Below are 121,896 nucleotides of genomic sequence, written 5' to 3'. Positions count from 1 at the left end.
TGGGAAAGTAAAGTTATTTGTTTCTCTTTCAACAATTATACCTTTTTTATGACCATTTCGTTATTACAAAAAAATAAAATAAAAATAAATTGGTTACATCTCAATCATACATTTCATATCATATGCTCATTATCAATGCAAGAAGTGTGATTCATGAAAATTTTGAAATGAAAAGTAATTTCCATAAAAAATAAATAAATAAATACAAAAGTAACAAAATACATTTGCATTGAACCATGTGAAAATGAAAGTTTGCAAAAGGTATCATGCTCTTGGATGAGCTGTGTTCAATATGATCTCTGCAAGTCCAGAGGTGAAATTTACTTCTCTGAATCTCCATGTAAAAAGTTGACTGCTCTACTAATTTCATGAACAGGGGTACGAAAAGGAAATGTAATCAGAGAATTTGTTGTTGAAGCAAAGTAACAGTAACAAGCACAGACAAATAATTAATAAGTAAAAAAAAAAATTAAATAAATAAATAAGGGGTACACGAAGTGTTGAAATTTCATGAATTAGAAAACTTTTTGACTAAATAACCAAAAGAAAGAAACAAGCAGTTTCTAGCTCACACTCTACGCTTCAGTTATTTTACAATTACACCTGATTTCTAACTTCTCTTTCTGAAACTTACACCTATACAAGATCTATCTTCATGGAATCCTATCAAAATTTTCAATGAAGAGTAAAAAGAGGGAAAAAAAAAAACAAAGAAAAAAGTGGAACTAAATCATATGTTACAGGAAAATGAATAGAATTCTAATGCTAAGAGGTTAGAGATTTGTACATGGTTTCATGGTAGAGCAGGAATGAGTGCTTTACAATCACAAAAATCCTTCCTTCGCCAGATGATTCCGAAAAAAAATTACACCAAATGAAATCGTGGTGAAAGCCGAAGGAAACCATATCAGCTATTGCAGTGTCGGCACTTCAAAAATAAAAAACTTGTTCACAGCAAGATGCCAAAGGGGAACAGATCTAACATCACGATAGTGGTCACGACGTGCAGATAACCATTTACTTCGCAATAAATCAGTAACCACCCAATTTGTGCCAAAATTATGGTCCGTCTGAGATGTCTAGTGTGATATAGATCAGTTGGCCCTGATCATTTGATTGAGCAGCAACTTGTCAAAAGCATGTACTGCTTGGTTTTTTGCATAGTTCAAGGTCTACAGGAGACTCAAGTAGCCCTTTCCCCTCATTCAAATCACCTTGAAGGGGTTTCCCTTGGCACCAATAGTGGAGAAAGGGATACATCTGATCAGGGTCCTAAAAGCAGGTGTCCTTTTCCATCACTTAGGTAACACCATTGCAACACCATTGCAGCAAAACCTCTGATGTATGCAGGAGCTCAATTTTTCATGCAGGGGTAGAAAGCAAAATTAATCTTCACCTACTTTGCTGCCTTCTTTGTGAGATTAACGCCCTTGGCCTTTTCCATTTCAGCCTCTTTCTCGGCTTTCTTCCTCTCCAATTCAGCCTGTTTGCAATTCTCTTCATGTGCTTTCCGAAACAGTCTTATAAAGTTTAAGAGAGTTGCAGTCACTGCATTGAATAAACAGCATTTATCACGATAACATCAGCTTCTAATTATGTCATTATCAGCTCCTAATTATGTCATAAAACTAGCAAATCATATGAAAACATAATTAAGGTTATTTTGGACATAAACAAAAGTCGCATAATTAAGTAGATAATTGGATCTAACCCTACTCCCTTCTCCTACCCCACCCTTTTCGGGAATAATCTTAATTTCTTTATTCACCTCGCAGTCTGGTTCCCTTTTGTTTGGGCACACAAGAAAAAAAATTAATTAGCTTAAAACTTAAGGAAATATAATTTGACATATGACATCCAAAAATTTTCATAATAATCTTTTAATATGGAAGGAAAACCAAAAAGACCTTAACTAGCATTAAATTAGATGCCAAGGCTCTAAAATTGGATAAATGTTTTACAACCAGGACTAACCTTGTTCAAATGGGCAACGGGCAGGATCCTCACCAAAATATAATGCAAGTGCATCCGCATTTCTACCCTGTAACCCAAAAATGATAATAGAAGACAAACTCATCTTAAATTCTATACATCTTTAGACAACAATCAATGAGATAGCATATAAACAGTAAATTACCACTACAGAATATAGGTTTGTCACAGATGTCACTTCTGTCTCAGCAACAGCAATGAATCCTTTCAATGTCTAAAATTTCAACATTTAAAATGACGATGAAAGATCGTTAGAGCGAGAAAAGGATTTAACATGAAATGAATAGCATAAGAACCGAATATATAAATTCTCATGCAACTAAACGCAGAACCAGACATGCCTGGGATAAAATGCATGAATCAGGAGATGCTAAAAAATAAGAAGAAGAAGCAAAAATAAAATCAGTCCTATAAAGCAGATGGATATTTTCAAATATTTGTGGTAGAAGATGGTCACTTAGTGGTCACCTTCCTATGACATGTGTTCACAAGCTTAGAGAAATTAAACCACAGTGCTTTTCAAAATGATCATGTAAATAAGTTAATACAAATTATAAACCTATAGAAACCAAATATATAACGTGAAACAAGATTCTAACCCAAGCTAGGAAGCACAGCCTCAGAATAAGAAAGAGTTTGGTCAAGCACAAAGCAGCAAATTCTGTTTGAAAAATCATACATTCATACATTACAAATATAATAGATTTTTTTCTTTGATAGGCTCTGTAATGAAATTTAGTAATGCTATTCTCACCATAATCTTTACACGATAAATTCCTAGCAGGTTCTCCATTCTAAAAATATGACTGTCTGAGGAATGATATTAAATACGTTCACAAAATTTTCAAATTGAAAAAAATATTTATGTAGCAGAAATGAAATGCCAAGCAAATATGAAAAAAAGAAATATATATATCTATATATATAAATCGTGGAAGATTTTATAACCTAGAATATTCCTGTAAATACAGGAAAAATCAATTTAAATGGCTAATATAGGCTCTAAATCATTAGAGAAAATGACAAAATACCTTACGGAAAACCTCTGACACAGGGCCATCATTTTCAGATGCAGCCAACTCCTGCTTGACCTTTTCTAATCCCTTAATTATAGCTTGCATTTCTTCTGCTAAAGATTTCAATTGTATCTGCAAGAAAGAGCCATTTCATCTAACGAAAATACTCAAAATTAACACCCCTGAAAGAACAATACTATAAAACTATGGACACCTTTGTTGCAGCTTCCAGGCTCACAAGGTCCAGGTGAAAATCAAGAAGTCCTGGTGACTTTGAAGCAAGACCCTAAGGCACACGATAACAAATTTGAGCTTCAATTCCAAAAAAAACATAAAAAATACAAAAATGAAAACGCATCCATCTCTCAAGAAACTAATTTGCAGAATCATATGAAGAACAAAATAACAAACTAAGCAAGCAATCAATAGCTCATTTATCACTATTCCATCAGACAACTACAACAAGAAAGCACCTTATAAATACATAGCCACAATTTTTCGGCTCTGTACTTGAATATCATAATGACCATGCGGAAAGAAAATGCCACCACAAGAAAAATCTAACTATTTGAATATATGAAAAAATATTTTTTAGCGCAGCACTTTCTGATTTAATGGCTTAACAAATTTTTATTCGAAGTACATAATTGTATGATCTGTAGAAAAAATATAACCAGGTACTTCTTGTTCATTTAAAATTGGGAATAGTCATTTATGGTAAGAGAAGAATATATCAAAAGGGCTTTGTTTATAAACATTTGAGGTATGAAAGAGATAACCATCAAGAAAGTAGTTTCTTCCAATGCAGCCTCAAAAGGTATAACACTTGAAGAATTATGATAATATGGTAAAATAGCTCAAATTCCATGACATTCTCCCGATCATTATAACACAAGAAGCACTCACATTATGCTGTACCTCAACTCCACTATTCTTAGATGGTCTTAGTATGACAAAGGAACAAAAATCATTTACAACCTCTCATAAAACTTCCAGAAAATCTGAATTTGCAAAGCTATGGAAATGTCCAAGCAACACAACAGACCATGGCAGTATCAAAGGAAAATTTGATTTTAAATTGTTCAACAGAAATTTATCAATCAATAATTTTTAAAAAAACATAGGATTTAAAAACGATGCCACAACTATTCCAACAAGAATCAAACTTAAAACTCTAATTGACCAATTTCACACATTCAGTTAAGAAGCACAGAAAATATTTCAAATAAAATTAGAGGCTTTTAATTGGTTAGATGTTGAAAATGGCATAATTAATAGCTAAGTTTAATCACATTTGGGAGCTGCTAGACATTTACAAAACTCTGCTACAGATATAGTTAAGACTGACTGGAGCTTACTACAATTTATTCTTTTTATTTTCATAAAAGATATCTACATCAACAGCATTTAGAATAAAATCTATGACTGACCTACAAAGCGTGGTTTTGAAAGGCACAACACCCAAAAAAAAAAAAAAAAAAAAAAAAAAAAAAAAAAAAAATCAAAAGGCATACCTTACAAAGATAATGCATGAGTGTCATCTTACTGGTAGATGCACGTGTATCACTAAGCTTCAAAAGACTGTCTAACTTGAATCCAATTGCAGAACCTGTAAATTTAAACATTCATATAATTCCACAAATGTAACCCTCAAACATAAAAGAGGTCCCAAAAATCAAGCCCCCTAGAATTATAAGACATGTCAAGGTGTGTACAGAAGAATAAAAAATGAGTTTCAATTATAAATGATTATTGAAAAGAAAGGAAACGTTTATATTTATGATTGACTAAATCTAACTCCTAGTGCCAAGTCAGCCACTAAAACCAGTTTCAGCATTTTCCAAAAGACTCAGTGTGTGAAGTAAGTGCTTCTGATGGTGAGTTTCTGCAAAATGCTTTCAAGTATAGATGCACCACAGAGTGAACTAGGATGGATATGGGACAGTTTTGAAACTAGACTGGCTTAAGAGCTAAACATCTAATATTACAGTCATTCTCTTTTCCAAAAAACAGGAAGAAGAATAATTCATCGCCCTTCAAAATATCGGTCCTACAAAGAAAAAGATTAAAAATAAAAATAAAAATAAATAAATAAATAAAAATAAAGATTCATGAGGCTACTTTATGGGGGAAAAAAATGCCCATGCTTATATTAGAAAAGATAAGGGCATTTGCATAAAGGAAGGTCGCTCAAGACTAAAAACACACTACAGAAGGCAAATAGCAGAGAGATAAAACGAAATTAAAATAACCTAAGCATCATGGCTACGTTGGATACATCAAATGATCAATTATGGTTTTGCACCACTCTTAGACACCTTATAGTTCAAATATTATCTTCCCATTCCTTCCTTCTCAAGATAGTTATACTGCTTGATTTGCTACAGGCTGCCACAAGACTAAAATGCATTTCTTATCTTTATATTGTTTAGCTATATCTGTAATTAATAAAAGTTATATTTCTATAAAAAATAAATAAACAAAAAAAGTATAGACTGCCATCAGATAAACTTGGGGCTGTTTTTATTCTTGTGGGATTTGAATCCCATAAATGCATGAAGTCAACTGACAGGTACAAACAAATTGTATATGCACACAGATCTAGCAGGTCCGAACCCAATCTTTGTGCACTATAATTCTTAATTTCTGAAGACTTGCCACCTTATCAATTGGATTGAATTTCAGTGATCTTAATTTTTCATTTTCTTATACCTTTCCAATCCTGTGTACTTAACCACAACTCCACAATTTTAAACCGGTAATTTAACAACAAATTTTTTAAGAGTTAACAAAATTGGTTTTTTTTTTTTTTTTTAACCCAGTACTACTTTGTATTCTAAATTGGAATTACAGGCTAACCAAGCTCTTACCTACAGGTTATCATATTTTATGTAAAAGGAAACTCTCCGAGATTAATTATTATAGATCATGGTTCTGCTTTACAATCCCATTGGTTCTTAGGCTCTCCAATTTATAAAGAACAATAACGCTCCTTATGGAGGTGTTATGTAACCCCAGCCCTTCCATCAGAAAGATAAAACAAAATCTTTGAATGTGATCAAATAAACAAATAAATACACCATCTAATATATGAATGAGTGTTCTTACCTCTTGCAGTTCCTTGATTCAAAGTGTTCCCCAAAAAAAGAATTTTCTTCATAATTTCCTTCAATTTGACGGAATTCCGAACCTATTAAGCGGTTTATGACTATTAAGGTCAAGACAGATATTAATCAACTGCACTAAACCATTCACTATTAGTAGTGTTATATACCTCATCACATGCAGAGTTCACAGTATTTAAACTCTTTTTAAACTCTGAAATCTGCAAATAAGTAAAATCAGATATCCAGAAAAGACATAATAGAAGAATTGTCAGACTAATAGAGTTAACATCAGGAAAAAATTATAATGATAATAATAAATAATAAATAAAAAACACATTAGATACCACCAAACCTGAGATCCAAACTGAATCTTGAAAGAAAATACTCTCAATTTTGACTCCACCCGTGGTACTTTCATCAGCTCCAAAAAATACTGAAACATTGAACAATGCAAATAAAACAATAAGCTTTGACCACTAAATCAAATCATATAACTTGAAAAAATTGCACAGTTTCATTCATAATCACTTAATCTAAGTGAAAGAATTCATTAAGGCATGCAATTTTTCTTGGCCAAGAACTAGTTTTAACATACCTGTTCACACTTTCCCAATGCCTCCATGTCACCTGTATAGCCCTAAATAATTATAACAGAAGGAAATTAAAACCAAGAAACTAAAAAATAATCAAAAAATGAAGAGGCATTGGTGTACAAAAGCACATAAACAGAGTAAAATGATACTGATAGCTATAGAACCATTAATGCAAATTACAATTCACAGTAAAGCTATACCTTGAGAAGTTCCATCTCTTCTTTAGTAGGACAAAATTTTATGAGATTTTCCACCTGATCAACGTCTAAAACAGATTCATCCATTGCTAATACTGCAGCCTAAGAATAAGCAGATCAATTCATTATTAACTAAAGATAAGTATGTTCAACAAACTCATTATCATTCTACATTGAACCAAAAGAAATTACAATTCCACAACATTCGTAGCCAGCAGAGCAAGTATCCAGCTTCAGGAACACATAAAAATAAAGAAAGTTCAAAATACATGAGATATACCAAAGCATTAGAAAATGTAAGACCACTTTCTTTTCTTTCTTCTTCTTTTTTTTTTTTTTTTTTTTTTTTTTTTTTTTTTTTTTTTTTGGTAATTCTCAAGAATTGTTTCTTCACTCAAAATAAAGAAAGATTTTTGAGTTTAATAGACAGCTTTTGGCTTTGGTGGATCTGTTTTTAAAAACAATTTCTAAAACAGTTTCAACTTTTTCAACTATTTATAAGTATAATTTAAATATTAAATCCATTTCTGGATTCAGAAAAACGATGCCTTTAATGAAAACCATGAAAAAAGAATTGTCTCATAATTCAAAACTGAAAAGCAGAATATTATTGTCTATGCCATGGAAAACATTTCATAAATTATGCTTGATATTGCAGAAATCGCAAGAAAGGCATTAAATTATCTAGTTATAGAAAACCGTTCCCAACCATACATGCCAAAAAAAAAAAAAAAAAAGTTTAAAAAAAATTGTAAAATAATGGCGGGCAAGTACAGTATAAAACATAAAAACCCACGCATCATGTATATTTTCCAAGAAAATCCAACATCAAACCACCTGTATCTATATCCAATAGATAAAAACTATCAGATATCCACAACTCATGATATGCCATCCAAAATTTTCTACAACTATCTGCTTACCATCATATCAGGAAGTGGCATCTTAACTTTAGTGAGCATAATTTCAGTGTTGTTTGCCCTCCTTAGGTCAATCTGCAACACAAAGAATGGAGAATTCTTAGGAAGATACTAGAGAAGTAATATCTTTAACATTACACCAACTTATAACCTTGAAACAAAATTACGCTTTAAACAATAACGAACAATAAATAAGCAACAAAGATGAGCACTCAACAATTCAAAAAAATTGCAATTAAAAAATTATAACTTCAGCAAAGTTAAGGGAAAGATTATGTGGCATGCTATTCCAATACAACAATCATCATACTGACTGGAGCAAACACTGAATTCTGTAACTTTTATATCTTTCTACTGCTAGCTTTGTTGGTTAAAGCCATACTTACATGAACACCCTTTCCCTAATTAATACAAAGTCATTCCTTCCCCCCGCCCTTTCTTTCCTCTCCAGGACTACATACAAAACCATGCCTTTTAAATCACAATTCTACAGAATTCGATCCAACTTTATTTTGCTAGGAAACCATTATTATGATTCCTATGCCAGAGGTCAAATGGTTGAAATCCATCCTAGCTTTGCAGGTTAAAGCCATACTTACATGGACACCCTTTCCCTAATTAATAGAAAGCCATTCAACCATGCCTCATAAACCATAATTCTACAGAATTCAATCCAACTTTATTTTGCTAGAAGGCCATTAAACTTATGATTCCTAAGCCAGAGTCAAACGGTTGAAACTCATCTCACCAACATCTTTGTACAAATTACAGCTACAGTGATATTTATCCTGCTCAAGATCTGTCTTATAACATCAATACCTTTAGATTTCAGCCTCCAGTCTAGATAGCTATCGCGAAATGCTTTTTCCTTCTATTCTTTTTCTTCTTTTGTTTATATTTGGTATCTTCAACATACAGTGGTAGCTATTTTAAATAATTTTTATTGATGAAAAAAACGAAGAAAATACAAAGACTAGAAAATGTATTCTCTGGTGAGTTCCCATTAATGACTAACTTGCCAAACAACCTCCCCTATGCTACCCTGAGGCATGAAACACCATTCACAAGTAGTGAAACCAAAAGCAAATTAAAAGGGACGTAATAAAATCCGATAGGTTAGCAATTATATTAAAAACCATTATAAGCTCTTAATCCAGGGCAAAAAAATTGGATCACCTCCTAATCTGCTCTTAGTATCTTTTAGATGCAGAAATACCATTCACACATGCATTCAAGACCAACCCCTCACTTCACTGCTATCAACCCTGGTTCCTTTAAAGAAACAAAATTGACAAGAGAGTGCTCTCCTTCACATATAAACATCCCATAAACATTATTTTTTTTCAGGAATAAATTTAGAGGATAAGAAATAGCAATTTGTACAAACTTACCAGGTGAACTTTGTCAGTTTTGGAACCAACAGACTTACGCCGCCCTCCTGATTTACCCCCTGAGTCAGCAGGCTTTGGGACTGTTGCAGAGAAAAGGCTTTCTATCTCTGATACATCAAACTCTGGCGCACTAGAACAAAAGAAACAAACACCACCAATTGAGATGGGAACAATTCTGATATGGATCAAACAAGCAACAACAAAAGGAAGGGAGATGTTGATGCTCTACCCAACTTGAAGTAAAAAATATGTTTTACACAAAAATTTATATTACTAATCCACAATAACAAACAATGCAACAGCAATAGGAGTTGGAATACATTTGAGGTTCTCCATATCTCTGCAACTCTTCCCACAAGCTCCCTTGCAATGCCCTTGTTACCTTGCTCCAATGCAATGGCTTTAAGGAGGATCTTCGAGGTGCTGTAGCACTAGCCCCCATCCCTGTTGGGCGTGAAAGTCCACGTCCTCTCCCTGAAGATAAACCTCTTGCATCAGGAGCTCCTCCTTTGGCCCCTAAGGGTGGAGGTGGAGGAGGTGCACCACCTGGAGGTCTAGGCGGAGCTGGAGCACCTGGTGCGCGACCAGGAGGAGGCGGTGGAGGTGGGCCTCCACCAGGAGGAGGTGGAGGAGGAGGTGCTCCACGTCCTGGAGGGGGGGGTGGTGGTGGTGCCCCATGCATTGGAGGAGGTGGTGGTGGAGGTGCCCCACGCATTGGAGGAGGAGGTGGTGGTGGCACCCCATGCATTGGAGGAGGAGGTGCGGGTGGGGCTCCATGCAAAGGAGGTGGGGGTGGTGGAGGAGGTGCACCACGCAAAGGAGGTGGGGGTGGTGGAGGTGGAGCTCTAGGTAATGAAGGTGGGGGTGGTGGAGATGGAGCTCCACGAAGAGGAGGTGGGGGTGGAGGAGGTGGAGCTCCATGAGAAAGAGGTGGGGGTGGGGGAGGTGGAGGTACAGGTACAGCCCCATAAGGAGAAGGAGTAGGCAGTGGTGGTGGCAGTGGCGGTGGCGGTGGAGGGGCAGATGAGGTTTTATGCATTCCTGGAAGTGGTGGAGGTGGAGGACGCGGAGCTGGTATTCTAACTCTATCATGTGTATCATGTTTTGATGTACTTAATCCACTCATAAAGGGGGAAGAAGAAGGTGGGGGTGGAGGTGGGGGTGGTGGTGGCGGAGGAGGTTGAGAACCTGATATAGATGCTGGGGCCGCTAAAGAATATATAGTTTTCCAGGGAGGTGGTGGAGGGGGTTGAGGCAACATGATGCCACTGTTTTCCCTACTTGATGGAGGGGGTGGAGGGGGTGGTGGAGGGGGTTGAACTATCCCTATGTTTTGCCTACTTGATGACATGAAACACGTGACAGGAGGTGGAGGTGGTGGCGGTGGAGGTGGAGGTGGAGGAGGAGACAATGATAGGGGTGAGGGCTTTATGGAGAACGCATTACTAGATAATATAGGTGGTGGCGGAGGGGGAGAAGGAGGGAGAGAAGGAGGGGGAGGAGGAGCTGCAACTGCTTGTGAAGTTGGAGAATGTGGTGACGAGGACCTAGGAGGCTGCACATAGAGTGAAGAGCTACTAGACATAGAAGGGAGAGGTGGAGGTGACAGTGGAGGTGGTGACGGGGGTGGTGGTGGCGGTGGTGGTGGTGGTGGTGGAGGGGGCACCATTTCTGATTGAGAAGTAACTGCAGCTGTTGGACTTGGAGAGGAAGAAAATATCTGTTCAACTAACTGAACTGTCCCTTCTTCAGAGTCTGAAGGCTTTACATGATCCACCTTGTGACCTTTTGATTCGTCTTTCAAATCATTTGAAACCACAGCTCCAGAAGAAACAATAGCAGGAGAAGACTTAGATTTGGCATTTGTATGAAAATCTTTCTGAGCAGCAGCACTGGCAAGAGAAGCAGGTGCACTATTATATCTTGATGGTGGATATGATACATGCATTGAATTGGTGTAAGAGCCTTTGTTTGAGGGAATCCACCTGGATATTGCATTTGGCTTTGCCACTTTTCCAAAAGGACCCTGAGGAGGTTCTTGCTGTTTAGTCTTCTGTTTTACATTTGTATCAGCAGCTTGTTTAGTGTTTGACAAGGGCTGTTTCTTAGGGGCAGGCGACTGCAATTTTTCAGGTTTTTGTCTATTGATATCAGCAGTCAATCTTTGCTGTGAAACCTTGGATTCAAGCTTCTTCAGTTTAGTAGTGTCTTCTCCATCTCCTTCATCTTCTTTCTCGTCCAATTGACCACAAACATCTTCAATCACTTCCTTAGTTCCAGCATGTCTTAGCACATCAGTGTTAACTAATATAGAGTTTGATTTGGTATCCCCATCATCTACAGTGATGTCTTTTACTGTATTAATATCAGAGTCCACTTTATCATCCATCTTATATTTCACATCATCTACAGCAATATCCTTTACTGCATCAATAGTGGAATCCACCTTCCCATCCTGTCTGTGGATCCCATCATCTGACGCACAGTCTTGGAATGGGTGAGGATCAAAATCCTCCCTCCAGATTTCTTTATGACCTAAACTTTCTGGGGCATTGTCTTCAACCACAGGAGCATCAAAATCCCCCTTTCCTTCTTGCGCATCCACTGCATTGCTAAAGATCTCTTCAACCTCGAAAAATTCCTCAGGTGAACCAGCTTCTGTCTCATTTGAATCATTGCTTGCCACAACTGTTGTGAGTTTAGGCACAACAGCATCAGCATCCAAAAAAAGTACCTGATACAGATATGAGTATGCATTCAACTCCTACACCTTCAGAAAAAAAAAACAACAAGAGAAGAACATTAATAACCTACCTCTGCTCTAAAGTCCTTGGAGAACTGGTCCTTGGCTTCCCACAAAACATCAATTTCATCGCGGTGGAGCACCAATATATTTGACCGTACAAATGCTGTATTGAACATAACTCTGAATATCATCTCCTCACGTACCAGACCTTCATCCAAGTGGACGCACTCAAGAACAACATCCCCCTGAATACGGCAATGAACATCGATTTTCACCAGCATACTCTCTGCCTGCATTTATAATTCATCAGAAACACTGCAATTTTTGGTTGACTTATCTTTCACGTCCAATTCTGTAAACTTAGAAATTACCTGCAGGTAGTGCTGAATGTGTTTTTTTTTCTTTGATGTTTCGAACAGAAGCTTAGAACTTCTAACAGTTGGCGTTGAGGGGTCCTGACCAAAAATGCGTACAAAAGGCCTGCAACCTCTGCCCCCATCAAAAAGTGGAAGAACTCTTAGTATCAAACAATCTATAAATAGAGGAGTATCAGATGGAGGCCAATCAGAACCCAAATTTCTTCTAGAGATGTATTGAAGATATCTGAGCTGGGAAGGCTGTGGGTTTAATGGAGACAAAAGATGGAGAAGTTCCTTAGGAGCCTGCTTGTAAACCATATCTAGAGTCTTATGTTCTCCAGTATACTGTTTCCGGTATAACAGAAGACCAGCAAGCATGAATGCTAGGACAGGCCATCCACCTCTTTCACAGTGCATCAACAAAACATTTTGTTGCCCTTCCAATGACAACCAGCTTTCACTTGATCTGAGAAAGTGGTGGATCATCTCCAGCGGCAGCAAGGGACATCCCTCATATTGTCGAGGGTAATCCATAACAGTCATATCATACTGGGACAAGACATCTGATATTTGGCTCCGCCTCTCCCCTTCTCTGAAGTTGAACACCATGAAGGAAGCATCAGGAAAGTGATCCTGTAGCTGTTCAACAATGCCACCCAAGTACACTTTGTACTCATCTTCTTCCAACACTTCAGTGGAGAAGCAACAATCAAACACTGCATGAGAGAGCAAATGAAAAACAACAAACAACACCAATCAATGTAGCCGTTAAAGCAGTGAAACCACAAGAGACAAAAGCGCAGAATTTCAAATAGTGAGAATCACTAAAAATCAATATTTTCATAATAGCAAATACAATTTCCTATTTTTTTACAGAAATAATCAATCTGTCCATGCTCCGCTAAAATCAGAGAAGTTTATTGGAAACCTTAAAGAAGAATTCTGCGAAATTATAGAGACAGATAGAGATATAGCATGCTTTTGTACTAAAGAATCTATGCCCCCCAGTCATCACCAAAAGTTTGTTTCAAATAAAGATCCTCTGCTCCTAACTAAAAAATTTCCTTTTGTTTGCCTCAGAATATTATTGTAAGCACGGACAACATTGAAAAGAGTGAGAGAATAAGTCTGTCCCCGAATACTTAGCTATGCTACATAAACAGTCAGATTGAGTATGCCATCTTCCAACCATTTCCTCAAATTCTTGGGTTATTTCACACCCCTACTCATTATCCACTTCCCATGTATGAAAGCTAAATCACGCACATTAATGGAGGCAAAGAGTAATTTGCTCACCATTTTGCTTAGAGCTCAATTATTCCACCACCACCCACCCCCCCCACAAAAAAAAAAAAAAAAGAAAAGGAATTAATAAAAACAACAAAGAAGAAGAACCAAACGATAAGCAAACCTAACGCATTTAGCAGAATGAAAGCAAAAACCAACAATTTGGTCAAACACTCCAATTGCATTGTCCCATAACCATATCAAACTTCAACAATTAAGCTCATAAAACCTAAATGAGCGAATAGAATCACAAAACTGAAGCAATTTCCCAGCTGTAACCCCAAAAAAATAAAAACAAAAGTAAAAATAAAAAAAGGGGCAAAAAGCATCCCTATATTTCGCAAATTGCCAGTTCAAATTTTCCCAGGAAAGTGAGAGAAAGAAAATGGGAAACGTACCGTAGACCCTCTCGGAAATCTCTAGAAGCCGATCCGGCGGCTTCCTGTAAAAGAATCTTCTGAACAGCGCCATCTGATGGCGCTGTTTCTCCCCTGATCGGATCCAAACCGATTAAATTCGATCAACCCACCAGACCCAGATCAAAAAATTCGATACCAAAAACCCAGATCCCGTAATTACCCAATTTCGATCACAGTCGCAGTACCCAATTGACTTTCCTCAAAACGTTCTCAAACCCAAAGATCACAAATATCCAATTTCCAAAACCCAAAAAATAAAAAATAAAAAATTGCTAAAATTCAGATAAATAAAAAATCGTGAGCTGGTAATTGAAAAAAATGGATTGCAATTAGAGATTTAAATAAAGTTCGGAAAAAAAAATTGCAGAGAGGAATTGAGAGTGGGTGAAAGTGACAGTTGGGGAGGGAGAGAGAGGTTTTGAATGGTTTCGGATTAATGGAAAATGAAAGTTAAAAAAAAAAAAAAAATTAATTTTTTCTTTTTTTATACAAATTCTTTTAGCATTGACATGGAATTTTCTAGAGAGAGAAAGTGAAAACGTTAGAGAGAGAGAGAGAGAGAGAGAGAGGAAAGAGAAGCGCAGTGGACTGAAAAGGAAGAGAATACTCTCAGACCCGTCTCTCCTGCCTCTGCCTCCCTGCAACTTCTTCTTCTTACAAAGCAAATACAACATCCCAACCAAAAAAAAAAAAAATTCAAAAAAAAAAAAAAAGGTTTTTCTTTTTTCTTTTTCTTTTCGGGTTGGCAACACTATGATCTACGTGTTAGACACGTGGCAATTATGAATTAATTAATTAATTTTATTTCAATTTGCATAAAATTAAATAATTAATTTAATGCAAAAGTGTTTGGTTTTGGACAAAGAAATGTTTTCATTTTTTGACCGTTAGGATGTAAAAGCTGGTCTTGCGTAGTGAATAAAAATGAAACTGTTTTTTTCTTTTTTCTTTTTAAATATATATATATATATATATATTTGGTTGTTGGTCTGTCACTGTGATTCCAATTTAAGTTCCTTTTTTTTTTTTTTAATGTTATTTGTCACTTCCATTTATTTTGTAGGTAAAAAAAGTTATATATTGATTTATTTGTAAAAGCAAATCATTTGAATTATTGTCGTTATTGATATTTTTTATATTAATTATTTAATTTCAGGGGTAGTGGAATTATTATTTTTTGAATTTTGGAAAGGGGCATAAATGGTTATAAAATAAAAGGGAAGTGATTATTTTTTCTTTTTAATAAGTGAATAGATGTAAAATTTAAAACTTTCATTTAAAGTTGAAAGAATAGATAATCTCAGTGAAACTTAATTAATTTCCATAATATAAACATTTAAACACAAAAAATTTATGGTAATATATTAGCCAACAACATAGTTAACCTTAATTTGTAAATCCAGGGGTTATTTAAGATTATAATGATTTTCCTTTAATTTCTTTATATGTTTGATTAACAATTAAATTAAGAGTCACACTTGATTATATCTATATATGTGAATTAACCATGCATCATGATAAAAATGTAAAGCAAGAAAATATATAAATATATATATATATATATATTATGCATCATGATTTTACATGCAAAGCATATACGTAATGCCATACTTTCCTAAGCAACGTTGGTAAGTTTATACTAAGCAAATATAATGTGGCACTATATTTTTAGTATAATTTTATTTAACTTTATTTTCACTTATTTCATATTCAAGAATGCTTTTATAGTTTACTGTTATACCAAAGAAGGTGAAAAAATAAAATTAAAAAATGTTAAAGACAGAGTGTCAAATTATTATTGCTTAACATAAGTTTAATAAGAACTTGAGCTTAATAATTCAACTTGATATCAGTATATAAACTTACCAATGACAACAATTAATGTGATGTTTTTAAGTAGTTTAATTAAAATTCATATAAAGCCTCAATGTTCATACTTTTATATATGATGTTTTTAGAAAGTATATACAAATTAGGATAATGATTTGTAACAAAAATATTTATGTTATTGATAAGCACACATTGTAATGCATCATAGCCCAATACCTAATCATGTCAGTCCAATATAGGGGACCATACCATTTTTTGAATTATTTATTTATTTACTTAGATTTGTGAAGCAATAAAAATTATCCTCAGAAAATTTTCTCAATCTATGCAAAAGCAACCATTCAAAAAGGAAAATTTATGCAAAAGCAAAAGTAAAGTTTTGGAAAAATAAATGATAAGTCTTTCATTTTCTTTAAATGGACTTCTCCAAGTTAAATTTATATGTACAAAAATGTCCTTTTTAAGTACTTTTATGTTATTATTATTATATATTTTTTTTCTCCTTTGTTTCTTGCTGTATATGGTGAAGAAAATCAATGATTTAGCACTAAGCAATGCTCAAATGATTTTTCTTTTATTTATTTATTTATTTTTTCTCTCTCTCTCTCTGTCTTCCTTTTTTGGTTATGAATACAAAAAATGAAGAAAAATGAAATGATACGGAGCAAAGGAACAAAAGGCAAAAACTATTAGCAACCACGCGTGAAAATAACATTAAATGGGGTTCCATACTTTATCACCAAATACCAAATTATTATTTTTTGAAATATTAAACAAATCAAAGTATACATGGACCAGCATAGGGGAAAAAAAATGTATATATGGACCACCAAGTACTAATCAACAAGTTATTACCCAAAAAAAAGTACTAATTAACAAGATTTACCAATACAAAGAGAAAAATCCTAATAAATAAACTTTTTTTTTATGAGCTAATCAACAAGCATTGGGCTATCTTAAGATGAATTATTATTATTATTATTATTATTATTGAGCTAAACTTGCATTAATTACTTCCCAAAAATTTAATGTGTAACAAAACATAATAGCCTTGCCCCAAATTAAAACCTCCAAAATACATCTTTTCAAATACGTTGTTACAACTTTCATTCTTCAATCATATAAAAATAAACAGAATAAACAAGACAAAATATAAAAACAATCTTACAACATTCGTACAAAACAGTAAAGGACAAGAAAATATAGAATTTTTTTTTTCTGATTTTCCTTGCAACCAATAATTCATCTTTTTTTTTTTTTTTGTTGCTGAAGCCAATAATTCATCTTTATCCATACAATATTTTCCACAGTTATAAGCAAAAAAAAAAAAAAATTATTGTCTAAGTTTATTGGCCTTTAAAATTATAAGTCATGTCTTTGATGGCATAGTAACTGCTATAGTTTCCAAGATTTCGAGTAGGTGGATTTTTGTACATGTTAAAATTTTTTATTAATTTTATTTATTATTATTATTTGTTTTGATCAAAAGGGGAATTTCACTCATATGAAGGTTTGCACTAGGTTTGGTAGTTTTTATCAATGAATCAAGCTTATAATAATTTTGATAATTCCCACTCTTTTTTTTTTTTTTTACTAATTCCGTAACAATGCAAACAATATATATTCTTTTTTCAAAAAAAAAAAAAAAAAAAAAAAAACCAATCCCAATGGAATTCCAATGGTTTTTGATAAAATAGGTGGGGACTTATAGGGGGAATCATTTCGCTTTAACTTGCCAAAGGTCTTCTGAGCGTTGTCGTCGCGTAGCTAGGCAAACCAATCCCAAAGTTGTTGGCTGCGTTACTCTCTCCCGGTGCCTTTTGCGTCTCTCATACTACTCGCTCCATTTTTACAACACGTTGAAAAATCGACGTCATTTACCGTACTTTTCTCGAACCGTTTTTTCCCCAACGAAACGTTTCTATCTCTTAATTCATAGATAGAGCCCAGAGGTGCGACAGACTGAATAGCCAGAGCTTGTCTTTTCTTTTTGGTATTGGGAATTACCCCAACTGCGTCGTTTTGCTCACCACGTGGACTTGTTCGGTCAAATCCTGGAGAAAGAATCGTATGCGGAGAGTGAGAGTCAAGTAAAAATGCATATGTCCAATAAGGAATAGAACTGTTCACAAGAATGGCATCGATTGGGGGACACCATTGTACTTAGTATGGTCCATTGAGTGCTAGAATTTCGCTCCAAGGTGTCGGTCCCCAAAAAGTCTGGGCGGTCTCTTTGCTTCCATTTTGGTGAGCTATTTGTTAATTAATTCCTTTTAATTCTAACCCACCATAGCCGTCCATTAACAATTATTTTTAGGGTCGGTGAAATGTGGGTGATTAAGCAATTCACGCCTATGAATTTTTGTTTTCTTTAACAATGTTATATATATATATATATATATATATTTATTGTGAATATAATATAATATTAAAAAAAATTAAATCCGCAAAAGATCAAATTTTGATATATAATATCTAATACATTGGTTGAATTATTTGGTATTTCTAATTCTCTATTACCTAAACATAAATAGGTTTCAGGATTTTTTAGTTTCCAGTATTTCTGCTTGTTTATAAGATAATCATATTGAATTTTAATTTAATTGGAATATGAAATATTGTGGATAGATTAAATCTTGAATTTTAATTGAATTCAAATGTAAAAAATTGTAGATGGGTTTCATATATATATATATATATATATATATATATTTGCATTTTTGACAAGATAATTTTTTTTTTTTTTGGAAACAGATAACAAGATAAAATTTGTTGATGTGATTTTGAAGTATTACCTTTATTGTCTTAACAAAGATACTTATGATATATATATATATATATAAATATAGATATATGCTGATTATGTGATTAGTGTAGATTAGATCTATTATTCGGAATTGTAAGGATACAATAATTTTCACTCTTCCAAACTTTTTTATTTAAATGTAGTATGCTAAATTTATGACATAAAAGAATGGCAAATTTTCCATGTTAATAACATGGATGCTTTTTTACTTTTTAATATACAAATTCATTACTTCATTATCTCTTTATAATTATATTATAACAGCAAAATGTTAGTCATTATATTAATCTTAACACGAAGTTTTTTCTTTTCTTTTCTTTTCTTTTTTTTTTTTTTTTTGTTTTTTTGGAGGAACTCCAAGGAAATAAAATATATTTTAAGTTTTTTGTGGTTCATTTAAGACAAAGAAAAAAAAAAAAAACAAAATTGGACAAAATTATTTTAAAATAACTTACTCTAATTGAGATAAATTTAAGCAATATAGTATAAGTTCTTCGTTGTACATCCCCAGTGAGCCATTGAATAACTTAGATGTATCCAGTTGGTCCATTTCTTGTAACTTTTTGTATACATAGAATTTAGTGGTTGACCATAGTGAGACACTCTGTTTTTATTAGGAAGTGATCATGTCAATTTATTTATTAATTGTAACAAATTATGCCAATTTTAACTTCACTTATATAACAATTGTTTTAAAATTATGCAATCTTAACATTGATAAACATAATAATAGGCTTAAATATATATATATATATATATATATATATATATATATATATATATATATATATATATATATATATATATATATATATATATATATATATATATTGATTTGCATAACTTAATTGTATAAATTGCTTTATTCATATACTAACTTGTATAGCATGTGTAATGACTCATTTATATTTTGTATTTTATACATTTTTTGTTGTTGACAAATATGCAATTTCTTAACTCATTGATGAAATATTTGGCACTTTTTATTTTCTTTGTGCCACAGCTATTATAAAATTAAATGAGTATATAGTATATGCTAAGAAAGTTGTATTTAATTGACCATGAAAAATTATGTTATTATTGAAGGTTACTCTAGAGAATTTTCTGTTTAATTACTGTGTTTAATACCATTCCTACATAGCTTTAAATTTTTTTTAAACCAAATCAATTATCACATGTTTATCGCGCATTGTTCTTAAGTCATACTATCATGTAATTTAAACAAAGTCACAAATGTTGTACCGTTGTCCCCTAAGTTTCTGATGAAAAAATGAATAACTTGATTTTATGGTTCCAGAATTTGTTTTTACCTTAATTCTATGTCACCCCACTATTTTTATTTTTTTATTTTTGTTTTTTGAAAAAATGAAATAGCCAAAGAACAAAGAAAAATGATAAAAGATTTGAAATCTGCTATGCTTTTATGTTGTTGTAGATAATGACTGATAAAAAATAATAAATTGTCATATATAATACTTACATAGAAATGCATTGAATGCTTATTATTATAGTTGGCTTACCATTAAAGTTATTATTAAAACTCTAGTGAACTAATTCTTTAATAGTTATTCACTATAATATCTTTTGTACATGCACCAAATGCTATTGACACGTGACACATGATACACATTTTAATATATTTATTTGGTATCTCTATTATTATTTTCTCTTCCCTTAATCACTCCATTTTAAATACCACATTGTCACATTTATGGAGGTTAATCATCTTATCATTTACTTAATTTAGGATTAATTCGAATCATTACTTTTGTAACCATGCATGGATTTACTTTTGCAACGTTACCTCTACCTGACCTACATGTGAATGGAAAAACAAAAAAAAATCTATATTATTGAAGAGGAGCTATATTTGATGTTTTGAAATACACAGAGAATATATATATATATATATATATATATATATATATATATATGTATATTTATTTTATAAAAATTATAATGACAATATTAGCAATAAGTTAGAAATGAAAATAAAATATACATATTCTTATTTTTATAAAAATATATAATATTTTTGTTGCATTTTTCTCATGTTAAACCAATCTTCTGAACTTTATTTAGATGACTTTGAAAGAAGGTTATTAGTAAAATAAGCTGTCTTATAATATATATATATATCATATATGTAATATAGTTTAAATAATTCTTGATGGAGTAGGGTGGTAAAATTTGAAGTACATGCAACTCATGGCACATATTAGAAAATTAATATTATGGAAAAAATTTTAATTTACATCGCGTGTATCACACATGTCTTATATAAGGGGACAAGAAAATCCAGCTAATGACTGAACAAATTTTTATTACAATCACAGAGGCATCAAAGCAAATTGTGACTTTTTGACTTTTGAGTCCTTTGACCATCTTGATTGTTATTCCCATTAGAACATCAAATCTTAGTTAAGATACCGAATTTAACTTCCTTTGTCTAATTGAAAGCAAATCAGAGCCATACTTTGTGTGGACTAGCAACCCCATCTGGATCCACGTGGTATATAAGAATCAGACGGTGGCTGCTGATCTCTGGTCAACACGTGATCGAAATGTAAATGTCAGTGGGATGAACGGCAGGATGGTCATGATGATGAATCTGTCAAAAAAAAAAAAAAAAAAAAGGGGACCCACTGAATGAATGATGGTAGCCACACTATGCATGCCATGTGCCAGACCTGAACCTCAAGAGAGAATATGATCAGTTATCATATAATTTAGAGGGGCAGATGATGAAAGTGAGATTTCAAGGGAGATTTCCTATGGTAATTAAAAATCAATTATATTTTATTAACTATGGATGAAAAGACCAAAATGCCCCCCATCAATGGGTTTGTTAGGGTAATTATGGGGTTCACACCCTTTGTTTTAAGGAAGGGGACCCCCACCTTCTCAACCTTTCAATTAAGGCCACTTTAATTCAAAAAAAAAATCTAAAAAATTAAATAAAGGAATAAATTATGGGTTAATTTGATTCTATTATAAAATTTTATTCTGTTCTTACCACTACTTAAAATTACAAACTCCCATACGTGCAATCGCTTTTACATTGAACATCAATCAATGTGTTTTTCTTTGCACCAAATTTTTATATATTGTTTGGTTTTTAAACAAAGTGATAGAGACTTGATGATATTTCCATCTCATACATCCACACATGTATATTTGTCTCCTAATACATATAGTCGCAGAATTATTGCCCCAAAATATTGAAAATGAAATGATATTATAGGTATTTAGCTTATGAATTTTAACTAAGGAATTTGAATAAAATTCAAATTAAAGTTATTGGCAATGCTTTTGTGAGACATGTGGATCCACTCTCCAAGTAATGGAACTATCATCATGTATTTTTATTTATATAAATTACTTTTCTTTTAATTTTTATTTCTAATACTTACTAAAAATAAATTAAAAATAATTATCACATATATGACGATAATATTAGCTAGTTATCAAGTATTTACTTAGCATGCATGCTAAGAAAATAATAATTAGCTCATAATTAAAATGACAAAAAGTATTTACTAAGTAAATATTACTTAACTAAGAGTTAAATAAAAAAAATGTATTTACTTACCATGCATGAGTACTATGGCATTATATTTTTTTTTTCTGAAAATTATGGCATTATATTTTTTTTTTCTGAAAATTATGGCATTGTATTTGGTATAAAAAATAATTATCACATAAAAATTATATTAGCTGCCAAACTATTATTAGATTATTGTTGGCAAATGACAATTAACTTTACGTTTACTATTTATTTTCCTGCAATGATTTGAAAAAGGAAAGGAATTATTAGTATTTATGTTATTAAAAAGAATCCCATTTGTTTGGCTCGCATAAACATGAAGCTGATATATAATTGGGATTTTATGTTTATGAATCACACACACACAAAAAAGATCTTATATATGTTTATGGATCCAAAATTTGGATCTCCGTTGTCAGATTTTTAGTTGTAGACTTTGTACCAATTGGGAAGAAAAAGTAAAAATAAATGGATATTTTAGAAACAAAAAAAAATGAATATACCAGCAAATTTTCTAGTGCATTATTGAAGTGGAAAACGTATTACAAAATCAATAAAAAAAAAATATGGTTTTCTTTTTCTTTTTCTTTTTCTCTTTTAAGATTGCCATATAATAAAAATTGTTTTCGGATAGTGTAGGTCCAATGTTAAAAATTTAGTTAATATATTACCAAATATTTCCTGAGATGCCATTGAAAAATAAAGCCAAAAGTAAGCCTTAATATTATTATTGAACAAAAATAATAGTTTAATAAATAAAGATATTGGTTTTTTAAGATTGTCATTATACAATTTAATAATTTCGTATAATAAAAATTGTTTTTAGATCATAATCTAGGTCCAATGTTAAAAATTTAGCCAATATATTACAATTATTTCCTGACATGCCCTTGAAGATAAAACGAAAATTATGATGCTAAAATGAGTAAGCCTTACCAAAATTATGATGCTAAAATGAGTAAGCCTTAATATTATTATTGTACAAAAAATATATATTTAAACTATTAATTTATCAAATATCACGTACAATAACTAAAAGGAAAGTACAAACAATAGAAATCAAAGATCTTTGGCAACAAAGAAAAATGATAGATGAAAAAGAAAAAACAACTTAATAAGGACTAATAGTAATTTGTCAAAGAATATCAATGGCAAAAAAAACAGAAGCAAACGAGGCAATTAGGCAAATCCATTTCGTATGGCAGTGACACAATTGGCCCATTTGGTCCCCTTTCTACTTTATATCACTATAATGATGAAGTCCTCCATTTTTCAAAAACATCCTCGCCATGATTTCCATTTATTTTCTTCCCCTTATTAAAGTATATAATCTTTTTCTTTTAAAGTTTGAGATTTTAGAAAACATGATCTTTAAAATAATTTTTGACACGTTTGGCATGGCATATGGAATAGATATACAATTAGAATATCTATTTTTTGTTTGGTGTATTTCAATTTCAAAAATATATATTCCATAGAAATACATATTCCTCTGTTTTAATTAATGAAATAACCATTTTTTTAAAAGATTTAGAATATCTTCAATGATTTTGTCAATTGTTTTTTTTTTTTTTTGAGGGGGAGAGCGCATATCGATAAATTATATATATAAAAAAAATCTCTAGAATGGATTTATTTAAATATTTTATCAAGCTCTTGTAGCAAGAAGAAATATCTATCAAATTGATCTTCTACTTCTGGATATCTGTCATACATTCTAAAATTTTATAAAATGTAAAGTTTTTTTTAAAAACTAAATTTTTTCAAAACAAAAATAGAAGAAAACATACTATTAAAATATTTAAATAATTGATAGTCATATATAGTTTTTATGCATATTATTATACATTTATATAATCTATTTTTAGATGATATCAATTTTTATACTACATATATAAGAATTTACATTTACATAAAAATCTACATTTACAATTGAAGATTCTTTTAGAACTAATATTCCTTCATTTTAAGGATAAAAATACCTACCATACTTAATATATATTTAGATTTATATTTATTGTTCTATACTAAAAAAATAAATAACTATCTAATTTGACTTTTAATTGATTTTTACCAAATTTGATATTTTTTGAAAAAAAAAATATTTATAAATACTAAAATAACTTTTTTTTTTCTTTTCCTTTTTCAATTCCTATGAATGTATACTCTTATTTTAAGTGGAATAAAATATATAAAAAACACATATATACATATTATATATATTAGGACTATTTTTGTGGATAAAATTGGGCATACATGATGGATGACTTCTTCCACAATAACATTTTTGTATATGTATACATATATATATATATATATATATATATATATATATATATATATATGACTTGCCTCTTAGAAACTTGAGTTTTTACAAAAGAAAAAAGAAAAAAAAAGAAAAAAAAGAAAAAAAAGAAAAAAAGGAGGCGCTTTAACTAAGCTAAAAAAGTTATCTATTAGAATTAACACACAAAAAATGGTTATATATATATATATATATATTTCTACATTCCAATGTGCATGCTTACCATCAACTTGATGCTGATTTGATATTGAGGTTTTGTGGTGATGGATTATGATGTACTTGGAATTTAACCATTGTATATAATATGGGGTTTCTAAATAATCACATGAATTTTTCTGCTCGAAGAAGGACAATGATATTGTAACCTTATAGACCAAGACAAAGCCTTTCAATTTTCCATGACTTTTTTTTTTTCTTCCCAAATTGGAGCCGAAAGGGTTTGTGTGGTTGCTTTCAATGCTAGAAAAACATATACTCATATCAAGGTTTTGGATATTTAGCAAAAAGTATGCTTTACTATTGGGTCCTTATCCATTGAAAATCAATGCAAGTAGTTTTTTGTGGTTCATAATTGTTTCATAAATCACTAGATGGACCAAACCAGGTTGTTACCAACTGTGTGATTTTAGAATCTATGTTTGTATTTGTTTGCTTTTTTCCTTTGTAAGACTATGCTTTTAAATAAATAAATAAATAAATATGTTTTTGTATCAGTTTTTTGATAAGTAATATAATATTTTATCATTATGGGTGATATAGAGTGTTTTTACTTATTTGGTTATGGAACTTATAAAATTACAGCATTATTAGGTAACCAATTTTTTTAAATTTTTTTATATTTAATTGTGTGTGACATGCTTTAAAATGTTAATTATTGTTAGTTAATGACATTTAGAATTTGTTAGACATAAACAAGCTATAAATTTGAAGGGAAAAAATATAAACATTGGATTGAAAATTATTTCAAATTGTTTTTAATTTAGTGACCATGTTTTATATTTTTCCCTTTAAATTTTTAGTTAATTAAGAAGCCTATCAAATTCTAATTAATCTTTGAAAGAAACAAACTATACCTAATTAAATTGAAAAACTAAAAATTAAAAACCAAAAGCCATCACCACACATGTTACATTTTAGATTTATCGATTTCTCAATCATATTTACCATTTGCCATCCATTGTAGCAAATGCTGAGTCAATATCTTGGTACAGTTCCTACTTTCAAGGGTTATTGGTCAGGGAAAATGGAATTAACAAAAATCAACGTAAATTACAATAATACCTTATCACATTTTATTTTTGTTACCATATCATCATTTTTTTTTGAATTTTTTTGCATGAAAATTGGTTTCAAGAAAATATGGAGATGTCAATTACAATTTAATTGCTTTTACTTAGATGAAAATGTAATAATTTTACAAGTGAAAATTTCAAAAATAGGTGTACGGAAGAGGTAATATTTCAATAAAAAAGAAATGTGAATGAGATTATGTAATTTATGAAAAATATAAGGATATATCTGCAAAATTGACAACAATGAGGGGGTGATAAATATAATTTATATATTGATTATCATAAATCTAGAAATGAATTTAGTCAATAATCCTCAAATACCCTGTAGATAATTATTCCACTTTTCATACAATAAGATATGAGCCCAAAATATTTGCACAATTCAGCTAATATGGCCATTAGCTAAACACAAAGAAGGGAAAAATGACAATAGCTTAGATTTCACAAAAGATAGCAATAATTCAAAGATAGCAATAATTCAATGTATGGAGTAATTAATTTCATTCAAAAGGAATAGACAGCTCAAAATATATCCAATTTAATTGTTATCCAAGTTCAAAGTATGTTTCAGACCTACATTATACTCTTACTAATTTAGTGATGGTGGATAAATGGGGTCGAGGGACCAATGTTTGCTACTAAAATGGAAACAATAAATAAATTGCCATTTTCCTCTTCAGTTGGTTATTTTGTAAAAATAAGTTTGCAATTGCATTTCCATTGAATTAAGGAAAAAAAAAATTTATCATAAATTTTTTAATTATTTTTTAAATATTTAGTTATATAAATAAAACAAAATAAATTGAATTGAATAATTTTGATAGTAAATTCTATTTATTTGCATAAAGAATATATATACTTTGCCGCCGTACATTTTATATGGAAAAAATTTTATTAAAATTTTATAATTATAAGTTAATGATTGACTATGTAAAAATGAAAAATAATAATATAAAATAATAAAATAGAAATATAATAGATTTTTTTTTTTTTTTCAGATTCATTTGAACTTTATACGGTCCTCATATATTTTTATTTATCAAATCAGCCTTTTTTTTTTTTTTTTTTAAATTAGAAACCATTTTATTTGGATTCATATATGAAATCTGCAACTTCATCTGAAATATCTTCATATGAAACATGATCTCTTCCTTCATCAATGGTTGGTCTCTTCATTTAACCTTACGAAAATATCACCCATTCTTCTATATTACAGGAAACTTCAACAGTATTACAAATATTCAAATAGTGATGCCCAAATCTAAATCAGTTTTTTAGATTTATGTTTTTTGTTAATTTACATATATTGGCTTTTGTATAATTTATGGTTTTGCTCCTTATATTGTAAAATCTATGGGTCCTTCATATAAAAGAAAAAGAAGGAGATGGCTGCAGATGATGGTTGCCATGTCTTCTGTAGGGTTGTGAAGATAAAGGAAAAAAGGGAAAAAGAATTATTAGGTTTTCAAAAAAATAAAATAAAGTAAAAGGGGGTATTTTAGTACATTAGATTGATATAAAACTATATAAAGTTAATTTTACAATGCAACTAACACTTTTCAATATAAAATTATGAAGAATTGGTGTTTATAGTATTTAAATTTATAATATTAAATAAATAAAAAAATGATAGAATATATTATATTAAACATTAAGATTAACCATAATTAATACAAAATTCATATAGTTGCATATTAATAATTATATAAAAAATTATTTACAAAATATATCTTTTAATAATTATTTTTTACATTTTATATCTTAAAATGATAATAAAAAAATGATCAATAATTTTCAGCTTCAGTCACCCAAGAATTTTATGTATGTGATATTGAAATAATATTTATAAAATATAATATAATTATAATAATTGTTTTATATACTTAATTAATAAATAATTTTAACAAATATGTATTTTTTTTAACATATTTGTATTAATAATAGTTTATTTATGATTATTACTATTTATGATTAATTAATTGATTAAAAAAATATAATATCCATTCAATATTTTAGCAATTCTTTCTAAAATTTTAATAAAAAAAAATTGCATTTTTTAGAATAAATTTCCATTAATTTAGATCATTTTTTACAAATTCTTATTGATATTCTATATTTTTCAATATTTTCATGAAAATTTTTTATATTTTAAAACTTCAATATTTTCATTAATATCGAAATTTTGAACTTTAACTGACCTCAAAACCTAAGCAAGTAAAGTGAATGAAGTACTACTTAATTAGTACATAATGGTTTAGCTACTTTCATTAATAACAAGGATAAACCAATTGAGATGGACATCAATAACCCCCTCTTTTCCTAAAACTTGAAATTTCAAAACTGTATGTTAAACCAATTGAGATGGTCCTAACTTGAAATTTCAAAACTGTATATTAATCTTATAGCCATTGATACACATAATAATTAGTGGAAAAGAAATTTTAAAACACGGGCTTGATCCAACTTCGAATTTAGGTTAAATTATCAGAAATAGTTGTTATTTGAGCTGTTCTAGAGTAAGGTTAATTAGAAAATTTTGTACTTTGTAATTTCAATTGAACAAATTAGATCAAGGTGACTTGAGGCTATATTTATATTTACTGAATTAGGTCATAGCTCCGAGAGAACTTTGTAAACAAGTTATGCCAAGCCTTAAATAAGAAGAAGAAGCAAAATAAATAAATAAATAAATAAATAAATAAATAAATAAAATTGTGGACACACATCCATTGCCAATATTTGAGTTGGACCATTTTAACAAAAAAATTTTGAATTTGGGCCTTTTGTGCCAAAAAATTGAGTTGGCCTATTGAGATTTGGGTAACAATATCAATAGGCAAAGTAGATTGGGGTCCATAAGGTGGAATCTCAAAAACGAGTTAGGTTGAGAAAATGTTAGATATTATGTTAAATTACTACTAATTTAAAAAATTTAAATTGTTAAAATGTGAGTCAATTGTATGCGTAAAGTTATGTCCAATATTTTTTTTTATTTGTAAGTGATTTTTGTCTTTACAAATGTTAATTTTTTAAATAGATACAAATGTAACGATAGTAAGTTTTAAATTTAAATTTTATAGATTTCGATACTAAATTAGAATTTAGAAATTCTCATTAATATTATAACTTCTCATTAACTTTATAATAGTATTCATACAAGTGCAACATTATTCACATATGGTAATAAATCACTAAAGAAACAAATAAAGAGAATAAATAGAAATAATCCAAGAATACATGATGTACTACGCTTTCCTTAATACCCAATTCATGGCCAAAAATCAATTAATTATTATTTAAATAGTAGTTTGAGGGGCATCAAATAGTTTAGCAAATTATCAAATGATATATCATTATTTTATTAGATGGCAATATATATAATTTTATATGTAGATGAGTAAACCTTTTAAGGGTTAAATGAAACTAAGAGAGATGTATTCAATTTAGAGTTTGATGGATTTAAAATGAATTATAAATTTTAAAGGATTTGATGGATTGTTATGGAATTCTACAGACTTTATAAAGATTTTATAAGAATCTAATGAAATCTTTGGATTTAAAGCTGGATTTTATATTGACAATTTTCTTCACAATTTCCCTGTTAAAATTCTTTCAAATCTATTAAAATCCATTATTTTTTAAAGTCTTTTAAAATTAATGACTTTTTGAATACCATCAGATTTTAAAAGAATTCTATAAAGTCCTAATTGAATACATCTAGATTTTAATGGACTTTTATAAAATCCATTAAAATCTGAATTGAATATCATTAGACTTGTATGGACTCCCTTAAAATCTAAATCGAATACCTCAAAACTTTAAAAAACTTTTAAAATCCTTCAAATTCTAAATTGAATACATCCCCTTAAACCTCATCAAAATGAACCCGTTATATTAGCCCATTATAAATGGGTGAATCAATTAAACTTGTTTAATTCATTTAGAAATGTATTTTTGGTAGTTTTATTATATGTTAAGAAAAATAATTATTTCAATTACTCCAAATCTATGAGATTTAAAAAAAATTTGGAGTGAAAAATTATTATTTGTTATATAATATTATATTATTCTTGTATGATTTTCAACAATTATAATTTTAGTAATTTTATTTTATATTTTCAATTTATACAAGTGAATATGTATATTAGATTTGTGTTTTTTCCCCTAAGTTTTTAATAATTATGAATATGCTTCTAAACATACTTTATTATGAAATTTAATTAAATATTTTACATTTTTTAATTATATATATATTTTTACTATTGAGTTAAACAAATTGTTAAACGACAACACGCTATTTAAATGAATGTGTTTGGGTTTTAATATCTTCACTCGTCGGCTTAACAGGTTGATTAATTCAAAACAAGCCAACAATATAATGTCATTTAATTTGGTAACCATTCTTCTTTTTAACATGATTGCTTTTGCTTCTTTCATTGCATTTTATATATATTTTCTAAAATATCTTCTTTTTATCATTGCATTTTATGTATATTTTCTAAGATATCTTATTTTTATTATATGTTTCATAGATTCCAGTTAAACAATGTTAAATTATTCAGTACATATTAATCGAATAATATTAACATTATTAGTACATGTCAACCGAACAATATTATGTTGCTCAACTTACCATAAATATCACAAATCGAATTATTTTTTTATAGTAGGAAAAAATATTTAATTTATCCTTTACAAATTCCATTAAATTGATTGGAATAAAATTATATTTGATGAAGAATGTTTAATCAACAAAATATTCAAACCTCAAAAACATTTATTAAAATAATTACAAGAAAACAAAATTATATTTAATACAATTAAATAATTCATGTGTATAAATTATATATGAATAAATGATTATAGTTATATATTTCTATAGTAATATATATATATATATATATACACACACAATTAAATATATATTTTTATATAAAATGTAGTGAGAAAAGCAAAAATGGTCATGTAGACTATTTGCTGAATTTTTTTGCTGCTTCTAACATTATTTTTGTTTAAATGCTTAGCTAATTTCAAGTTTGTGTTTGATTTATAATTTTCAATTTTTCTTAACGCTTTTACTTTTAGTGGTTAAAATTTATACTTAGAATCAATTGACGAGTTAGGTATTCTAACCTGGTTATAAATTTCCTGAAAATTAAATATAAAAACATAAACATAAAATTGAAAACCACTTTCAATATTGTGCTTTCTTTTTTTTTTTTTTTTTTGGCTTGCTTGCTTTCCTATGCTTCAAAGGGTCACAGGAAATTCAAAGAAGCAAAAAGTAAAGATTTGAGAAGGGGAAAACTTGATGCATTATACCTTATGAACCACAAAAATTTACAGGCTTTTCTCTGAAACCCACTAGGATTTGGATCTATCTATACATTGCTGGATGGGACTTGACTGATCAGAAAATAAAGAAGCTAAATAAAAGCAAAAGGAAGAAGAGAAAATATTACATTAGGGCAAAGAAACCATTGTTTCCTTTCCTACCACTTTGGAGCCCTATGAATCAAAATAAGTCTAATTGGTCATAGTTTCTCCGCATCTTTTGTCACTGTGTTTTTGCTAGGGATGCGTGCTTCTTTAGCTAGTTGTTTTCGCGTCTGTTGGACATGGTAGCCATATAGGAGACGCCCTCAGCCCAGTTGAATTCTTGTATACTTATCTGCTTTATGGTTAGAGATATCTGTTCTCTTCCCAAGTTCCACAAATCAATTGAATCAAACAAATTACTTGGCAAGCTTCTTTCCTGCAATGCAAAAATGACACCGTTAGCCATAGTCCATTATGACAATAACAAATCGTTTTCATTAACCTCTTCTTTAATCCCACTTTTTACCTGTGAATGAACCCAAAACATCTCACTTTATGCAAGTGGGAGACAATAAGAACTCATGCAAAAAGCATACTAAAGTGTTCATAATCATATTGTTGTTTAAGCATGATGGTTTGGTTACATAGATTTTCGGACTATAATTTCTTGAGATTTTTCATGCCATCATTACAAGCTCGGAAAGAAAATCGTTTTAAGAGATAAATCAATTAAAATCAATTATAACCATCACTGTGTCGTATAATGGCAAAAGCCAAGTATGGTGATCAAATTAATCACTTGGACAATCATTTGACAGTCGGTAAAATCAATTTAACATCCATGATAACAGTGTTAAGGGTAATTATAAACGCTAGGAGCGAAAAGGATAATCTTCATAACAGTCAAGGGCTTTAGATGTAAAAAGAATGGAGGAAGAAAGAAAAATTAAAATGGAATAAAGGGAGCCTAAGCTGGTTTGGCTAATACCTCAAATTATTTAGAAGAGACAGGGAAGGACAAAATAAATGGAACTATGGCTAATAAAGCAGTCAGTCACCAGTGCGAAGGGATAGATCCAGAACATTTTCAAATGGGAGGCCAAACTTTTATCAATTAGATATATGTAGAGCATGCACAACATGAAACAGCAGTACTTTATTTACCAATGCCACCCTAGTGGTCCCCCCTTACCCAAAGGCCCTTTTCAATCCATCCTTGGGTGATGTCATGATGGCAATTGGCAAGTTATCATCATGTGCATGTTTTATATAAAATCATGATCCTTGGGACTGGAAAAGAATTTAAAAGAAGAGAAAAATGACATAAAAGTAAAAACTAATGTAACAGTTAATAGCATAATCATTAGAATTGTTACTATACCTCTATGGAACCATGATTTTCGGACTGCCCGTCGGATTTGGCGCTCATGTCTTTCTAACAGTTCATCAACTCTATGTGTTTGAGATAGCAAGGGTCCAGAAAATTCAACTTTGTCTCCTTGATCCTGAAAACCCTGCACATGACCAATCTTGATAGTGTTCAATAGGTGTGTAACATATCAACATTACAAGGAAACAAGAAGGATCCATTTGATTTATGTGATCAGCTCAGCCAACACATCATAAAATAATCTACTCAGCCAACATATCATAAAATAATCTATATATTGTCAAGTCCTCTGTCATCTTGAAAAACAATTTCACTGAAAAAGGTAGTTATAATATGAGCCCCTCTTAAAAGGGACTGCTAAGAAACTGGTAATTACCGACAAGATTGATGGTATTGAATCAATATTATGATGATGTCACATTGTTCAGTTTCAGCTACTACATCTAAGGAGCTGCCTTTTCTATTAATTACCGAGTGTGCCAATAGCTGCCATTCCAACGAAGCCATAAAAGAAAATACATTTATTTACAGAATCCTACAAGAAACCAAGCGGCAGATTCATTCCCATGGAATATTGCAATTGGTCTGGAAAATGCTGACTCCTTTATCCTAAACCTAATTAACAACATGATTTGAGATAAATAGCTCACTCAATTTGTGGCCAAATTTAGACTGTTAACTTGTTGAAAAGTTAGCAAGAGATTGATAATTGTAAAAGAAAAAGAATGAACAGTTTCCTAATCAACAGAATTTCAATGACCCATTCAGTAACATAATCTCTTATTAAAACAAAACTCTACAAGAAAGGGATATTAACTAAAGTTGCAAAGATACACAAGTTTTCAACCATTTGATGGGTTCCAATCGTTATATTCAATAAATTGTGGGGCAGTACAAAATTTCTTTTCAAAGTCAGATTTCATATTAAAAATTTAAGTCAACCTTATATTTTATTCTTGAATTCACATACTTACCAGATCATGTTTACTAGCTCCCATTTCCTCTCTTCGATAAAGTGCGAGGGATAATTCTTGTGAGTGATACCCTTCAGAAGCATCAAAAGAATCTGGACGTTCAAACTTGCCCCATTGATTTTGGATTGCAATCTTGGCAATCTCATATGAATCATGGCCTTTGGAGTCTGCACGTTCCCTGTGTCTAATGTCCCCATTTTCAAGCTTTTTAAGGTCCAAGTTATTCCTTGAAGGCAATGCAACAGAAGGTTCAACTGCATTAAAAACATGTCCTCTTGAAATAGAACGGCTATGGGATCTTATTGCAGCATCTTCTTTTCGTCTTTTTGCCCATGCAAAGCCACCTGATGTGGAAACCTGTAATGGGCCTGAGAAGGGAATGTCCCCTTGAGATGCATTCTTCACATGCAAGGCCTCTTCCAGTTTATCAATGGATGACTTTGGCACCTCCCCACGTACACTAGCATTGTTTTCTTTACGACTACGTTCATTATTGTTATTGCTTTTACTTGTGTCCTGGGCTTGAGATGCCAAATCCTGCAAGATGAGTATTTTCAAATTGTAACCAGCTTTCCTCAGTAGTATTAACATATATGCATATCTACACAGAAGAACATGCGTATGGAGAAAGACAGAGAGACCTCTGCTGGTGCCAGTTTACTGATTCCAAGGGGTTTCCTTGTTGTCTTTCTTGTATCGGGTCCACGAACTCTCCCGCTAGTCTTCTTCCTGAGAGTTCAGTAAAAAACATATATATATATATATATATTTACACCATTCCAAAGATAACATCATAATATTACTAACAGAACAGATGAATCTGGGAAATCTAGGGATCAACAACTCAATAATACTGGGAAGGCTGTCACCATATATCTTAATGTCATATGCTTTAGAAGGTATGCATAAAAATAGGGCACTGGGTTACAACATTTAAATGGTAGCAATGCTTCTTTCTCTTTTAAATAATCTAACCAATTCGCCAGATAACTCCTGTGAGCGAATGGCTGGCATAATATTTTTATTTTTCTTAGACGAATTTAATCATTTATTTATATTCAGTTTGTATGAGAATTCTCACCTTCTTGCCTCCTCCCGATTTTTGGCATCAATCTCTTTGCTAGGTGGATATACTGGAAAGCTAGATGGATCACATGCATAAGGCTTTGTTGTAAAATACTGAAAGTGGTATTGAAAAAACACTGTATTAGGTGAATATCAATGGACGCAACTAAATGTTTAAATTGTAAAATGTTGCATATGCATTCAGTCGTTTTATCATTGATATAAACTAAAGCATTATTCATGGCTACAATCATCATTTACGACTTTGAAGTACTTTAGAATTATATGAAATGAATTCACTTGCATGCGAATTGGAGTAATCATAAGAAGTTTGTTGCTCATGCTTACCTCAGATGCAAGAGCAGAGGAGGCTGACCCACGCTTATATGGTTCTACAGAAAGGAGAGTTTCTAGTAGTTTCACATTTGCGGTAGGCAAATCTTTAAAAGTCTCGTGTAGACAACTATCATAGGGTTGCTGTGGCTTAAATAAAGTAGCATGGGGAAGTCTGGACTTTTTCCAGTAATCATCAGGTGGGGAGCCACAAAGCTTGAAAATCTTGTGCAGCTGTTCAACCTGTAAAAAGAGCAAGAAAATAACTACTTGGTCTCAAACCAGAGAAGTAAAAGAAGAGAATACCAACAGACATCCTCGTATAAAACCAAATGTTGAAAGTCATGCATGTTGTTCCATTCAGACCCCTAAAAGATTATATGGGTTATATGCCAGGACTGCTTTCAATGAGCAAGTAAACTGGAATTTCTTACAGATCTAGAACAGAAAGAAGTGCAATGAAACATATGATGATCTTTCTCTGAAGATATCTGCAGGTACATGATTGATCCTATTTGAGAATTTCCAGTAGAAAAAATCATTCCTACTGAGAAAGTAATTTTCTCTTTAAACATCCCTTCTATTTATATAATTGTTAGACAGATTATAAAAGACTAGGATCCATATAAAAGTACAACTTACTGAAATGAGTAATTACCTCTGTTCTCCCTTGAAGGATCGGTTTCCCCATGAGTAGTTCTGCAAAGACACAGCCGACGCTCCAGAGGTCTACAGAAGCTCCATAATCTGTTGACCCGAGCAGAAGTTCAGGAGGACGATACCATAATGTGACAACACGGCTTGTTAAGGGTTGCCTGTGTCCAAAATTACAGAAGTTTGCCAATCCAAAATCAGCCACCTTCAAAATTCCTTCATTGTTCACTAGAAGATTTGATCCTTTTATGTCCCGATGCATTACACCACGCGAGTGACAATGTTCAAGTCCGGATAATAATTGCTTCATATAGCATTTGATCTATAAAATGAGATCATCCTCAGCCTTTAATATAAAGATAAACATCAAAACAATCTTTCAAAAATTTATGTGAAGATTCACTCTGTTTCTACATGGCAAATCAGATATTAATGGGAAGGAGAGTTTTAAGTTTATATAACTACAAGATCCAAAAACCAGCTTGGTATTCTAGGATATTGATGAAGGCAAAGTAAGCACACCTGTGCCTCACTGAATTTGATGTCAGGGCAAGACAGGAGTCCAGTAATGTCATGTTCCATGTACTCGAACACAAGGTATATGCTACATGATAGACGGGATGTAATTATGCCTTCCAATTTGATGATATTTGGATGGTCAAGCCTGCGAAGAATCATGATTTCTCGTGCCATAAACCGGACACTCTCAGGTTCAAAATTGTCAAACCGGACCTTCTTCAAAGCAACTATCTTCCCAGTGTCAAGGTCACGTGCTCGGAACACACTACTATATGTACCCTGTCCAATCTGTTAAGAAGAAAATGCAAAGAGGATCATATATGTAAAGATCGTAAAACTAAAAAGAGTGACATACTATTCAGATAAAAGTTAAAACAATCCTAATCAGTCAACGCCCACAAATAAGACAGTTGCATCCAAAAGGTTAATGACATAGCAGCAATGCTATTCAATAAAAAATTACACCGATACAATAAAAATTATAAGAAAACACATTTCACTTTTAGGAAGCAACTTCATGTAAAGCTCCACCACCAGGGCGTAGAAGGTTGAGAATAGAACCTTCTTCCTAGAAAATGTACTTTTCACGGGATAGTCTTACCATAATATTTTAGCCACTATAGTAAAATTCATGACAGAAGCAAAAGATTATCCATACAGCTTCGCTAAAAGAGGTAAGGAGCATAAAGAAAAAGAACTTATGATTCCACAAACATTCAAAATATCCAGTAAAACGATGACTAATGGGAAAATTACATATTTGGTGCATGCATTGATTTCAATTGCATGCTTAACCTTGTTCAATTTCTCAGGTGATAAACACCTAACCATCTTTTAAGTTGCTACAGCAAAGATATGAACAAAAATGCAGGTTTTTCAGAATGTCACTGAACATGTATAAAAACCAATTTCATGGAGAACTTTTTGGACCTTCACCTTGCAGACTGAATGCCCAATTTCCAAGTTTTTATCAACAAAATGCAAAGAAAACCCAAAAGATAAGAATTGATATTTTAACATTTTCTTCCGCATTCAAAATTAGCCATCCTGTTGTAAAAACAAATACATGATCATGAAGAACAAACACAATGATTTTTGCACAAGGCAAATTTTTTGTAACATTGCGACCAAGTAAATTCCAAATTTCTTATCCATATATAAATTATGTTATATATAGATAAATATTTGATTTTGCAAGATATTTTGTCACAAAATGTATGATATTATATAAGGACAAGAACCTTCTCTAGTTTCTCATAGGAATCAGCTCGACGTGGCACCCAACCGTGAATTGCTTCCCCGGCGACGGCGCTGAGCCAAGCCGGCCACCCAGCTGCCACGTGCTCTCCTTCCACATATTTCTGCAAATTCCCAAGTCTGAAGCTTAAAGATTCATACCCACCACCACCACAACCACCATTTGAACTCGCTCTTCCCGACTCACCCAACTCGCTCCCGCTCAACCCAACCAACTCACTCCCCTTCTTCTTCTTCTTCTTCTTCTCCAAATCCCCCAAACTGACCCGGCTACGACCCGAATTCCCCGCATTGTCCCTAAATGCGCCTGAGTGATCGAAAGCAGGCGTCACAGACACCGCCTGCTTCGAACTCACGCAACCCATCACCACCGCCGCCGGCAACCGGAGCTCACAACCATATAACCCGGAAAAATCCTTTCCGGCCGGAAACCGATCGGACCCAAGATCGGGAAAACGAATCGAACCGGGTCGCAGTTCGGTTCCCGGATTCTCGGAAAGCGAATTTAGCAGAAAACCAAGGAAAAAATATTTTTTTTTTCGGGTGGCAGAGCAAGAATGGAGGGTCGAAAAACAGAAATGGGTTTTTATACCACTAAATTGGAATGTTTTTTTCAGTCCCTCATCAATTTTCTATTTCCATTCTCAGACTTTTTTTTCTTTCACTTTCTTTCTTTTTCTCTTTCTCTCTCTCACTTTCTGCTTATCTTTTTTTTTTTTTTTTTCTTTCTCTTTTTGGTTTTGTGTTTGTCCTTTGTTTTTTTCTTCCTTCCAGTTCTGCGACAATCGCGGATGATAGTGTGATTAGGATTTAAGATAAATGGAAAAAGGAAAGTGGGTTTTTAATGCGGCCTCACAACAACAACAGCAAAAACGAAACCCCAAAGCCAAATCAACGCAAAAGTTTGTACTCTGTTTTTTATCGTGCGTGTGTTTTGTGGGCACATTTTCATTTTTTTTTTTTTACTTTGTTTCTGTTTTGGTTTCACTTCTGCTGTTTCTGTTTTCTGAAAACACAAAAATTAAAAAACCAATGTGAATGTGGAAATGAGAAATGGGTTATAATAATAGCTTTATTATTTGTTTTTGTCATTGGCTGTTTTTATTCTCTGTTTTTGTTATCTACTGTAAATCTCTCTCTCTCTCTCTCTCTCTTTCTCGCTCTTTGTTTTTATTTTCTGTGTTTTTTTTCAAAGGAGCAAACGAAAAATAAAAGGCTAACATGAGACTTTGAGGTATCACTGACTGCATGGGATTGGGATTGGGATTTGGGAGGGAATAGGCTGGCAACACCCAAAAATTAAAAATTAAAAAATTAAAAAAGTGGGCCCACTTTTTTGGTGATAATAATATTTTTTTATTGGGTGGTGGTTGTTCAATGGTTGTTGACTAAATGGCTCTCTCTATTCCTGTGGGTGTGTGTGAGACTTTGCTCTGTTTTCATCTTTATTTTATTTTATTTTATTTTTCCAATCATATTATTTGAATTATGTAAAAATTTGTGGTTTTCTTGAATTTTGATTCAGACTTACGTAGGAGTAGGGATATGTAGAAAGCAACCACAGGGAAAGGAGAGAGAGAGAGAGAGAGAGAGAGAGAGAGAGTGAGAGATAAAAGAGAGAGAAGCGGAGAAAAAGAGGGACTTTGATTAAAGAAGGAAAGCAAAAGAAGAAAAGGAAAATACAATCATGGATCAATTTATTTTTTATTTTATTTATTTTGGGCTTTGGTTTCCTTTTCTGGCTCTTTGTTTTACATTTTGCAAGTTTCCCACTGCTGACATATTTCCTTTCACTTCATTACTATTTGGGTCCCACATATTGAGTTTCATGGGATCCACACTAAATTATGGGTCACACAGCATCTCTATGCTACCAAATATATATATTTTTAACTTTCCTAATTTATTCCTTCAATTTGGTTGGTTGCCTTTTGATCTGCCCCTTAATGGGGAAAAGAAAAAGAAAAAATAAAAAAAATCTACTAAACAAATTGACAGAGAAAAGTATTTGTTTTTATGCAAATGGTTATAGTAATAGTTGTGGTATTGACTTTGTTTTTGTATCTTTCTTGATGGAAAAATTAAAGATGCATGTATAGTTGATGTCCCATAAGTGGTTAGCTGAAAAAGTAATATGCTTGACTTTATTAGTGTACAACAAAAGTAAGAATGTATATAAAATGTTGATGAAAATGAGAGACAAATAGAGGGATTTGGGAGAGAAAATAAATAAATTTTATATGCAACTGCCATATGACGTAAATAACAAATCATTCATAATCATCATATGGTAGTAATTTAACGGAAAAAAATTATTCAGCAGCTTTTATATTGTAAATTAAAAAATTGAGATTTGAATCTTATCAAATTTTGTTATTGTCTCGTAGTGCAGAATTATAGCCCAATAACTATAATATTACCAAGAGGTATCTTGTTTTAAAGTAAAAAAAATAAAAATTCATTTATAATCGAAAATTTGATAATTATTTTGTAAAATTTACATATTATACTTTGATGTTGCACAAATTGATTGATTATTTGATCTTCCTTGTATGTTCTTATTGATGTAGGAAAAATAAAAAAAAATGGGGAGTAAGATTATTTTATGAATGGAGAGAGATTTAAAAATAGATTAGCTCAAATTTCAATGGTGAAAGAGAGAACTTAGCACTAAGAAGACAAATTATGCTTGGGTTGGGTTGACATGACAAACCTTTTATAGGTTTTAATTGTGCAGCAAAAGAATAGTTAAGCATTGTGGGACACAAAGTTGAATCCTAATTTGGCTTTTGATGTTAGACCTTTGTTTGTCTAATATGAGTATGTATATAGTTATATGAACATTTATATTTATGTTAAATTTGAATTTGTGAGTCAATGAAACCCATACAAGTTGAGCTTAAATGAGCAGACCATAAAGTAGAAGGAAGGAATCCTGTCTGTCTTATTAGAATAATGTGTACTTCTAAAGTCTAGTGGCTTTGGTTTGTTTGGATGAATTATTTAAGTACTTATTTAACCAAACAAAAAAATAGGAAAAAGAATATTATTTTCTATCAAAATTGGAGATCATAGAAAACGATTTTAGAGGAATTCAAAACTTTGGAATAGGAGTTTAGCCTTGATTGAAGTTTGTCAGTCTTTTCAAAGAAAGACAAAAAAGTGAAAAATTTTTTTTGCTAGGTGCATAGTTTGGTAATTGCTCCTAATGGTTTTTGTAATGTAATGATGATGAAATTCTTGCTAAATATGATGACATTTTTCAGAATTTTATTTTATAAATTGCATAGGAAAAGAAAAAGTTTAATAATGAAATGAGTGGCTTCTGTGGTATTATAAAATAATTATAAAAAAAAAGATAATAGAAAACTCAAAGAAAGAAAAAAAAGCCTATAAATGTAAAAGAAAATATGACATGTATGGTACATTTGATTTCATTCATCTTAAATAATATTCAACCAATTCACAACAAGATTCTAGTACACAAGCTTTTTTTTTTTTTGGGAAAAAATCATGAAAAATTAAAATAATTAATTAATAACATGTACTTTGCAATTAAAAATTTTGTGTCAAACTGTCAATATAGTTTCATATTCCTTACATCTCTTTAAAGTTTTATCCTCTTTTTTAATCATTTCAAAAGAATGGTGAACTTAATTTTACAGCTTTTGGTTAAGAAATGGTTGATTTTGCTTTTGCTTTTGAAAGTATTTATCTTTTTTCATTTCCATATTATTATTTGCTAAAAACACTTTGTGTTATTTTACTGCTTCAGTAAAAGTGCTTTCTAAAAAAAGTATCATAGGGATTCTTTTTACCATCTCTCTTTTACCATGACATTTTTAGGCAAAAAGCCTAGAAGAAGAAGAAACATATATTTATGAACATTGAGGAAGTGAAAAATTAGAAGCATCTAAACCAATTCCACTGAACAATGAATAAAAAAGAAGGTTAACTAAAAGATCTTTGATCTTTTTACTTCCCACCTAAATCTGCATATATAAAAAAATCTTTTTGAAATATTTTTTTTTTGCCTTCTCAAGAAGAACTAAGGCACTAGTTTTCTTTCCGACAAAAAGTTGGGTTGAAAAAGTTATGACCATTAAAAGATTGCCATCCCATGTCCAATTTAATTAATGCAGAATACAAATATGCTATTCGTGCATTTTTTTTCCATATTTTTTTTTAAGATTAATTGCATTATACTTTTTCAAAATATCACATACTTTCTTACTTTTATTTCTCACACTACAAAATATTCATTATTGTACTTCTACATCCTGTATGGTTTGTAAAAGTTGCGTTTTTTTAGATCCTTCAATTCGAAATATTCTAATTTAAATTGTTAAGATTTAATTTGTTATATTTAAGATAAATCAGATTTTATTTTGCTCAAATTGTATTTTGATATTATTTATATAGGAATGAACCGTTAATTACTCTTAGTCAAAATATCAAATTGGAACAAAATACAACAAGTTTAAAAATTTAAAATCCAAAAATACATATTTTCCTAATTAGTGGATAATAATAAAATGCAAATTTCAAGTACAAATTTAATGATATGTAAAATTTTATTTAGAGGAGAATGTGAAGATATTTAAAATTTAATGTGACATTTTTGAAAGACAAAAAATATAAATTCACTCTATTTCTTTAAAACCCAATTTAGAGATATTTTTGCATAACAAATAGTACATTTCAATATTCCTGCTTTACATCCTTTATAATATTCTTGAAACTTTTTTGCATATTGGGTTTATTTGCTCCAAATCAATTAATTATAACATAATCTTCCTCTAAGAACGATAAGATGTAATGTGGGTCATCCAATACCACTACCACTCTCATCCTAAGCTATAATTGCTGCCTCCCATGATCCAATCAAGATATCTCTGAATAGTACACAAAATCCTCAATTGCACACATGCACAAACATATCAAAAACCATTATTATATTGGAAAAAAAAAAAAAGAAAAGAAAAGAAGAGGAAAAAGAACCACAACTTATTATAACATCAACATGCTCTTAATGAATGTACCTCAAGCATCTTTCTAAACTGAATAGTCTCACATTTTCTCTGTTGGATTAGTTACTCGAAACTTTACCTTTATTAATCTCAAAATAAAACAAAAGAAAAAGAAAAAAAAGAAAAAAAATATTTACTTAGAACTTAATTGCTTGGTGGAATATGAATTTATTTATTGATAATTTTGCTTTTTCAGAAAAAAGACATTTCCATAGCACAAGTTGTCTTCTATAAAAATGTGCCAACAAGCATCAAAAGCAAAATCTCTGCAAAAAGCAATTAACTTTTTAATTCATGACAAAGAAATCTAATTGACCATTTTTTTATTTTATATTTTTTGGAGTAGGATGAGTTTTCATTGAACAAACAAAGACAAAGTAATGAGACCAGCTCTTTTATTTAAGGAGTGAATTTGGGTTCTGAAGCTTAATTGCCAATGTAAATGTATTCATCTACCAACAGTTGGCAGAAAGCTTCTGTTTTCCAACAGAAAATATAATAAGTGTACCAAACCCATATACTATGAAATTGAATACATTTATAATATATTAATTTCCATAGAATATTGTTTATATTGGTAACCATCTTTCATTAATTGTATAGGTGACACCCCAGTTATAATTTAAAATGAAAAATGCAGCTGAAAATATGATAATTCTAAATATTTTCCACGTTATCATATTTTTGTTTCTAAAACTTTTTAATTATAAATTGAAAAATAATTTCTAAAAAATCAAATTAATTCAAATATAAATGTATGAATCATATACTAGCAGTTATTTATTGAAGGATAGGTTAGATGGAGAGACTAGTTTTAACTAAGGTTGGCTTAACTTAAGTGATGTCAATATCAATCAAAATTGTCCAACAACTTCACTCATTACAATTTAGGGTATCAAATAAGAGGATTAGCTTTAAGATAGTAGGTGAAAATATTACTATCTTATTTAGAGCATGCACGGAGGACCCAGTACTAGAAGCATAATTCTTAGGAAACAAACAGAAAACAGCTCCAAATTCCACCCTATTAGTAAGTAGTTAGTGAACTATACATTCAGAAATTATATATCTGAAAACCACAAATTCAACTTACTTAAAACAGCTAGGAAACAAGAACAAGAGACATTCAAAAATTTGTCCTCTGCTAGTGTATTTTGTCAAAATTTAACCAGAAAAACAACTTATAAAAAGAAACAAAAATATCAAATATAAAATTATATATATTCAGCCTCAATTTGATTCTCTAATTATTTTTAATCCATCCATAATTGTTGATGCAAATCAGGATATAAATAAAATGACCTATTAATTTCTTTGAACTAATTGCATAAAATTTCAACAAAAATTATAAACAAATGATTTAATGCGATATTTATCAAAGTTCAATTTTTTTTAACGTTATTCAAACAATAAGTTCAAGAACCAAATTGACATTGATATAAAAGTTTAGAGAGGCAAATCTGCACTTTACCCAAATAAAAATGATGATATACCCTTACCCTTATTTTACTTTGGCATGCAAATATATGATAATTAAAAACACTTATACAAATCCAGAGACAAAATAATAATTATCAATAATAAGTTGACACTTGTTTGTTATATCCATGCATAGAGATTCTTCCATACACTGGGATTTGCTTTCTTCTTGTGCTTGTATGTGTGTATATATATATATATATATAATTGGTAATTAAGCACCTAATTAATCTACAACCATGTTAAATAAAGATGCATTGTATATATAATGTTTCATTTTTGTCTTTTTACTTGCGTGATTGTGGTCAAAGCAATAGATGAATTATATTAATAAAACCAGGCTTTTAGGAAATAACAAGTATCACCATCATAATGTTTTCCAGCTAGCTATGTTCACTGCTCACATAATTATCATTGCTACAATGCAAATGTTTGACATTGGAAGGGAATGACCTCTAAAGCTAACAAATGAAAAGAGTTTGCACTTTTTGAGGTCTTTCTTAGCAACCCAAATTTTTTATTTTTATTATTATTTTTATTTTTAGGAAAAAAAATTTGGGGTTCTAGATTTCTGGCGCAGTTGATGGTTTATGGGTCCTTAGTCAATTTATTTATTTATTTTTTGGGACAGAAGAAATCAATATTATTAATGAAAATTAAAGTACATCTATAAAAAAATCCTTCAAAAGTAGGGAATTCAACCAAAAAGAAAAGACTTCAATACCTATTCAGGAGGGAGTTTATAAAAAGACTTCTTAGCAATTCAATCTGCCACTTTTTTAGCATTTCAGACTTGTATAGACTACCCTACATTCTTCAATTTGATTTTCTTTCTTAGTCAATTTGTTTTGTTATTCTTAGTCTATTTTATTTTTCCTCTAAATCATACTCCAAGAATTCTTATGTATTTTGGCCTAATCTAGAGTGTTTTGGTAGTCGGTTCAAGACATCTTTTGCTTTCTAATCACTCAAATAATTAGATTCTAGAAAAAAAAAGGATAAAAAAAAAAAAATTGGTCAATGCCCATGGAATACATCCACTATGCAAAATAGTGGTCCTTAGTCAATTTGTTTTGTTATGCTCTCTCCCCCCGCTCTTTTTTATTTTTTTTTTATAATTTTTTTCATCATACTCTTGAAATTTTCGTTTATTTTTCCCCACCGTAGACGGTATGTCTGTTTCTAGGTGCCCAAAAAACCAAAAAAAAAAAAAAAAAAAATCATTTTCTTCACAATCACTCAAATAAAGGGTCATATTCAAAGATGCCAATTAATTAGATGGTTTTCTAGAAAAACAAACCTAACTAATAATTGAACAAATAGACAAAAGAATGAAAAATTAGAATTCACATTTCAGTGTGAAATCTCATCGTTGACTTTGGACCCAAAATGTTATCAACCTGAGTTCCACCTTGCAGTGAGAGCCAGATTTCATGCACTACATGTGTTCGTCTTCATCACAGTTGGCCCAATTAAGATGCAGCTGCATACCCAAGTTTGTGGTGCATGAGGAAATATTTTTCAACTCAGTATCCACGCAATGCATTTAGACATTCTGAATTAAATTTCATTCACATTGTTTTCTCAAAACAATGAAGCGAAATATGCTCAACCTGATAGCCAAATACACATTTTTGAAGAATATTCCCAAAAAAAAGAAAAAAGAAAAGAAAAGAAAAAGACATATTTAGAGGCAAAAAAATAAATCTTTATTTACAGACCCCAAAAGTTGCTCCCTCTATCTCAGCCTCATCTTCCATTTCAATAACATGATCAAGAGTTCTGTTGACGAGTTGTAGAAACATATCGAAAGACAAGCTCCATTTTGGGTTCTTCAGAAGAATTTTGTAATGGAATTTATAATCCTTGATGTTATAAAGCTTCTTCATTATATGGCAATTTGCAAGCAGCCATGCTGTCTTTTGATTTGTATTGCCCAAGCATCTCGGCTACCGTTCTACATCGGCATTGGTTTCCTGGCCGGATTACATCACCATAGACGGCCATTTCAATTATGTCAAGCTCCTTATCTGCAATTAAATAAGCATACTATGTTGAACATAATATTCCATCAATCTAAATGAAAGTGTCCAAAAGAAAAAGGCATATATTGAAAAAAGAATATGAGATCTACAATAATGAAAAGTAACTATTCAAAGTGAATTCTCTACGCTTCAAAGGAAGGGAGAGAGAAGAGACAGCGCTGGTCAAAGTTGAGAGAAACCCTAATTGAAGGACAGTTTTGGTCACGTTTAAGGTTGAATTGGGATGGATTTCCAGCCAGCAGCCCATCATATGCAAACTGAGTTTATTGTTGGGCATACTGATCTGCATTTTGCAACCAACTTAAACTAATTTGCAGGTCACTGAACAAGTATTAGAAGTTTCAGAATTCCCTATTTTATTAACATTGCATTAAATCAAATATGAGCCTAGAATTATTGAAAGTCATCTGATATCAGGACAGATTTTGCCAGTTGTAGGCAACTCAAGATAAAGCTAAGCTAGTAGAGGCCCAACCTGACGATAGTGCACTACAATTTCTGTCCTTGTTGAACGCTATGGAAACATTCTACACTCCGTTATGGAACTCATTGCAATTTATACACTACCTGATTAGTAGGGAAACTGTCATTTCCTAAAAAATTGAAGCATTGTCTGCAACTCCAATAATTTTCTAAGTAATGAAAGATGCATGAGCAGAGAACATAATTTCTTTTAGCAATCCAAGTCCAAAGCACACACATCATATCACTTTGAGGGAATATCTCATAAGGCAAAAATGACATAGATTAACACCATCAGTTGTCACCCTCAATGCAACAGACAAAATATTCAAAGAACAGCACACAACTCCCAAGGCAGTTCATCATAGAGGCATTTGGACAATTTTCATGACTACAATAAGAATGAAATCAACATTAAGTGCAAACTAAAAAAAATATTAATTATTTGATGTCAGTTAGGTCATTTTGTGAACTTGCATGGTTATTAGTTTCTTTTGGTACTTGATATTGATATGTATTCTTTCGGACCAAAAAGGATACCTAACATAAGGAGTATGCGAGACAGGAAATGCTACTGAGGACTCTTCTACATTAGCACATTAGGCAGACTAACTAAAATCACCATATTCTTCATTCATACCATTCCTTAGTATAACATTAAACAACTTAATAAGACCAGAAATCAAATCTAAAACTTAAGGAGATTCATATTGCAATTCTAATTATGTTAGTCTTGAACTACAAAATCAGCTTCAAGGCCTTCACCAAAGATACGATCTTGTAAAATAGTAGCAACTAGCAAGACGGAACCTTATGACTGTTATACGGATGAAGATCACTAAATGAGCACATCATATCAGACCTATGTGAGTGTTCAACTAAATACCTAAGGGTCTGAGATTTCAAACTGTGACCCTAACAATGCCAGCGTCATTTAGACTACAAAATCAGTTTGTAGTTCTTCTCTATACATTCTTGGTGAGAACCCTATCAATGTTAATAATGATGAAGATGACAAAATCAGCAAATCAATAGCATTAAAAATTAAGTTTTTTGATAAAATGCTAACTAGATTTTTAATGTATTGTTGAATCCTAATCTTAAATTTGAACAAAGATGTGTATCATTCAACAGAATTAAGAATATTAGGCATCCTTCCAAAGAAGACAAACTTGACAAATTGGCGATTGAACTGCTGATGGATGTATTGATCGTAATCAAATTTTGATTGTTAAAGTGAATCTCAATACCTCCCCAACAAGAAAGAACTATTTTAGAAAAATATAACAGATTTACAAGATGTATACACTTGTAGCATCGTTTCAATTGCGTATTTAAATATGGAAAATGTAGCAAAGAGGATTAGGCAAACATACCAGTAAAGTTGACATCACAAGAGTAACCTTTCAATTTATTTGCATCCACATGGTCTTTGGCTGATTTTAATCTGTTCACTCGTGTTTGAAGAATCTGACAATTTTCTGCAACAGATTCACCACCTACAACACAACTGCACACCTCATACTTACTTGACACAAATCGATTAACACAACAAAAAATTCAGCTTCTGTTTGATTTTTGAAACGATGAAGACTCAAAAAGAATATTACAAAACACAATTTTTGGAATCCTACAAATCAAGATGGTTTGGTTCTCCGACATACTACCATCACGCACACCAATCAAGTCAAGTAAGCTGCATTTGCTTTTTCCTCCTTGATAAAAGTTGAGTCTCATATTTAGCTTCAACCATGCACTATATTTGTTTTCTCCAGAGATAAAAATTCAAAAAAATCCCAGACACTGATTTTTGATCTTATCTTTTTCTAAATTAGCAAAGATACAAAACCAAGTTATGCAAATTTATAATACCTCAATCCTCAGCATGGTGAAAACCAAAACCAACTAACAAAGTTCATAGTTTTATACTACCACAAAATCCTCAGCATGGTGAAAAACAAAAACCAACTAACAAAGTTCATAGTTTTATCCTACCCCAAAAGCTAAGCCCACAAACCCATTCCAGAATTGGATTCAACAAGCAAGAATTCACAACCAAAAGACGAAAAAGAAAATGCCCACTTCAAAATTCATCCAAATAAATGAGAAAACAGAGAGCTCAGAAAGAAAAATAAAAGTCAAAAAGTGATAAATGATTTAGGGACCTTTAGAGAAGGGGACGATGTGATCGTACTCGAAGCAGAGACAGCCCAGGCAGTTGCTGAAACGCTTGCAGACAATGTTGCCAGCGGCGTCTTTGCGCCACCTATCAGGGTGTCGACCAGGGACTACATCGGCCTTAGCCCAACACACGCTCCTCGCCTTCGCATCAAAGAACCTTGGCCTACTATCCTCACCGTTTCTGTTGCTGTTTTCACCACGAGAACGTTGAGGTGAAGGAGAAGAAGAGGAAGTCATCGATGGCTGATCGAATTGGGATTGGTCTGCCAACCGAAATACGAGAGAGAGAGAGAGAGAGAGAGAGAGAGAGAGAGAGAGAGAGAAGGAGAAGATTGGGTCACTGATTCACTGTAATGTTTCAACACACTTCGGTGGATTTCAAACTTGTAGTCTATATCCTTCTTTTTTAATAATAACATGAAATGCATATTATTTTATCGTAATTGTCAATTTTAGGGCTAAAACTCCGTATCCAATTTTAGCAGCCATCAATTTTTTTTTTTTTTGGGAGAAAAAAAAAAAATCCAACTAACAACTAACCAACAAGTTTTTAACTAAATTATGTATTCATTGGGACAATACAGCAATGTATTTCAGATTTGAAAATTTTCCATTATATATATTATATAAATATATAAAGACTTTAGAAAATAGATGGAGCTCACCTAGAATACAAAATGAGACAAATTTTAAGTAAATACAACAACTTTTAAAAATAAATTTGATGGAAAAATGCTTTTCATCACATGCCAATGTTAACCAATATTTAAGCTGCAACAAGTGGAAAACGACCAATTTTTTTTAAAAAAAAAAAAAAAATTTAAGCACAATCCAGTTCAATCTTGCATTTTAAATAGATCAATATAAATCCATCATCTATAAAGATAATTTTAATGACTTTAGTAAGATAAATTTTAATGATTTGAATGACTTTAGTTGTGGTGTATACATATATATACATATATATATATATATATATATATATATATATATATATATATATATATATATATATATATATATATATTCAACACATACTTATTCGCTTACATCAAGACATGTAAAAGAATCTTATAGAGCTTGAAGGAACTTAGCCAAAACAAAAATACTAAAAGGAGGCTGGGAAAATGCAACAAATATGACACTTTTAAGCATATTGAATAATAAGTTGGTGAATTGAAATCAATGTTAGTCGATGTTCAAAGATTGGATACAGATATGATATATATATATATATATATATATATATATATATATATATATATATATATATATATATATAAACAAAAGACAAATTCACGTGTGCAGAGATTGGGAAAATTGGGATTGGAACTAGCATGTAAGCAGAAGAATAGAAAATGTTTTTCTTGTTGATCCAAGTACTAAATTTTCTCAGGCTCTACCATTGCCAGAAACAGATGGATTCTACTACTTTCAAACCCAGCTCCATACACTAGGAAATTTCTGTTATTCTCTAGCCAGTTGTCTATGGAATTTAGAAATAATAATGTTACTTTCCGCAGAATTCCATTTCAACAAGTAGTTAAAGCCATGAAATCCTATCAAATCTCCAAACCAAAGCCCTGAAATTTTTTTAGAAGTTTAGGGGCTTGGGTGCTATCAGGTCATCAATTGGTACGTGCACGATTATTATTATTATTTTCAATGGAATTAAATCATATACTTTTATTGTTATTCGTTCCTAAAAAGCCTAATGCCATTCGTTCCCATAAAGCCTAATGCTTTTTATGATGCAACATTTTCTCTCTTCTAAGCTAAAAAACTATTTAGAATACTATATGGTAAAAATGGGATGGTGGGTATCAAACTTAAGATGCCACAAAAAAGCTTTTGGACAAAGTTGAAACTTTATTGCTGTAATGGATAGACTTGGTTTTCACTATCTGCAACTTAATTTGGCATACATCTCAAGTGTCTGTTGTTCTGTATGGTGAAGTGGTAGCCCAAGGATTTTTCACAGCATCTAAGAGATTTTAAGACAAGCACATCCACTATAGCATCATCATCTTATTTTATGTTCTAAAAGCTTTTCCAAAGATACTCAACAAAAAGGAGATGAAATGTTCTATTCCACGTTTGAGGTTGACAAGCTTCGCTTATAGCATAACCGAGAAATAGGAATTTTGGAAGAATTAAGAGAGTGCTTGGAAAATGGTTTTTGATTTCTTTGGTGGAAACCACCACCAGAGATTCTATGGCCATGCTGGTATGATTTTGATTATGCATTTCTACAGCTTCAGCTTATGAAAAAGAGGAAAAGAAAACCTACACATCATTCCCTGCACTTTAAGAAAAGTAGCGTACAAAGACTCAGTATCTGTTATGCACCTTAAAAAATTGAAGCAGCGTTAAAAAGCATGCCAAACAGGGTCTATATTGAACTTGATAAAGCAGGTTTCACATTAGAACAATAATGTCTAGGTGTCTACCATCACTGTACTCGAAAACATAGGCCCCTCAGCTTTAATACAACTTATTTCTCTGCTTTAGCAGCTTTTTCAACAGCAATGATTATATGATATGGAAAAGATATTGAGTTCATTCCCTCCATTCCCTTTCGGCCATGAAATTCATAAATTCATCATAAGGAAGGAAAATAGCTCCTAAAGTGGGGCATAAAGCTAAGAAAGCATATTTTCTCACCAACCTCCAAACATACTCTAAAAATATCTTATTATAATATAAGTTTTTAAACCCACAATGAAAATAACCACAAAAACAAGCTAAGATAGACTTCGCTCTCCAGATCCACAAAACACCATCTGGAACAGCTATTAAGCTTAAAAGCATACTACTTTAGCCTTACTAAGAGACCCAAGAAGCTATAGAGAAGGTTTTTATAATACTCAAATTTGACTATTTTGGACCAATGTCTTTGAGTGCACAAATCTGCTCCTCTCCCATTGCAGACATCACAGTGACAACCAAGTCCTTCCCCTCAGCGAAACCATCCTTGATCTGCATCCAGCAATACAAGATGCAAACAATTAGAAGAAAAATAAGCATACCAGAACTACAAAAAACACAAAGCAGATACAGAGAAAAAAAAGTTCAGATAGCAAGGCAATTTCTAATGAATTACTATGAAAATTTTTAGTCAAAACATGCTAAACGTAATCATTTTGGACACTTCCATATGGAGTTCAAAGCACAAGCATATATATATGATCACAAATAAGAAATGGGGGTTCCCTCTTTGGATAAGAACTGAAAGATTCTCCAACCTGAGTCAGCAGATTATCATCGGTTGGGAGCCTCAGGTCATCCTTAGTGTTTCCATTCTCAGACAGCAAACTTACCTACAAGATTCCAAGATTTTCGTCAGAAATCTAAGTTAAAAATTGCACAAGATTTTGTAAAGCAAAATGATATCAAAAAAAAAATTGAACATACAAATCCATCCTCAGAAATATCAATCAGCTGGTAGTCAGTGCGATTGACATGGGGAATCTGCACAGTAGACACACAAAACACAATTAAAGATACAGAGAATTTATGCAATAGATATAGAATAGAACAGAAATCAGAAGAGTAGAAATACATACATCACAGTTATGGGAAGAAGGAACAATGTCATCATACTTCTTGCCATTGAAAATATCAATTCCAACAAAGTGGCACTTTGCATGTCCATGCTTTCCAGTCTTTGAGGTAGAAACCTCAACAACCTGACAGTCACAAACACAGCGAAAACACTCAAAGATCATGCTGACAGACAACAAATCAGCATCCTCAGCAACACAATAATTAGAGTTTTAGATTCAGATTCATATGAAAGTTAAAACAATTTCAGCAAAGTAATAGTTCAACAATAGTCGACGAATCAAAAAAAAAAAAAAAAAAAATTGAAAAAAAAATTCGAACTTTTCAAACTCAAAATTAAAGGGTCACTAAAACTATCAGCAAAGAGGAAAAGCCGAATCACCCAGATAAAAAAATTCAACAAAAAGACCAACAAACAAAAACCCATATACGAAGACCTAAGAAAATTCCAAGAAAAAAGAGTTTCTACGCAAACAAACAGCAAATATTCAGAGAGAGGGAGGACCTTGCAAGCACGGCCTTTGATGACGATGTAGCCGTTCTTGCGGACAGTACCGGCTTGCTGAGGGTAAGTTTTGGAGGCTCCAGCGTCGGCCTTCGACTCGAAATGGTGCTCTTCACTGTCCGACATAGTTTTCAATCTTTCTGTTTTCAGCTAAAATCAAAGAAACCCAAATCAACAACACCCCCTCCCCCCAAAAAAAAAAAAAAAATATTCACTCAGAGCCCCCAAGAGAAAACCCAGATGAAGCAAAAAGGCGGACCAGTCGAAGACTCAGAGTCTGAAAGATATTTTATGGCTTCTTATACTTCCTGATTGATTTTCAACCATTGGATTCGGAGCGGCGGTGGCTGGCGGTCCTCCTATTTTCTCAATTTTCTTTGGTAAGAATATATGCGGATTTTGCGTTTTGGGCTTGGCCTTAGGGCGTCCCATGTTTACGATTCTATTTGCATCTCAAAAGGAACTGTATACACACCTGCTTGATATATATATGTATATATATTTATTGACGAAAATACCCTTCTCTGTTATTAAGAAGCTGTTCAATGAGGATGACCACTATTACCAAAAGCCTTAAAATTCATTATATTTGGGATAATTAGAAAAATTAATTACGTGAAAGCATATTAAAAAAAAAAAAGGAAAAAAAGAAACAAGGAGAAAAGAATGGGTTTCTTCAAGCTTAGGATGTGTGGCTCACTTAGTTTTTCTGATGTACAAGCTTAAAAATAAGAATGCACAAGACGAAATTGAGCTGATACGGGTCAAATGTGACAACATATTCTCCTCAAATGGTATTTGGTTAAATGCATGTGCCAGAAAAAGATAAAAAAAAAAAGGTATTGGTTATGAAAGTGATTGCCAAATCAACCTTACCCAAGTCAATGATAATTCCTTTTTATAGAGACATATTTGACAAATCAAAATCATAGTGAGTGTATATTTGACAAATCATAATCACAGTGAGTGTATATTTGACAAATCATAATCATAGTGAGTATATCTAAAAGTAGATAAGTTTTAAAAAATTATGACTAGTCATATGTCCATGATTTATATACATGTTAGATATATTCGTTTAATGGATAATATAGTATTCATTAAAAAAATAATTTGTTAAATATTTTGATATATAGAATCCAATCCTATTATGTTAAATGGTTAAGTGTTATTTGTATCTGAACTATGTGCATTTGAAATTGCCTTTTATGATTTGAGCAATGATATCTTTTAAACTTTTCAAATGGTGTTTTTTCAATATAATTTGTTTAGTATTTTCATTTTTTTTTTTTTTGGGGAAGATTCAAACGTTGGAAAGAGTCGAAAAATGTGCATTACTAACGTATTAACAAAATGACAGGGTATAGTTTGATAAAGACAAGGCATACAGTTTAAGAGGACATTGGTGGAAACTCCGCATAAGTACCGTAATATTAGTGACGGTTTTTCATAGTATTAAAGACAGTTTTTTAGAAAATCGTCACCAATACTATGAAAAACCGTCATCAATACTGTGGTCCGCATAAAGACCGTCTGCACCATAGACGGACTGTATATATATATATATATATATATAAAGAATTATATTCTTAGGCTTGATCCATGGTTAAACTACTGAGAATATATGTTTAGGTGTAAAGTTTAAAATCTTTACCTAGATAAAAATCCCTCTACTGAAATTGTAAAAACAAAATAAATAAATAAAAAATATAATTAAAATATAATATTTAGGAATTTAGTAATTTTGACATTATAAAAGACAAAAAAATCGTTCAAATTTTATTTATTAGATCATAAATTATGTTCAAATACATTTCATAAATTAAAATAACAAAATATTTTTGATTGTATTATATTTCAATTTTGCCCAAAATATTAATAATTGACATAAATTTAAAAATATAAAAGAAAATTAAAATCAATTTAATGCTATCATAGTACTTTATGATTTACCAAATTTTAACCATTTTTTTACATCCTTATGAAAAAACACAAATTCAAACTATAGCTCCATTACTTTTATTTTATCTTTGGTGTAAGCACTCCAAATTAATTGGAGACGGATCTATGAATATATTTATAAAAAAACTTTATCAATTGTGCTTTTTTGGGAGGAACAATCAAAATTCAAAAAGAATAATGTCACAAATACGACTTAACAGACTTTACAACACATTGTTGATGACTGAAAGACATCAATATTCTTCAATCTTAATGGCATCTCGAGGAATTTCATAGGCATCTTTTGGCTTAGATTTCTTCATACCGGCTGTGAACCAAACCTTATCAGATTTGTAGCTCTCAACAGCAACACTGGTGACTTTAACCCACACCAGAGCCTTTGTCTTCATTCCTTCTATTCCATTCAATTTTCCCTTTGAAAGTGTCCCTTTGATTCGTTTCGCATACCTTATAACAGACGAGTCCTTGAAGCTGACCTCACCTGGAGATGGCAAGTAGACAATGAGCTTGGACCTTGATTCATCAAATTCATAACATGTTATGTTCTTGGGGAAGAGGCCAGGTGGAAGGTTGTACTCTCGCAGAAGATCCGGCAAAGGTTTCTGCTGCTTGCCTAGAAAACAAGAACAAAGAGGCTAGCTTCGCTTAGTTTCAAGGAACATTATTGGTTCTGTTGGTATCTTCACAAATTGTACATACATACACACATATTTACATGTATACATAGCATGAGCCCTGAATTATATTCATTGTGTGTGTGTGTGAGAGTGAATTGGTTAAATATCTTAAGCAGGAAAATAACAAATGATTTTAAAGCCAGCTTAGTTGCAGAAAAAAGAAGAAGAAAGATTTGAATATGTAGATTGAGATTTATTGTAGATATAAATATATCCAATTGTAACTCTTCTGTTATAGAAAGGGTGATGAAAATGGAAAGCTTACTTTTACTGAACTTGCAATGGTGCTAAAAAAATTGTAGTTATCCAAAGCACCAATAGATTGGTGATAAGTCAAACTCTGTCTTTCACCAGAGCTGGAAGGTCCAAATCATTCTTTAAATGATCAAAAATATTACTTGTAATTAAAGACTTTGCAAGCAAACTCATCCACTAATGACACTCTACCAAACATGAAGATGCCATTCATTTGTCATTTTGAATTCCACTTTTTTTTCACTAATTTTTTTACAATTCAAATTGTTTAGTTCTATCTTTTTTTTCTTTTTTTCTTTTTTTTCCCTTTTTTTACCAAGTGCAGTGGTATTTTTGTCGACTTATTTTACTGGTTGCTGATACTAGTCATCTACCTTTAAGAAGATTATGGAGCTTCTATCTAAAAGAGACATCAGAGCTATATATTCTTGTGTAATTGTGAATGATAAGAGTTTAGGGTGAAAATGGCCACACAGCAAGATGCATGGATTAGGGAAAAGCAAGCTTTAGACATAAAATTTTCTTAAACCAGAAAAGAATTATAACAACTACAAAAATGTTATGGTAAATATTCAGTAAGATCTGAAGGATTAATCGTATGAAAAATCAGCAAGTAGCTGCATACCTTTCAGCTTGTTGAATATCCACTTTGCCTTTTCCTCAACAGTATTTGAGAATGACTGAAATTGTGGAAAATAAGCACATTGGTTTCAATCTGGTTTTGTTATTGATAGCTTGAATTCATATTTGAATACTATACAAAAAAAGTAGTTTTCTGAACTTAGTGGAAGATGTTTCTACAAATCAAAGCACCAACAGATTTCTCAATTTGAATCATATGGATATGGCAATTATATTTTCCTTTTAAACCACTCAAATGACATTATTTTCCGTTTAGGCATTCAAATAAAAGAATATCTACAATGTCATAGATAAATATACGACTTAAATATTTGGGACATAAACATGTTTACAGATTTTTTTCAGAAGCTCAATTGACTACTAAATTAAAAAATGGTAAAACTAGAAATGATAACAGAATTACAACATTGAAGTCATCAAAGAGATATCTATGGAACAATTTGATACTCTTTCCTTCCATCTAATCATTATGGAATGTACAACCATTCAACTGAATCCCCAAACCACTTTACAAAGAAAAAGAGAAAGAAAAAGAAAAAGAAAAAAAAATAAAAAATAAAAAGAAGAAGAAGAAGCAGAAAACGGAAAAAGGTAAAATGAAAGTAAAGGCATGAAGGTGTGGACCAGAATTACTGAAAATGTGGCAAATCCTTTTCATATTGGAAACCAATCTGAAATTTCTACTCAATATAAATTAACCAGCATTAATCCGATTTGGGATCCGAATCCAATGTCCAACATACTCATCGATCCTCTTCAACTCTGTTCCCAGTTGACAAAATAACCCACCATTTCTTTCTTCCAATATTTTCAATTTCTGATTAAAAACCAGCAAGATCTTGAAAAACTATCAAATGGGGTTTTGTTGTCAAAAAGAAACATGCAAAACCAAGATTGCAATAACAACTATAAAAAAAAAAAAAAAGATTTAGTAAAAGAATGCAAGAAGCTAGCTAGGCAATGAAACAGAGAAAGAAAGGGTATGATAATGTTGGATTAAAATGAGTTTACATACAGAGATGTCCTCAGTGATGTTGGAGATCTCTTCCTTGGCTTTCTTGGAAATCCAAAAGCTCCCAACTTTTGTCAGAGCTTTCTCCATTTTTTTCTTCTCACTCCTCTCTCACTGACTGAATCAGAGCGAGTTAGAGAGAAAGAAGAAGAAGAAGAAGAAGAAACAGAGGAAGTTTCGTTTACTAGGTTCCAAACAACAACTCAGCAAAATTCACGTACACACATACACAACACAAGGAGATATCTTTTCCAACTCACGCTCCGCAAATTGCCACCTTATGAACATGGCGGCGCATTACCCCCAAAAAAAAAGAAAAAATAATAATAATAATTAAAAATTTACGGAGGCAAATTCGAATGAGTTACTCTATTGAAACGACGCCGTTTGGAAACTTGTTTGTAACGGTAAGAAAGATATATCAATTTTTCAACTAGTAAATCAATTACTTGTTTTAAACTTCATTGCTTAATTATCTATCTATCTATCTATATATATATATATATATATAAATAGATATCTTTTTAACAATGATCAAAAGAATATTATCTTTTTTTAATTCCAATTGAAATTTTTAAATGGTAAGGTGTTGATAGGATTAGGTGATTATTTATTTATTTATGTTTTGCGAAGTAGCTGATTAATTTTCAAACAAATAATAATTTTTTGTAATTATTTAAAAAAATATCATCTTTTTTCTTTTTTAATTTATTGCTAAACTCCGGATAAAATTTAATTTATTTTTCCCTCTAATAATTAAAAGGCTTCTAATAATAAACCATAAGTGTTTTCAAATATTAAAAAAAATACTTTTAAGTTTAGGCGTTTTATTGACCAAAAAATCATTACGTTACTTAGAAATGGAAAATTGAACATAAGAAACATTAATATTATTAGAGGTTGGAAGATTCATAAAAATTTAAACCTACTTTAATAAATTACTAATTTTAATTGATATGTTTCGATTAATTAATTTGTAAAAGATGGGTCAAAATCGTGAAAATAGTCATAAAATTCATAAGGCTCTTGCGTGAAATGGGTTTACGAATTCCCAAAAATTACAATTACTTACAAAAGAGATGTTGTGATCAATGCTAGCCTTTTCCTTTTTTATTTTTATAAATCATTTTTGGCATTAATGGATGCTAGCTTCAAATACGATTATAAACCAAAGGTTAATAAGGTTTTAAGACTAGGACAAGACACCAAGTTGTTATGTTAAAGATGGATGATTTTATTTTTATTTTTTAAGAAGTGGTTGAGATGGTAACTCATAGTCTGAATTTGTGTTAGGGACGACTAGCTCAAATAGTTAAATCTTCAAAATAGTTAATAAAGTAAATTTAATATTGATAACTTTAGTTCTTACTTTTAAGTATTTTTTATTATATGTTAATTATGTTAGGTACTATATTAACTAAAAGAAAATAAAATTGAAAGTGTTTATGAAACATATACTTTAACTCATATAGGGTACCATATAAAAGTAAAACCTAGATATGGGGATTCAAAACCAGAGCTTTGGCTTGAAAAAGTAATAGTTTTGAGAAGAAAAAAAAAAAGTAGTTTTGCTGCTGAGCTATCATTTTGAGTAACACTTAATTTTAATTCAAGTGGTTGGATGAGTGTAAATTAAGGTGTGTACATATTAACTGCAAATTATATATTTAAGAAAAAAACGTAATTCCTTTTTTTCTTAAAAAATTAAAAGAAAAGAAAGGAAAAAAAAGAAAAAAAAAAAGTCAAGTATATATGGGTCCACAAAATAGAAAGCTTGGTTAAAAAAATAAAAAGAAGCAGAAGTGGACATAAGCTTGTAAACAGATGAGATGTGTAAAATTTGCATTGCATGCATGTAATGTAAGTCTATGAATTGGGACATGTTCTTTTTTTTTTTTTTTTTTGGTTTATTTTTTAATTTTTAAAGACACGGCCATGTTCATTAATTGTGTATATATATAAATATTTTTAATATTATTAATATAATTGTATTATTTAATTCACTGCCAACTCATAACTAGTAGGTAGCTCCGTACGTAAATGGTATGCCATGTTACTCACATTCATTAATCATATAGTTTTGTTGAATTATCCTTTCCCTTGCTTTGAACTTTTCACATAATGCCAACGGGGGTGGAGTCAGGATTCCAGCTTTCTGGAGGGCCAAGGTATAATTTTTTTTTTTTTTTTTGGGAAGGGTCAAGTTGTAATTTATGATATGGTTTTCTACTATTTAAAATCCTTAAATTTTTTAATTGATTTTTACAATTGCATATATATATATATATATATTGAAAAAAAATAAAAATCTACATGAGTCTTTTAGAATAATTATTAAAATATAAGTAATAAAATTTGAGAGTATATTTAATGAACAAAATTGATAATATAAAAACCTAAAATATTTGTTTAAGATAATATTATAAGCAAATAAGTATATAATTTATTAGGTAAAATGTCAATGATAAACTACAAAACAAACTAATGAAAAATGAAAATTTTACAAAATACTACCTAAGACAAATATTAAGTACAAATGGTAATAATATTAATATTTTCCATTTAAAACATAAGTATATACCATGAATAATAAAATAATATCAAAAATTTTATTACTTAACTTAAATTTCTAATTAATAACAAAAAAGAGAAGAAAATTTTATAATTTGGAATAATAAATTTAGTGTATTATACTTCAATTTAGGGGATCAAAAATATTATTTAACAAATTTTAAAACCAATGTATATTAAAATAAAATAAAAATAAAAGTAAAATCTTTTAGGCCTACCAGGCTAAAGGGTAGTTGCATCTCTGAATGCCAACATATTTGGGTGAATTAGTTATATAATCACATTAATTAATCACCATTGAGTGAGTCATTGGGTGTATTAATACCAATAATGATCATATGTGATGATAAATAATATTTTTCAATAGTTTTTAATTTTATTTGGTAGAGAAAAAAAGTGAGAAAAATAAAATAAAAGAGAAGAAGGTATTCCTTCCATACCGAGTGGATCAATTTTGATCTTAATCCTCCAAAATTAATTTCTTGAAAAAAAAGTCTTATTTATTATCACCGATAAGTAGAGAAGTTCAATTTAACCAAAAAACCGGTTGATCAAACTAAAAATTGACCATGATCGATTGGTTAAGTAAATTATAAAAAATGGTGGTAGTCATTATTGGTGTTAGTTTTGGAAAATCAAAGGTTAATGGAAATTGATAAAATCTTTTTATTAACAATTTAAATATATATATAAATATATATATATATATATACACATATATAACCAAACTCAAAACAAATCCTTAATATTCAAACTAATGTTAAAATATTCTTTTTCGACTTTTGAATAATATTAGGAGCTAAGATTTAAAATTACGTTTATTAATATATTAGTAATTTTATATTTTATTATTTTTGTCCTATTTGATGTCTAAAAACTAATAAAAACTAATAAAGGAAGATTTAATATTAAAATTATTTGAATATATATACATATATATTATATTTAATATTATTTTATAAATAATATCCAAAAAGCCTAATAATCGATTGAAAAGATGAACAAACTAAAAAAAAAGGTTCCAAATAAATTGATTTTTATTTTATTGGATTTGTTGGTTTAAAATAAAAAACAACCAACCAATACCTGGCTCGTTTCGGTTGGTTTTCAAAATTTCAAAAACACCTTTCCATCATACTTAACTCCCCTATTCATGATGGTGCACTAGGAAAATCCATATGCCATATGTCAATTTAATTGGTTGCTATAAAATGTTTGAATTTTTCATATTAAATTTTTAGTATAAAAAGTTAATACATAATTAAATGTATTGAATTTTTTCTTTTCAGTATAGATCTTACTAATATTCATCTAGTTTAATGACAAATAACAAAAAATCCTTGAAAAATAAAAAGATTTGGGAATGGAATATTAATTTTGGCTAATAATATTATATAATTACTATAAAATCCATCTAAGTTTAATTAAAAAGGCTATTTGTTTTTTGTAGTAGATAATAGTCTGACAATAATGTTAGAGATATCAAAATATTTATCAAATTTATTTACAAAATATTATAATTAATATGGTAATATTAAATTATTTTTGTATTAAATTATCCATTTAAATGTTCACTTATTAATATTTAAATTATATAAATATACTAATTAAATATCTTTAACATATGTCATTGTTAAATAAATTTTGTACATATTTTCAATAGCTTTCAAGTTCCTAATAGTCTAATATTGATGGCTAAAATAATATTTAAATTATATTTATATTACATAAATATATTAACCAATAATATCTTTAACATATGTCATTTGTTAAATAAATTTTATACATATGTTCGATAGCTTTCAAGTTAGTAATAGTCTACTATTGATGGCTAAAATAGTATCTACCACATGTTTTTTTTTTTTTTTTTACTCTTTTTAACTTTTCCATCCTCTATATATGTATATATACCAAATAAAAAAAATAAAAAAGAAATATTTCCCCCAAAAAAAATATATATATATAAAACATTCTTTTTGCTATCATATTAAACCAGAGTGATCAAAATTTTGTTTCGTTCATTCTCGTTTTCCATGTTTCCTTTTATTCATGCTTTCTATTTTGAACACCAGATTTAAAATATATGACTTTATCACTTAACTAAATCTACTAATATTAAAACATAAAATTAACAAAATATAATAAACATATTTTAGATTTTGTTTTTGATTTTTTTTTATTTCTATAGTTTTTTATTTTTTATTTATTAAATTATTAATTTTTTTTATCTTATCCTATTCATTCTCCGTATTTTATTGATTGTTTTGAAATTTAATTAATTAGACATGAATTTTGCTTAAGAAAATAGTGACTCTACTACTGGAGTGTGAGACAGTCAAACAAATTTTTGTTATTATCTTAAATCTATTTTTTCAACTTAATCAATTATATATTTTTGATATATTATTCTGTCTAATTTAATAATAACTGGTCAATTTTCTCTTACACATGTCTATTGTAGAGAGCTCGCTCAATCAATCTTTTATTGTTCGTTATCTCACATTATATTAAAATGAGTTTCTAATTTCAAGTCTCAAATTTAAAAAAAAAAAAAAATTAAAACTAAAAAATTACTGTAATGTCAAGATTACAAAAACTCTCGAAGCAAGACTCCTAAAATTCAATATTCAGCAAAGGTGTCTTTGTTTAGGTAAAAACGACGAGTCGTTTGTTGAGATAAACGACATAAATCCAACAACTATGTTATGAAACGACGAAAAAGGCCAGCCAGAAGATTAACTGTTTGGCAGAAAACAGAAACACCAATCAATGCAAGAAACACAAAAAGAAAATAAAAAAATAAATATAAAAAAAAGTGCAAAAGAAATTCAAAGGAGTTGGACATAGATTTAGCCAGGTTGATCAATCCAAAGTGCAGGCCGAGAATAAATAAAATTTCTTGAATACAACAGGGACAACATTCATGGCCTCATGGTATTTTCCAAAAACTAGAAAACAAAAAAAAAAAAAAAAAAATTCATTTTCAAAAAACAATGACCAACTCCATATTCTATGCAACCAGCTTAACTTTTCTTTGGTTTCAGCTTTTTCCTTATCTACATTTCCTCTGTTTCATCGTTAAATATCACTTTCACTTTCTGAGACATTCGAATTTGAAACTCCATTGCCCAAATAGAGGTTTCTATATTTGTTATTCAATTTTTCTCTTATGCATATTTATTTATTTGTGCTTAGATATGTTGAAACACATTTGGGGATTAAAGTATAAGGGTTTTTGGGGTACTTATAATTTTAAGTACAAATTTTGTTTTGTAGTATGAATTTTTCTTTTATTTATTATTTATTATGTATTTGTTTTTCTCAGAATATATAATTGAATGGAAGATATGGGTGTGGTTGACACCAAACCAATTGAGTCAGTCCAGGCTTCTCTATGTTTGTTTGAAGAAAAGGGTGATCAGAAAAAAAACCGGCCTACAGCCATGGATGTAAGATCTTTGGGAAATTGTTAAACCTTCAAAATATTGACTAATAATATTGCTGATTATATTACAAGTTTCCCAAATACAGTCTCTATAGTTGGCAGACAAAAGGATCTTATAATTTTTCCTCTGATTTTACTCAAAAAGAAACATGATTTTCGATTGTTTATTTAGAAATCTAGTAGGATTATGCATTTGAATTTAGATTTTTGATCAATCTGTGGGATTTTATAGGTGTTTGTTATCTAATAATACATTTAGTCTGCACTACGCTTTTTCTTCTGGCATTCAGAGGGAATTGAAATTATATATATCTGCTATGGATTTTTTTTTTTTTTTCTGTTACATCAATTTTCTTTCATAGCAAAGAAGGAAGCTCGCTCTGACAATGATGTTGCTAAGCTTGTGCCAGACCATGTATACTTTTGTGGTGTTTTCTTTTTGTGTGATTGTTTTGAGAGAATTGTCTTTGTGCTTTTGATTCATGCAAATAGTTTTCTTATAAAAATTTCTTGCATGTACATGAAAATCCTATTCACAGTGTGTCTTACAATCTTATATAAGAAAGGGAAACACTGTTGGTTTTAAGACCATGTTCTAATTTGATCTAGATTTTGTGTCTTCAAAAGAAAAATATAATAGCTATTGTATAACTATTACTTTTCTCTTTCACTTGCAGGAGAGTGAGATAGAGAGAGAGCTTGAAGAAGTATTAAAGGATTTGGCCAACTCCAAGGTGCAAATAGAAGCAAAAGATGCTGCCTATATGCAGGCCCTTCTTAATCTAGAAAACTATAAGAAAACAGCTTGTGAACATTCTGCTATGCTTAAAAACACCGAGATTGAGAGAGATCGATACAAGAATGAGTGTGGTGAGGCTGCTATTCGGATAGATGAACTTAAATCGAAGATGAAGGAGATGAAGGATCAACTGTTGGAGAGTGTGAAGATAGGTGAGCAGCTTGAGCATGTTATGAACGAGTTGAAAGCCTCTAAAGAAGAGTTGCTCAGGAGTGAAATGGAACTTGCTGCTTTAAAAGATTCGGAGTCTAAGGCATTAAAACAAGTGGAGTTGATTGAAATGGATGCAAAGATGGATAAGCAAAAGGTTGAAGAGCTTCTGAAGCATGTCTCAGAGCTTAATGATGCTATTCTTATTTTGGAAGTTGCTGCTACTGAAGCAGAAAAAGAGAAATTTGCAATGATATCTGAGAAAGATGCTCAGATTCAAGTAGCAAAAATGGATATAGTTCAAGCACAAGATCAGCTAAAAGATATGAGAAAAGAAGTAGAAATGATGGAGGAGTTGGAGAATCAGTTCAATGCCAAGTGCCTATATATCGAAGTACTTAAATCAGAACTTAAACAGGAAGAAGAAATAAGAAAATCGTTTGAAAAGGATGCTGCTGATGCCATTAACAAATCGAAGCTGCTAAAAGATGAGATAGACTTCAAGGAGAGAAAAATCTTGAGTCAAGAAGCTTTGATCGATGCATTTAAAATGGAGTTGAATCAACAGAAATCGGAGCTGAAAAATACGAATGACTTGGCAAGCAAGTTGTCCGGCGAAGTTGAAAAGCTTAACAACGACATAGTGAAGGCAAAAGCTGAGATCAATGAGATAAGTGGAAGAGAAACAGAAGCACAGGTTGAGATAGCGATGATGAAATCTGAAATTCATAAAGGGAGATCGAAAATCGCTGCAGCAGAAGCAGCCGAAGCAAGAGCTGAGAGTGTTAAATCCGGTCTATATCTTGCTGTTCAGAAGCTAGCAGTAGAAGCAGGGAGTGCAAAGAAAGAGAATGAAAGACTAAAACAAGAAGCAGATAAGGCAGACGAAGAAACTGATTCCTCTAACATTGTCAACCCCCATTTGGAGAATCCTACTGAGGAACTAGACGCATCCCAAATCAATGATACTGATTCCCATGTAACAATTTCAATGAAGAAATATGAATCCTTGATAAAGAAAGCCGAGAAAGAAGACTCAAACTGGTTACTTGCATCGCAAGAAAAGGATGAAGAATTGGAGATTCTGAAGAAGGAGTTGGAAGCTGCAAATGGAAAGATAGCTGAATTCAGAAACCGAGCAGTTCAGGCTGTTAGCAGGGCTGAAACAGCTGAGAAAGCGAAAGCACAAATCGAGGATCAGCTAAGGAAGTGGAGAGAACATAAGCAAAAGAGAAAAGCTGCTCTTGCTGCACTTAGGGACGTCTCTGTCCCAAAAGAAGATGAAAGTATTCACACATATAGTAGTTTACCAAGGACTTATCCCCAACTTGGGAAGGTACTCAACATGAAATTCTAAATCCTCCATGTAATATTAAAAGAATTTATGATAAAAATGTTCAACAAATAAATACTGGCTTCAAGGATTATTTGATTTTCTCATCCTGTTTGTATCAGGACATTGTGTTTTGATAGCAATATATACGTTTCTCTAGTCTTTATTTTTCCCTGCAGATTTTTTTCTTATACTGCCATTGCGTGTGACTATTCTTCTCAAATATTTGATTTTTGATATTTTTGTGTTTTTTTATTAACAAGAAAACCAAAACCAGATGGTCCATTGGCAAAAGTTATTTTCAGATGATCAATAAATGGAGTGTTATTCATATTCAACATGAACATTAAAGAAGGGTCCATGATTTCTAATGGGTTGGTTTTAAAAGGAAAACTTTTTCTATAGAAGTTTATTTTTGGTAGAATTCTTCTAAAGAAACTTGTTTTATCAATATTCTATATAATTTTTCCTTCATGTGTTAAGTCAACAGTGGTTGCTCGTCTTTCTATTGCCCACTTAATAATAGTTATTAGAGGGGCTATACATTATATGGAAATCATATCAGTCTTGTCCAGCTCTATTGGAGTTTTGGTATGTGGACAAATTATAATTTGTACCAATGATGGAAAATAAATTAAAAAAAAAAAAATCCATTTGGTAAGCAAGCAGGATTAGGCTGGACTATATTTCGCCAAAACGGGACATGATTGGGTTAACTTTAATAATAATCCATGTTTTGTGCGGGATAGGATTAATTTTTCCGAAAAACAAATACACACACACACACACACACACACACACACACACACACACACACAAGCAGGATTAGGCTGGACTATATTTCGCCAAAACGGGACATGATTGGGTTAACTTTAATAATAATCCATGTTTTGTGCGGGATAGGATTAATTTTTCCGAAAAACAAATACACACACACACACACACACACACACACACACACACACACACACACACACAAGCAGGATTAGGCTGGACTATATTTCGCCAAAACGGGACATGATTGGGTTAACTTTAATAATAATCCATGTTTTGTGCGGGATAGGATTAATTTTTCCGAAAAACAAATACACACACACACACACACACACACACACACACACACACACACACACACACACATATATATATAAATCAGTTTCAAATAAATCCATTTATTCTATTAAATTAAAGTTCATTCTTGATAATTATTGGGTTTTCATTTAAAAAATGAGGCTTGATCAATTGATAAAAATCCAATATTTACAAAAGAAAACCCTAGTAAAATAAAATGAGATAAAATTTATTTAAGATTGACTAATATATATCTAAAAGATATATGTGTGTGTGTGTGTGTGTGTGTGTATTTTTTTCTGAATCTCCCAGTTAAGCGTTTTATCAAACAACTTGAACCCCATTCTTCTGCATCTTGTATACATTTCAATATATATATATATATATATATATAAAACGAAAAATGAATTCAATTTTATATACTTCTGCATCTATATATGAAAATAAGAAAAAAAGAAATGCTTAGTGGGATTTTATACACATTAATTTTGGCCAATTCTCTTGACTAATTATAATTTGTAACAATGATGGAAAATAAATGGAAAAAAAAAAAAAAACTACTAAGAAGTCCATTTGGACGTAAGATTGAGTTGGATTATGTTTCAAATAGAATTGAGACTTGGACTTAATCATATTCCATATTTGGTGCTATAGAGGATAAAACTAATTTATCCGAATATATATATATATATATATATATGAGTATATATATATGTAGTATTATGATATACGTCTCTCTCTCTCTCTCTCTCTCTCTCTCTCTCTCTCTCTAAATCTTCCTCTCAAGTATTTTATCAAACAAATTGTGTGCACCCCATACTTCTCCATCTTCTATACATTTCTATAAAAAGGAAAAAGGGAAAAAAAAAATGAATTTTATATACTTCTACCTCTTCTCTACATTTCTACTAAAAAAAATAAGGGAAAAAGAAAAGAAAAGAAAATGATTAGTGGGATTATTGGGTTTTATACATCACATGGAAATCATATTAGTTTTGGCCAATTCTCTTGAACTATTTTTGTATTTGGACAAATTATAATGTGCATTACTGATGGAAAATAAACGAAAAAAAAGAAAGAAAAAAAAAAACTGCTAAGTCTGTCTGGTATGCAAGATTGAATTCGGACTGGGACGACTGCATTAAGCTTAAAATATTCCATGTTTGGTTCTGTATAGGATAGGACTAATTTTTTGTTTTCAATATATATATATATATATATATATATAGGGCGATTCTATGATCAGGATGTCCGGATAGAATTGCATGCAGACCTGGAGCAACGTCGATGCATGTTTTTTTCTTGTGTAGAGTATATTTTGAGCGGGTTCTTACGCAATTTTATCCGGACAGTCTTGACTGTAAAAGTATTTTATATATATATATATATATATATATATATATATATATATATATATATATTTGTCAAACAAGTTGCTTGAGCCCATACTTCTCCATCTTGTATACATATATATATATATATATATATAAATCAATTTTATATACTTCTGCACCTTCTCTGCATTGCTATTGAAAAAAGAAATAGAAAAAAAAAAAATGCTTAGTGGGATTATATACATTCAATGAAATCATATCAGTTTTGGCCAATTCTCTTGGATTATTTTGGTATTTGGACTACTTGTAACATGCAATAAAGATGGAAACTGTACTCGGATTACTTATATTTAATTTGCAATATATAACGATGGAAACTAAATGAAATAAGAAACATGCAGACACTTGGCAAGATGTCACTTGCCAAAAATAATAACCAATTTTTTTTTTTTTTAATTTTTTTTATTTATTAGAGATTACAATACATTCTAAAAATGGAATGAGGATTTCACCTAAGTCTATTGAACTGACCTGGAGGTATATTCTAGAGGAAGCGCACGAATGTAAAATAATGACCAAAATTGCATGCAATGATCTTTAACATAACACACTTGTAAATTTATTCATACAAGGAATTTTGTTACTGGAGAGCTAGCACTCTCCACATTCACAAGCAAAAGAAGAGGAAATAAAATAAAAACGCCATGAGATAAAACACATAGAACATATATAAATACGTTCACAAACACATAGAACATATATAAATATATTCACCTACTTAAGTGGTTGTACGCACATTCCCCATGAAGGACCATAATAGAAGCACATAGTACATTCATCTTGCCTTCTCATATGTGTGTATTGTATACCGTGTCCTTCTTATAGTGTCATTGGATGTCGATTGTCAACCATGAGTCTTCTTTTAATTGCATTCTACTGGGGTCTTTGTGTAATATTATATTATATTATGCTAGTAGTCACAATTTTATGTACTACATTATTAGTCACTATTATATTGTGAAGGGATAAGTGAAGTTGGATCAATGGAATTCATTCCTCCCAGGCCTCACACCCACACTTTTAAAATTGTCTACTTATTAGAGAAAATTTGTGAAGGACAAGACAAATAAGATTGACTTAATGGTATGCTTTTTATATCCATATTTCTAAAATTGTAGGTTCAAGTCACCTTCCATCTCAACAAGTAGTAGAGATAAAAAATGCATATCCATGTACTCAAGTCCTCATGGCAGCAATATTCTAAATTGTATTAATATATTGTCACCTTATTGTATGTATTTAATACAAGTTAAAAGATAATTTTCAGAAGATCAAAATTTCTCTATATACATTTATATGGCTTAATCTTGAATTAATACTTTGATAATTGTGCCCACATGAATCAAAATTAACCCATTTCACAATATATACTGATTATCCTAATTTTAATTTTGAGATCACCAGGGAAAAAAATATATTCATAATAATTGAGAACGTCAAAGAAAACTATAGCACTCCATTATTTTAAAGTTAACTACTTGCAAAGCACTGATTATCCCAATTTTAAATTTGAGATCTGCACCGGAAAAAAGTATGTTCATGATAATTGAGTACATAAAAAAAACTATAGCACTCCATTATTTTACAAATCAACTACTTTCCAATATTTGTTTGATTAGTCCAATAATTGAGTGCGTAGTACATTTCCCATTGCATATATAATTGATAGTATTTGTTTAGTTCAACAGTTGCGTGTAGAACATTTTCTATTGCAAAGCAATAGCTACTTCACAAATTGTAAGTGTGTGGCAATATATCTATTAATTCCTTTGATTATAAATGCCTCTTTTGATTGGACTCCTAGATGTTCTAACAGGCTTGTCCATATTATTTGTCGATGGGCAGCTAGCCATCGTGTGTTGGTGCTTTAGGTGTTTTTTTTTTGTCTAGAGCTTTTTTGGACTCTGTGATTCAGGATGCCACCTGGAGGTTGCAGCCTGAATCTGGGCCTTTGTTTGTGCCCTTTTTGGGTTTCTATAGAATCCCAGATTTAACCACAAAAGGCAAAAAAAAAAAAAAAAAAAAAAAAAAAAAAAAGAGAGAGAGAGAGAAAAGACATCTCAAACAAGTAGTCGAATAATAATGCATACCTACATAGTCTTGTTCTCATGGCAACTATCTTCTAATTTCATACTTTTTATTTTTATTTTTTGGGGGAAGATACTATCTTCTAAATTATGTCAATATATTGTCAGCTTGTATTTAAGTAATCAAAATCTCTGTGTGCATATATGTATATCTATATATATATATATATATAATAATTGAGTACATCAAAGAAAACTATAGAACTTCATGATTTTACAAGTCAACTACTTTTCAGTATTTGTTTGATTAGTCAAATAATTGTGTGTAGAGCATCTCCTATTGCATATATAATTGATGGTATCAAAGAAACTTTAATGTTTACTATGTAGTATTTGTTTAGCTCAACAGTTGTGTATAGAACATTTTCTAATTCAAAGCTGCAACAGAAAAATTGAAATAGCAGTAGCTTCTTTGCAAAATGCATGTGTGCAGCAATATATGTATTAATTGCATCTTAATTTGGTGTTTCTGCAAGTCTTTTTAAGTTATATGCAAAAAAATTTAAGTAAAAATCTACGAGTCCAAAAGGAGGGAATTCCTGTAAACAAATAACGACTAATTTCGTACATGGTATTTTCACATTTAAGAATAAGAAGAAGAAGAACAAGAAGAAGAAAAAGAGTAGTTTAAGCTAAATAAATTGATTATTTCAGCAATTATATATTTGAAGCAAGAGCCAAGAGTTAAATCTGGTCTATACACTGCTATTCAGCTTCTAGCATTAGAAGCAGGGAGTGCCAAGAAAGAGAATGAAGGGCTAGAATAAGAAGCAGATAAAACTGAGGAAGAAACTCGTTCCTCTTGCCTCGTCACCCACATTTGGAGAATCCTTCTGTGGAAGTAAACATTTCCCAAATCGACAATAATGATTTCCACGTGACACTTTCATTGAAGGAATACAAATCCTTGATAAAGAAGGCCGAGAAAGAGGATTCAAACCAGTTACTTGCGTCGCAAGAAAAGGATGATGAATTGAAGATATTGAAGGACTTGGAAGCTGCAAATAGACCACCGAGAAAGCGAAAATGGGAATCGAGAAAGAAGATTCAAACCAGTTACTTGTGTCGCCAGAAAAGGATGATGAAATGGAGATTCTGAAGGAGGAGTTGGAAGCTGCAATTAGACAGCTGAAAAAACGAAGTTGGAAATCGAGGATCATTTAAGGAAGTGGAGAGAACATAAGCAGAAGAGAAAAGCTGCTGTTGCTGCACCTAGGGAGGTCTCTCTGCCCCCAAAGAATGTGACAGCATCCCCACATATTCAACAAGAACACATTTCCCACCAGCTTAGGTACTCAACATAAAATTATAATTTCTTTGTGCAATATTGGAAGGATTTATGATGAATAAGTTCAACAAATACTGTTTCAAATTTTATTTGTATCAGGACCTTCTGATTGATAGCAAAATATTCATGTGTCTCTAGTGCTAAACACAAAACACAGCAAATTACTCAATATCAAGCTAATCAATTATTAAATCAGCACCCTCCACCACAGAATATCCAAGATTTAAGCTTAAGCTGCACAATTTCATTTCCCAAATAGTTATTTTTGCAACTTCAACTTCAACAATGGTAGAAAAATCCCAAAAATTATCCAAAGACTTTATCAAACCCAAAATTAAAGGGTCACTGAAACTATCAGCACAGCACAGAGGGAAAAAAAGAAAATGAATGATGCAGATGGTGAAAAAAAGAAAAAAAAAAAAAAAAGAGAGGGAATGGAAGAGAAAAACCACATAGGTGGACTTAAAGAAAATCCCCAGAAAAAAAGTTTCTAAGAAAAGCAGAGTATTTCTAAATTACTTTGGTTGAAATTTATTCTAGATATAGACATATCTATTATAATTGAGAGGAGGTTTAACTCTATTGTTATATAAAGAATGATAAAAATGGAAAACTGAGCTGCTTTAGCAAAACATTGTTGGTGGCGGGGAAAAAAGGTTATGGGCACCCAAAGCACCGATAGATTGTTATAAAGTCAGACTCAGTCTTTCACAAGAGCTGGAAGGTCCAAAACATTCTTTAAAAGATTAAAAAGATTTGCAACTAAAGAATTTGCCACAAGAGATTTTGCTTTAGACAATGAGGTTTGTAGCAGCTTGATTGTGTTGTATTGTGCATGAGTTAAAAGTTACAAAAGAAGAGCTGCTAAGAATGGAAATTGAACTTTCTGCTTCAAGAGACTTGGTGATCAAGTCATTGAAACAGGCAGAGTTCACGAAAAACAGTTTTATATATGTTTTCAAAGTAATGGGATTAAGGAAAAAGCAGAGAAATCGAAATAAATTTTGGTGGCTTTAAGCTTAGTGATCAAAGACTAGGTTAATGACTCAACGAAAAAAGAAAGGAAGGCAGTTAAATTAATTGAAACTTGATAAGAAAATACTGATTCAGCTAGTTTTTATGGATTCTATTCCTCGTAAATCTTTAGGTTAGGAGTCCTGTCAGATACCGAGGATTTTCCACATATTAATACCAGGATTAGCTTCTTGTGACAAAACAATATTCTGACTCTACTCCATGATGTTCTTTGACCTATTTTCTATGCTCACAATCAATTGTTTCTTAAACATCGTATGGATGGCTTTAAGTTAAAATTATACAGTACATAAGAGATGATAGATTTTTTGAGCTGTTTTAGTTCTTTAAATAAAGATATCAATAATGTTCCTTCTCTTTGATTTTTCCACTAGGCAGACTACTCTATACTACTCATAATTTCATCCCATTTACCCACATGTCTGACACTGCATAAAACGAAATTTGAGCACTAAATTACTGCTAACCATGAAGAATATAATGAAATTATTCCAGTAATTGTTTTTTCATCATGTTGTCTGATGAGAGTTTGTAATCAGAGCTACTCTTTAGAACTATAATTTTTGACAAAATATTACTGATACTCAGTTTTTCTTATTGTACCAGATGCAGGGGTAGTGGTGACCATTTTCAGTCGCATATTAATATATTCACATGGACCAGAAGTCTCAAGCTTTCCATATGTTCATGACTGCATTTCTTCAGGTTTTTTTATTTTTTTTATTTTTTATTTTAATCTTTTATCTTTTGATTAGAGTGTGTTATCTATGTCATCCCTTTCATCCAGTAAATGACTGGTCGTTTGGGTTTACTTGCCATGGGGATTTCACTGAAAATATCAGGCGTTTTGAAATTTCTGCCAGTTCCTGAAAACTGTTGGGCCCTTTAGTAGATGACATATTATACTTTTGTGTTATTTAAATCTCCATTCAATATTTCATTAGGACACCCTGATGAATTTTGAGGCACATTCATGTGGATCCCTTTAAAAGATCAAAATATATACATATCTTTCAAGGATACACATAAGTTTGTAGCAAATTTCATCAGGATGTCTTAACAAGAGAATTGTCATCTAAATCTCTCCATTGAACGTTATGTTTCTTTAGGAACAGGAGTATCTGCTTTGCACTCAACGAAATGGTAAAAGTATGACATTTTTTGAATGTGGCTTACTGATAGCTGTGGCATGTTATATGGAGAACTTAGCAGATTTGCATTGAGGATTCTAGGAATTAGAACAAAGCCCAAGAAGGTTCAACCACAGGGTCCTCATGGACTTCCACACAAAGTGATTAAATTTTTTTATTATAATTAATTATAATTTTAATATATTTTTATGGTTTTAAATTATTTAATTAATAAATAATACTAATTAATTTTTTAAAAATTATAAAAGGTTAAAAAATAATAATATTACAAACTGATCAAACGGAACCGAATTTCAATATGATTTTACCATTGATTCGCTTTGGTTTGCCAAAAAATAAATACAAAAAATCAATCGAACCAAACCTCCACCGCCCCTATCTTGTATGACAACCACAAAATGAATGCATCCTCAACTATTGGACACTAATGCTTGAGGAGACCAAGTGTAATTTAAAGAATGCAAAAATCTACAAATGAGGAGCCCCCAGAGCTTACAAGTCCATCAACTTCTTCAACCTTTCTATTACACTGCAGAGTAAATAGTTAAACAGTTACTCGTCTTGATTATATTAAAAAAAAAAAAAAAAAAAAAATTCAGCATTCAAACAAGAAAAAGTTGAAGCATGCATACCTGTTAGGAAGAGAAGGCATTAGCTCCTTGATTAATCGAATGGTTACCAAGCCATCATTTTCCTTGTGTCTAGTTTGCTCGTCTCTTGCAACTAAACAGGAATATGGAGAAAAATATTATTATTATTATTATTATTTAGATTTCTAAGTCAAAATGATACACCAAGATCAAGACATAACCCAAAAAATTTGAAAAACATGAAATAAAATAATTTGGTTTGTTTTAGCATTTATAGAATTCTTCTATGTCCACAGTAGTAAACAGCAGAGCAACAACTCAATCACAAATTGTATTAATCGAACTATCATCCAGTTTACTACATTCCAGCAAACATACCAGATAGTCATATAACAAGCCAAGAAAAAAGTTAAATTGAAGGGCACTGATCAAGAGAAAGTAAACTAAGAAAATAAATATATATATTTTTTTATCTGTGAGTGTAACTACTCAAATCGTAATTAGCAAAAATAGTTGGGAAAAAAAAATTCATTTTTGATCTGTAAATTATTTATATGGCATAAATAGAAAAAAGAGTGAAAAAAGAAAAAAAAGAAAAAGAAAAAAAAGAAGAAGATAGTTTCGTTTGGGTACCTTGAGCATCTTCTCTGTCTGGAAACTTATGCCTCAGATGAAAATTTTCAGTCCAGTCTAAATCCAAGCCTTGTGTCCATGCAAACTTCTCCAACATATGACCAATGAGATTATAAGCAATCATGCTTGTCTCGTCACAAACATCTTGTATTGCAAGGTACTGGTTTGAATTTGAGGTTTTATTGCCATTAAAACCCTTTGGCTCCATAAAGGACAGCTTAAAAGGAAAGAAATGTGTTGCATCTGTTGGATCCAATTGATCAATGGATCTGGGTAGAAAATTATCATTTACTTCTTTTTTAGTATCATGGACATTCAAGGAATCTACTTCACTGGATAAGTTGGGTTTGAGCCCCTCAACATGTAAGTCATCCACGGTCATAGCAGTATCACATGGTACATAATCCCCAATACTTTCAACTTGATCATTTGAATCCGATGAGTGGCTGCTATTTTGTGAGATTCTATCTTCATGTAGTCCACTATCATCATCATCATCATCGTAATCATCATCACTATCTTGCAAATCCTCCATATATGCATCAGTGAAATCTAGATCAAAGTTATGGTCAGGCAGCAAATCCCAAAAAACCTGCTTCGTGTGGGCACTCACACTCAATATACATTCTACCTCTTCTTCAATTTCATCCTTCAGGAAGGAATCATCAGGTGTACTTCGAGAATCCTTGTTGATAATAGCTACAGCTTCCAATAGTGACTTTGGAATAGTATCCATATCACTGCACTCAAAAAGATATTCAATTAACATTTTCTTTATTGCTGTTCGTAAGCTCCTGATTGATATCTTGGAATTTGGATCCAACACAAGCTGTAATTTTCTCAGCTCTGGTGTTCCAACCTTTGTGCTAACCAACCAAATAGCCTTAGTTATCTCATTCTGCAATATTTTTATTTTTGGTGAGAATTCACGAAACTCCATTGTGGAGGAATTATGAAAACCAGGTGTCAGCTTCGCTGATAAATCTGCTACCGCCATAGCTTTGGCTAATGGATCCTGTAGTTTATCCCCTATACGAAGTTCTGCAAGCATGTTCTCACCAGTTTTCCTAACTTGTTTAATTAGAGGTTCTCGACTCCATCCACTTTTGCGGGGCTGTAATTGAGGTGTATTTTGTTGCCACCCTCTTAGCTTCCTATGCATTGCCATCAAGGTTTGGAATGGCAAGTCCTCTAGTCCATCCAATACTTGTCTAGTGGCAGCATGATGAGTTGGGTATCTGGAAGTCAAAAATGGCACACAATTATTTCGGAAACTTTGTGGGTCAGAGAGACGTTGAAGTATCTTTGAAGAAATTTCTGATTGATAATGTTTATGATTTTGGCTTCCAAGAATCATCTGAAGAGATTCTCTAATAACCTTTTTCATCTTCCAACGAGTTTTCTCGAACCTGACCTGGCCTTCAGTTAGTACTGTAGCAAGAAGGTAAAGCCCCTTATTGGTCAAATCATCAAGGCATGACAAAATGACTCTTGATATACAGGGCATATCAGACAATCCCAAGTCATCTTGAACAACAGGATAACTTCTTCCAGCATGACCAAAGGCTTCCAAAACATATGATTTTACAGTCTCATAGAATATCTGGAAAAAAAAAGACATCAAGATTATCATAAAGAAGCCAGCAAAGAAAATAAAAAAATTGCAAATACAACAGAAAGGTTAATCTTTTACACCATAGCACTAGAGCTTCACAAAATAGTACAACAAATATCATATATTGTGTTTAAATCAAAGAACCAAAGTACATACAAAAAGTAAAAAGAACTTACATCGTCTTCCCTAAGAAAAGATTCAGGCAGTGACCTGAGGCAGCAACAAGAAAAACAACAATTAGAGAGTAATGTAGATGGCTATGGAAAATATTAACGAAATTACCCTACATACCCATTTTGTAAAAATTTGGGTGTTTCATACTTCTTCCTTCCATGTTTAGATGTAGGAAGCCCCAACAACCACCTGCAAAGACTTGTCTTGTAAGTCTGAATCTCAAATTGAAAAGATTCATAAACAATTACATAACATATTTGTACAATGGTGCTCAGGTGGTTAAGCCGGCTAATCCTCATCTTTTTCCAATGTGCATAACAACAAGGAAGCTAATTTGCCATTGAATCTCATACTTTAATCTGAATTTAACAAGTTGTATAAAAAATTTCCAATTTATTAATCTAGGCTGGTTTTAAACATTAAATTTTGCAAGAATATCTTCAATTTAAGCTTGATTTTTATAAGTTTGCTTTCTGTGTCAGAATTATAATGATTAAAAAACAAATGTAAAAAAAGCTTCTTTTTTTTTTTTTTTTTAACCTAAAAGTTCTTTGGATTAGTTTGACATGAATTGCTGAGATTACTTAAAAAAGGAAAAAGAAAACCATTAAAAAAAAAAACACACACACACACACACACAAAAAAAAAAAAAAAAAAAAAAAAACCAAAAAAAACAAAAACAAAAAAAATATAATAATGGAAAAAAGGGAAAAAAGAAGAGACAGACCTCCGTTTGAGTTGAATGTCCTTCTCATGGTGCTTAATTTGGGACAAAAGCGCATCGCAATCTGTTTGGTAAAACTTCGTGTTGTCCATAACTCCTTCTTTACAAAGTGTGAAATAAGTAGGGTTTAGGGTTTTAGAAGCTGAATTCGTCTTCGTCTTTCATGCTTAGTACGAATTGTCACAGCCTTGTCTGCCTTAGAGGTAGATAGAAACACACTTAAACCCCTCTGAACTGGTTAAGAAAAAATAAAAATAAAAATTATTCAACCAAAATATCGCTACATAATCTTCATACATAAAATAGAAAAATTAAGAAATTGACTAAAATAAAATAATAAAAGAGAGAGAGAGAGAGAAAATGCTTAATCGAAACCTAAAATCCCAAAATAGGAAACAATACGAAGTAAAAAAAAAAAAAATGATCAGAAATCGATGATGAAGACGAAAATATAAAAGAAATTGGATACCCAAATTAGGTACAAAGAAAGAACCTGAAGATTGGGGCATCAAATCCAATCCATAGGAATGGAAGAGAAACGGCAAGAGAGAGCTGTGAGCTGTGAGAAAAGGGGAATGAAAAAAGGCATTGATCGGCGTCGAGAGAGAAGCAGACCGGAGATCTGTTGTCCCACTAATCCTGCCCTAATTCTACCTGAGGACTATTTTGACCATTGGCAAAGAAAAAAGGCGGTAGCATTCTAGGAACAAAAAACGTGTCAACGAAAAATGATTTTCGGATTTAATTTTTTGAAATTTAATTTTCTAATAATCAGTTTTTTTTTGTGTTTCATTTGATAAGTAATAAAAAAATTAAAATTTATAAGTAATTAAATTTTTGATTATATAATAAATTAAAAATAAATATATATTTTAAAAAAATTTTAAATTTAATTTTTTTTAATTTTTAAAATAATATATATACATATATATATATATATAATTTTTTTATATTGATAAAAATATAATTTTTTAATTTTAATTTATAATAAATATTCAAATAAAAGAACGATTATCACTTTTAGAAAATTAGATTTCATTAATTTTAATTTTATCTAAATATGCTGTAGGGAAAATCTCTAGTACTCATGCTGGGTACTCCTGCCTATAGATTTTTGGCACGTTGTGTGTTTTTCCTTCATTCTCTTCCGTCCTTAGCCCCTAATTCCTTTCAAACGACAGAACAACTTCATCAAACCAATCTTTCGAAAATTGTTGAACGGTGAAGAACTTGCTTAAGCACTCTTCCAGCATCAGATAGCAAACCAACAAAACCCAATTAAAATCTTCCAATTTTTTTGGTTTTGTTCAACTAAATCTTCCCAAAAAATATCCCCCAGAACCGGAAATTTAAGACAATTTTGAAAAGGGGGTTACAAGCTATCATTCATAAAAAAATATCCAAAGATGTTTTCATGCTTGTACAAATGAAACAAGAAGAAAACCAATTCCACCAAAAATCGCAACCCAGAAAACCCAAAAGAAAAAAAAAAAAAAAAAGAATTCGGTCGAGGGAGGATTCCGACAGTGATTTGGACGGTATGACTATATTTTGATCCAAGCTCAGTTGTGTTAGAATCAGACTTTGATATTTTTGTGCTTTAAGATTAACTTAAGGTTCTTTCTGTGATTTTAGACTGAAAAAACAAATGTAGTTAGACCTGTCTTTTGAAAGAAGAGGAACTGGGGCTGGGAAGAGAAAGGAGAAAATTCTTTTCGGTGTTTAATTTTATTCAGATGATGTGGAGCAGAGGTCCAAATGTCAAAAACCAATAGGTAGGAGTATCCAATTTTCAGAACTCCAGATGTAAGATGTACAAAATAGTGGGGCCCCAGCCCTTTTCGGTATACAGTGCAAGTTAAGCCCGACACTCTCTTGGGCTTATATTCTATACTGCAGCTTAAAAAATAAAAAATAAATAAAAACGAAGGATTTTGTTTCTGAAAAAATTGACTAAAACAAAACAACAACCTAAAATAAAAAATAAATAAATAAAGAAAAGAAAGCGAAAAACGCAAGGCCTCGATAATATTATAAGAATACAAGAAGTAGGGGGAGGCATGTGTATGCCTTTCAAATGGAAAAATAGATGATATATTAAAATAATTTAAAAGTAAAAAAAAAAAAAAATGAGGGGAGCATAATGCCTTCTGAACCTTAGCTAGATTTATTGGTGTTTGCAATTTGTTTATATTAGTTCTTTATTAATTTTAATTAATGATGGTTAAAATTTATTAAACATATCATTTAACTTCAAATATTAAAGAAGAAAAAAAAATAAAACAACACAATTTTAAGTTGTGTTTAATTTTTTGTTTATGTTTTTTCTCTAATTATATTCATAGTAAATAAACATGTTTAACTATCATCAACTTACATTAATAAATCATAAAAATAAGTAAACTATATACAATTTAAAAGAAAAAATAAATAATAAAATATAAACATGTTATAAAATGGAGTCAATTTATTTGTTTTTTTTTTATCATTACCGATTGGTTTATTTTAAAAAAGAAAAGAAAAAAAGGAATAAACATAAATGATTAAAAAAAAAACGTAAGGTATAAAAAAAAAAAAAAATGAAGAAAAAAAGACCTATAATATTAACAAGATTCGCATACAAAAATTATAGACACTATGATTGAAGATTCTTTTTCCTTAGATTTTTTTTTGTTTTTTGACCATTTTACCTTAGATATTCGAAAACTAATTTTTTTTTTTTTAAAAAGGAGCATATATTAAAAAAAGTGTGTATTATTATTATTATTGTAAATGAGATCTACCTTTTATAATAATTAGATTTTATGATGTGATAAAGTTCATCCCACTTATATGGAATTCAATGGTTATAACTGAAAGACCTTGTTTGAAAAATAACAATTAGTTCTAATATTTGGCTAAAAGCCTATGCTTCTCTCTTTCTCTCTAGTTAATTTATTCATTCCCATTTGTATTTATAATTTTAAATTTTTGCATCTATGTTATTTTATTGCTAATTATTCATTCATTTAAAGATGTTTTAGGTTCCTTTCTATGGAAATGGAGAATATAAGTTAGATAAATGATATAATATTACATCTTTTGAAATCAAGCTAGAATTCTTTTATGTCATCATTGTTAAATAGAAAATATTTATAAATTATTGTAATCTCCTTTTATGATTAAAATAAAATCAATACAATAAGACTATTTAAAATATAATTCCAAGTTGTATACCTATAAAGAAAAATAAAAAAAAAGCTAAAATATAACCTAAATTATATATATATATATATATATATATATATATATATATATATATATATATATATATATATAATATTTCTCTAGTGAAGTCATATTTAACACTAAAATACAACATAAATTATATATATATATATATACATATAATATTTATCTAATAGTCATGTTTAAGTAATATTAAAAATTAAAGAATAAAACAAGTAATGCAAAAAGCATTATAAAAGAATAACATAACTTAAGAGAACTTTTTTTCAATATTTATAAATTATATGTAATATTTTATGTATGCTTTTATTTTTATATATAAATATACATTTCTTGTTACATAAGAAAAGTTTGTAAAACTTAAACTTATATAATTAAATAAGGTAATATATTATTAATATTTAATTTTGTTTTAGAATACTGACACTAATACATTTGACACTTTACACCTTGAACTTCAGTTATCTTTGCATCTTGAACTTTTTTTTTTTCTAACATTTTACATTCTGAACTTCACTTATCTTTGCACTTCACACCCTTTTTCTTTTTTCTTTTTTTTATTAATTTTTTAATGGATTTGTCATATACTTGGCACATAGGACAAAAGATGAGAGTGCAAATGCAATTTTGTGTAATATATGATGCAAATTGCAAAAATTTGCACATAAAAAAATTAATGAAAAATCAATAAACTTTTTTGACTAATGAGAATTATTATTCTTTTAATAAATTAGTAATGTTTTAAAGAAATGTAAATGTAATTTTTCAAAATATAAAAAAAATATTATGTAAATATTATATATATTCAAAAAAATAAATACTTATAAAAAAGAAGTTATTAAGTATTTATAAAGTTTAAAATAAAACTTTGAAAGATTATTTTTATAAAATATGGTATTCTATTTATCACATGTATTTTTTTAATATTTATATTTATTATTTTTTATATAATACTTTTAAGATTTTCTAATATGTATTTTATTATAAAATTTTACTTTTCTAAAAAAATGATTTCTTTAATGCCTGTTCAAATTTTTATTGATGTTTATGTTTTCTTGGATATTTTATTACAAAAATTTTGAATAATAATAGAAAACATAAAAACCATTTAAAAATAAGATATTTATAAAATCTAAAAAAAGGAAAATTATTATCATCAAATATATTATTTTATTTATTATATGTACTTTTTACATTTATATTTCTTATTTAGGAAAAAAATACTTATAAGGTATCCTAACATATATTTTTAATAAAATTTTTACTTTTCCAAAAAAATATTTTCTATGCATGTGCAAATTTATTTATTTACTTGTTAAGATTTTCATTATATGTAAAGATTTTTCTTTTCATTTTTGAAAAATTACATTTTGAAATTTCTTTAGACCTTTTGCAAACTTCTTTAAAAAGTAATAGTATTATTTTAAAAAAAATTATATTTTACTTAATATTTGTTTAAAATTTTTTTTTGTATTTTGCATCTTAATCTATACAAAATTGCACTATGCATCTTTATTTTGATCCCATGTACCAAGCATGTGACAAGTCTGTTAAAAAGTTAAAAAAATAAGAAAGATGCAAGATGCAAAGAAAAATGAAGTTTAAAGTACATAATATCAAAAAAAATAGTTTAGAATGCACAGTGTCAAACTGTGTATAATTTAATATGAATTTTTTTTTTTCAGATGAACACTTAGTAATTTAAATTTGTTTAGTTATTTTATTATAAATTTAATCATTTTATATTATTATAAATTTAAATCATAAAATGATATTAAGACTGATTAATGACTAATACAATGTTTCGTAGTTAACAATGATGACAGTATACAATTCTAACCATTAGATTTAATTTTGTTAACATGTCAGAATTTGGGGTTGATCCTTCATTTTCGAAAATGGAGAAGATTTTTATCATCCTAGATATAAGGTTCAAATCTTGATTTAGGTGAATATCTTCTCTCCCTTGAGTTGTAATATATATATATATATATATATAACAGATAAATTGGATAATGTCAAAACATTATAGTTAGTCAAAACATTCTCTTAGTCTTCACCTCAACCTTAAAGCAATGTCATGCTCCTTTAGGTTTGAATTTCTTGCTCATAATATATTTCTTCATCTTAATGATATTTTCTTTTCTTTTCGTTAATATATATATATATATATATATATATTTATATATAACAAATATTCTCTACATTATAATAAGAATTGACTTTAGTATGACAAAATGCCTCCATTGTATGTGTAGTATTTATATAATATATTTTTTTAAATATATATTTTTTAAAATGTAAGAATGACAATGGACGGGACGGCCTCCCTTTATCCCACCCCCAAAAAATAATTTCATCTTTTCCTCACAGTCCGATATTTTTGAATTAGGGTGAGATGGGATCTCAGGTGGAGAAAGGGGCAAGGGGCAGGATTTGGTTCCCCATTTTCCCACCATAAAAAAATAAATAGATAAATAATTAAAATGATGATTTTTAAGATGAATGTCAAACTTCCTTTTCAAATGACTTAAAACATATATGTTGAGGTTATTATATTGATGGAAAATTATTCTGGACTTGATTTAATATATTGTCAAAGAAAAACAAAAAAAAAAAGGACTTAATTGAATATTTATGGAAATATGAGCTGTATTCCCACACCCCCCCTCCCCCCCCCCCCCAAAAAAAAAAGGTAAATATTGGCTGCATATTGATGTTCTTCTACAAGAATATTTACAGGTGCTATAAAAGGCTAATTCACGGCAATTAGAAGTGTATTTTAACCTGTGTGACCTTGAATTGAATTAAAGTATTATAATTTGAGTTTATTTCCGTAACAATTTTCATATTAAAAGTATATATATTTTAAAAATAATATAACATGTTCATAAAATATGATCATGTTTATTATATAAAATGTGTAAAATATATAAAATATAAATACAAATTATATATATATTTTTTTGCTGAATGAAAAAATACCTCCTGATAGTATTATAGGCATCAGATCGTAGTCCTACACTATACGGCATTGCAGTATAGGACTATCCGAGACAATAGTTGTACTTATCAAAACTCAAATTTCAACTTTTGGATCTACAAATATGAAAGCTGAATGGCTTCTTTCTACTAAACTACCATCTTCGATGTATAATCTCCTCAATCCCATACTTAGAGTAAGCTCTTTCAACCTGTCTCCATCATAATTCCCCATTTAAACGGGAAGGAGCGGTTTTGTGGTGATCAAGGATAGCAAGACCCACATTGCCACCCATGTTAAAATAGTATGGATGGTTTCCAAATTTGGACCCATGAACTTGGGCTTGCTTGCTGGCTAGGCCTTTTTTTTTTTAGTTCAAACTTTTTAACCAAAAAAAAGAAAGAATGAATTTAGAAAAAAAAAAAAAGAAAAAAAAAGGCTAGAATACTATGAAAAAAAAAAATTAAAACTCAAAAGATGCTATTTATTTTTTGTTCTTTTGTTCAAATTTTATTATCTAAAAAAAATGAATTTTTAAAAAAGAATTAAATAATTCAGAAACTAAAAATATTTATAAATTAAAAAATTAGGAAAAAGAAAAAAACGAAAACGAAAACGAAAACGAGCCTTCTCTCTTCTTCCGATTTGTAGTGCTCGTTTGCTCATGTTATAAATAAAGTGACTCACAAATAAGATTTCACATACTCTTGCGTTACAAATAAAATTTTAGATCATCAGAAAAATGTTGAACTAACTCAGTGATTCAATCTATTTGTTCATTCATAGGGTTTCAAAATCGAAATCAACCATCATAGAAAAGGTAGAGAAATTAAATTTGTTCTAATTTCCTTTTCTTTCCTTCTTTTTTTTTTTTTTTTTTTTTTCCATTGCATGACTTTTTTTTAAAACTCAAAACAGGAAAATTTTAAGGGAAAAAAATCAATTCCTCAACTTGAGATCCTTCATTTTCATAGAAATCAGGAGGATTTATATTATGGTAAAATTATTGAATAGAGAAGGATTCCCTCCATTTTAAAAAAAAAAAAATAGAAGATTCAATTTGAGTTTGCCAAATTCTAATATGTTAACAAAATTGGATATAATAGTTAGAATGGTATGATGTCACCGTTGTTAAATAGGCAACATTTGTAGTAATCATTAATTTGTGTTAATATCATTTTATGGCTTAAAATTTAAAATAAAATAATCAGATAAAATTAAATTGCTAAGTGTTGATTTAAAAAAAAAGAAAAAGAAAAGAACCTGTAAATATTAAAAACAAATTACTTTCTTCAATTTTGTAAGTTGAAGTTGTACAGACTTTTTTCATGCAATAAAAAAAGTGTACATACTTGCCAAAAAAATAAAAATATACATAAAATATTGCATATAATTTATAAATATTGAAACGAAGTTCTCTTATTGTTAATTGCAGATTGTTCATAATTTGCCTTTAAATTATATTTTTTTCTTTTCTCATCCTTTTTGTCTTATTTTATTATTTAATTTTGAATATTACTTATACATGACTATTAGGGAAATACAATATTTGTACTTCTTCATCTTAATGAAATTTCTTCTTTTGGCAAAAAAAAAAAAAAAAAGGTTACATTATTATATATAACAAATAATCGGTATACAGTAAGAATTCCACCCTATTGGGATAAAATGCCTATACTATGTGTATAATATTTACTATGTTGTATTTTTTAAAATATTTTCCTTAAAAAGGTATGGATGGGTTTCCAACTTTGGACCCGTGAATTTGGGCTTGCCTGCGGGTTGAACCATTTTTTTTTTTTTTTGTTTTTTTTTTGTTTTTTACTTTCATTTTTTCTTTTTTTTGGGTCTAAAAGAGTGAGTTTAAAAAAAAAAAAAACAATGGCTAGAATAGTATGAAAATCAAAATAATTAAAAATAAAAAATGTATTTTTTTGATTTTATTAATCAAACTTTATTATTTAAAAAATAAATCTATCTAAATATCTATCTATATAATATATAAAAGTAGAATAATCAGTGTCACATGTAATTTTAATATTCTTCAAAATTCTTTCCAAAATCATCAATAAAAAAATAATTTTTCTATCTTTTTATTATTTACTATCCTATCAAAATATTAATCAGTATCAAATAAAATAATTATTTAAAAGTGTAATATATTTTTTTTTACATTTTATTGGTTGTATTCAAAAATATATATTTTTATTATTATAATATTATATGATTGATTGAAAGAGTATAAATTTTTTTACTTGGTTATATCCAAAAATACATAAAATCTATATTATTCTTTATTAACACAAAATAATATATATTTATTATTATAATATTATAAATATAATTATGTAGCATTTAAGTTATTAATTTCTATCTTTATAAATAAAAATAAATAAATAAATATTTATTATTATAATATTAGATTTTTATAATGTTATTATAATTTTATAATATTACATATATTCTTTTATTATTATATGTAATAGATTTGGATGTGAAATGAAGTAAAATACACATTTTTATTATTATAAAATTATATTTGACATAAATTGTATTCGCATATATATGCTTTCCTTAATCAAACATATTTTGAATATTTTTATATATTCAAATGTGGTTATATGGAAATTAATAAAGATATTTTTTTATCTAGATATAAAAAAATATAATATCTATATAATATATAAAAGAAGAAGCGTATGTGCCACGTGTCAATATACTCTTCTTCTAAATTCCCTTCAAAAGTACTTTTTTATTTTTATTTTATTTATTATTTATTATTTATTATCTTATATTTTATATATATAACCAAATATATAAAAAATTAATTTTTGATATAACTATCCATAACTATTAAACAATTGATAAAATTACATATGATAATAATTTTGAAATAAATTTAAAATAAATAAAATATTTGATTTTATCTTATTTACCAAATATATATTTTTATCTTTTTTAAATTATATATATTTTATTATTTTTATGTTATACTATATTATATTATATAATTTAAAAAGAGGTCATTATTATAATAGTAATTTTTGAATTTAAATCTTTAGGCCATTATATAGATTGATTAGTTATCGTTCTATGAAAAGTTATAGTTATCGTATTATATATTTAACCCTTCAATGAAATTTAATTGTCTCAAAGTCAGCTATAATTTATTATTATAATAATAATAATAATAAATAAATAAATAAATTACATTATGATTATTTAATATATCAAAATTAATTATTTGCAAAGAGTCAAAAAATAAATTTAAATTTGAATTTTATAAATGGAAAATGTTTGAATTTAAATTAAGTGCATTTGAATTTGAATTTAAATTTCACATATGAAAATAAATTGGATAGGAAAATTCCATAAATGGAAAAAAAATGGATAGGTAAATATTTTTGAATTTGAATTATATAATTGAATAGTATTATATAGAGAGATCAAATTTATAGTTTGTTAAAGGCTAACCGCGGAGTGTTAGACAAGGTACATGTAAACTTGGTTTATCAACTCTGATTTTCATGTTTTAAATTGTCTTTATTTAAAAAAATATACCTTTTTTTTTTGTTTTTCCCTCATTACATTTAAAATGTACAGTCAACTTCCAAGGGATGTGTGATTGATCAGTAAGAAAAGAATAATATGATAGAAGACTTATAGAGTTTCAATAGCTAGCTTGAGATATTATGTATCAAAATGTGCCAGGATCTATGGTGAGGTTCTCTAGGACATCTATTTCTCTCTTGAGCATATTTATTTTATTTATAATTATTATTTTTTATGACTAACATTTTGAGAAGTTCTTCTTAAATTTTTTTTGGTATTGAACTCACCATTATTTCACCAGCTTAATTGTAGTTGAAAAAATAAAATGGTTAGTTGGCTCTTTCAGTTGGAAACTTTACTCTCAAAAACTCAACTGCATTATATGGTCTAAGTGTTGGAATGTATTACAGCAGTAATGCTAATCCTTCTATTCTGAAACACACACACACATACATATATATATATATATATATATATATATATATAGTCTTTTTCATGTAAAACTTGCTTGCTTTATTTAGATCGGAAAAATAATATGGTTGTATGAAACCATGTGCTATGGTCTTGATCCATAATCAATCCAATATTTAATAGGAACAGTTGACAATTGAGTCCAATTTTCCCCACTATTTTTGTATCCATAATAGTGTGAAATGAAGGCTCAACTCCAAGTTGTTCAACTAATTGTGTATGTGTGTGTGTATATATACATATATATATTGTAGTATAAATTTTATTATGGCAGATCTGACTACATATACATATTCATCCATAAGCTTTCCAAGCAAATTTCCCTCTACCTTAATTGTAGTAAATGATGAAAAAAAAATCTTTAATATTTGACAATTTACCTATCTATGCCAAAGCTGTATGAGAGAGCTATTCATATACGAGGCACAATATGTTGGTTGTGAACGAGAAATATAAAAGCTAGGTATATCATTGGTCTCAATGCATAAAAATATGCTAGTGCATTTTATCAGACACTTTTTAATTATTTTATTTTTTTTTTGTTGGTCAAAACGAGAATCTCTATATTTGTATTATTAAAGATATTTTATACACAAACTCTATATACTAATATATATTTATATATGGATATGCAATAAATGTAGTTTTATTATAAAACAATAAGAATAATATACGATAATTAATAATAAAATTGATTTTTTTTATCATAAATTTAAAGTGAATAATGCATTTTTCTATATTTTTAAAAAAATGCTCAAATGTATTTATATATATCTATATCTATATAATATATATAAAAGAAGAATAATATGTGCCACATGTCAACATACTCTTATTTCAAATTCTCTCCAAAATCATCTTTTTTATTTTAATTTTATTTATTTATTTAATATCGTACCTTTTGTTGTTGTACTCAATTATATATAAAATCAATTTTTGTTTTAAAATAAACTTTAAATAAACAAAATATTTTATTTACTAAATAAGTCAAATAAGTAAAATATATTTACATATACATAGTTTCCTTAATTAAACATATTTTAAATATTTTTACATATACAAATATAGTTATATGGAAATTAATATATATTTATATATATATATATATATCTTTTTATTTGGATATAAAAAATATAATATCATAAATAATAATTGTTAGATATAGCAAAATAAGATTTATATCTAAAACAAATTATTAATTATTTTGAATTTGAATTTGAATTTATATATGGAAAAAAATTAAATAGGTAAATATTTTATAATTTGAATTTCATAAATAATTTATTTTATAAGATAAAAATGTATTTGTAGGATAAATAACAATAATAATAATAATAATAATAAATAAATAAATAAATAAATAAATGATTAAATAATTAAATTATATTATGAGCATTTAATATATGAAAATTAATTATTCGCAAGTAATCAAAAAATATATTTGAATTTAAATTCTATAAATGGAAAACTTTGACTTTAAATTAAATTATATAAATGCATTTGAATTACAAAGCTATTCCTATCTAACTGAATGCTATTGGATCAAATGACAAAGACATTGTTGAGAAAAAGATGGCTTTTCCTAGATGAAATGAAAATTGGATTCATGCAACAAGAGAAAGGTTTCCCATTCCTTAGCCGGAAAGATATATGGCCATGAAACAAGGATTAAGTGGAACAGAATTGATCGGGTGGTAGAGTCGTGGAAACACCCGTTTCTTCCATATTTTGGACATCAGATCTATGGAACAATATACTACTGCTGAAACATGGAAGAATTGAAATCTTAGATCAAAACATTAGGGATCGATGGTATGAACTGCGTAAACAAGAATTCTTGAACAGCGAACAACCAGAGCTATTACTCACTACATCAAAAAATTTCCATTAATGAAAGATGTAAATCCTTTAGAAAATCAAAAATACGCAAGTTCGATGAAATAATTGTTGCTATTTGCTACAATAATGAATAAATGGTTTGATTAAATAACTAAATAAAATAGATAGACATTTCTCTTCGTGTTAGGTCGATGGATCTTCTCAATTGACCCTTATATGGATAATACACATTCCAGTTGACCGATTAATTCTAATTGTTTCGAAGCAATTCACACAGCGGTTCATCCTAATTGTTCCAGAGTAACTAGAAAGAGATTCTTTAACCAGAAAGAATTTAGTTCAGATGTAGGATACCTATCTAAAAGTTTTCGCTCACAGATAAAAAAAAAAAAAAATTGATAGGAAAATTCCATAGATGGAAAAAAATAGATAGATAAACATTTTTGAATTTGAATTCTATAATTGAATAGTATTATATATGGAGGTCAAATTTATAGTTATTAATAAACTTTTATAGTATAGATTAAAAAAAAAGAAGATCCAAATATATTTATTAACAATAAAATTTTTAAATAAGTTTTCAAATATAATTAGTTATTATAGATTATTTTTAAAATCTACTTCTTATGATTACACATGCCATGTATCGTACAGGATAAATGCTAGTCATAAATAATAATTGTGAAACATTGCAAAATAAGATTTATATTCAAAACAAATTCTTTTATTTTATTTTATTTACCAAATAAGTTAAATACATTTGATTATAAATTAGCAAGTGGCACCTTCCAGTTATTTAAATTTTTTTTATTCAATATTTTGTTGGTTTTTATTCTCTCATACTTTTGTTTTAGTTATTAAAGTTTTTTTGTTTTTATTGTTTAATTTCAAATTTTTTTTTTGGGGGGATTGTAATCATGATCATCTTAATCATAAGTATGGATGTGAACCATGTTATGGATTTTTGGTTGAAGTTGACGATGCTGAATCAAGATATGCTATGAAACTAATCGAAAAGAAAAAAAAATATTTTTAATGAAGATTCCTCATTGATTATTAATTTACTTTTATTATCAATTTTTTCAAGATGATGGAGGACAAAAATATCAAAAGAAGAATATATAAGAGATTATTCAAGCCGAGAGCATGTAAGAAAGAATAATATGATTGTTCTAGCAATAAGGTGGTATCAGAATTCCTGAATTTTGTGACAACTTCATTGGATAGAAGAAACTTAGGAAGATTGAGCGTTTATCATAGACAATATAGTTTTTTTTTTCTCTTATTGTGTTTCATTTTTTTTTAATTAAAATATATTGTGTTTGAAAAATAATATTTTAATTTTTATTTTGATTGAAATATAATATATTAGTTTTCAAATACAATAGATTCCACTAAAAAAAAAGAAACAACTATATTGTTTATGATAAATGCTTAATCTCTCTAAGTTATTTCTTATTCAATGAAGTTGTAGTAAAGTTTAAAAATTTTGATACCACCTAATTATCAAAACGATCATATTGCTCTTTTTTATATGCCCTCTGTCTGAGTAATCTCTTACGTCTTCTCCTTTTGATATTTTTGTCCCCCATCATCCTAAAAAAAATTGATACATAAAGGTGAATTAATAATTAATGAGAAATCTTTGTCAGCGAAATTTTAATTAAAACAAATTTTCAAGAGATATTTTGGAATCCCATTTGGACTTGAAGAAAATGGAAGTCTAACAAATTTGGTGGCAACATGTAGAAAAGATTTTTGGTAAATTCAAGCATTTAATGTCTCTGGGGCTGCATGGAAATTTATATACTGGTGAGATTATATTCTCCAGTAATTCTCAACCTTCCCATCATTTTCTGGTTTGGTCTCATCTACAACAACTTCTCCGGTCCTTGACCACTAGAAGTCTATAAGACTCCAAACTTGAAGTTTTTGATCATTGCCTACAATCAATTCAATGGAACAAATGCCACCAGAGGATGGAAAGTTCCTACAACTCAAGCACTAGAGCTCTCCTTTGACAAGTTAACAGTTATTCCATCTTCCCTTGGAAACTTGACATCTCTCTTATAGTTGATGCTTGCAATTTGCAAACAATATGCCTTCATCAACTGTTTGAATTAAACAGGATTGAGAACGCAAACTGTTGCTGGTTTTGGTTTTGGAAAGTGCTTAGCTTTCCTGAGATGGTTCCTGCAGATTTACCCTCCATTCAGTTTTGTGTATAGCAGCCTCAATAGAAGAATTTTTAGGAGTAGATGGAATAAAATACTTGATGGAATCAACATTTTCACTGTGTTTGTGCTTCTGGGTCACAATGATTCCAACCTTTAGGTCATATTCAACTATTCCTTTTTCCGATTTTGTAATTTCCATTGAAGACGGTGCTTCACTTTTGTGGTTTTGTAACTGTTGTCCTAGAACCAAATAGTTTTGTTTGTTTGGTACATATGATCTGGTTGGATTCTTATTTGTTTTGGTATTGAATAATGTTTATTTTTTTTTGGTGGTGTTGACTTTATTGTAGTTTGGTGCTGATTAGAACCAATATTTAAAGGCCTGAATATGTCCATTAGAATACAATAAAACAATTTTCCAATGCTTTCTCAGTTTCAAAAAATATCATCTATTTTTAATTTTTTCAAATTGCAAAAGGTTGGCCAAAAACTCTTAGATGAATCAATCTTGGTGAATTTTGCACTACCATCGCCCAAGACTTAAAAGTTTGAAACTATAAATGCAAAATTATTTAGACTGCTTCTTATATTTCTCGGATAGATCATATGGTATATTTGATTTGAAGTACATAGCCATCAAATACTGCACTTGTTCTCTTTCTTAAATGAAACTCTTTCTTAAATGAAACACAATCATGCACCTCCCAGTAGGAGAAGGGAAAAAAACAGAAAAAAAAAAAAAGAAAAAAAAGAAAAAACCACAAAAAATGTGTTCTATTTATATTTCTTACCTAACACCAAAAAATGTTAAAAGATCTTAAATTTGAGTTCTCAACTTTTTTACACATAGCATGCTAATGCTAAAAGATTGCCACGTAATCAGCCAAGCTTTTAGTTTAGCAGATGGTCTATTGACAAGGTTCCTACCCTTATGTATATAAGGCCCTCCAAAAGTAGGATTGACTGCCTTCATAGACTATTAATCAAATGGTTCCAACCATTAAAAAACTAAATTACATAAGTTTGTCAAAAAGTTTATATGAAAATATATATAATCAGCGTTACAAATGGTTTACCTATAAAAATTTAGAGGTCTCATATCCGGAGAAATTCCACTCCTTAAAGACTGTTTAAAGAGGTAGTGATAATTAATCAAAACCTCTGCTTTGACTAAAGAAGATGAAAGCCCCCCACCACATTGAAAATTCCCGGAAGAATCCAATCATTCTAGTTGGAAATAATAATAATAATAATAATAATAATAATCATAATAATAATAATAATAATAATAAATATAAACCAATTTCCTATAAACAGTCAGCAACACTCAGCAGCCATTGATAATTGTATCAGAAGGACTTTGGACCATCATTCTAACCTCTTTCGATTCCAGTCGCTGCCCCCACCAAACCTAGAACTTAATCATTATATTTAAGAGAACAATCTGGTATGTGCTATTTTTTATATTTCAAGGTAGATAGATATTAATATTTAACATATATTTCCATCTATATTTTGATGTGTCATAACAAACAGCATCGTGCTCTAAAATAATTTAACATGTACATTCCTTGAATAATCTAAACTTTATTTGTTCTAATGACATAGAAAACCCATAAAGTAACATCACCAAGCAATCTTTTTTTTTGACACATAGTAATATAAAATAAAACCCACCAAATGATAACAGTATTAATTATTATACAAGAATGAATACGCTTGGAATATTCCAACCTTCATAATATTCTTTGGAATTTTATATCTTCCCCTTGAGAGCCTAACAGTAGAACAGGCTTTGTCAAGGAGAATGATTCATGGAGTTGTTGGAATTTTCTTATTCACAATCCTCAGGCTTCAATGGACAGTGCAGAATTTCATGTTGGAAGATAAAAATTCTTAGCTTGATCTTATTGTCCCAGTCAGTTGTAAAAAAATGTCATTGCTTGAATGCAAGAATACACAATATATAAAACTTTTTAACTGCCTATGCATGCATGAACACATTAACCCATGTAACTCAAATTGTTTTATGAAATGTGCTATATATTCAGGCTTCAACTGTTTCTGGATCTGAGACAAAATGAGAGAGGAAAAATAATAGCACTTTATAAAATTTTCAACTGATTCAATTGATTTGTGACACTGACAAGATAGTTATATCGTACAAAATGTTGCAATGAGAAAAATCGCCATGTAGTACGATCATATAAAACCCAACCCCAAAAGTTTAAAAAAAAATGACGCTGCCCCTTCAACGAACGCACAATAGCAAAAAAAAAAAAAAAAAAAAGAGCTATCAAGTTGTGCACCACCTCTGTTTCAGCACCCTCTTCAATTCTCTCCCTTAGCTGCTGCAATTGGTTCACAACTTCACTTTTCCTCTCCTACCACACACAAAAACAATATAATGATCAAAACTGCCCGACTACTAACACAACGTATAAATCCGACTCCTGGGTTTCGGTGATAAATGAATTGACAACATCACGAACTTTTTGAATAAACACATTTGAAGGGTGTATAAAATCTTTATCCTTAATCAATATTAGATGAGGTTAAAAAGGGTAAAAAATGAGGAGTTACTTATTCATGCTTGTTTCTATATAAACGAAGTGAGTAGTAAATAAATGAAACCTCATATTTGGCATTTGTTTGGGTCACTGATTCCCCTGAAATGGCTCGTTTTCTCACTCGAAATCAACCTTATTTGGGAATGTAGTATCATTTAGTTAGGAACTGAGGTCTACTTCGTCTTCTGTGAGCGCATTTTCATATTCATATAGACCTAGAGATTTATCTATGTATGAAATCATGGTTGGAAGATGGACCTCCGTGGCTCACTTCCATCCTTCAGGATGTTGTTTGTACTGTTTCTTCTTAATGGAAGTTTGCGTTCCTTTTCCGCCTTTTAGGGAAAAAAAAAAAAAAAAAGGGCAATTATAAACAAAACAGCAACCACATCCACCTAGCATTAGGCAAAATCCTCAAATAAAAAGCATTAGCTCCAGAAGAGGAAGACATCCAAACATGACAAGGCAACTCTCAAGCTCTCCACCAATTAATAAGGCAACTCTCAAGCTCCTGGCCAAAGATATTGGGAATGTAAGATACTAACCCGATGATCAAGTTGGAGTTAGAGCATAGAACTTATATAATATTTGTTTGTTCATAAGAGAGGTACAGAGGATGAACAACTACCTCTCTATTTTCAGTTTTGGGGTTGATGAAAGGATTTCCTCCAAAAGAAAGACAGAGAGTCGCAGTTGGAATCGAACTTTACCCTTGAGGCAATGAACACGTTCAGCATACTGGGTTCTCTGGAGAGGTCTTTCTTGGTGAGCATAGTTTTTGTTTTAATGAATATGTACATGCGCAATTTTCACCCTTCAGATTGTTGTTCATTCCCATCAAAACCAAGGAATCCCTGTGAATCTGGAATACAAATTGGAACCCATTACCGAACCCATTACCGAATTTGTCACTTTTCTCTGTGTCTGCCACCTTGCCCCTCTTAAAAGATGAGCGAATACATATGGAAAGCCTAAAACAGATGAGGCTAGTTTAGGAAATAAAAATATTAAGAAAAAGAAAATGCCAAAAGGAAACCTCTCCTTTTCCTTGTCGAGGTGGGTTTGCTTGCTTTATAAATTGTGCGATCCACAAGTAAACTTTTTCACATTCTCTCATATTTCTCAAACTTGTCGAGGTGGGTTTGCTTGCTTTATAATTATTTGTTAAAAGCATTTGGCAAATCTGCACAATGAACTATATTAACAATACAGTACACAGTTAATTCAACAAACTTCATCAAGTAATACGTAAAACAAATCTGCATAGTAAAAACCTTAAAATTATGAAAATAGCAAATTGCAAACAAGTAAAAAAAAGAAAAAAAAATGTTACAGTTCTCCATATACTAAATATGAATTAATCACATAAATTTCACATCCTTGCGAAATGTAAACTTGTATATATTTCAAGGGGAAAAAAAAAAAAATTCCAAATCCAGTGATAAATAGCGATAATGTGATACTAAAACTTAATCCGCTATGTGATATTGAAACTCATAATCTATGTAAATGCAAAACTTGAACTGATCATGATCAATATTTATGAAAGCAATGAGTAAACAAAAACAAATAGCTATAAAATATAATTGCCCAAACACCAATAAAACCAATAAAATGAAGCTCTAAAATAGAAAAGAAAAACATGCCATGTCACTAATAAGAATCCAAAAAAATAAATATCCATAAATACATACAAACAAAAAAAGTTATCATAAATTTTAATGACAGAGAATAATAATTACCAAATTATTTAAATCCTAAATTACTTGGCAAGCAAAATAATTCAATGGTTCAAATTTGTTCAAAATATATAGTATTATATTATTTATCTAACTTGAGATCCTCCATTTCCATAGAAATGGTGAGGATCCTAATCCATTTTAATATTGGGCAAGGAGAACAATTTAACAACCTTATTAGCATTACCATAAATAAAAAATAATAATAGTAAAAACATCAAAGAAGGGATTTAAGTTAAAAGTACCTTCCAGTATAATGCTTCAGGACCATAAGAACAAAAAAGAAATTACGATAAAAATCTTGGATTATTTGACTGTTATCATAGGCATATATGTCTTCAATGTAAAAAAGAACTTTCACTTCTTCTTTTATAATTCAAAAAATGGAAAGCTTCCTACATTATTACTAAATTATCTAGCTTCATGTAACCTCTGCAATAGGTAGATCTTTCACTCTCTACCGATATTGTTTCTAATTTAGCCACCGCATTCAATATAGGATTTTTTTACTCAAAATTACCTTAGAAGTTACCCATCATAAGATTGTTCTCACTTGAGTACGCTTAACTTTAAAGTTTTTTCGTATCCTAAAGCCAATTATTTTTAAAAATTTAGTCACCGCATTCAGTATGAGATTTTTTTATTCAGAGCTTCCTAGGATGAGTTTTTTTATTCAGAGTTTTCTAGGAGGTCACTCATCCTAGGATTGCTCTCACTTAAATATGCTTAACTTCAACGTTCTTTCGAATTATGAGGTTTTTGATTAAGAGCTTCTTAGAAAGTCACCTGTTCTAGGATTGCTCTCGCTTAAGTATGTTTAACTTTAAAGTCCTTTTGAATTTTGAAGCGAGTTGCTTGAAAAGACTACAAAGTAAGTGACTATTATTACATATGAATTATCACTTAATTTGCCCTCGATAATGTGGGATTAGACACCAGATAGCTTGTCATTGCCCCACACTAATCTGGACGTTATGAAAATGACTATTATTACATTTAAATAATCCTCTTATCTACACCAAACAATGTGGGATTGGACACTAGATAGTCTGTCCGTGCCACACACCAATCTACACTTGGGCGATATGGGATTGGACACTAGGTAACTTGCTAGTGCCTTGTGGAACCACCCACACTAGTCTTCACAATCCACCCTTTGGGTCCAATGTCTGAACTGGTACACTTTCGACCCAGTATAGGCTCTAATACCATTTGTAACATTTTGTCTCTACTAGAAGATCTGTTACTCTCTGTCGATAGTGGAATTGGACATTAGATAGCCTGTCAGTGTCCTGCACTTGCCAAAAATGGTCGTAACAATCCCCCCCTTTGGGGCTCAGTATCTCTACTGGCACACTTTTGGCCGAATACAGGTTCTGATATCATTTATAACATCCCGCCTCTATTGGTGGACCTACTGGCTGAATACAGGCTCTGATATCATTTGTAACATTTCACTTCTACTAGCGGACTTGTCATTCTCTATCAATATTGTTCGCATTTTAGCCATCACATTTGATATGGATTTTTTTATTTAGAGCTTTCTAGAAAATCACTTATCTTAGGATTGTTCTCGCCGGAGCACACTTAACTTCAAAGTTGTTTTGAACTTTGAAGTCAATTATCTTGAAAAGGCCTCATCGTTGTATGAATGATTATTATTACATTTGAATCATCTCCTAATCTATACACGGACAATATAGGGTTGGATACCAGATTGTCTACCAGTGCCCCATACCCACACATAGTTCTCATCACAACCTCCCAAAATAACACTTGGTTCTTTGGAATAAGATTTCTTAAGGTAGTAGTCAATTGACTGAAAGATTTGAGAAAACCATATGTGAAAATTTATAGATATTAATAGGATAAAAATTAGATATATCACATGGGTTTGATGTCAGGACCCGTCCAGAATTCCTCCTCCGGAACCCTAGACAAGCCCTGATCCCAGGGAAACCCTACCGGATCCTCCAACGGAAAATCCGGCAGAGCCTCCCCTAAGGGATTTACTTACCACAAATTACCTGCACTGAAAACACACTTCTATAAACATCCCCTTATTCCTCCCACAATACTACAAATTGGTTCCACAAATTGCAGCACTTCAAAATAAAACAACAGCAGCAACCCAGTGCATAAAAACAATTACACGTCCAAAACAGTATACAGAGCATTAAACAGATAAATCCAGAATTTATACAATGACAGATAAAGAAGTAATACAAGACAGAGAGGAAAAAGGGAAGAAAAACTTCTTGAACCTTCGGCAACGAACTGAGACGTTGGGCTCGTCCCGGACAATCAACGTCTCCAACCTGGAGCTAGGGGAACGAAATTTAAGAGTGTGAGATGTTAATCATCTCAGTGAGTGACCCTATCTACTATACACCTTTAATATTAATAATACAAAAATAAATGAATTTAATTAAGCAATACCGAACAATTAAATAAATAAATAAATAAACATATGAAGTAATAATTTCTCTCAAAACCCTTACTATTCACTCCGTTTGAAATGTTCCCATTTCAAAACATTTTCACAAAATCCGATGTACGTACTTCCCGAAAATCAAGGGACCAAATAATTTAACAAACAACAAATAAATAAATAAATAAATACTCCAAATATAAATAAACTGCAATAAATTATAATAAATAATTTTAGAACACCTTTGGGGTTTAAAACATTATTTGCAATTTACACCGACGCACCACACCATATACCGGTGAAGCCCTCCAATACCCAGCGTCCTGAACACCGACTGGTGGGGGGGTTAAAGAGAGAAACCTGCAACGGTCACTTCGGCGTCCCGATAGTACCGCTGCTAAAACCATCAACCCGGCCAAGGAGGGGGGCGGCTGTGCACAACAATAACCTTGCCTGCCCACGGTCCAATGGCAACTCACGGGTGAAGTAATAACCGCACGCTAAACCACATAATAACCGCCTGCTACCACGTGTCCATACACCATACACCAGAACACCAATACTGTATGAGTGCGTCTAAAAATAAACAATAATAACCAACCGTACCGTTTTCAAAAATTACCGTGGGAAATACATTAAATTCTCACACTTACAATCCCACATATTTTTATATAATAACCCGGTACGAAACATTGATAACCAACAAACCACAATTTCCTCGAAGTACGAGATGCAACTATAAAAATACCACGGGCATAATTTATAAAATTTAAACCAATATTTTAGCAAAATATTTAACCCAATTATGCCCGAAAAATCAATACTGAAAACCACGTACAAATACTACCGAAATACACTTTGCTCATGCATAAATAATAAATTAAACCACAATAAAATAATAATCGGGAATTTCTAATGACCCCAAAATTTCATTTAGAACCAATGGATAAATATATATATAAAATAATATTTTTCCCGATTGTAACTAAAATACACCACATGAGCACAAATTACAGATATCAAATTAATACCACATAAATACAATTAATTATCCCAAAAATATTTTTAAAGGTGGGTCACTCACCTGGAGCACGCAATTAACCTACGATCCACCACGGGATCAATTTCACAACTCACCGGTGCTCCTAGAACAAAATTTACAGACAGTCAAATAAATTAATATTTTAATCGGGTAAATAATACCCGGTACCCGGGGGGTCAAACACAAACTTTAACCAAAATAGGCGAATGATATACCGAATTGAAGCTCGAGTGACGAGGATTACAAATCCTGTCTCCATCGACCCCAATTCCGCCGGAGGTGGCCGGAATTTGGCCGGGAAGCTTCGGCCGGTTTTGTTCTTGAGGGATCTTTCAAACGGTGGGGATTTTGGGCAAACTAACCCCGGAAATGGACTCAGAGGGGTCGAAAATGGTGGAATAGGGGTATGGGACGGGCTGGGTTGGTCGGAAACGGCGAGAATCGCCGGAAAAATTTCACCTCGCCGCCGCGACTTCGCCGGCCCGATCTGGGCGCGTCCGGCGGCGGCTGGCTGAGAAATTTGGTGGCCGAGGTCTCGAGGTGGTGGGCTTGGACGGTGGCCGGTGCGTGTACTGTATGGGTGGCTGGAAAAAGTGCAGCAAGGAGAGAGAGAGGGACGGCCGGTGGGAGAAAAAAACTGTGTGCGTTTTGTGTTTTGGTGCTCGGGGAAGAAGAAGGAAAAAAAGGAAAAAAGAAAAGAAAAGTAAAAAAAGAAAAAAGAAATGGTGTTTTCCCATGTGGGGAAAAGAAAAGAAAAAGAAAAAGAAAAAGAAAAATAAAATGAAATAAAAATAATTAAATAATTAAACAAAAATATTATTATTTAAAATAATAATAAAAATAATTTGTTTTTACACATGGTTGACATGTGGCTTCTCAACATGGTGACACATGGTCACCTTCATTAAGTCACACGTGGCACATCGTTACGCGTTTAAAAATAATATTAAAATAATACAGTATTTGAAAAACTTTACAGGTCCATAACTTTCAAACCACATGTCCATATCGGACGTGCCGCCAGTCTACGGACTCGTACCAACGTGTACTTCGTAACGGTACCTCAGTCAACCTAGAATTCCAACCGGGTCAAAAAGTCAACTTTTGACCTCTTTGGTCAACGGTCAACAGTCAACCTCGATCAACGTGCAAAAATTCCGACATGGTTCGGGACGGGGTGTTACATTTGAAATTTTTGAAATTAGAACATTATTGGTGGCATTTAAGGATTACTCCAGAGTGCTTGTGGAAAAGAAGCTCCAAATTGCATTATGGAAGTCATCTTCAAACAGGCTCCCCAATTGTATTGAAAAAAGGTGCCAGAGTAGCCATCTAGTAGTAGTGCTTTTGAATCTCTCCAAAGAGAATCCTACTATCTTCGCCTTTTCTCTAGTTGCATCTTTGAGTAGATCAATATTCGTAAATAGTGTAACCTAGGCTTCCATTGCATCCAAGCCGAATGTCTATCTAGATTAGAAGACAAAAAAAGTGATTGGAACTAATCCTAAAATAATCTAGATATGCCACCCATGTAATGCATATTCCAATTGCCATTTGAGTCCCGAAGCTTATATGCCTTTTAGTAACATGATGGTGTTTTTTGTTTTTGTTTTTTGTTTTGTTTTTGTTTTTGTTTTTGTTTTTTTGTTTTTTTTTTTGTTTTTTGTTTTTTTTTTTTGTATTTTACCTAATTGAGTGTAATTTGCAATTCAAATGATTATTAGTAACAATTAAACCAGTTAGACATCTCAATTAGGAGAAATTATTCGATAGGATGGGTTTAGCACATTGGCCGTAGACTTGTCGAATTATATTTGATATCAAATATGATATATCATTTATGTTATTTTTAAAATTCTATATAATTTTAAATTGATAAGTTATTTGTTGAATGATAAAATTCCTTTAATATTTCATAAAAAAAAAATCATTTCCTTTAATATGAATTTATTAGTATGTTTAATTTCCTCAAAAAAAATTATTGTCTTCATTTGATTTCTCAAACAATCAAAATACAAATATTATTTCTTTTTATTATTAATTTATTTTAAAGAAAATAGAATCATTATATATATTAATGCTCTATTAAGCATTTTGGGAAAAATGGTATAGGCATATATATTTATATATTATGTTCTTATAAAATATTTAAAAAAATATTTATTTCATTTTTAAAAATAAAATTAAAAAAATATCATATTCCTCTCAATTTTATCATATTAAACTAAAAATATATGTTTATATATATGTAATGGATGGGATACGAAATACATAATTTTTTAATGTTTAAATTATATTTTGGTAAAATTTTTAAGTTTTATTTTTTATTTTTCTTTCGTTTTAATAAATTGTCCTAGTTTGGGGTGGATTTCCATCCTTCACTTGGTCACCTATTCTGATTTTAAGGTTTATTTATATATAGATATATATTGGATGGAATAGGAAAGACATAATAATGTTTTTTAAGGTATTTTTGTTTTGAGTTTGTTATTTTTTAAAATAAAATTTAAATAAAGTTAATGATATATATATTTTTTGCTTACAGTAAAATAAATGATAAAATTATTCTTTAGAATGAAACTAAATATATTAATAAATGGATTAAATAAGGGAATTAATTTGATGACAAATAACATAACAATTTGAAATTTAATTATATTAATTTAAACAATAACATAAATGACAAATAGCATAACAATTTGAAATTTAATTATATTAATTTTAAACAATAACATAAATAACATGTCATATTTGATGAATGATATAATTGGATGTGCTACCGCTAACATGACAAATCCACCCTATTGAATAATTTCTCCACAATTAGTGGTTTTTAGTTGTACTTTTTTTTTTTTTTAATAACACTTTTGTTAAAAAATACTTCATAAAAGTAGAGGTGAATATTTAGTTACATACAATGAAAAAATGTTTCTAGAGTTATTTTTGGTATTTTAATGCTTTGATTAATGTATTCGATATCATTTTTGTTTTGGTCATACTTATTTGGAAAAGAACCAAATTTGATTTTTTTTTTTTCCTTTTTGGTTTAATCAATTGATTCTTAGAAGCACTTGTTGTGTTTATTTTTAGTTTTTTACCCAAAAAAAGCCACTTTTTATTTTATTTTTTTGCAAATCAAAGTAACCAAATAATTTTTTTATTAGTAGTATTTTTTGGAGCTTTAAAAACACTACAGAACTCGTTCTTATCATTTAAACATAATTGCACAAAAATACTTTACAATTTTATTTTATGTAATACTAAGTGATTAATTTATTTTTAATTCTTGGTCATAAAGGGAACTTAACTCTGCTAAATTTTTAATAGAAATGTTTTAAATTTAAAATATCCTTTTGGTACAAATATAACCATTGGATCTCATTGAAACATGGCATGATATAATCAATCCAAATTATGATCCGTTATTTCTATAAAACAGGAAAATTTCCATTTCTATGAAATAGGATAAATTATTTAGTACATTATGTGTACTGCGTTGTAATTTGAGGTGGTGTATTCGCCATAAAATGTTCCAAAGAAGAAAAAGTAAAAACATTAAAAGCAATGGGGTTTTGATTCTTACAAACCAACAATCCAACTAACATCTTAGTAGGATCCTTTGGCAAAGAGTGTACATATCATAAAATCACTAGACAAAGTTGAAAACCTGCAAAAAGAAAATCCTAAATGTTTTAAATATAGTAAAAACTTAGTTACTTTTCTAGAAACTATTGAAGCATTTCTTTTCTTTTTCAAATAATCAGTTACTCAAGAAGTACTAGTGCTGTGTGATAATCAAAGTGCGATACATGTGTCTAACAATGAGCTCATCACTAGAGAACCAAACATATAATTAGTTAGTCAAGAAGTACAAGTGCTGTGTGATGATCAGAATGCCGTACATGTATATAAGAAACCAATTCATGATTAGAGAACCAAACGTATCAATGTTAGGTTTCACTTCATAAGGGACATCGTTGCTGAGAAAACAGTTGAGTTGAATAAAGTGGCTACAGAGGAGAATTAAAGAAACTAAAGATAGAAGCTAGGTGAAGTGAAAATATATTTCATTTCTATTTTGACTAAATAACTTCATGAAAATAAAAAAATATGAAAAGTGTCATCATCTATCCTCAGAGAGATTATGTTTTCCATAAAATACAAGGATCATTATTAAAATAAAAGTTGAAATTCACATGAAGACTGAATTTTCCTTCTATAAACCACTATAAATGTCTTGAAGAAGATGAGGAGCCTAGAGGTTGAAAAAGGTGGGTCAATTTGTGCTGACTGCTGAGTTGGTTGGAGACAATCTATTATACTATTTGTTCTCTTAGCTGAGGGACAAAAAAAAGAGTATTTAGATAACTTGAATGGAATTGAAGCATTTAAGTTGTGACAGTAGTTGATTTTCCTGTTACTTGCAAGAAATAGTTTACTCTGTCTTTGTCCTTACTATATAACTTGTGCTCTCAATGGTCACGGAGGCCTTATTCCCTATATCGTGTTTTGGATAAATGTAGGTTTTACAGTAAGCGCATTTTCTGTCAATTTCATAACAATTCGCAAAATCAAGAATCATTTTTTTGAATCCTTAATGGGTAACTTGCTATATGATAAAATGAATGGTGTGAGTTTCTAGAAAATGTACCAGACATCAAAAAGGCAAAAGAAGTATCAAAGTTTCTTCTGAATGAAGCTAGTCAAGTGGCTGTACAAAAAAACTAATGATAAGATGATTCGAGAATGGTAAACACATAGGCCACAAGTTTTAGTTGGTTATCTAGACATGTCCAATATTAACCGACCTTAACAATGGGCCAATTTACCAATTCTACAAAATATCAAAGGGGAATTTAGCCCTTTGCCCTCGTGGGTAGGACGTTAACAAAATATACCCCCTCCTCCCTTACCTTTTTTGTTTTACCCCACCATTTTTCAACAATCCTAAAATACCCTTACATCAAAATTAAATATTTATACTTCTTTTTTTTTTTTTTTTCCATTTTTTTCTTTCTTTTCTTCACATGGATCTAAATAAAAATCAAGGGCTCCTAAAATAAAAGCTATTGCAGCTGCACAACATGTGAATATTCAAAACTCTGCTCCTGCTGCTTCACTTCATCGCAATGCATCTTCCAACGCTGTTATGGATGATCCTCCAAATAGTTTGCAGGATGGAAAGAATGCTTCACGGTGTGTTTTTTCTTATGTTCCATGTCACTTATATGTTTTATTAATTACAAAGTTTTACAGTTGTGTGAGTTAGCCTCTCAATTTCTCCCACTTTATTAGGAGAGGGGAAAAAGTATAATTCCATGGATATTGTGTTGGGAAAAAAAATCATTTATTTATTAAATGTTGCTAAGTTAATCAAGGATTTGAATGTAGTCCTTATAATATAGAATAGGATATAAAAGACACCAGTTAGTAATTATTCTTCTCTATGCACATATTACCTTTTCTTGTATTAGTTGGTTACAAGTCTTGAATATTTTCTGTTGTTTTGGCAACCAAAGTTGATAAACCATTTATTTGCATATCTTTTTTACATTGACTTTGTTGTTTCTTTTCATGCTACTTGATCCTATTTTTGTTTTGACAGGCACAATGCCATGATTTTTGAAGCTCTTTCAACATTGAAAGACACAAATGGATCTGATATAGGTGCCATTCTTAACTTTATTGAGGTCAGATGGAGGTCTTTTGTTATTTGTTTCATATCTTATAGCCTATATTGGCCCAGACATTCCTAGCATGCTTGAAAAACCCACCATAGAGATTGTAAAGATATTTGTATCGGAAGAAATTAAAATCTGATGAAACTAAGAAGCTGCATTAGAAAGGATATAGCGATGCAGTTACCATAAATCCTTCCGTTGCCATCAAAAGTTTGGTTACATGTTTGAGTTTCAAGCTGCAATCACTTTTCTTGAAGGTTTATATTGGAGTTATAACATAATGAACACGACCTATATCAACATAATACTTTCTAATTTAGTTTCCACAAGTTCTCAGGCATCCCAGTAAATTATTTGACTTTGGATCCTTAGTATTTCACTTTGCTAGAGGGTGAAAGAAATACTTTGAAAATTTTCCAAAAGAAATTATGAGCTTATTTATTCTGCATTAATTTGAACTTGGATATTCATTGAGTGGATTAAACCATGTTAAGAAAAATGTTACCCATCTTACACAACATAATAAGGGAACACAACAATGTTTTAATAAGGAAATCAAAAATTGAATGCATGTCACTAGTACATGTAATTTTTTTAATGTTTTTTTTTATCTTTTTTGGATCTCATTACCAAAAAAATTCTGCTCTCAAGGTTGGTCAAATGGTTTCTCTTTTACATTGATAGTAATTTAACAAATGGGAAATATGTCAATGCCAAAAGTAATGCTTCATATAGACACTAGGGACCTTCAAATGACAAGGGAATAGTAGGGACCCAACCTTAAGATAACATCTACTCATACAGGAAGGAAAAAACTATAAATAAATAAATAAGAAGACAATTATGGTAGTGCTTCTTTTAATTCTGAATGTGGAAATTAGAGAATTTGCATTGCCTTTGCTAATTATTTGTAAATGATTCAGATGGCAAGGCCAAGCTTCACGAGATCTCAACCAAGCTTAAAGGAGATTGACACAACAATTTTTTTCTATGTTTTTGTAGTGTGATTCCCACATGTGCATTCATACTAATTCAATGTACATATCATTGTAAGAAATTCTGTATTTATTAACTGTTTGATCATCATTGAATAGGTTTGGGGGAGGGAAGAATTTTTTTGGTGGGTGTGTTGTGATTGGTGTTCTGTTGCTGCAGGACTTAAGGAGTTGAAAATTTGGGTATTTTTGTTTTATTGGGTAAAAAAATCTATTTATGGTGCATTCTAAATTCGGAGGCTTTTTTCAGCTTTGAGTGCTGGGTTCCTGATAATATTTGGTTTGTTGAATAAAATCCAAGTTTGATTGTTGAAAACTTGGTTTGCATTTTGCGATTTTGTGGTGTGTTTGAGATTATTCGATATAATGTAAAGTCAAGAACTTGTTTTTGTTTGTTTTTTGATTTCGATGTTGTTGTCTTCAAAGAGAGTCCTAATTATAATTATGTTGCCATGAGGGTGTGTTCAGAGACTGTTCGATCGATTTTTCTTCCAATTCCAATCCTCAAACTTGTCCTGTATGAATGAGGCGGTATTATCGATGTGTTTTAATTGATTGGGAGGAATGTTGTGGTGAAGCATTCTAGTCAACTCCAAACATTACCTTCTACATGTTTGTATAAAGTATTTGTGGACACAACAGAATTTATTAACGACACCTTCTACATGTTAGTTGAAAATATTTGTGCTTCCATATTGATGTTCCACTTTACAGAACTGTATGCAAAGTTTGTTTTATTAATCATGTGTAAGTACCTAGCTATTGGTCTTAGTTAATTGAAAAGAACAAAACCTTGCCAATTCTGCAGGTTATGCATATTCGGGAAGCAATACTAAAAGCTGAGAAAGCTTTGGAGATGACCAAACGCAAAGACTGATCTTGGGAGTTTCAAAGGCTACATCTATTTCTGATATTAAGCGGGCATATAAGAAGCTGGCTTTACGGTGGCATCCAGATAAGAATGTAGATAACAGAGAAGAAGCTGAGGCCTAATTCAGGGAAATTGCTGCTGCATATGAGGTCTGAAAATGGTGCAACTTTTCTATTCAATCTTGTATCTTTGTTAGCTTTTGATCTTCAACTCCACTGACATTTCTGACACTATGTTATAATCCTTTACAAGTTCTTAGTGATGGAGAAAAGCGCACTAGATACGATAGAGGAGAAGACCTTAAAGATATGGGTATGGGTGGTGGTGATGGTGGTGGTTTTAACCCTTTAGCAGTTCATGTTTACATTTAATGGAGGCTTTCCTGGTGGATTTGGAGGAGGAGGCTTTCCAGGAGGTGGCTTTGAATTCCATTTTTGATCTTGAGATTAGTTCACAAACAAAAAAATATAAGTGCAGTCCTTTTTAAGGAGTAGCTGCTAATTATGTGTATGGCCAACCAAGAGACTCTCTTTGCTATCACAAAGAAATATTGTAATCCTCCAGATATTTTTTATGTAGAATATGGATCGCATTGACAATCTACAACTTCCTTTGTAGAGGATAAAAATAATGCAACAGAAAGAACAATTTGTAATTTTTTCTATTTGCATGCTACATCTATCTTAAAATTTGTTAATGTTTCCAATGTGTTTTTGTCATGATTCTCTTAATTTGGAATCAATGAGTATGTCATCATTAAAATTTTTTTTTTGCCACCGTGTTGTTGGTAGTATTTACTCCCAAAATATCTCCCACACTATAAATATTATAGTTGGTTGATTGGAAACACACGTTATAGTTAAATCCCAAAATATGTATACAATGAAGCATTAAATGAATTAAAGAACACTGCACATTTCACCCATCTACCATTTCTCTCTTTGACTCTTGATATCTACCCTCATTTATTTCTATCCCTCTCACTTACTCTCCCATCTACCACATTTAATTTCATCATTGTGTCTCCATCTCTTTTTCTCTTTTCCTGGTTATGTAGCTTTCAGTCTCCTTCTTGTGCAGACTAACCATTCAACAAAACCATCGCTTTCTCACTTCAATTTAATCCCAAAACTTGGATAATGCTAAATATAACTTTTTTAATGTGGGAAATCGGGAAAAACTATGAAAATTTCAAATATAGTTGATTATGGATTGAAATTTATATTTAATAAAGTTATATTTAATATTTCTTTGGTGGAAACACACATAGAGAAGTTTTTGGATTGAAAAAATATGCAAAATTAAATTACCGATGGGGTTTCGGTATTTACCAATGAAACATTTGGTATCCGTAATTGCAGATGCACCATATGTAATCAACTTTCTTTGAGATTTAAAAACATTTTCCCATTTTGCCACCTTAATAAAGTTATAGTTAGCATGTTTTTGGTGGAAACAAACATTACTGAAGTTGTAAGATTGGAAAAAGTCATGGAAAATGTAATTACCGATGGTGTTTTGGTAATTACCGATGCACCATTGGTAATCAACTTTATTTGATATTTTCATACTTTTTCCCATTGTTTCACTTTAAAAAAGTTAGTTTTAGCATGGCCTCGGTGGAAAGAAACATTATCCAAGTTTTCAGATTAAATTGTGGTGATTTGCTTCGAAAAAGTCGCCAAAATTTAATTACTGATGGGGTTTCGGTAATTACCAATGGATGTGTTGGTAAGTTTTCCACCAATTTTTTTGGTGCTAATATAGATTACCGACAATTCCATCGGTAATCAGTAAAATTTTCAATTTTCTAATTTTTTCCAAACTTTTTGAGGATTTTATTGTTAAAGATCATTAATGAAGTTATTTTTTGCATGTTCTTGGCGGAAACACACATTATCTAAGTTTTCGGAGTGGATAAGAGATGGAAAATATAATTACCAACGATGTTTTGGTAATTACTGATGCAACCGTTAGTATCGGTTATTACTGATGCACCATTGGTAATCAACTAAACCATTGGTAATCAACTTTAGTTGATATTTTCATAATTAGTTGATATTTTCATACTTTTTCCCATTGTTTCACTTTAAGAAAGTTATTTTTAGCATGGTCTTGGTGGAAAGAAACACTATCCAAGTTTTCAGATTAAATTGTGGTGATTTGCTTCGAAAAAGTGGCCAAAATTTAATTACCGATGGGGTTTCGGTAATTACTGATGGATGTGTTGGTAATTTTTCCAGCAAATTTTTTGGTGCTAATATAGATTCGGTTCCATCGGTAATTACCGATGGCCCGTTGGTAATCAATAAAATTTACAATTTTCTAACTCTTTCCAAACTTTTTGAGGATTTTATTGTTGAGGATCATTAATGAAGTTATTTTTTGTATGTTCTTGATGGAAACACACATTATCTAAGTTTTTGGAGTGGATAAGAGATGGAAAATATAATTACCAACGATGTTTTGGTAATTACTGATGCAACTGTTGGTATCGGTAATTACCGATGCAATTACCAATGCACCATTGGTAATCAACTTTAGTTTATATTTTCATACTTTTTCCCAGTTTCACTTTTAAAAAGTTAGTTTTAGCATGGCCTCGGTGGAAAGAAACATTATCCAAATTTTCGGATTAAATTGTGGTGATTTGCTTTGAAAAAGTGGCCAAAATTTAATTACCGATGGGGTTTGGTAATTACCGATGGAACTGTTGGCATCGATAATTACAAATGCACCACCTGTAATCAATTTTGTTTGAAATTTCCAACTTTTTTCAATCATATTGTGGATTCTTTTGTTGAGGATTAATAGCCAAAGTTATATTTAGCTTGTTCTTGGTGGAAACACACTCTATTAAAGTTATCGAATTGGAACAATTTGATAAATTTTAATTACCAAGGATGGGTTTGGTAAATTAACTATATTTGCAATTTTTTCACTTTTTTCGATTTTTTTTGTGGATTCTTTTGTTGAGGATCATTAATAAAATTAAATTTAGCATGAGTTTTCATTTCGTTGATTTGTATTGAACAATTGGATTATTTGCAACTACCGATGGAGCATAAGATTTCTTGGGATACCGTAATTATATTTTAGGTTAGAGATGTGTAACATAATGTTAGTTGCATGTTGTAGTCACAAACGTACGATCTACATTGAAAATTTATTAAAATACACATCAACAGCGTATTTTTTCCTAAACCAACTAATGTCATCCGGGCCGAATAAAACGTCCTCTTCACTGCTTTTGTACTCAATGAACTTCAATGTAAAGACACCACAATCACCCCTGCAAAATTACATTAACGAAATGGCATCAAATAAGTTGATAACGATAACCAACCATGTGTATTTCCATATGTAAGCACAATAACAACGCATTAACGAAAGTTAATTTCAAATAACATATTCATACCCATTATCTTGCCGGGGTGCATCTTTGATCATAGCCATGGTGAATGGCTCTAAGCTAGGAAGCACGTCTGGATTCTTATCATAATACTCCCCTTCCCGCAATAAGTAAGGCAGCATACACGTAAGGCACTTGGCATTTTTTATCTCTCTATTCTGAACATATTTATTTCCCATATTTGGATCATATAATTCAACATGTCGAGCCTTCAAGTCAACAATTGCTGCCAACCAATGGACGCCGCTGTTATTGATAGGGACGTACAACTGAAAATATGAAATTAACATCATTATACAGAAATTAGGAAACATATTAAAATTTTTTGAAATATATGAATAGACTTACATAATCACATATCCACCACGGAATGCTATGTTGTGGTAACTTTCCATGCACATAGTTTCGCAATGTGGAATCACACGAATATGTGCTGCAGGACGCCTTAAATGTGGGATAACGGCCTTTTATTGATAACTACCAAACAATTAAAAAGTTGGTAAAATAACTTTAACTCCAACATAATCTGTATTCAATATAACAATAAGCAACGATTCAAATATATCCACTTGCTTACCCAAAATAACGTGTCCATTATGGCACAGTTTTGGGTGAAACTGCTCTGATGCTCAAACCGCCTTCTCCTGATGAAATATAAAATGGTGTCCATATGCTGCAAAATATATAAAAAGAAATCATAAACAAGTGTTACGTCATAAAACATCAATCCAAAATTAAATACACAATGAATTTACATGAAAGTAAAATTTATAACTTACATCGGATGTCAACCACCCAGCAGGGGTAAGTAGATCATCAAAAAACTTCTTATTCACTGTCATATAAGATGCACACACGCTCGATCCGGCTGGTGCTAATCTATACCACTCATCGAACGACCTCTCCTTTGATGCATCAATAGGTCGTTTGAGATTCAATTTTACCTTTCTTTTACATGAAACGATGAACGGGGAGGTGAGGTGGTGTGACTGCTGGTAGACTCGATTGAAGCGACTTTTCTCACCAAATTTATGCAACTGAGCCTCCACCTTACTCTCTGCGTCCACAAATGGGTTATGATGTGGACTATCGGCTGAAGCAGTAAAATCCCGGCCCAATTGCAATGGCCGATATGGCACCAAAGCCCATGAATCCTCAACATAGGGTCCACCAGATATGATGGGATCGAATGATGATTTACAATCCTCATCCATCTTCTTACCACTGGAACCGTCTATAGGTGCATCAAATTCTTCTTCTTGCTCTCCATATGATGCCACCAAAGGGGATGACGGTCGCACCGAAGACGGCGGTGGCTGTGTGTGCATATGATGTTCACTCTACAAAGCACAATGATTAATTTTAGCACTTCCAAAAACAAATTATTGCTAAATTACAATATAAATATTTAATAATGATGAAACCGTAAAGTATATTGTAACCCTAAATGATACCTTATGCTTAAGTAGGTCAGTAACATAAGTAAGCATATTCCTTAAAGATGCAATCTCCTTCCTATCTTCCTCACGACTCTCAACCACAAATTTCTTTAATTCATCCAATTTTGCCTCTAAGCGAGCAACCTAATCAATATCAATATCCAAAAAACAAGTAAATACATCTTAGTACAACTTATGTAATACATAAATTGCAAATAACAATTGCATAATCTTACATTATCATCTGGTGGGGCATTACTCTGCTTTTCAGCTTTGGACGCATCTTTAGCATCAACGGCTACATCGGATGCTATTGGTGCTACAAGTGGTGGTTCTGTATACCGAACCTCATGTATGTTAACTGCTATCGATCTCCAGTAATCCATATTTTTCTCCTCATCGGTAGCATTTAACCTCCAATGCGCAACATACTACAAGAAATTAAGAAAGAAAGAAAAAAAAAAAAAAAAACAACAACAAAACAAAACGGAAAGCATTGGTATATTAGAAACAAAAAATGTAACGTAACTTGAATGTAGTCGTAGCATGTAGTCTAAATAAATTTGCCTTACATCAATATTTGAGGTGAACCAACACTGGACCGCAAAATGGCTCGGTTGAGTTGTAGCATGCCATCCAACCATCCTAGGACAACGGGTTTCCCGCCGCTCTCCAAAATGTTTACCAAACTCGGGAATTGCTTCAAAAGCCCACACCTACAAAATATAGAATATAGATTATTAAATATGATTTGTAATTAAACACTAATTTTTTAATAAAACACTACATTTATTATATATAAAATGTACCTGAAATGCCAACGGAAAACCTTTTAAGTCATACGACTGTGAGTTATTCTTTATTTCACATCCTCTATGATGGAAGGCATTGTGCAATGATTCAATCGTCTCCTTGTAGCTCGGAATACCCCAAGGATAGGAATTAAATACCTCGATATCAGCAACCAACTCAATAAATTTTCTATTGATCTGAACTCTCGGATCCATTCCGAGTACACCATGCACCAGGAAATATAGTAACGCAATCCTTACTGCATCCCAATCATCCACAAAATCTGTATGCTTAAATATTCGATCTAATTCTGGTGGTTTCAAGTCAGACCTATCTTCCAACAACCTCTTGCATAGCTCCTTTGATTTTCGGTTCAGCTCAATATCATTCATAGAAGGATACTGACAGAATTTTAAACCAGTAATAAGTGCGAATTCCCATTTCGTAAACCGCACTCCAGATCTGCCAAAGTTAAACTCAAGTGCCTGATGATCGTTGGACACAACTTGTCTGCAAAGTAGGTTATGAACTATATGACCAGAGAACCTAAGATTCTCCACTTCAAGTAAGTGTCCAAAACATGTCTGCCTATACTTTTCCAGCTGATCATCTGTGAGCACACTTTTAATAACTTTGTTGGCTTCTATTGGGTTTCCGAAAGAATGTGCCCTAGCTTTAAATATATCAGCATCCTTGAAAAGTCGTTCCCTTGGAGCATCGCTGGCCTGCAAAATAAATTACATAAATGGAACGGAAGTCAACAATTTACTCATACACTATTTGTCCACCCCAAATTGATAATAATAATGTTCAAGCAAATACTAAGACATATGTATTCAAATTTTTGCACAAGTGGTATTACCGATGTAACCATCGGTAATCAAACTACAATAAACTAAAAAAAATCCCCAATGGCCTATCGGTAATTACCGATGGCCATCGGGTGAAGTTTTTCTCTAGTATTCACATTAATGAATAAATAGTTAAAAAAGTCTTATCATTTACCGCACCAAACTACATAAATTAATATAAATCTTACCATCTCATATGGGGGAGAGGAGAGTGGAACGTGGCTTGGAAGTTTGGTACTTTCCATCTCAGCTTTGGATAGCTGCCTAGAAGTTCGTCGACGCTTAGAGTCGAATGCTGATATACTGCCACCGTGTCTCTTAGTTTGCACCTTCTTAACTCCCCTCTTCGATTGAGATCGCAAATTTATTTTTGGTGCCATTATAAAATACAACCTATAAATGTAACTTGACAACATCAATAACTTTTTATCTACCTTTAGCCACATAGTCAACTATGTATGCATATATAAATAACCATAATCCTAAATTACGAATACAAAATTTATATAATTCTAAACAATACAAAATAACCATTTCAAGTTAAATTGCCAATGCTGCTCATTTTTCATCTACACTTAAAGTATATATATATGTATGTATATAAATACATATAAACACTTAAAATAACATAAAATTTGATCAAACACATTTATTTATCCAACCAATTCCACCTTTTTTATCACTTCCAAAATTAATTTATACCGATTTTAATTTTTAAGCTTGTGCCAAACTATAAATTTTAATCAACTCCATATTTTTTTCTCCTTTTGAACCCCAAAACTCTTAAAAAAAAAAAAAACAAAAAAAAACAAAAACAAACAAAAAAAAACCAAAAAAAAGGCTGATGTCATTGATGATGTCAGCAAAACGGCAGGTCGTCCATTACACATGCACAAAATGACATGTCGTTTCTCATTAACAACGTGTCATCTTCATTGGACGACATGTCATCTGGGCTAGCCGACCCAATGACATGTTGTTTGTCCCAGATGACACATCATTCGCTTCTCCTTCAACCTCCAGCCGAGTCGACCTGAATCCGCCCGAACCGGATCTCATACCCGAATTCCAACCCAGCCGTTTCTCCCACCTCCAACCACCATTTCAGGCTAAACTGGTCTCTTTTTTTTCTTCTCTTGATTTCCTACTGATACCCAGTGTCAATCTATCCCAAAACCTAGATTTTAATAACTTCCATACAAAAACTTTAATCTAACATAAATTTCAAAAATTTCAAATTTTTAACCGGTTTTAAACATCAATAAAGCGATTCATACTCCTAAATATATCACATTGTACTCAAAAAATATTATATATTCTTAAAATTTCAAGTATTTGATGTAAATAGGAAATCCATAATATATATACATACACACGGCAATAAACAAAAAATAAAAAATAAAAAATTACCTGATGATGCTCTGTGAGGAAGAAACTAAGCCTTGGGTGGATTCTGCTGGATCAAAGGGCTCTGCTGGATCAAAAAGTAAGGATTATAAGTAGATGAAATATAAAAAAAGTTGGTTTTTGTTTTTTTAGTTGAAAAATTAAAAAGATTTTTCGTAATGTAGAGTATGGTGTGGGATGGAGTGGAATAAGAGTTTTCGTGTTGATTGAAGTTTAATGTAAATGATATAGATGTTTTTTGAAATTATTTTAAGACTATAATTGATATTAAAAGATTAAAAAAAAAAAAAAAAAAACAGAGGTATATTTTGTCAACGCCCTGCCCACGGGGAAAAGGGTTAAATTCCCCAATATCAAATCTAAATCTATTTTCATGCTAACCTTTCTACGGGCCCATCTCAAATATTTAACTAATTCCATCCTAGCCATAATAACGAATTTACCCAAAATACATTTATTCTAAATTCCCATCATGAAAACCATCACAATAGTTGTTTTTCTTGTTCTTCTTTTTTGTAACAAAAAAACTTCAAAAAAAATTGAACGTACCATCATCCTTTCAGCTTTTTCTTCTAGCTCTTGTTTCGATGTTCCTTCGTCACCATCATCTTTTCAGCTTATTCTTCTAGCTCTTCTTTCGATGTTTCTTCGTCGCTATAACCGTTTGCCTGCTCTCTCTGAAAGAAATTTTTTAAAACCATTATCAATTTGAAAATTTTGCTTAAAAAGAAAAAAAGAAACAGCAAAGCAAAAAGTTTGAACATTACAAAAAAGTTACAAAATGAAATAAATTGAAACCCATTTTCAGATTGAACATTTAAGGAAAAAAATCACAAAATGAGATAAATGGGAAAACCCATTTCTCAAAGAACAAATCAAATTAAAAAGTAATATTGGGTTGGTTTCTTACTGGTTTTCTTTCAGTAGAATCGTTTTTCAGAAGAAATTTTTTATATTCTTGCTGATTCTTGGATTGTTTCTTGTTCTAACAAGACGGGCTGGTATGTTACTTTTTCTCAATAGCCAAAAAAAATATAAATCAATAAAAAGTGTTTTACATTTTGTTAGGACAGCTGATAGGATGCGTTTGGCATGTAGGATCGTACAGGGCTATTAGATCAGAACAGATATAAGCCACGATAGAATCAGCCAAATACAGTAGCGCTATAATTTGTTTGGGGCAGTCCCAGACGGAATATTGGATTAGCCATCCTGTGTTTAACAGTCCCAAACTGAATATTGAACTAGCTATCTATCCTGTGTTTAGTGCATATTGGATACACTCAACCATTACTATAATTATTTAAAAGTTTATTTTTAATACTTATCTACAAAAATTTATCTTAATATATTTTTCAAACAAGTCAGTTAAAATTAAAATTATGATATGGAAAGCCAATAAAATAATAAAATAAATATATTGAATAAACATAAACTTACTGAAACTCATGAGCCAAGATATAAACAAGAGTTGAGAGCAATTGCAAGATTTAAATGTAGAATTAGAAAGACAAGCAATCGATGCAACCAAATTAAAGTGGGTGGACCAAGTGGACAGGATGACTGGGTTCTGGCTAGGCTTCTCAGAATGTGGAACCACAAAAACTCCTTTACAAAAAACATTCCATGCTATGTCAAAGAATCTAATAAATAACAGTTGTGTACATCAAACTCCATTTTATGTATATAATTTGGATCTAAGAATACAAAACCCTATTATCAGTCATTTACAAATAATCAGCATCCAGAAAAAAGAAAATGGAACATTAAGAATTCTCAATTTCAAAATGCAAAAGCAGATAAGAGAGTACAAGATTATATACATGAAAAAGAAGGAGAGGATCAAAGGAGCTATACAGAAAGTTAGTTGTCAATGATGCAGAACACCTCTGGTTGTAATTCTACAAAATCAGCAAAATAAGCATCTGCTACCTTTTCCTCTGCATTTCCTGGTCTCAACCTTACAGCCGCTTAAACCCGTCCTAGAACAATATCTGAGTTGTAATGAAAGATGAAGTGAGAAAGTGAAATAACATACCAGAGTTTGTCAGAATACGGCATACAGAGAAGAATACAAAATAGCCTTGGTATTAAAAAAGAAATTACAACTTGGGCAACCAAAAACAATATTGAGTTATAACGACAACCAACGCTTGAGAAAGTAAATTTGCAGAGGATTTTAGATCAAAGGACAAACATGAAAGTAATGCTAACTAGTCAGATTGCAAATCAAAAAGCAAGGCACAATAATTATCTTCTGAAATAATGAGCTGGTATAACTATTAGTTTCTGGTGAAATTAGTTATTTATTTGTCAAAAAGAGATTTCAGGCAGTTATACTGGTGACTAGACAAAATTCACCATGCTATATAATGGCAGATCACAATTGATGCGATTGAAAACCAAGCTCAAAAAGCACAAAACCAATGATATATTGTTCTTCTAAGTCATATGATCTAATAAATCAGGAAGATTGATTCTAAAACAACTAACCCAAAATGTATGCCTATTCACCCAAAAAAACAAAAAAAAAAAAAAGCCCAACATATATGCCACATAGGGACACAACAGAAAGCTGACAGATAGATACATTACATAAAAGAAAATTTCGATTTCAGACAATTTTGATTTAAAAGAAATATATATATATATATATGTATATGCGCATCAAAATGATGCCCCACCACATTCCAAAGCATTCAATAGCAACAGAACAAATTTTCCTACTTACCAAACACATATCCAACAACCAAACAAATGAAAAAAAAAAAAAAAAATGAAAGCAAACATTCTTAGCGTCACAGTAGAAGTCAAACGGATAAATTGACATGCCCAAAAATAATGTAGTTTATTCGGGGAAAAAAGAGGGAAAAAAAAAAAAAAAAAAAAAAAAGCAGAAGACCTTAGAACGGTAAACCCAAAAATTTAGAGAAAAATATCAAAGATATCAAGAACTGATATGGGTAATCACCAAAAGCTGCAAAACTAGTTAGTTCAGAATTCCACCTTGCCGCTACCAGAGATGGAGGCTGATACTTAGTGTTGAGTCGAGAAAGAAGGAGGGTGCTTCGCGGAGAGAAAGAGAAGACGGTATTGATCGACGTCAAGAGAGAAGCATCAGAGAGCGGCTAGGTGTCGAGGGAGATAAGCAATCGAGAGAGAGAAGCAATATGACAAAAGCAAAACTCAAAATTGAACCTTCAGAATTAATTTTATTTTATTTTTCTCATTTTGTTTTAATACTGGACGTTCAGACTATCATTGGCAGCTTTGATGGTTTTATCCAAGATGACTGATGGTGCTTTAGCATCCAAGCACATAATATCAGCCCTCAGCCAACACCGCAAGAAGTATTTCCATGATTGCAGTGAAATAAGTGCCAGAAACATTTCCTGAGAGCTAAAGGGGTGCAACTAATTCCACAAGTGCATTTTCATATCTAGCATGTACATCCCATAATCTTTAAGCATAAAAAATGTAAAAATAAAACCAGAAGATGGAAACGGAAAAAAATAAATTAGTATACCTTTATAATCAAGACTATCATACAACCTATTTTATTCAAATATGTGCTAGTTGAATTCATTTAAGACTACCATACAACTTCACAAGGGGATGTAATAAGGAAAAGTAACCATCTTTTAAAGGTGTTGCAGCAGCTTTACAAAAGCTTTAGATCTCAAATGCCAGTAATAAAGGGGGGAAAGAAAAGAAAAGCAACGAAATTTAAAAATAGATAAATAAATAAACAGAATTGCCTATCCTGCTTATAGGCACCTGATTACAAGTTTTTGTTGGTCAGGTGCCTGTAAGCAGGATAATAATAATAATCATGAATAGGACAATTCAACACTCACCAGCTGCATTACATAAATTAATAAAGGACAAGAACAATGAAATAACCACAACTAGAATGCATGCACACACACACACACACACACACACACACACACACACACACACACACACACACACACACACACACCAGGAAAAAATAAACAAAATAAAAAATAATCGACAGCAAATGAGGCAAAAGCCAAGAAAACTTGGAACCTACAAGTTCCACAAACATCATATTGAACAAAATTGTTACAAGACTCTAAGTCTGCAATACAAGGAGGAAAATAGAACTGATATTGTTTCCCAAACACATTTGTCTCACTGCAAGCAATGACACAACTTAGACCATAGACCAAAGACACAAGTTGATGTTAGGACAAAAGACCTAATCAGAACAACTACAGAAAAACTACACAAAAGAATATACTAGCACTATTCACTCAAAACTGCCAAAATTTGTGAGTGATTGTTAAGATGAAACAAATGGTGAAGCAACTTGAAATCAAATCCATTTTTATGTTGAAGTTCCATGTGCCATGGACAATCTTTCAATAATGGCCATGTCATCTTAATTTGAGTTTAAGAACCAAAGTTTATCAAATTACCAGACAAGTAGTAATTTTTTTTCATTTCAGTAGGTTAACAGGTTTTATTGTTGTATAAATACCAGCCATTAAATAAAAAGTATAATAAAAAAATGCTTTTACATAATTAAATCTCAGAAGAAAAGAAATTAAGGTCAGGGCTCAAATTGGAAGAAAAAGTACTACCTAGCGGGTAGTAGACAAGAAAAAAAAAAGAGCAATTAATCCAAATTATCAACATACAGGCAATGCTACACAACCAATTCATCATCATCTAAGCAGGATGTTTTTGTGGTAAACTAATATTCGGAGTTGCTAAAATTCTACAGACTTCATATGACACCTGTCCCTAACTGTTGTTGATTGAAAATTATATCTTTATGGCTACCAACATTTATCATCTAGGTCCATATTAACCAAAGATCTTCATGTCTAAACAATTTTCCCCAATCCAGCCAATATATCCTCAAACTTCTTGGTATGGATATGTATTTTCAAATAAGAGATGCTACTTAAAAAATACAGTTTGGCACCGAATGGAGGAGACAATGCAGAAGCATCAAAGAGTTTAGTTTGCACATTGTATCATCACCGACTACAAGATGCCAATATTTTTTGATTGGGCTCCATGATGGCATCAACCAACTTTTGTGTTCGTAATTATTTTGAACTCAGTTCTCTTAATGTTTAGCTATATAGCAGATATGGGAATGGACAAATTAATCAATATTAACCTTAGCTATATTCAGTAATAATGATTAAAAAGAATATATATAAATTCTAATAAAATCATGTAAAAGCAAAAAAAAAAAAAAAAAAAAATCGTAATCCAGAATTCACAAAAATCAACTCCTCCAAGTTGCATTCATGCACTGATGCGTAGAACGGAAAATACAGAGGCCTAAAACCATACGAATCAAAGAACAAGACAGCAATTCCGAAAATAAATATCGAATCAATAAACAAATTTTTTTTTTTATAAACAAAAAAAAAAAAAAATTCTTCCCAAAAAATAGGTGAACAATGTACAAGATCTAAACAATGCAGCAAGCGGCAAAAAGATTACCAAAAATTCGAATGCAGTTTCGAATAAATCAATAAAAAAAGTCACAAAAAGACAACGTACCAATCTTCGTATAAGGGCATTAACGTGGCCTGATTGATCCCCCTGCTGCATATTTATAACAGAAAAAAGCATCAGTAATTTTTTTTTTTTAAGCGCTAGTGTTTCTGAATGACAAAAAAAGAGAAAGAAAGGGCGAAGGGATTTCTTTCGCTCTGTAAATCTGAGGGACAAATTAAGAAATTGCAAAATTCACAAACCTAATGATATCTAGCAGTGAAACTCACAAACAAATGGCAGATCTAAAAGAAAGACCGAGAGAGATAGAGAAAGAAAAAAGAGAAGGAAATGGGAAGCAAAGAGAACCAGAAAACTAAAAATAATAGCAGAGGCCTCTGAGAGCTCCCTTCCCCAAGTGAAAGACAGAGAGAGAGAGAGAGAGAGAGAGAGAGGGGCAAGAACAAACAATTTTCTTCAGAACGGCCAAAAAAAAAAAAAGAATGGGAAAAAAGAAACACAAAATCAAAGAGAAATTCAAAAAGAACCTGCTGATTTGCTTCAAGCTTTCGAGATGCAGAGAGTTACTGGTTTGCTTCAACCCAGATAGAGAAAGAAAAAAGAGAAGGAATATGGTGGTCAGATTTGCCCCACAAATCCTGCCCTATTACTAATATAGGACTATTTTGGCCATTGTGTTTTTTTTTTATTATTATTATTTTTTTTAACATCTTTCTAACATTGCCTATTGGGGATTTTGCACTAGCAAAACCCAATTATATGGATATCAGCCTGTGTTTTATATATATATATATATATATAATACGTATTGTATGAATTTGTATTATATTAGTTTATATTCTATTAATGTTATATAATGTTTAACGCTGGATCATATTTTATTTTATATATATACATATATATATATATATATATATTTTTAACAAAAAAATACAAATTTGATTTTTCATTATTTATAGCTTTTCTACAAAAAACTGCATTATTTAAAATAGATTAAATTATTTTTTATAATTGTTCATATAATTTATATAATATATAAAATTAGAAAAATTAGTATCATGTGTATGGATATTATCATTTTAAATTTTTTTCAAAATCATTAATAAAAAAACTCATATCATTTTTTTATTATTTATGATCCTAATAAAATATTAATCAGTATTTAAATGCAGCAGCTATTTAAAAACATAAATTTTTTTTATCTTTATTTGATGTTATTCAAAAATATATTTTTTATTATTACAATATTACATAATTAATTGAAAAAGCATGAAGTTTTTTATCTTTTATAATTGTACTCAAATATATATAAAATCAATTTTTACAATATAAAAATGTTATTTAGGGTAATTAATAATTAGACTCTATAAAATAATACATATACATATATATAATATGTAATAAATGAAGTTTCAATATCAAAACATATATATTTCAATAATAAAATTGAACTCATTATTTAATTTTTTTAAAATACATATAACTATAAATAAATTATTTTATTAGATAAAAAAGTGTTCATTGGGCAAATAATAATAATAGCACTAGTAGTACTAATAATAATAATAATATAATATTATAAGTATGTAATATAAAAAATTTAATTATTGCAATAAATAAATAAATAAATATTTGAATTTCATAGGTATAAATATTTGAATTTCATAGGTAAAAAAATTTAAACAAGTAAACATTTTAAAATTTGAATTTTATAATTGA

At 30.5% G+C, this 121,896-nt stretch overlaps 8 protein-coding genes across 24 annotated transcripts; 1 reads left to right on the top strand and 7 right to left on the bottom strand.

Moving 5' to 3' along the window:
- Positions 1–498: 498 nt before the first annotated feature.
- LOC107419218 (formin-like protein 20) lies at positions 499–14,700 on the bottom strand. 2 transcript variants are annotated; one of them, XM_016027958.4, is made up of 17 exons: positions 14,007–14,697; positions 12,334–13,037; positions 12,031–12,252; positions 9,537–11,950; positions 9,217–9,346; positions 7,829–7,900; positions 6,909–7,007; positions 6,711–6,752; positions 6,468–6,548; positions 6,283–6,333; positions 6,117–6,198; positions 4,523–4,617; positions 3,223–3,294; positions 3,024–3,140; positions 2,138–2,206; positions 1,975–2,041; positions 499–1,548 (listed from the first exon to the last, which is right to left on the bottom strand). In XM_016027958.4, the coding sequence occupies exons 1-17, from the start codon at positions 14,077–14,079 to the stop codon at positions 1,397–1,399; spliced, it is 4,542 nt and encodes a 1,513-aa protein (XP_015883444.3). In that variant the 5' UTR covers positions 14,080–14,697; the 3' UTR covers positions 499–1,396. The 2 variants fall into 2 exon arrangements, with proteins under 2 accessions (XP_015883444.3, XP_048330487.2); XM_048474530.2 differs by lacking the exons at positions 499–1,548; positions 1,975–2,041; positions 2,138–2,206; ... (1 more) ...; positions 3,223–3,294; positions 4,523–4,617 and adding an exon at positions 4,663–5,058 and having other exon boundaries at positions 14,007–14,700.
- A 16,392-nt stretch (positions 14,701–31,092) lies between these two features.
- On the bottom strand, positions 31,093–38,492 carry LOC107419211 (protein IMPAIRED IN BABA-INDUCED STERILITY 1). 2 transcript variants are annotated; one of them, XM_025073978.3, is made up of 9 exons: positions 37,303–38,492; positions 36,065–36,349; positions 35,547–35,864; positions 34,904–35,131; positions 34,572–34,669; positions 34,131–34,219; positions 33,491–34,014; positions 32,508–32,640; positions 31,093–31,562 (listed from the first exon to the last, which is right to left on the bottom strand). In XM_025073978.3, exons 1-9 carry the CDS (start codon positions 37,681–37,683, stop codon positions 31,543–31,545), a joined length of 2,076 nt encoding a protein of 691 aa, XP_024929746.2. In that variant the 5' UTR covers positions 37,684–38,492; the 3' UTR covers positions 31,093–31,542. The 2 variants fall into 2 exon arrangements, with proteins under 2 accessions (XP_024929746.2, XP_015883441.2); XM_016027955.4 differs by having other exon boundaries at positions 33,491–34,027; positions 34,132–34,219; positions 37,303–38,491.
- Positions 38,493–45,359: 6,867 nt separating this feature from the next.
- LOC107406231 (uncharacterized) lies at positions 45,360–49,473 on the bottom strand. The gene is made up of 3 exons (XM_016013335.4): positions 48,500–49,473; positions 47,711–47,833; positions 45,360–45,857 (listed from the first exon to the last, which is right to left on the bottom strand). Exons 1-3 carry the CDS (start codon positions 48,750–48,752, stop codon positions 45,700–45,702), a joined length of 534 nt encoding a protein of 177 aa, XP_015868821.1. The 5' UTR covers positions 48,753–49,473; the 3' UTR covers positions 45,360–45,699.
- A 1,719-nt stretch (positions 49,474–51,192) lies between these two features.
- Positions 51,193–53,036, bottom strand: LOC107406171 (eukaryotic translation initiation factor 5A-2). Its single transcript, XM_016013277.4, has 5 exons — positions 52,585–53,036; positions 52,082–52,204; positions 51,930–51,986; positions 51,761–51,835; positions 51,193–51,494 (listed from the first exon to the last, which is right to left on the bottom strand). Exons 1-5 carry the CDS (start codon positions 52,708–52,710, stop codon positions 51,393–51,395), a joined length of 483 nt encoding a protein of 160 aa, XP_015868763.1. The 5' UTR covers positions 52,711–53,036; the 3' UTR covers positions 51,193–51,392.
- A 1,544-nt stretch (positions 53,037–54,580) lies between these two features.
- Positions 54,581–57,385, bottom strand: LOC107419214 (uncharacterized protein At5g01610). The gene is made up of 3 exons (XM_048473044.2): positions 57,136–57,385; positions 56,104–56,158; positions 54,581–55,159 (listed from the first exon to the last, which is right to left on the bottom strand). The coding sequence occupies exons 1-3, from the start codon at positions 57,220–57,222 to the stop codon at positions 54,780–54,782; spliced, it is 522 nt and encodes a 173-aa protein (XP_048329001.2). The 5' UTR covers positions 57,223–57,385; the 3' UTR covers positions 54,581–54,779.
- A 5,665-nt stretch (positions 57,386–63,050) lies between these two features.
- LOC107419207 (protein WEAK CHLOROPLAST MOVEMENT UNDER BLUE LIGHT 1) lies at positions 63,051–65,567 on the top strand. The gene is made up of 3 exons (XM_060815027.1): positions 63,051–63,152; positions 63,826–65,433; positions 65,553–65,567. The coding sequence occupies exons 1-3, from the start codon at positions 63,051–63,053 to the stop codon at positions 65,565–65,567; spliced, it is 1,725 nt and encodes a 574-aa protein (XP_060671010.1).
- An 8,172-nt stretch (positions 65,568–73,739) lies between these two features.
- Positions 73,740–77,934, bottom strand: LOC107406172 (uncharacterized). 2 transcript variants are annotated; one of them, XM_048474162.2, is made up of 7 exons: positions 77,686–77,934; positions 77,196–77,426; positions 76,586–76,657; positions 76,471–76,504; positions 74,680–76,282; positions 74,089–74,179; positions 73,740–73,985 (listed from the first exon to the last, which is right to left on the bottom strand). In XM_048474162.2, exons 2-7 carry the CDS (start codon positions 77,282–77,284, stop codon positions 73,949–73,951), a joined length of 1,926 nt encoding a protein of 641 aa, XP_048330119.2. In that variant the 5' UTR covers positions 77,285–77,426; positions 77,686–77,934; the 3' UTR covers positions 73,740–73,948. The 2 variants fall into 2 exon arrangements, with proteins under 2 accessions (XP_048330119.2, XP_048330120.2); XM_048474163.2 differs by having other exon boundaries at positions 77,196–77,421.
- A 31,890-nt stretch (positions 77,935–109,824) lies between these two features.
- On the bottom strand, positions 109,825–120,926 carry LOC107419213 (uncharacterized). Of its 14 annotated transcripts, none has more exons than XM_048474082.2 (16): positions 120,705–120,925; positions 120,223–120,267; positions 117,644–118,111; positions 116,496–116,666; positions 115,222–115,349; positions 114,676–114,736; positions 113,454–113,658; positions 112,432–113,139; positions 112,195–112,338; positions 111,859–112,053; positions 111,638–111,766; positions 110,963–111,523; positions 110,761–110,856; positions 110,532–110,660; positions 110,190–110,452; positions 109,825–110,063 (listed from the first exon to the last, which is right to left on the bottom strand). In XM_048474082.2, the coding sequence occupies exons 7-16, from the start codon at positions 113,643–113,645 to the stop codon at positions 109,925–109,927; spliced, it is 2,556 nt and encodes an 851-aa protein (XP_048330039.2). In that variant the 5' UTR covers positions 113,646–113,658; positions 114,676–114,736; positions 115,222–115,349; positions 116,496–116,666; positions 117,644–118,111; positions 120,223–120,267; positions 120,705–120,925; the 3' UTR covers positions 109,825–109,924. The 14 variants fall into 14 exon arrangements, with proteins under 14 accessions (XP_048330039.2, XP_048330042.2, XP_048330036.2 ...); XM_048474085.2 differs by having other exon boundaries at positions 116,605–116,666; XM_048474079.2 differs by having other exon boundaries at positions 117,679–118,111.
- Positions 120,927–121,896: the final 970 nt, after the last annotated feature.

The sequence above is a fragment of the Ziziphus jujuba genome, chromosome 2 (genome assembly GCF_031755915.1).
Source record: "Ziziphus jujuba cultivar Dongzao chromosome 2, ASM3175591v1".
NCBI lineage: Eukaryota > Viridiplantae > Streptophyta > Magnoliopsida > Rosales > Rhamnaceae > Ziziphus > Ziziphus jujuba.
The sequence above is the reverse complement of the archived record's forward strand: the minus strand, read 5'-3'. Positions and strand labels throughout refer to the sequence as shown.

Bases quoted from the DNA above. Each gene is read 5' to 3' on its own strand.
- LOC107419218 (XM_016027958.4), bottom strand. From the start codon at position 14,079: ATGGCGCTGTTCAGAAGATTCTTTTACAGGAAGCCGCCGGATCGGCTT. The intron at 6,753-6,908 runs GTATAGCTTTAC...ATAATTATTTAG, and splicing joins AAGAGATGGAACTTCTCAAG to GGCTATACAGGTGACATGGA. The intron at 6,334-6,467 runs GTTTGGTGGTAT...ACTTATTTGCAG, and splicing joins AGATTCAGTTTGGATCTCAG to ATTTCAGAGTTTAAAAAGAG.
- LOC107419211 (XM_016027955.4), bottom strand. From the start codon at position 37,683: ATGGGTTGCGTGAGTTCGAAGCAGGCGGTGTCTGTGACGCCTGCTTTC. The intron at 36,350-37,302 runs GTTCTTGTCCTT...TCTTCTTAACAG, and splicing joins CCTATGAGAAACTAGAGAAG to ATTGGACAGGGTACATATAG. The intron at 31,563-32,507 runs GTATAGTAACAA...TTTGCATTGCAG, and splicing joins AAAATCATGGTTCCATAGAG to GAAAGAAGCTTGCCAAGTAA.
- LOC107406231 (XM_016013335.4), bottom strand. From the start codon at position 48,752: ATGACTTCCTCTTCTTCTCCTTCACCTCAACGTTCTCGTGGTGAAAAC. The intron at 47,834-48,499 runs GTCCCTAAATCA...GTTGTGTTGTAG, and splicing joins CATCGTCCCCTTCTCTAAAG to GTGGTGAATCTGTTGCAGAA. The intron at 45,858-47,710 runs GTATGTTTGCCT...ATTTAATTGCAG, and splicing joins TTGTGATGTCAACTTTACTG to ATAAGGAGCTTGACATAATT.
- LOC107406171 (XM_016013277.4), bottom strand. From the start codon at position 52,710: ATGTCGGACAGTGAAGAGCACCATTTCGAGTCGAAGGCCGACGCTGGA. The intron at 52,205-52,584 runs GTCCTCCCTCTC...TGTGACTGTCAG, and splicing joins TCAAAGGCCGTGCTTGCAAG to GTTGTTGAGGTTTCTACCTC. The intron at 51,836-51,929 runs GTATGTTCAATT...GGAATCTTGTAG, and splicing joins ATATTTCTGAGGATGGATTT to GTAAGTTTGCTGTCTGAGAA.
- LOC107419214 (XM_048473044.2), bottom strand. From the start codon at position 57,222: ATGGAGAAAGCTCTGACAAAAGTTGGGAGCTTTTGGATTTCCAAGAAA. The intron at 56,159-57,135 runs GTATGTAAACTC...CCACAATTTCAG, and splicing joins ACATCACTGAGGACATCTCT to TCATTCTCAAATACTGTTGA. The intron at 55,160-56,103 runs GTATGCAGCTAC...CTTGTTTTCTAG, and splicing joins GATATTCAACAAGCTGAAAG to GCAAGCAGCAGAAACCTTTG.
- LOC107419207 (XM_060815027.1), top strand. From the start codon at position 63,051: ATGGGTGTGGTTGACACCAAACCAATTGAGTCAGTCCAGGCTTCTCTA. The intron at 63,153-63,825 runs GTAAGATCTTTG...TTTCACTTGCAG, and splicing joins ACCGGCCTACAGCCATGGAT to GAGAGTGAGATAGAGAGAGA.
- LOC107406172 (XM_048474162.2), bottom strand. From the start codon at position 77,284: ATGGACAACACGAAGTTTTACCAAACAGATTGCGATGCGCTTTTGTCC. The intron at 76,505-76,585 runs GTATGTAGGGTA...TTGCTGCCTCAG, and splicing joins CCCAAATTTTTACAAAATGG to GTCACTGCCTGAATCTTTTC. The intron at 74,180-74,679 runs GTACCCAAACGA...ATTCCTGTTTAG, and splicing joins AGACAGAGAAGATGCTCAAG to TTGCAAGAGACGAGCAAACT.
- LOC107419213 (XM_048474082.2), bottom strand. From the start codon at position 113,645: ATGGCACCAAAAATAAATTTGCGATCTCAATCGAAGAGGGGAGTTAAG. The intron at 110,661-110,760 runs GTAAGCAAGTGG...ATTGTTTGGTAG, and splicing joins TAATGGACACGTTATTTTGG to TTATCAATAAAAGGCCGTTA. The intron at 110,064-110,189 runs GTATGAATATGT...GTAATTTTGCAG, and splicing joins GCACCCCGGCAAGATAATGG to GGGTGATTGTGGTGTCTTTA.